The 144,179-nt window shown below is 35.8% G+C and overlaps 1 pseudogene; it reads left to right on the forward strand.

Moving 5' to 3' along the window:
• Positions 1 to 107,106: 107,106 nt before the first annotated feature.
• Positions 107,107 to 108,668, forward strand: LOC111172980 (DNA primase small subunit-like; annotated as a pseudogene).
• Positions 108,669 to 144,179: the final 35,511 nt, after the last annotated feature.

The following is a 144,179-nucleotide window of genomic DNA, read 5'->3' on the forward strand; positions in this document are numbered from 1 at the left end:
TTATGTCTATGTACCGTAAATACATGTTTTTGACTATATATGTTTTTGACTCATTGAATCGAAAGAAAAAATTCAAAATCTTCTATTTGTATTGATAGAAAAGTGTTTATCTAACAATTTCAATCATGGCAAGTAGGCCATAATCACTGAGAAGCAATTAGAAAAGCACAATCCAAAGGCAGCCCAGCCTTCAGAACATCAATAGACCCTTCTCCTGTGGAGCTATTTAATGCTGATTTTTCAAATTACATGGAACACAAAAATAGAGTGATAGTTCAGTTTTTTTTTTTTTAATGACAGGATACATTTTTATTTTCTAAGAAACCATTTCTAGAGACTGGGTATTCCTTACCATTAAAATCATAGCTCAGTGTTGACACAGAAACTTAAATTCAGAGCAGATCAAAACATGTTCTAAATAGGCCCTTACCATACATTATTAATGGATAAGACAAAGAACGTTGACATATTTCCATCACTTGGCAAACCTGGCACAAGCAGACTATCAGTAAATACTGGCAAACAAATAGACAAGTAAAGCTGACAACTATTTTTGACTTTCTCATACTCTTAAACATTTTTCAGAAATAAAATTACGACAGAAAAGATTGAAATATATGACTTCCTTTTTACATTTATGAGAGTAAGAATTCCTCTTTGTTAAAAATAAAAATTAGCCAAATGCTAAATATAAATGAAATAATAATAGAAATAATTTTTAAAAATCGCAGAGTGGCATATAGGTTAAAAAAGGAAAAAGTACTTACTTTCTAGAATTATTTTGTATTCTACGTATCTATTTAAGTAAAAAGCTTAAAAATACATACATTTTTAGTATAGTATATAAAAGCTTAAAAATATATACATTTTTAGTATAGCAGAAACGAACAGAGTTGGCATCTCAGCCAAAGATGAAAACTACATGAAATGGCTTTAGAAAACAAATTCAGGAAGGTGGGACCAAAAGGAGAAGCTTCCTCTTATCACACAGCATTTAGCCTCAGGGATTCCAGGAAGTTAAAGTGCCCTTCTAGAACATGAAGAGACTCAGGAGTTGTTCTGACTGACAGGGTACAGACGTCACAAGAGTAGAGATGTGGAGGCAATTCAGTCAAGAGTTTGAGGAAGAAACACACCATAGTTAAATGTTTGGGTCTATAGAAAAATGAAACAGAGAGAACATGCATTCGATCTGCGCACCCTCTACTCCCCCACTTCCTTAGTGGGAATCTCAGAAAATACGATAAGTTGTTAGACTAGATGAGAATAAAAGGAAGACACACACACACACACACACACACACACACACGGCAACTGGAGGCAATGAAGGGAGACAAAAAATATTTAGTACTCCCAACTATCAAAATTTACTGGAAAAGGCATACAAAACATAGATTTTCAGAGTGGAAGAGGACTCTGTGGTTCATTTTGTTCAGCCCTTCATTTACAGATGAGGTACAATAGGCTCAGAGTTTACATGACTAGTTCACGTTCATGCAGTAGTTTTAGAGAGGAAAACAAGAAATATATGCAGGTTTTAACTACTATTCTTGTATTACTATTTTTCTTTTTAAAAATTAATCTTGGGGCTACCCTGGTGGCGCAGTGGTTGAGTCCGCCCGCCGATGCATGGGACGAGGGTTCGTGCCCCAGTCCGGGAAGATCCCACATGCCGCGGAGCGGTTGGGCCCGTGAGCCACGGCAGCTGAGCCTGTGCATCCGGAGCCTGTGCTCCGCAACGGGAGGAGCCACAACAGTGAGAGTCCCGCGTACCGCAAAAAAAAAAAAAAAAATCAATCTTGGATTTACCACTGTATTAATAAGGGTTCTCCAGAGAAACAGTTTTCTCTCTCTCTCTCTCTCTCTCTCTGTCTCTGACTCTGTCTCTCTCTCTCTGTCTCTCTCTGTCTGTCTCTGTCTGTCTGTCTGTCTCTCTCTATATATATATAGAGAGAGAGAGAGAGAGACAGACAGACAGAGACAGAGAGAGACAGACAGAGACAGAGAGAGGAAGGGAGGAAGGAGGGGAGAAAACAGCAGAGAGAAAGAGAGAGGAGCTTTATTATAGGAACTGGCTCACGCAATTATGGAAGCCAAGAAGTCATACAATCGGCTGTCTGTAAACTGGAGAACCAGAAGAACCAGTGGTTAATTCAGCTCTCATCCAAAGACCTGAGAACCAGGGGTGCCAATGGTGTTAAGTTCAAGTCCAAGACCTGAGACTTGGGGCCGATGGTATAAGTCTGGTCTGAATCAGAGGCCCAATAAGCAGGAGCGCATGTCCGAGGATGGGGGAAGATGTGCGTCTAAGCTCAGGCAGAGAAAGAGAATTTGTACTTCCTCTGCCTTTTTGTTTTTTTCAAGTCCCCAGCAGATTGAATGATGGCCACCCACATTGGTGCAAACAATCTCCTTTACTCAGTCTACCAGTGTAGATGGTAATTTCTTCCCCAGACACCCTCCCAGACACACCTAGAAACAACATTTCTATCCAGGCATTCCTTAGCATATTCAAGCTGACACAAGTCATTAACCATCACAACCACCAAATTCTCCTTTTTATTTATAATATGCAAATAACTAAACCATCTGTCCCACCTGTTCTAGAACTTTCTCTCATAACACATCTATTCATTAAAATGACTGAATCAGAACGTGAACAGTTCAAATATTCCAGGAAATGTAAATAAAACACAACAAAAAAGCGGGCTATTCAAAGTAGCTTTGAAGTGTAGTTTCCTGTACATTCCCTTCCAAAAAGAAAAGATGAATTTAAATCGTCTTCATTATAAAATATTTTTGTGGGAGGAACATCTACTCACATTATAGAAAAGCAGCCATGACATAAAATCATTGGACACACTCATAGTCCAAAATGAGTTATAAGAATTGTGGGGACATAGAAGGAAAGGGTACATAAAAATAGAGAAGTCATCAAAAGATTCAGGGGAGCTTTCTGGAGAAGAATCATGTTTCACCTAGGAGAGAGCCTATCAGAATCTTCAGAGTGGATTGTAAAAAGGGACTGGCTAATTCAGCTTGAAAAAGTTCTCTAAGTGAATCCAATATGCCCAAATTGGATGGCAATCACAGTTGGGGTGGAGGACTATTTTCTTGATTTTGACAGACATTCAAAATTCACATTGCATCAAACTACACAAAAGCCCGTAGAGAAGGGATCTAAAGTGTCAGATACCATGTTAGACCCTCTACATCACTAATTCATTTAACCTCCTTTTATCCACTTCTCACCAAAAATCTCAGAAATATTAAGCAAACCTCATTTAGACAAGTCACTCATTTGCTCTACCTTAAATGCTTTCCACAGTAGTATAGTTTAAGAATATTTCATTTTTGTTGTTGTCATGAAAGATGAGAATGACATCTTCCTTAAAATATATTTTCACAAGTTGCTTACTATAGTTAAACCAGTAATTAGTGAAATACAAGTGTACATTTCTCTAACATCACATCAGAGACATAGAAGTCCTATATAATTCCTTAAAAGTGAGACTAGCCCCCAAAGTGTCCTGATAGCTATAATTCAAGAAACTCCAATGACAAATTTTATAAAACCCATAAGTTACTCATAGGAATAGTCCTGTGGTACTGCTGACAGAGCTTTCACACAGAGGAACACTGTGTGTGGTTTCAAAACTCTTTTACATGCTTTATTAAAGTTAGTAAGAGGGGGAAAAAAGACAAAGCACAACACGAAACAGTTCTGTACCACTGCAACTCAGCCAGGGTTAATTAGAATGCTCTCCCTTGGTCCTCTGAGGAGTCAGGTTGTGACAAACTGAATGCATCCCAAGCAACAAACACCAAATATTAATATGCCCTTTGCACAGGGCTTAGTTTTAAATGAAGCAACCACAATCAGGTTGCTGCAAATCACCCACCTATAAAATGTTATCAACATTGCAACCTGCTTGACACATCTTGTCATTATGCTTACAACCTAAAGAAAATAAAACATAAAATGAAAACATCTTCTTGTCAGGGTCAGGCTACAGTCATTAATTTTATTCTTCACCATTGAGGGTTTTTGTTTTGTTTTGTTTTTGTTTTTGCAGATTATTGTCCACAGGAGGTTGTCAGTAGCTGACTCTCCACAGGCTTTACTGACTTGTAGGGAACAAGAGCATTTTAAACCAGAGTTATTTCAATAGCTATAAACAATTTAAAAGACACTATAAAGATGTGGTGGCATTATTGGAATCAAAATACTCAATAGAATACACAAAAGGAAATGGAATCCTTAGCAGCTTGATGTTCCTAAAGAGAATTACCCATTCTTTTGGAAAAGGATTTCCGAAAGTGAACAGATAGTGCTGTAAGGAGTGTTTCTGAGAGACTTGCTATGCAGGAGGCAGATCAAATAGTTTAAAATACAGAAGGATGCCATTTAAATTCTGGGATCAAGAGTAACCTCAAACATTTATAAGAACATTTTGTATCATTCATTATTTAATGGATAAATGTGTGTCAAACCTCTTCTTTAACGGCCTTTAAATTTAAAAAATAAAACTATTTTATTGAGACAAAGTCTCACCTGAATAATGAAATGTTGAACTATTCAGGCAACTCTCCATCACTGCCTTAGATGTCATTCTGCAGGTAGAGGGCAAATACAGAATAATGGAAGAAAAGCCCAGCAGGTGGAGTAGAGAATTGGAGAGGACGGTTACAGACTGCTGTCCAAGCAGCAGTGGGGGACACACAGCAGACGTCTAGGAAGAGAAGCAAAACCCAGTGGAAAGGACTCGGGAAACAAAACAGCAGAAATTAAGGCAGCTGAGTGGGGAACTCCCAGGGGATGCAGATACAGAGGAGAATGCGGGTTCATTGCTGGTGTTTTTTTAACTGATCATCTGTGGTTGAGGGCCCTGTCCAAAATTTTATATATACATATGTATGTATGTGTGTATGTGTGTATATACACCCACACCCAACTTTTTCCTTTTTTGTAGCGAGAAGTGAGTCAGAAACTCACCTTGGAATCACTGAAAACAGTCCCTCTGGAAGGGGTTGTGTGGGCCCCTTGAAATAACTCAGGAAGGACAAATCATGTGCAACCACACCAGCTTCTGAGAAGAGCGGGTGTACAGTAAGGTACAATCATTTCCTCAGAAATTATCCAAGGCCTAGAAACCCTTGAAGGAGGAAGGAGGACAGCGATTCTGGGTGTGTAAAATGGCTTATTAGAGAACCAGTCCTTGTTTCTGGTCAGGCTTGGCTGGTCCTTAGGAGGCTTTCTATGGGAACCGACACTGAGCAATGCAGTTTTGGGAGAGCAAGGCTGGTGCAGGCCTAGTGACTTTTAACACCGAGGACATGAAATCACCTGCCCCACAGGACAATGGGGCCTGTGCCCTTCTGAACCAGGGTGGGTGGGGCTGTTACTACCACACTGGACCAGCATTTTCTCTCAGACCTTAGTCTGACATGATGCAATAAAAATAGAATAAAAAAGAAATACCAGTGTATTGCAAGATACAGTGTAAGAGTGGTTTCTTGAAACTTCTGTATTATTTCATACACACACACACACACACACACACACACACCCTGTGCACGGATCATCAAAAAGTACGAAAAACGCTGCTCTGCTTTTTATACCAAAAAGTGGAATTGCTGGGTCATATAGGGTGCTTGTGTTTGAATATTGTATTCTAAAATGATGAATTAGACAAATGTTTTAAAGAGATAAGTTAACTTCTCAGAATAATTCTCTCATTTCTGACACATTAATTCTGTGGCTGACAGCAAACTTGTAATAAGTGCTAATAATGCGTTCTTAATATTTTAATAATGCTAAGGGAATGGACCACTATTATATGATAATTCTATAGGACATATAATGCTGGACAATCAAATCACATATATACAATGTAAACTTTAGAAGGAAGATACTAAGATATAAAAACATATGTAATAATTCTAAATTAAAAATAGAGAAGTCCTACCAACATACACAGGAAGCCAAATCTAAAGAGGGGTGAAGATTTGACTCACTCTCAAATAAGTAACCAGGTCCCAGGTCTCAACAAAGAATCTATTTGTTGATAATCCAGATACTGTAACTTGGATGGGCCTGAGACAATGTTTTTTTCCTTTTTGGTCTGAAAAGATTATTCAAACATGTGAAATATATTAGAATATTCCTGCTCTGAAGCCATAAGACAATATCAAAATAAGTATTTCCATAACCCTAAAGAAAGTATAAATAAAGACCAAGTATAGAAATAGTAAGGGCTAAACATATGTTACCAAGATTTCAAATAGATTAAGTATGAGTACATTAATGTTTGGTAATCATTGTATTTATGTATGTTTTATGTTTTGCCTGCTGTTTAAAAGGTTTGAAACATTGAATGGATCAGTTTTAAACAAGCAGTAATTAGTTTTAGTAGTTCAAAGTAATTTAAATGATTAAATGATTCCATGTTTAAATGATTAAGAAAATTTTCAAAATTTTATGAAATAAAGATGTTTTATAAATTGAGTGTTAAGCTATATACACACAGATGCAGTACCTCATCAATGTACAGTCCCTTACGTTAAAGAGAAAATTAATAAATACTACCAGTTTATATTTTTACATCTAATTTAATGTTTTTCAAATTAAAAAAGGAATGTAGGGCTTCCCTGGTGGTGCAGTGGTTAAGAATCAATGCAGGGGACACAGGTTCGAGCCCTGGTCTGGGAAGATCCCACCTGCTGCGGAGCAACTAAGCCTGTGCACCACAACTACTGAGCCTGCGCTCTAGAGTCCACGAGCCACAACTACTGAGCCCATGTGCCACAACTACTGAAGCCCACGTGCCTAGAGGCCATGCTCCGCAACAAAGAGAAGCCACCGCAATGAGAAGCCTGCACACCGCAATGAAGAGTAGTCCCTGCTGTCCACAACTAGAGAAAGCCCATGCGCAGGAACGAAGACACAGTGTAGCCAAAAATAAAAAATAAATAAATAAAATTAAAAGGAATGTACGCATTAAGTCCAGTGAAAAAAATCAGAGTTGGGTTGACCAAGAGTTTATCAGCTCATCCCAAACCACCCACCAAATCCTACTTGCCCTGGATAATCTATGAGCAGCTTGGTACATGCATTTTCACAACCTCTTCCTTGCTTATCCAAACACAAAACTATACACTCCCGCACAGGTTTGTTTTCAGAATTGACTCACACTATATACTAAATACCTTGATCTGTAATTTGTCTTTTCATGTTTCATTTTAAATAGCTATTTCCATATATCAGTAGATATATACCAAGCATTCATTTAAAACATAAGCTTTCCTGGTTACACATGTGTGGGCATGCACATGAACTTTTATTTAAGTGGAATGACGCCATCATGGTACTTCTTTTTTAGGTTGGAGGTATTTTTTCCTGTTTTTTGTTTGTTTGTTTTTGCTTTTTGCACTCCCCTCGTCCCTTGATTCCAATTACTCTTCTCTACCTTCCATCCACCCCATGGTGACACATATTAATAGCCTGATATAGATCATAAAATGACATGATGCTTTGAAAGTGCTAGAGAGAGCTGGAATTGCAATGAGGTACAAGGTATTATAAAAACATACTGTGATTATTAATAGATTTTAATTATAACAATTTATTAAAATGTATAATAGATCTTATAAATTAAAGCTATGGAATTTGTTAAAATAATCTGAACTATAAAATAGTAATTAAAAATATATTCCCTATATGATTTAAAAGAATACAGGCATGTAAAAAACACCTGAGTAAAAGTGTTTTCTAAGCTTGAGATGCAAAAACTTAAACTGCTATTAGAGAGATGCCAAACTGCACCTGTTTCCAGAGGGAGAAAGGCTGTTTACTTTCAATTCTTAGCTTAGCAGGCACAGAGAGAGAGCACCAGGATTTGTGCCTCTGGCTGCTCAAGTTTGGAAATCTGACCTCAGTTTGGAAGCTAAGTTTTTGAAACTACTAGCACATCACCTCATTTTAAAGCCACGTGGGACCTAAGAGATCCTCTAGTTCAACTGTTTTTTTTCTAAGATGGGGAAATTAAGGTCCAGAGAGGTTAAAACAGCTTGCCTAAGGTTTCATAGCTAATTAAAAGCAATGCTGGGGCTCAGATTGAGGTCTCTGCTTTCAGCCCACAAATTTTTGTTTTCTCTACATTTTCTTTATAACACTGAGTCAAAATCTCAGTGACAATGAAAAACATTTAAGAATCTGCCCGCAATTCTGTAGTCCCTTAGGAGTGAAGATTTTCTTCAGGCCTGTGGTTGATAGTGACAGAATCCTTTGGAGATGTCATGAATACCAGCTAGCTCCACTGTTGGGAGAGCAGGTGATGGCTGCTGTGTCAGCTCCTGGTAATCTAGATCCTTGAATGGTGAGTCAATGACAGCCCCCAATCCTGCACCCCACTATTCCTGAAAGTTTGTAAAAGTTACTACATTAAATTTTTTTAGCTTCAAATGTAAATTCATCACACTCCTTTGAGTTTCTGAAGTCAACATATGGAGAGTCAGCATGTAGTCAGCACATAGAAACCTGCGCACACAAACGTACTCATAAACATACACAGAAAGATGCCAGATTTTTATACATTAATTTCACTTTTTATACTTCGATCCATTGCAGAACGGTCTATACCAAAAATAGTAGCATGAATTATTTTTCTATTTCAAAAAGTAAAGATATAAGAGTTTTAGCCAACTATATGATTAGAGAGAACAATTCCCAAACAAGAATGTCCTCACTCTGTCACCAATTACAAGTATTCATGGTTATTACAGGGAAAGGATACAGATTAAAATCAGCAAAGGGAAAAAATATATAGGGCAGAGCTCAGTACCAAATGTGCAGCTTCTGTTTTCCTCTCCTCATGGAGTCATGGACATGTTTCCTTCCTGACACCGATGTGTGACAATACACACAGCATATTGCCAACCAGGGAAGCTCACCTAAGCCTCAGTGATCAGAGGTTCATTATGTAAGCCTGACTGATTGCCCATTTGGTTAATCTCAATCTGCAGATCCTCTGGAGGTCTACTGACACTGTGTGACCCAAAGTCTCCACTCTGAATCACACTATTGGTCTTTTAGTGTAGCCAATCTCCACCTTATGACTCCAGGGCCCCAAGGCAAACAAAAACACTCCCATCAGGCATGACATCCCAAGGGCTTAGAGATTACCTTCCAGAAGCCCAGGGCAGAGGCCAGACCTCTTTTCTGGTTAAGGTTTAATTCTTTGTTGCACAGAACTTCTTCTGTTGATGATCCTCTAAGGAAAAGCTAATTTCAGAACTCTCAATGCCTTGCCCATCAGAGGCAGCTTCTGTTTATTCGTATGATTACAGACTAAAATTTGCGTAGAAAAACTTAAGGGGAAAAACACCTTTCTTTTTTCTTCAAAAGAGAAAGGATTTTTATGTTGATGTGATATGGCCCTATTAGACAATTTGATTCCCATAATCCCACTCAGAGATGTCAAAGAAAGAAGACATTCTGATGAGAAAGCTGAGGGGTCACTATGTAAAGGACTAAAACAAAAACTGGAAATGTCCAAGTTTCACAAATACTGTTATTTATAAAAAGTACAAGTACATTTTGGAAATAAATAAAAGTTAAAAATGTCTGTTTTCTAGAGAGTAAGGAGAGATGAAGAACAAACAGTAACTGGAAGATCGATATTTTTCTCTCCTGCAGCCAAAATAGCTAATACTGATCTGTAGACAAAGGAGACAACAGCATGTTGCCTAAGATCATAGCCATATCCTTATCTCTATGTTCTCTTTTGAACAGTAGTGTACATTAGAACAAATATTACATTTTTAAGAAAATATAACAATGCTATTTTCTTTTGTCCATAGATGGATATACACAAAAGAAAAAAGGAATAACTGGAACTATTTTCCCTTTTGTGTATTTAAATTTTCATCGAGGACTTTGTAATAACATAGTCAACAGAATTTGATATGCCCTTGTATACAAGGAAACACAAGAATTAGAAAGGTAACACCAAATAGAAAAGAAAAATTGTTATTATGCAAAATATTTGAACAGTGACAATTTCTCTAATATATTTTTTCAAATGATTATTACATTGTTCTCCAAGGAGATTCAGAGAACTTGTTCAGAAAATGTCCTCCAAATGTCTCCCTAAAGCTATAAAAAAGATGCCAAAATTACACACAGCTCACCCAGAAATATGACATTTTAATTAAGAATATATTTTTAGAACTTGGAAGAAAAATACATAATGTCACAGCACACTAGAAGAAGGCTAGCTACCTATATAATACCATAGATCCAGCACACAGCAATAGAAAATTTTGTTTCTTAATGACTATGTGTTAGAGAGAGCTGATCTGATTCAGTTCTAAGAATAATTCTCAAAATAAATGAGAAGCATAGATTATTTTTTAATCTAATTTTGAACACTAATGGTATCTTAGTCATATTAAAGGATCAAAGTGTCAGGGAATGTTTTGCTTTCAATTAAATCTTTTGAGTCTGTCCCTCAGTACTGACAGATAAAAAGCACAATGTACAGTTTTCTTTGTTGCATTCTGTTTTCTTAACCAGAATGTTAATCCACTATAGGGAGTAGGAGAAAGGAGAAGAAAGCAAAGTGGCTTTATCAGCTGATAGTGAGGCTTGTCTATATCCAAGATAGACACAAACCCACCCAATGCAGGCCCAAACCCACATTTCTCTTCAAGTAGACTAGACTCTTGGACCAGATTTCCATTACTTCTTATGTATCCCCAGACCTACTTAATTTCTTATTTCCCAGCTTTGACCTAACAGCTCATTTTTTTCTGAAATATTCAACTCTCTTGCTCAACCAAATATCACATAGAATGGAAAGATGTGTTGCTGTTGTTGTTGTTCCTAAGACTTAAACTTTAAGTCTCTGTAGTAAGAACCTTCCTGTTCGCATATTCACTCCTTCTTTGAGGACAGGCAGGGTCATTTAGAGCATAGGGCACAGGATTCAGATTCAAATCTCCGTCCAATATTTATTATTTTAATCCTGAAAATTAATGTAAGTTCTCAGAGTTTCCATGCTCTCCTTTCTAAAGTAAGGATACTAATAACTTCCTTGCAAATTCACAGTGAGGATTAAACAAAACAACATACGCCTCCTATTTGTTATAATGTTCTTATACTAGAATGAAAGGCACAGCTTAAGGTATAGCAACCTGGAAGAAAATCTGTTCTGTTTATCGAGTAAGATGCTTTCTAGATTCAGACATAATTCCAGTGGATACTGGATCAGGAGACAAATATGAATGGTCAATGCTTGCCTGCCCTCAGAATTGCCCTTTCCCTTTGTCCACTAAGCCTTTGATACAAACTACTATCCATGGCTCCTGCTTTCCACAGACTACATTTTTTTTCTGAACGCTGTCCTCAGACCTCTACAGAGATCCTATTCAAGCTACATCACCTCAGCCCTGCTCTGCTATGTCTGAATTTGAGTACTGGAAAGTGTTCCTTCCTTTGGAAGCACAGTGGCCTTCTGTAAATAGGCCTCTACTTTTCCTGCCTCGTCAGTTTACCAGGTGTATCTTGACATGTCAAAATCTCTAAAACGCAACCTAAGTTTTATATTACTGTCATTTGTCTTAAACATCTTTCTCAACGATGTGATCAGTGTCAGAACTGTTTTTCACTTTATTTTTATCTCCAACTTTATCTAATAAACTTCTTTGCCTAATACACGTTCTTTATAACCTTTCTTAGAAAAACAAAGTGGTAATCAACCTCTAACACTTGAACACGCCTTCAGCTTACTCTTATTTAGCACGTCCCAGACCCTTGCTAACTCATGTTTTAGATCCATGACTCCTAATCTGAATTTTGTCTCTCATTTGAGTCCCAATAGTTCATATTACTCTTACACAAAGGCACCCTAGGAGTTTAATCTCAGATTTGAGGGACTTGGTCAATATCGTCGACTGATAAGATGAAGGCAACTTGGAGTGCCGTAGAGCCCACAAAGGTAGAATTACCTGAGACAAACTAGGAATTCCTTTGAGGAGGGTGTTAGTGCAAGTCACCATTCAGGGCCAGTGGTGCTACATGAACCAGGAAGGTTCCAACACCAATGACGCCTTCCCTGGAGCCAACAGATACTTCCTAGAGAAGGAGATTTCTGGAGGACCTCAACCCACTCACAGCATCTAGAAGTCCTGCTGCACCTGTGATTCTGGAGTGTGAACTCCTGCTCTTGATTCTTTAATCAATGTTATCCCCAGTGATGTGATGTATATATAATTCATATGGTTAATATACAGAGTTTTCTTTTTAAAAGCAGAATACTTAGAAGTTAAGCCTATTTCCAACACAAAAGTCAACCTCTCTTAGAAGCTGCCTTTGAAGAAACTGCTCCTCTCTGCCATTCATATCCCTCTGCGATGAGACACTCTCTCTTACCTTTACTCACAGCTTCTTCACTTGATCAATCCCAGTTTGATTCTACCTCCTACAAGTCAATAACCATAGGCATATCCTTCTATTACCTTTGATTTCCAAACAATTATTGCTACAAGGAAAAGACTATAAGGAACTTACAATTCAAATTGATCCTTTCCTTCTTTTTCTGTTCTACTTCGGGTGAGGAGAAAAAAATATACAAAAGGTATTAAATACAAATGTTTATTAGTATTATTTTCCATTTAAAATTATATTTGTGCTCCAATCAAATTATGATTAAAGCAACAGAGGAAGAATTACTTTCACTTTTACTTTAAAACCAAGGAAAACAGATCTTTTCATTATGAAATGCAGTATTGACAATGCCTGTTAAAATGAAATCAGCTGCCTTTGAATTTTATGAATAATATGAATATCTCTAATCAAAATAAACTAAGTTTAAGAATCTTCATAAAATAGTGTTTGATAGTAATTAAGCTTAAATTAGATAAATAAAAGGTATAAGGATAATTTATAGATTAAGTTTGGATCTCAAAATATAAATATGTTCTATGTTAAAAATTCAGGTTATTAAATACTTGAATTTTAAGTTTTCAAATTACTACTTGGATCCAAACACATTTACTTGTCATGGTAAACACCATCAAGCCAAAATTTAACATCCTTTCATGATTAAAAATTCTCAACAGAGTGGATATAGAAGGAACATACCTCAACATAATAAAGGTCATATACAACAAACCAACAGCTAACATCATGCTTAACACTGAAAGGGTGAAAGCTTTTCCTTTAAGATCATAAACAAGACAAGGGTGACCAGTCTCACCACTTGCGTTCAATATAGTACTGGAAGCCCTAGCCAGAGCAATTAGGCATGAAATAAAAGGCATCCAAATTGGAAAGGAAGAAGTAACATTGTCTCTGTTAGCAGATGGCATGATCTTATATAGAGAAAATTCTAAGGACTCCACCAAAAAATGGTTAAAACTAATCAATGAATTTAATAAAGTTGCAGGACACAGAATCAACATACAGAAATCAGTTGCATTTCTATACACTAACAACTAACCATGTGAAAACAAGTTTTAAAAAATTCCTTTACAATAGTATCAAAAACAATAAAATTCTTAGGAATAAATTTAACCAAGGTGGTAAAAGATCTCAATACTGAAAACTATAAGACACTGAGGAAAGAAATTAAAGAAGACACAAATAAATGGAAAGATATCCCATGTTCAGATTGGAAGACTTAATATTGTTAAAATGTACATATTGCTCAATGCAATCTAAAGATGCAATGCAATTTCTATCAAAATTCCAATGGCATTTTTTCACAGAATTAGAACAAACAATCCTAAAATTTGTATGGTACCACAGAAGACCCTGAACAGCCAAAACAATCTTGAGAAAGAACAAAGTAGATGGCATCACACGTCCTGATTGCAAACTATGTTACAAAGCTATATTCATCAAAACAGTATGGTACTAACGTAACGATAGATACACAGACCAATGGAACAAAATCAAGAGCCCAGAAATAAACCCACACATGTATGGTCAACTAATATTTGACAATTGTGGCTAAAAGAAAAAGAATGTCAGCCATAAATTTTTATCCCATTAAAACTATACCTAAAAAATAAAAGAAATAAAGACATTCCTGGATTTAAAAAACAAAACAAAACCTAGAAAATCTGATGGTAGCAGAACTGTCTTACAAGAAATTCTAAAGGAAGTTTTTCAGGCTAAAATGAAAGGACACTAGACAGTAACTAGAATCTACACAAAGAATAAAGGACATCAGTAAAGTTAACTCCACAAATAAATATAAAAGACAATACAGATGCATTTTGTTTATAAGCCATTTCTTCCTTTGTATGATTTAAAATACAAGTGAATAAAGCAATAATTTAAAAATTTGTGTTGAGGGGCTTATAATGTTTAAAGATGTAATTTGTATGACAATAATAGCCCAAAGAAGAAGAGAGAGAATGGAGCTAAGTTTCCATATCATTTAGAAATTGAGTTGGTATAAATTCAAATTAGATTATCTTGATTTAAGATGTTAATTTTAATCCCCAGGGCAACCACACAGAAAACTGAAATAAATATATAGAGAGAAATGAAAAGAAACATGGGAATTAAATGGTAGATTATAAAATAACTATATGAAACACAAAAAAAGCAATAATGGAATAAAAAGGGAAAAAAAATAAAAACATTCAGAAAATAAGGACCAAATTGGCAGACATAAAATCTACATTATTACTAATTACATTAAGAATAGATTTTTTAAAAATCTGCAATCAAAAGAAGAGATTGGCAGAATGAATAAAAACATGACCCAAATATACGTTGCATATATATGTATATATGATGCAAACATATATATATATACACATATATCTCATGCAAACAATAAAAAAAGAAATAGTGACTATTCTAATGTCAAACACAATGAACTTTAAGACAAAAATTTTTATTAAGGACAAAAAAGAACATTTTATAATGATAATAGGATCAATAAATCAGGAAGATATAACAGATAAAAACATATGTACCTAACAACAAATCACCAAAATACATGAAGCCAAAACTGAAAAAATTGAAGAGAAAATAGATAATTAAAAATAATAGCTGGAGTTGTCAACAGTCCACTTTCAATAATAAGTAGAACAATTAGAGAGATCAAGAATAGAAGAGTCAAACAACACTATAAACTAACTAGACCAAACAGACATATGTAGAACATTTCAATCAATAATGGCAAAATGCACATTTTTCACATGTGCATATGGAATATTCCCCAGGATATACCATATGATAGGCTATAAAAGAAGTTTCAATAAATTTAAAATAATTTAAATCACAAATTATTTTGTTCAACCATTATGGAATTAAATTAGAAATTAAATACTGATATGGGCTAAGAAGTTCACATATATGATAAAATTAACAAAGCATTTGTAAATAACATATCAGTTAGAGAATATATTACAATGTTAATTAGAAAATGCTTTGAGATGAGTGAAAAAAAATCAAAATACCAAACTTATGGTAGACACATACAGTAGACAGCTAAACCAAGAGTGAAAGTAAAATTCACAGCTTTAAATGTTTATATTAAAAGAGAATGATCTCAAAGCAATTACCTAACTTTCTACCTTAAGAAATTAGAAAATAGCAGACTAAATCCAAAGCAAGCAGAAGGAAGGAAATAAAGTTTAGGGTGGAAATAAATGAAATATAGAATAAAATGAGAATGGTAGAAAATATTTTCAAATCATATATCTGATGAAGACATATATTCTGAATATATAATGAAACTTTGCAAATCTATAATGAAGAGACAATAACTAAATATTAAAATGGAGCAAATAATTTTAGTAAATATTTCTCTACAGATGATATACAAATGATCAGTAACTACATGAAAAGATGCTCAGAATCATTGTCTTTAGAGAAATGCAAATCAAAACCACAATGACATACCATCCCCATCTACCAAGATGTCTAAAATAAAAATGTCAGACAGTAACAAATATTGGTGAGAATGTGTAGAAATGTGAACCTTCATTCTTTGCCAGTAGAAATATAAAATAGTATAGCCACTTTGGAAAACATTTTGGTACTTTCTCAAAATATTAAAGTAACCATATGATCCAGCAATTACACTCCTAGGTATATACCCAAAGGAAACTAAAGCATATTTCTGCACAAAAAGTTATACACAAATGTTCATAACAGCATTATTCATAATGGTCTAAAAGAAGAAAAAAACTAATGTTCAACTGATGAGTGCATAAATAAAATGTAATATATACATGTTATTTGGTAATAAAAAGAAGTGAAGTACTGATAAAGTACTGAAGTACTACGATAAAGATGAACCTTGAAATATTAAGAGTGAGAATCAGTGACAAAAAGTACCACATGTTGTATGAACCTATTTATATGAAATGTCCAGAATAGAAAATCCTTAATATGGAAAGTAGATTAGTGGTTTCCAGGTACTGGGGAGAGAGGAAAATGTGAAGTGACAGGCAGGTGGAAAATGAGTGATTTATTTGGGAGGGTGCTGAAAATGTTCTAAAATTAGGTAATTGAAATGATGTAGAACTCTCTGAATATATCAAATAACCCACTGAATTTCATACTTTTAAAGCGTGAATTTTAAGGTATGTGAATTACCTCAATAAAGTTATTCTAAAAGGTAAATTAACAAATAGAATACAGAAGTATATATGAAAGGACAATACCCTTTGACCAAGTAGATTTTATCCTAGGGTTATCATCTTTGCAAGTCCAGAACCTCAATTTTATCGGTATACTCAGGTCTAATGGAGTTTTTACTTTAATACCCTTGAGATACATTCTCAAAAGAGAATACATAAAACTATAGCATTAACTTATTATCTAAGGTGAGGGAGAAATCCATTCCTAAGTATTTACTCAAGAAACATGAAAATTTACATTAACACAAAAACTTGATTGTGAATGTCCAAAGCAACTTTGCCTATAATCACCTATAGGTGATTTGCCTATAAAAACTAGAAACCTCCCAAATATCCTTCAATAAATGAACACATATACAAAAAGTAGTACATCCCCATATGAGATACTACTCAACAATAAAAAGAAACAAACTGCTAATACACATTACAAAATGAATGAACCTGAAACACACTATGATATAAAAGTAGTTATTAGACCCCAAAAGCAATATACTGTATGTTTTCATTTACATGGCATTCTGGAAAAGACAAAGTTAAGGGAAAAGAAACTGGCCACCAGTAGCTAGGGGTGGGGGCAGTGAGTACAACAGAGTAAAAGTGAAATATTTGGAGTTATGTAACTTTTTTTTATCTCGATTGTGGTGATGGTTATATAATTGTATGTGTCAAAATTCAGAGAACTTTACATTAAAAGGGATGAATTTTACTATGTGTAAACTATATAAAAATCAATAAATGAATTAGATATATAGATACAGAGAGAGAGAAAGAGAGAAATAGGGTAAGATAGATTGATGGATGGACTGGTGAAACAATGAATGGACAGATAAAAGAGTTTTCCAGACTTGTTCCCTTTTTCCATGTATCCTAGATCAATATATATCTTGTTGTTATTTGTAAAAGACACTAACAAATGCAATCAATATATCCCTATGTCCCTATATTCCTAATTGCATTCATCTCCTATCAAAAGACAAGTACCTCTGAGGAGAGCAGCACTGCACCTATACTTCTCAAGAGTAGATACCACTAGGGAGAATGCAAAGAATTTAAGAGCTATGGGTACCTGAGGGGGCTGGGTGGTATCACCTTTAATAAATGGAGGAGGCTATAGAGCAAAGACACATGAATGCATTGTGACCCTCTATGAAAACCTGCTTTTTCTAACATAAGTACCTATATGATGCTCTACCCTGGGGATTGGAGAGAAGGAGCTGAGGTATTACTATTTTTTATCTTCTCTATGCCAGACTTCTTTTTGTGGATATCATTTATGCCTCTCCTCATTCATATTTTTAGAACATCCTTCCTAATCAATAATTTGTAGCCACAACCTAAAATTATACCAACTGCCTATCTTATCTTCAGATGTGGGCTAGCACAAGGTATTTATCTGTCTCATTCTCCAACTCCATGTACCAAAAATAATCTCCATACCTGAAAGTAACAAAAGGAATGTATAAGGCCTAATAACTGATAAGGAAAGGAATGTCATTTCCAGGAAGCTCTGCAAAGCAGTGGAAAGTAAAATAAAATTTAAATAAAGATAACTTCAAAATAACATCCTTCTTTTAAAGAGTCACTTGGAGGAGACTGTAGGATGAAGGCTCATTTATCATCCCCATATTCATTAGCTTATGAAATATTATGGTATTAAAAAGGTCCACTGTCTCTCATAGATATAAAGCCAGAAATCAATTTTTGAATCATGAGAAGTAATGGTAAGTACTAGCAATGAGGCACTTTGCAAGTCTTTAAGCTTCTTTTTACCCATTTTTAATGGCAAGGGGAAAGAAGGGTATTTTGGATCAAAATAATATTTTTATTTAGAGTGATTTAGAATGAGTTTTCCAATCTATAGTGTCTAGGAATGCTTTTAGTCCTTAGGTAGGAAGAGGTTTCTTTTAAGCAGATGAGTTGGTCTTAAGCAAAATGTGAAAGCTGAAAGTAGTTATTTTTGCCCTGATCTAAAGTATGTACACCTTTTAAGATTACTTCCTTGAGAAGGGCTACAGCATGAAAGTTAGTCAAAATCAAATGGAACAATTTTCCCCAGGAATAAAAAATTTCTAGTCAATTTTGTTTTTAAAAAGTAGTAATTTTGGTATAACATTTCCAAATATATCTTTTGTAACTTTTACATATCTTTATAATACAATTTTCAATTTAAGTTCTTTTTCTTTCATTCTTTATATTTCTGAATAATTTTTAGGCTTTTTTTTTTTAACCATTCCTATATTATGAAGAGTAGGAAAAGCACTGTATACAAAAGTAATGATGTAATAAAGTATTTATTGGGTTTAAGTGAAAAAAGCCTGTTACAATCACTAATTCAGAGATTAAAATAATAAAATTTTCCCAATTTTTATTGTGGTAAAATACTGTAAGATAAAATTTACCACCTAGACCATTTTTAAGTACAATTCAGTACTATTAAATACATTCATAAGGTTGCACAACTATCGCTACCACCATCTCCATAACTCTTTTCATCTTGCAAATGGAAGTCTATAAGCTAAGCAGTAACTCCCATTCTACTCTGCCCCTAGTCCCTGGAAATCACCATTCTACTTTTGGTCTCTATGATTTTGACTACTCTACGTACCTCATTTAAGTGGGGTCATACATTATCTGTCTTTTTGTGACTCATTTATTTCACTTAGCATAATTTCTTCAAGTTTCATCAAATGCTGTAACATATGTTAGAATTTCCTTCCTTTTTAAGGCTGAATAATATACCATTGTATGTATATACCACATTTTGCTTAACCATTCATTGATGGACACTTAGATTGCTTCCACATTTTAGCTATTGCAGATAATGTTGCTATTAACATGAATATACAAATATCTCTTTGAGATTCTGTTTTCAATTATTTTGGATACATACCCAGAAGTGGAATCACTGGATCATACAGTAATTCCATTTTTACTTTCTTGAGGAACCACCATACTTTTTTCCTCAGCAGCTGTGCCATTTTACATTCCTACCAACAGTGCACAAGGTTTCCAATTTCTTCACATTCTCGCCAGCACATATTTTCTCTTTCTTTGATAGTAGCCATCTTAATGGATATAATTGGTATCTCCTTGTACTGTTGATTTGAATTTTCCTAATGGTTAGTGATGTTGAGCATTTTTCCATGTCCTTGTTGGCCATTTGTATACCTTCTTTGGAGAAAGTCCATTGGCCATTTTTGAGTAGGGCTATTTGTTTTATTATTATTGAGATTTAGGTATTCTCTATATAATTCTGCATATTAATCCCTTATCAGATATGTGATTTGCAAATATTTTCTCCCATTCTGTGGGTTGTCTTCTATTCTATTGCCTTTTGATGCACAATTTTTAATTTTCATGAAGTCCAATTTGTCTATTTTTTCCTTTGTTTCCTGTGCCTTTGGTATCATATCCAAGAAATTACTGCCAAATTCAATGCTGTTAAATTTTTGCCCTATGTTTTCTTCTGAGTTTTATAATTTTAGGTCTTACATTTAGGTCTTTGATTCATTTTGAGTCAATTTTTGTATATGGTGTTAGATAAAGATCCAAATTCATTCCTTTGCTTTTGGATATTCAGTTTTCCCAGCACCATTTGTTGAAAAGACTGCCCTTTTCTCATTGAATAGTCTTGGCAACTGTGTCAAAAACTGTTTGACCAAATATGCAAAAATTTTATTTCTGGGCTCTCTATTCTATTCCATTGGTCTATATGCCCATTTTCAGGCCAGTACCACACTGCTTTGATCACTGTAGCTTCGTATTAAGTTTTGAAATCAGAAAGTGTGAGTCCTCCAGCTTTGTTTTTCTTTTTAAACTGTTTTGGCCAGTAGGATTCTCTTGAGATTCCTTATGTATTTTGAGATTTTTTTTCTATTTCTGGAAATATTATTATGATAGAGACTGCATGAAATCTGTAGATCACCTTGGGTAGTTTTAATATCTTAACAATATTAAGTCTTCCAAAATATGAACATGGATGTATTTCCATTTATTAATGTCCTTAAATTCATTCAGCAATGTTTTATCGTTTTCAAGTAGTGTACATGTCTTTCATCTCCTTGGTTAAGTTAATCCCTTAGTATTTTATTCTTTTTGATGCTATTGTAAATGGAATTGTTTTTGTAATTTCCTTTTCAGATTTGTCAGTGTTACTGTATAGAAATTCAGCTTAATTATGTGTGTTGAGCTTGTATCTTGCTACTTTGATAAATTAATTTATTAATTCTAACGGATATTTTGTGCATTCTTTAGGGGTTTCTACATATAAAATCCTATTATCTGTGAATAGAGATAATTTTATTTCTTCCTTTCCAATTTAGATGCACTAATTTTTCTTGCCTAATTGCTCTGGCAAGAACTTTAAGTACTATGTTTAATAGAAGTATTGAAAGCAAGTATCCTTGCATTTACAGTAGTTTTGTGATGGAGACTTTAGAGTTTTCTATATATAGTGTCATGTCACCTGCAAATAGTGACCGTTACTTCTACGCTTCCAATTTATATGTCTTTTATTTCTTTTTCTTGTCTGATTTCTGTGGCTAGGACAACCAATACTATGTTAAATAGAAGTGGCAAAAGTGGGAATCCTTGTCTTATTCCTGATTTTAGGGGAAAAGCTTTCAGCTTTTCGTCATTGATGTTAGCTGTGGGTTTGTCTAAAACGGCCTTTATTACGTTGATATGTTCCTCTATACCCATTTTGATCAGAGTTTTTATCATGAATGGGTATTTAATTTTGTCAAATGCTTTTTCTGTGTCTATTGAGATGATAATGTGATTTTTATCTTTCCTTTTGTTAATGTGGTGTCTCACACTGATTAATTTGTGGATACTGAACCATACTTGCATCCCTGAAATTAATCCCACTTAATCATGGTGTATGATCCTTTTTATACATTGTTAAATTTAGTTTGTTAACATTTTGTTGAGAATTTTTGCATCTATATTCATCAGAAATATTGGCCTGTAATTTTAGCTTTTTGTAATGTCTTTGTCTGGGTTTGGTATCAGGGTAATGGTGGCTTCATAGAATGAATTTGGGAGTGTTCCCTCCTCATCAGTTTTTTGGAATAGTTTGAGAAGGAAAGGTATTGGCTCCTCTTTATATATTTGATAGTATACCCCTGTGAAGCTGCCTGGTCCTGGACTTTTATTTGCTGTGAGTTTTTATTTATTACTGATTCAATTTCACTACTAGTAACTAATCTGCTCAGATTATCCATCTCTTCCTTATCCAGTTTTGGAAGACTGCTTCTTCCAAAGGAATTCATTCATTTCTTCTAAATTGTCCACTTTGTTGGCTTATAACTGTTCGTTACTCTTATGATTTTTTGTATCTCTGTTATATCAGCTGTAATTTCTGCTCTCTCATTTCTTATTTTGTTTATTTGGGCCCTCTCTCCTTCTTGATGAGCCTGGCTAAAGGCTCATCAATTTATCTTTTCAAGACACCAGATCTTGGTTTCTTTGATCTTTTCTATTGTTTTTTGGTCTCTATTTTATTTATTTCCACTATGATTTTTACTTCCTTCCTTCTACTGACTTTGGGCTTTGTGTGCTCTTCCTTTGTTAATTCCTTTAGACGGTAGGTTAGGTTATATATTTGACATTTCTTTTAATTGAGTTGGCCTGTATCACTATAAACTCTCTCTTAGAATTACCTTTGCTATGTCTTAAATTTTGGAAAGTTGTGTTTTCATTTTCGTTTATCTCAGGGTATTTTTTGATTTTCTCTTTAACATCTTCATTAAACCATTGTTTTTGTAGTAACAGTGTTTAGTCTCCATGTATTTGTTGGGGTTTTTTATTTATTTATTGAACTATAGTTGATTTACAATATTGTGTTAGTTTCAGGTGTACAGCAAAATGATTCAGAGATATATATTTTTTCAGATTCTTTTCCATTATAGGTTATTACAAGGTATTGAATATAGTTCCCTGTGCTAAATCCTTGCTGTTTATACTAAACAATATACTAAATCCTTGTTTTTTTCCCAAATGTGTTGCTTTTCCCATTTTTTTTTCCTGTAAATTGACTTCTAGTTTTTTACTATTGTGGTTGGAAAAGATGCTTGATATAATTTCTATCTTCTTAAATTTGATGAGGCATGTTTTGTGGCCTAGCATGTGATCTATCCTGGAGATCATTCCATGTGCACTTGAAAAGAATGTGTATTCTGTTGTTTGGGGATGGAATGTCCTGTAGATATCTATTAAATGCAGTTGGTCTAATGTGTCATTTAGTGCCACTGTTCTCATTAATTTTCTGCCTGGGCGATATGCCCATTGATGTAAATGGGGTGTTAAAGTTCCCTACTATTATTGTATTATTATCAATGTTTCCCTTTATGTCTATTAATATTTGCTTTATATATTTAGATGATCCTACATTAGGTCCATGTATGTTAACAAATGTTATATTGTCGTCTTGTATTGATCCTTTTAACATTATATAATGTCCTTCTTAGTCTTTTTGTTATAGACTTTGTTTTAAAATCTACATCGTCTGATATGAGTATTGCTACCCCAGCTTTCTTGTCATTTCCCTTTGCATTTAGTATCTTTTTCCATCCTCTTACTTTCAGTCTGTGTGGCTCCAGCTCTGAAGTGAGTCTCTTGTAGGCAGCATATGGATGGGTCTTATTTCAGTCCAATCAGCCACCCTACGTCTTCTGACTGGAGCATTTAGTCCATTCACTTTTCAAGTGATTATTAAATAATGTACTTAGTGCCATTTTATTACTTGTTTTCTGGTTGTTTTGCAGTTCTTTGCTGTTCTTTTCTTCAGTCTCTTCCCTTGTGGCTTGATTATTTTCTTCAGTGTTATGCCTTTGTTCCTTTCTCTTTGTGTATCTATTGTAGTTTTTTGATTTGTGGTTACCATGGGGTTCATATATATTGACCTATACCTGTATCTACTTGTTTTAAACTGATAGTCCTTTAAGTTCAAATACATTTTAAAAGATCTACGGTTTTTACTCCTCTCACATTTTGTGTTTGTCATTTTTTACATCTTCATGTCTATCTTGTACCTGTTTGTTGTAGTTATAGTTGACTTTACAAATTTTGTCCTTTAATCTTTGTTCTAGCTTGTTTAAATGGCTGATCCACACCTTTTACTACATATATACCTTTACTAGTGGGATTTAACCTTTCCTATAAATTCTTACTTCTTGTTGTAGCCTTTTCTTTTCCACTTAACAAAAACCCCTTTAACACTTCTTGTAAGGCCAGTTTAGTATTAATGAACTCTTAGTTTTTGCTTGTCTGAGAAGTTCTTTATATCTTCTTCAATTCCAAATTATAACCCTTGCTGGGTAGAGCATTCTAGGTTATGGATTTTTCCCTTTCAGTAATTTAAATATATCATGCCACTCCCTTCTGTCCTGCAAAGTTTCTGCAGAAAAATAAGATGATAGACTTATAAGGGTTCCATTGTATGTGAGTCTTTGTTTTTGTCTTGCTGCCTTTAAAATTCTCTATGTTAACTTTAACCATTTTAATTATGATACGTCTTGGTGTGGGTCTCTTTGGGGTCATCTTGGTTGGGACTCTGTTTCCTGTACATAGAAATCTGTTTCCTTCAACTTCAGGAAGTTTTCAGCCATAATTTTATCAAATATATTTAAGCCTTTTTTCTCTTCTTCTGAGACCCCCTATTATGCGAATGTTAGTACACCTGATGCTGTTTTAGAGGTCCCTTAAACTATCCTCATTTTTCTTTTTTAATTTTGGAATTTTTTTGTTTTTGTTTTTGCTGTTCTGTTGGGTGATTTCCATTATTCTATCTTCCTTATCATTCACACATTCTTCTATATCACCTAGTCTGCTGGTATTTCCTTCTAGTATGTTTTTCTCTTCAGTTATTTTATTCTTCAGCTCTAACTGGTTCCTTTTTATATTTTTCTAATTTCTTGTTAAAATTCTCACTGTGTTTACATTTTTTCCCAAGTTCAGTTAGCATTCTTATTACTAATGCTTTGAACTCTTTATCTGGTAAATTATTTATCTGTTTCATAAGGGAGTTTTCCAGGGGTTTTTTTCTTTTTCTTTTGTTTGAAACATATACCTCTGTCTTCTCATTCTGTTTACCTTTCTGTCTCTATGATGAGTTTCATTCATGCAGGAATGAAACTCTTCAGGTTCATGGATAGCAAAGAAAAAGGACAGTTTTGATAAACCCAGGAGAGTATACCTCAAGGTTTAGAGTTTAGCAAGACAATTAGATATTTTATACCTAATATATTTATATTTATATCTCTATATATTTAAGAGGGGCTTGCAACTCTGAGTGATGGTTATAAAAGTAACTTTAAGCTTCTAGAATTATTGCTGCACTCCTATGCCTCATAGATTCTTTCTGTACAATCTCCTCTTTGCCAAAGTACAGCCTCAGAAATATGCCTTACAACTCCAGAAGCATACCATGTCATGTCACTCTGAAATCATTGGGTCCAAAGATGGGAATCCACCGTACACTCTAACTTTTGGCTCCCAATTCAGAGAACCTTAATTGGCATGAGTGACTGAGCCAGCCACTCTTCCAGGCAGGAGACAGAGACAAGTTCAGTCAAATTATCCTATTGGACTTCTTTTGTTTCTGTTCCCACATTTCATCAGTGCGGAAAGATGATGAATCTGGTATATAAAGTTTCTGGAATCAATTCCTTCCGTGTTGAAACTCCTGGGCTTTAAGCCTTCTAGTGACTCATAGCTCAAGAGAACTTCAAAATCACCTGGGAAACATTTTTTAATGCCAATGCATGGAGTACAGCCCACACATTCTGATTTAATTATCTATAGAAGGGCCCTGGTTTTTATGTTTTTGAAAGCACTTCAGAAGATTCTAATGTGTAACCATTCTTAACTGCTGTTGTAGAGATTCTAAAATATTAACATACAGTAAAATCATCTAAGGAGCTTATTAAAATGCAGATTTTAATTCAGTAGGTTTGAGACAGGGCCTGAAATTTTACATTTCTTAAAAGCTTCCGGGTCATACTGATGCTACCCTTCTATAGACCACATTTTGAATTGAAAGATTCTAGAGGTACTTTTTCTACAAATTGATATGACAACACCCAGGTATATTATCCTTCTAAGCCATATATAGCGGACCCTTGTCTGTATTTTTTGCAGACTGATGGGAGGGAGGGTGTAGTGGTGCTTAACAATGATGAAGGTATAACAAGCACATAGACATGCTCATACATCCATCAAATCTAAGTCATTGCTGATTGCCACCCCTGTAACACCACTACCACCTATGCCCTGCAAGAAAGGTATAGTTTTGGGGACTGAGCCTCCCAAAAGATTCTGATCAAGAGGTCAAGTGGGTAAAGCACTAGGATCCCCAGCTGTACTTTAACCAAAGCTGATTTCTGGAATACTAACTTCTTCAGCTCAGCTACAATCAATCATACCATTCAGCTCCACTCTTCCCTGTTGTCATTCTAAACTATCATGTATTTTTACATTTTATAAGGAGAGACTAAGATACAAATGGAAGTGAGATTAGAGAATGGAGAGAATTTGTCAAACTGAATTATATGTAGTATGAAAATCTATAGAACAGATTGACAAAGCTCTGTTCATAAGGGGCCCTGCCAGGGCTTTTAGGGTATCTGTATGTGTATATGTAATAGCCTGAAGACAAATATTCATTGCAATGGGATTTGACCTTAAATTCATTGCTCACTGGACATGCATACTAAAAAATTTAACTTGACAACAAATTTTATTAGATGCATTTGATGCCAGAACTGTTTAGGCACTGACATAATGCATCAGTTCAAGTTAAAAGAATACTTACATTTTCTACCCATTTTTATAAAGGTAAAATGTTTCTATTTTACTCTTCTCCAACTTTATATCCTAGAATTAAATGATCTATTTTGGGGGGTTATTAAAATAGAGATGATATGACCATCCATTTGTCTTGGTATATTTTCTTTAATAATGAAAAATCAATGGAGATTTTCAAATAAAAATATCCACAAAACTTGTCCTAAAGAATGCATAGTCAAATTTTGAAAGGCTCTTCAAAAAGTATTAAAGTTTCTCAAATCAATCTATTTAGAGTCGCTAACTAGTTATTGCTTACATATTTGTATCTCAGATTCTGGATTCATGTACTTTTCTTGCAGGCTTTATATCCTATTCAATCCAATAATAAAACCCAATCATTAAATGCCTAGGCTTGATAAGAATATGTATGTATTTTTATGCTTTGGGCTTGTCTGCTCTTGTACATCTGCCTCTCCATGAGCACATACTGAAACCTACTGAAAGAATTTGAAACACATATAAAACAATAACTGACGCCATTCTAAACCAGCCAACAGCCATCCAACCTTCCAACACAAGGGGGCCCAGACCAAATAAGCAACCCACACAGATAACTAGAGAAATACAAATGAGCCCAGCTAAGACCAGAAGAGATGCACAGTTGATATGAAGACTCAAGAATTTTGGACTCATTATACAGTGATTATTATAGCAAGAGAAAACTGGGACAGTGGACAAAAGTGAAAAAGAACCACTCATAGGCTGATGACTCAAATCCATAGCTTTAAATCCATCTCTCTAGTTTACTTATTTCCCTTGAACATAGGACTCATAAATAATACTGCCTATTTTTATGTTGATAATAATAAGAACAGCAAAATCTGCTGAGCACCTATTATATGCCATGCACTGGTATGCATTTCCTATGAAATATTTCATTTAATGTTTATAACAATTGTTTATATATGGGGAACTGAGGTTTATATAAGGGAAGTATCCTCTAGCTAGTAAATGGTAGATCTAGTACTCAAACCCAGGAATTCAGCTTCACAGTCTGTGTTCTTACCCACTAGGCTTTTCTCTCCCTTATGGTCATAGCCATTGGCCAGAATGTACTGAGACAGCTCGAAGTAAACATGTACAACATGGCTGGGCTCTATTCCCTCTTCAGTCATCAACAAATCTGTTTTTCCTGCTATAATTTTTCTTACTAGTAAAGTAAAAGTAGGGTCATATCCTAGAGAACTTTCTCACCCTGCTTGCCTCCATATCAGTTAGTAATAAGGTCCTGTTTATTTTAGCTCCTAAGTATCTCAGCTATTTCTTCTCCTTTTCAACATGCCTGTTGTTACTGCCCTAGACTACAACCTCACCATTTATTATAAGACCTTCTGGCTAATAATTCTGTCTCCAATCTGACCTCTTCCCTAGTCTCTACTCTTATACTAGAATAAGCTTTCTAAAATCCAACCCCCACCCTTTCTGCTTAAGATTCTCCAGTCCTCAGCATGATCTATAAGCCCCTTCATGATCTGGTTTATACCATGCTTTCAGTCATACATGTATCCATGTTCTCGTAAAGTACCTCACCTTCAGCCATCCTGAACTACTTCAGTTCCCTGAATATACTATGCTTTGTCATGGCTCCATTTCTTTAAATTTATGTATCCCCTCTATTTGCAACCTCTTTTTTCTACCCTGCTAATTATCTTGTACTTATTCTTCAAGACTACTCATGCTTCATTTCCTCTTAGAAGCCTTGCTGGAAATAAATCTACCACCACCCAAACTCTACCATACCATTTCTGCAGAGGATTAGGAAAGCCAAGATTGTACATGTCTCTATTATGGTTCTTATCACACTGTATAGTCATTTGTGGTTGTCTTGTCTGTCTCTCTACATCAGACTGAGAGCTCCTGAGTGCAAACACACACCTTGTTCATCATGGTGTTCTCAACATTTGACGCATGGCAGATATTCGATGAATACAATCTGGATGAAAGAATGAATAAATGCATGAAGCATCTTCTTTATTTTCCTACTCAGTCTAGGAACAAAATTCATTGGTTAATGAAATTTTAGGAAGGAGTTCTTAAAAGGAATAAGGAAGCATTTAAATAAGAATGGTAACTAAATGCAAAGGGAGAGTCTAATGAAATCTCACCTTATCATTCTCTAAGGTGGTAACTCCCTGAACACAAAATACCTCTGAACAGTTCTGATGCTAGATCAAGAATTTATGACAACCATATATATTATTCTTTGTAAGTCCAAAAAGAACCATAATATTAAATATACCCTTGTATGACAAATATGTAATTATTATATTTCTCTTATCTATAAAATATTCCTTGCAACAACATAGTATTCTTCCCCTCCATATGGAGACACATACAAACTTGATTATGTTTTGTTTACTGAATAATCAGTCTCATTTAAAAGTGCATGGAACAAAACAAACGTAACACTTTGTTTTATCAGGAAACAAAAGCAACTAAACAATCATCTTGAAAGTCTTTGAAGAAAAAGGGATTATAGTTAACTCTTTATTCTGGCATAACAATATTCTATAACACAAAACTAAAATATTCATATAAGGCTTTCACTGTGAGCCTTCCCCAGGTGTGGGCTCTTCAGAAGCTTTGCCCACTATGGAGAATACAATCCAGCCACTTCTTTATGAGGAAAACTAAGTATCACTTAAATGCATTTAGTCCAAATAGTCATTTCACCATTATATTCTGTAAAATAGTTTACTGAAATCAAAGTAATATGAGAGAATGACGCAATTATTTAATGATATTTTCTGGAAAATAAAGCAGATTTTAGGAAAATATTTACTATATACACATATAGTAAATATATATATACACATATATATGTATATACACACACACATGCACACAAATATATACTGCATTGTGTCCTAAACATTGATCGATAATGCTTTTTTCCTTCATTTATATCACCTACTGCAATTCTTTCAATCCTATAAATTAGGTCAAAGAGGGTCTATAGTGAGACCCTATTTAGCCACATTGTAGTGACTAAAAAGCAATAAAATAGTTGAATTCCAATGCGAAGGCAGTGTTACATTTGTCACAGGTTACACGTGTCTTATCCGTGGTTTTCAAGGCCTTAAGAGTAATGTTAATTTTATGCACTAAGGTAGGACCAACAGGAAAGATTTTAAAAAAGAACACACAACTGTGTACCCTTCAAATTGTACTCTGTAGGTCTGCTTTAATTAAGGCCAACTCTGTACATAAATATTACTGAAGTTCACATGCTATTTATCTTGGGTTCACCAAGTAACCAATATTGAGTAAAAATATTCAAAAAAGCACATCAAAAAATGTCACTTATAGAAAAAGTTATCTTATAATGTGTCTTTGTTTTAGAGTATACATACATACTTTCTATACCCATAATTTTGGACGATTAATAATCTAAATAACTCCAAAGTTACAAAGGAATGAGTTTAACTGTTACATGAGACCAATGTTATCAGCACCTGACTGACATCTACTTTATTTCCTCCTATACTCAGTAAACACACTACTGTAATCCTCATGTGTATACCAGGACACTCCAGTGTTCTAGTGGGATTCTTTCATAAATTCACTGTATCATGATCTGAGTGCCAGTCAGATCTTACTGCTTTATATTTGACTAAGTATGATAATGCTTCAGTTGATCAAATAAATCAGATTTGGATGTTGTCACCTATAGGGAAAAAACAGCTCTGTCTACACTTTATGAGAGCTGAGTGTCCTAGACATTCATTTGTCTAAATGAATGTCCTAAATATTCATTTCTGAGATCGTATCAATATTTTAGAAAATTGAAATCTACTACTCCAGATTTTTTTTTTTTTTTTGCGGTACACGGGCCTCTCACTGTTGTGGCCTCTCCCGTTGCGGAGCACAGGCTCCAGACGAGCAGGCTCAGCAGCCATGGCTCACGGGCCTAGCTGCTCCGCAGCACGTGGGATCTTCCCGGACTGGGGCACGAACCCGTGTCCCCTGCATCGGCAGGCGGACTCTCAACCTCTGCGCCACCAGGGAAGCCCTCCAGATTTATTAAAGACATTCAATGTTTTGATTCAACTCATGTGTCACATACCAGTGTGGAATTGTTAGAGCCATGAGTAATCTATGGAGTGATTAATGAAACAGGCTGAATATTAAATCAGCAAGATATGTACTTTGTCATGTTAGAAAAAGCTTTTACTTGTTAGGGAAACTTATTCAAAATGAATATTTTTAGGTCCTTCTCCTGGCATGTTTAATTTCTTAGATCTGGGGTATATCCTCCGAGGCCAAACTAGCACCAATCTGTGAATCAGCATTGGGGAAAACACTGATATAAAATGTGCTGATCAAGGCTGTAGAGACAGTCAGGAGCCAGGATATGAAAGTCTTGGTAGACTAGTTGTGATGATTAATTTTATGTGTAAATTTCTTAGTACAGTGCCTGGCATACAGTAAATGCTGAATAAATGTTAAATATTTTTTCTCTTCATTTAAAGTAAACATTTATATTTTAATTAAATTGCCATAACAAAGTGAAATGGAGTACGCTGAATTTTATCAACTAATTTCCCATATAGTGTATTTTTTCTTTGGACTGGGGGTAGGCAGGCAAATTTCACTCAGTTTAATCTGTTGTGTGTATGAGAACAATCTGGGACCCCTATATTTAACCAGATGTTCTTTCATTTACATAGAATTTCCCATAAAATATGTGCACAGGACTAAGTTCTACTAATTGGATCACATTCCTAACATGAAGCAGAGGACAGTGAAAGAAAATGGATTTTGGAATATTTTGTACTTTTTTTCAAAAATCCCATCTCTGCTGTTTGAGAGCTGTATGACCTTAATCTTTCTGAAACTCAGTTTCCTCATTTTTATACATACCTCAAACAACTGTTAGGTGAATGTAATTATTCTGCATATAAATCATGTGTCTGAAATATATAGTATGCACTAAAGGTTAGTTCTCTTTATCTTTGCTCCTTTTCCTAATCCCTAATATAAGCCAGTAAATTAGAATTTGTTCAGTTTTCAGTGAAATTTTTTCACATGTATCTGCACCAAAACGTCAAGTAATTTAGAGTTTCTATTTCAAAGCACTTTATTTTATATCCTTAACACACATCTTCAAAACTGAGCGTTATCTTACAGTTTCATGTTTCTGTCACTGGAAGTTGTGTCTGAGTGAAGCTGGCAGATTCAGATGCATTTGGAACATATATTCTAGTACACTGAAAACCTAGAATGTAAATTAAGAAAGGAAACCTATTTTGTATTAAGATGTGAAGAATGTGGGGATTTTAAAGGATGGCAGATACATCCATGGTTAAGAATGAGGGCTCTAAAATCAAACTTCCTGTGGTTAAGTCTGAACTCTTCCACTATTGTCTGTAGCTTTGGGCAAGGTACTCTTCCTCTCCGAGCCCCAATTCCGGGAAAATGATAATAATTACCTTATAGGATAAGAATTAAGTGAGATAATGCAATGGAGCACTCAATAAATTAATTAACTAATGATACTCTCAGCATAACAATACCCTTGTTTCAGTTACAAGAAAATAAATGCTAGCATCACAAAAATACAGTTTGAATTCTCTCATAACACTGGATGTTACCCTTCTAGGATAAGCTTTCTCAGTCCTTCTCCAGAGTACTGATAAGTTAGCATTGCCCTTTCTACTTTACACTTATCATCAGAAGAATTTCCTCCCCACATAATTACCCCTTGCTCCCTCCCCAGCCTTCTTCCTAGCTTTTTACCATGCCCCCTTTAGAAGAACTGTTCCATTGTAAATCAATCCTCACACATCCAAGTATTCACAGAAGGTTTTGCCTTAAATAAAACTTGTTTTTCCTGCTGTAACTTTTTGGAGAATTTGTTCTATCAACCATCTCTCTATATTTCAGGCATTGGAGGCAAAGTTAGCATGGATCAAAGTCTTTTGTCACTTCAAGACTATTATTCTTCCACTTTGATAGAGAAACCCCAATTTTTTAAGGTTCGTAGTATCCACCCTCTATCCAACCTACCATGTGCAGACCTCCTAGCACATGGCCTTGCTATTTAAGGTGTTTAACACCAGGCCTCCAACTCTTCTGTCTACAGGATCATCTAAGGCCAGATGTAAATCACTCAGCAATTTGATCATTGATACTCTTTCTCCCTCTTATCTAAAAAGTTTCCACCTGTCTTCTACCATAGGAACCTACTCTCATGGTCACATTCTGGACCTCACCATTCAACCAACAAGCATGCATTAAGGACCTCCTGCATGCCAAGCACTTCTGAGTATACAGCAATGATCTAAACTGACAAAAACTCCTGCTCTCCTGGAACTTGCTTTTACCAAGGGCTACTCTAACCACAATGTTCTCACATCCTTTCCCAAGTATACCTGTTTGCTGTCTTCTCTGATATCTCTGAATATTTAACAAGGCCTTAATTTTCTTCCAGGCTAATGCCTCACCATGGCTTTACTTTCTTCTCTAGCTTCTATATGGTATTAAGGCTTTGATCATTGTCTCATTATCTTATCAATGTTCCTTGTCCCTGGGCCACTTCTAATCCACTAATTCACTACTTTAGTTCAATTTAAGTATATGATTCCTTTGCCACAGGCTGCAGGGTCATGCTGAGGAAAAAAAAAATCACAGACCCAAGCCTACCATTGCAAAATTAGTGTCCAGTTTCAGATAGGGTTTCAATGGAGCAGGGCAGATGATTTTTTTTCATATTTTTAGGTCCTTAAGGTATTATTAACTTCATCATTTTACTCAAAGACCCTGTAAATCCTTAAAACTCTTATCTCTGAACCAATGGCCCTTCTTACTATTTTACAAGAATATGAAATCACTCAACAGTAAGTTTGCTACTTGCAGTTATCCATACCTGCGTCCACTTATAATTCACTCAACAACTATTTATTAAGAGCCTACCATGTTTCAAGATCTATTCTAGGACCTTAGGATACATCAGAGGATAAAATGAAAAAGATGTGTGTCCTCATATAACTTACATCTAGCAAGGAAAATGGACCATAAGCAATGACCATGATTTATTATACACACACACACACACACAAACACACACCATTGCTTATTGATTACACTACCTGTAAATATTTCCAAAATTAAAAAATTATCTTGCAATAGCAGTGTAAAATAATAACGAAGAAATCCCACATAACTACATCTAGGGAATTTAAGGTAGCGTATTTTTAAATTTCTTTAAATTGAAACATACTTGATTTATAATATCATGTTAGTTTTAGGTGTACAGCACAGCAATTCAATTTATATACATATATTTCAGTTCTATATATACGTAAGAATATATATATATATTCTTCAGATTCTCTTCCCTTATAGGTCATTACAAAATATTTAGTATAGTTCCCTGTGCTATATAGTAGGTCCTTGTTGTTTATCTATTTTACATATAGTAGTGTGGATATGTTAATCCTAACATCCTAATTTATCCTTCCCCCTAACCCCTTTTCCCCTTTGGTAACCATAATTTTGTTTTCTATGTCTGTGAGTCTCTTTCTGTTTTGGAAATAAGTTCATTTGTACCTTTTTTTTTTTTTTCCAGATTCCACATATAAGCAACATATGATATTTATCTATCTGGCTTACTTTACCTTCATCATTATGGGGAATGGATTAATTATTATATGTAATCTATCCTCCTGAACAGAATAACATTGTTTTTTCTCAACGAACAAAAGAAACATTTGAACCATCCTATTATCTCAACTTTCTCTGGGATTCAAGAGCAACTTAAATCTAAAGTCACAAATCCCTAACAACTACATTGGAATCATCCTGTGAGTCAGAAAGAGTCATGTGCCTCACTTTTGGGCAATACTCATAGTGTAATAATTTCTACCTTCAGTTAGAGAATATGCCTCAAGTGTACAACAGAGTAGAAGGAAAATGAGGATGAACAGCGCCATACAGTTTCCTCAGCAACCTAGGTACTCTTTGAGAAATGGCACAAACAAGAAGTCTTTTATGAGCAGTACAATCCTGGTAATGTAGATTTTTCTGGATATAAGATCCTTAAGTTCTTGTTATGCCAACAGCCTTCTTTTGAATAAGAGTCTGAAAATGATTTTGTACACTTACATGGCAGTGCCTTGTACCATTTTATCCTGTCCCCTTGGTATAACAAATTAGGTCAGGGGATGGTGCATAAACTAAATCAGTTATCTATGGGATCACCAGTGACCCCAGAGAGCCTGTATAAAAGCTGTCTAAGGCCAACTCAGAAAGATAGTCTCTTAGGGATTTGGAGTGTAAAAGATGATGGTAGAAATAAGATAGAGACATAAATACAGAGATAAAGATAGAGGTAAGGGATGGGGTGGGGGGTGAAGAGAGAAAGAGAAAGACCAAAGGGTGTTATTTGGTAGTGGCAGGAAAAGGCGAATGAGTGATAGGGAACACTTTCTTGATAGAGTGTAGAGGGCTAGAAGAGAAAGAAGGAGATCTTTGCTGCTAAAGGGTCAATAAGACTATTGGGCCATTAGAGTTGTTTGTACCCTCAAACCCATTCTAATGCTCCAGGAGGAGCATATATCTGCTGAGCTACATTCTCTGCAGCCCTCCATTGACAAAACAATAAGAGCCAAACAAAACCCCAGCTCTATCCAGTAGCTATGCTTTAGATAAATATATGTTAGGAACCACACTGGGGCTCTCCAAATTTAGGTCTGAAGCAAAACAGTGGGAGAGAATAACATTCCATGCACCTTAAATATTAAGAAATACCTATCCTAAATACTTGGGCCCCATTCAAAAATGAAAAAACAAAGTAGAAAGTAAAGAACCTATGAAAATAACATCACAGTATAAAGGAAAGGAAGCATGTGTTTGAAGATTCAAAGGACAACCCCATATCTAAAAATCTATATAGATATAGATATTTTTTAATCAAAACCAAATTCTCAGGTTGTGATAAATATGAAATTAAATTGTTTGCAGTTGTGTTCAGCTAAGTAAGCATGATGGTGTGCCCTTAAAGGCAGAATCTTTCTTGCAATTTTTGTTGTTATCATTGGTTATTATTAGTAAAAGAAACTGCCATTTAAAATTTACCACTGTATCTAGTGTTCCAAAGAACAAGTCAACTTGAAACAGACAACCTTTATTCAATTATTTGGGCTCTTCGTGGGCCTCCCATCTCAGAACACAGCTCACTCTCACCTAATGAGCTTCACTTGTCCCTCAACACTCTCCTATGAGTGAAAAGTTCTTATATTAATTTTTGAAATCCATTAATTTCAATGGAAATTATTATGATGCATTCTATCTCAACTCAAGATACTGAAATAATTTCTAGTTAGAAAAATATTAAATGAGAAAAATATAAACTGAAAGTAAATAAACACAATTGAAAGTAAATAAACACTATATACAATATATTTTTCCCACCTCATTGAAAAGTACAATATGTTTTTAAAGAGATATTTGCTAAAGAAAAGAGAGTCTTGATAGAAGATGGTGGGTGATGGAAGAGGTTGCAAGGAAATCATCTTTCGTAGGTGAATTATTCTTTTTGTGCCATATTCTTCACAAATGTTTAACTTTTTTAGGGCTCATGATTGCTTTGTACTCAAAATTCACTTAAAAATTAAGGTATTGAACAGAAAAAACAACTTTTGAGCCAAATTAAGACTAAACAAGATGGTGCTTTGAAACACACATAGGGCATGTGCATTCAGCAAATAGATGATCACAGAAGATGCTACCCTTCTATTCCTCCTGCTTGACATAGTTATGCAAAGCCAAACATGGTGGGTACACAATTCAAATTTGTCCTACATATTATTCTCTGAATAAAAACCATGTGCCAAGTAAGTTGGTAAGTGTGCCTGTTTGAAACTATAATTTAAAAAAACACCATATTTCGTGTCACATTTATTAAAGTGTAGTGTTGTGAGAAAAAGTCAGTATGTTAAATCAGTGGCGAAAAGCCATTAATCTAACAGTTTTATGTGCTCTGAGTCTATAAAATTCAATGTTCTTACCTTGGTCTCAACATGTACATTATCTGGCCCTGCCTACTTCTCCATCCTCATTTGTATCACTCTTCCTCTTACTCACTCTCTCCAGCCACCCTGACTTCCTTTTTGTTCTTCCAATATTCCAACCATGTTTGTCAAGTGTTTGCAATGGCTGTTATCTCTGCTGAAAATGCTCTGTACTGTACGTATTAGCATGGCTTATTGTTTACCTCATTATCTATCTTCATTGACAGAATGCAAGCTCCTTGAAGACAAAAACTTTTTATCACTGCTCTGGCACACAGTAAATGCTAAACAAATATCTGATATTGTTGAACGAGTGAACAAGTGACATGTCTCTATAAAGATATTAAGCAAAACAGCAGTCTTTGCCCTAGAAGAAGGGTGTAATATGGTAAGTTTTTTGCACGTTGGTTTTGTTTTACTTGAAGGTAACCACACTGCCCACACCACCTTGAATAACAGTGTTTGAGAATAGCTGGGAAGATGTGAGCAAATCTAAACAAGTAACCAAGGAGCTTTAAAAATGTACAAACCTCAGAAATAACATAAATCATTCACAAATATTTTTTTATATTCCTATGAAGATCACCTTTTTGCTTTTGCTGCATTAAGTCTTCATAAAATTACAAAGAAACCAATACTCTTGTATTTTTGTAAATAGGCCAATTTAAAAAATACATTTTAAAGTTGTATTTTTGGAAATCTATTGCTCGTTAAAATATTCACTTGCCTTTCATTAAATATTAAAATATTTCATTTGTATTCTGCAATTGTAGTGACTAAACCATAATAACATTTGTATAACTATACTACATGCTTATTTCTATGTTATCCATGTATTGGGTTGGCCAAAAACTTTGTTCGGGTTTTTCCATAACATCTTACAAAAAAACCCGAACTTTTTACTCGTTTTATCTTCACAATCACACTGCAGCAGGAAGTACACCTACCATATCCTTATTTTGCATACACAGAAACTAAAGCTAGAAGAGATTATGCAATTTAATAATGGGAACAAGCCAGGAGTAGAAGATATACACATGACTTCTGGGCCACTGCTCATTCTTCCATTCCTAAATACTTTCCTTAAAATGTTCTTAGAAAATCGGTGGTATTTCCAGCAAAGAATTATAAAGCTTGAAGCTAGTAATCATATCCTCATTAGAGAACCCATTTTTAGCTAATCAGGCTCTGTGGCCACAGCCTTACCCCTTACAGCTTTTCAAAGCGATCCCTTGCAAATTGCTTGTTTGCTCTGTATTTCTTCCGGTGTAAGAGATATTATCAGCAACTCCATCCACGCATCATATAACGTGAAACTGCAGAGCTCAGTATGTCTCTAGGTAGCTACAACTGAAATGAGGAAAATCCACCAGTAGAAACAAACTGAAATAGTCTTCTCATTCTATGAAATTTTTTCTTTTTACAAATATAATGTTCTCTTATATGATATGGCCCAGAAAGTGTGGATTTTTAAAATTACTCATCATACTAGCAGGTCCGGCTTCCACAGAAAGTTCGAGTTAAACTTCACAGAATTATTCACTTCAATCTGGGTGGATCATGAATCTCATATTCTATGCTTTATTTACACATGAAAATTGCCAACGCTGTCAATAAGAAAGAATAGTAGCCAGAGCTCCGCACAAGATATTTTTTTTTATTGTGTGGAATATCAAATTCAAACCCTGGTGTGTGTATCCGATGGTAAGTTTGTGTTTATATTTTCTACACTAAAACGAAATTAAATGTATTTTAACATGTCAATTTAATATCTGCAGAAATTTTGTAAGCAAGGTAATATCTAAGCCAGAAAACTCCTCTGGAATTTGACAGAAGTATTTTCGCTATTCTCAAGCTACTGGTAAAACTAATTTCTTAGCCTCTATGGGTGACCCTGCCTTGCCTACGTTGTATTCTATGATAGTAAGCATTAACTGCCACATAGGAGTATTTGGGAGAATTGAATATCATCTTAACACATTTAAATTATTAGAGGATGTTCCTGGCACATAGTAGGCACTTAAAAATATTAGCTTTTCTTCAAATTGCGCAATACTGAATTCCCAACAGGATACAGTATTTATCTACCTTTCCTTCAGAAATAATGGATAATTATATTAAATAAACATTTATATATTATAATCTCTGCAAGATATAAAGTGTTAGCCCCACCTTCTAATTCTTTTGTAGTTCTATTTTTTACGTTTATATATTTAATCCATTTGTGTCTTTTTTTTTTTTCTTGGTATGGTGTGAGGCAGGGATATAAATTTACAGCATTCCAAATTCATAGTCTATCTGACAATACTGTTGTTTGATTGTGGTCCTCTTCCTGAATGCAACTCTTTCCCTCTGATTTTCAGTAAAATGAATCCAGATTTCCAAATTTCTAATCACTTCCAAATTTCCAGTCCTTGCATGGCACACTGTACTGCACACCACACTGGGTTATTTACTTCCTTAGGGTTATTTATGACAGAATCACAGCCTATTTCTTCTGCTCTCTCAGCTTGCAATAGCTTTTAATCAGCTCACTGTTCTTGCACATCTTGTTTTTGCTGATGCCATAACATTTTAGATGTTCAACAGAGGGGTCAATAATGAAATGTGATTAAATTGCTTCCTGCTCCACCCTCTACCATTTATTTTCTGAATCACAAAGATACAGAGGGAGGAAAATGATGTGGTAGAAAAAAATCAGTTTTGAATTTCTGCTATTTAAGTTATTTTCTTATTGATGAACTTCCCTGGACAGGTTGCTCTAAATTAGCACGTTTTAGATATTTTTCTATCAAAATAGGTATTTTACTTTTTATGGACAATATCCATCCAATTTCCTTCATGTTAAATGTAAACCTCCCCCCTTTTCTCTGTCATCCAAAGAAATATGGAAATGAGCGAGAATTATGTTATCACTAGATTAACCTTGAAATAGCTATAATTTAATGAAACTAATTTATTAATAAATTCAGGTACCTGATTATTTATTAAAAATTATTACCTGTTACAGATTATTTGTCAATTTGTCTAGATGATCTCCAAGGTCCTTTTTTCTCTAATATTAAAGATTCTATAAAACACATCTATCTTAGTCATAAGATAATAAAAAGTAGCTATTCTCTGAAGGTTGCTTAGACTTAAACTGTTAAACGAGTTATGCTACTTACGTTAATTTAGTCCATGAAAAGTGAGTTGTGCTATCCTAGTCAGGATCCCCATTACTCTGATTCCATACAAATGATATTAAATTATCTGTTGATCACTTGGTTGATACAAGAAGCCTGTTCATCTATAGCATCACGCAAATTCAAAGAAACATATCAAAAAAAAAAAAAAAAGACCTCCTTTGGGTTCCTGAAAGGAAAAAACATTCAGGTACAAGGTCCTCTTATAAAAACCATAAAGTTATTTTACTGTCCTTTGCCTTAATGGGCAAGCATAGCTGTGCAGCATAATCTTACCTATGTGTGAGTTTGTAATGTGAACAGGATCATACATAAAGATAGATATTAATCTTTTTTCCTCACAATCATTCATAACCAAATGCTAAATATACATCTTTCATTTTCTTATGCTCAGCATACCCAGAAGAAAGCAAGCTTTGGAGTTGTAATAATTAAAAACACTGTCTTTTCTCTAGGTATCCATAGAAACCATTCATTATTTTGATGGGCAGATATTATGTTCCAGTCAAGAGGCAGAAAACTTGTAGAAAGGTTTACACATTGTCTAAGTTCCAGACACATAGAGAACCCATTAGAATTTTAGTATAGCTTCAGGTTTCCCTTGAAAGCTTGATCCTTTCAATAAAAAAGCAATGATGAGCCTTTCCTCTTTCAACAGGTCTTTCAGTTCTAAAAGCATCAACTTCAAGAGCTAGGCATTAATATTGCTAATGAATGGCTATTATGGTTAAGTTTCCAATCCAGTTAAAACTTATATAACACTGGTCTTTTCTCTGCCCTCTCATGTGACCATTGAGTTGTTATTCTTTGTAGTACCTTTCATCTGCAATAATTCAACTCTTTCACCTCTCCTTTTAGACTCTCCACCTCGTTTACAATTCTATCTCTGAATAGATTTATCCTCCTTTGGTACTATATCTTAATTTCTTTCTTTCTTTCCCTTCATATATCAGATCTTGCTATTGATGGTCCTGCTTTATTCACTGAATGTTATCTTTATATGCTACTTGAACTACGTGTGTTGTTTTTTTAATTTAACAACTCATTCAGTTGCTGTGAAGCTGGTCCATAAATGGTATAGTACTTGAAAAATATTTTTTCGTTCAATATTGAACAAAAACTAATTAAAGTCTATTTTTATAAAACTGACAAATGTTAAGAATATTTAGCTATTAATCCTGATACAGACAATACCTCCTAGCATTTCATACTTCAGGAAAAATTCTAATTTTCATAATTAAAACATACATAATTAAAACAGTACATTTTACAGATGAATTACAGTAGAAAACAGCATGAAAATTTCTAAAGGTGCCTGTACATCTAATTACAAAAAACACAACTATTCACTGTTAAACATTAGAACTTGTTGTCATGACAAAAATCAGTGGCTACAAAGTACTTAGTGTCTTACAATTCTCTAGGAAACCGTTTGATAGCTCTTATCATTATAAGATAAGTTTATTTATTACCTCAGTACAAATTAACCCAGATAATGTCACAATTCTTAAAATATATTAACACATTGTAACCAAAGCAAACAGCTATAAATTTAACTTTGCCTCTTTGTAAACCATTTCTATATTCACTTGACAACTAACAGTACTCAACACAGAGGAAAAATTAAAAAATTTTCATATGTAATGTGAAAAATTTAGTTATACAGTCCCTTGTCTAATGAGTGCATGTGTCCAGATATAGAGTCATTAATACCACCATTCTCTTTCATGGAAGAAGATAAATCTATGTAGTCACCATCATTATAATCCTCACTTGGAAATATCTAGAAGGCAGATTGAGAAAAATATGCACTGAACTGGAACTCAAGACAACTAGTTTTTAATCTGAGCTCTGCTAATAAATACCTACATTACATTCAAAAAAAATCTTGATATATATGGACCAATTTTCCAGAATGTACAATAAGTAATCCAGGGAGATTGTGCATGTGGCCAAGGTGGCTCCCTCTGGGGAGTGACTTCAGTGACTTTACACTGTGGAGAAATGCACTCCAGTAAAATATTCTAGACAAGTATGGTAGGCAGAATAATGTCTCCCCACAGATGGCCATATCCTGAAAACTGTGACTATGTTAGGTTATAGTGCAAACAAGCATTAAGTCTACAGATAGAATTAAGGTTGCTAATCAGTTGGATCTGAGATAGGAGAGTCTCTTAGATTATCCAGGTGGACCAAATGTAATAAGAGTCCTTACAACATGGAAGAGGGAGGCAGTAAAGTTAGCATTAGAGTGACAGAGCATGAGAAAAGCTTGCTAGCTATTGTTGGCTTTCAACATACAAGAGGACCACAAGTGAAAAACTATGGGCCAAATCTAGAAACCAAAAAGGCTAGGAAATAGATTCTCCTCTTGAGCCTCCAGAAGGAAAGCAGCCAAACTGTCACCCTGATTTTAACCCAGGGAAAATCATTTGACTTCTGACTGCCAAAAAGTTTGATAATAAATTTGTTTTAATCCACCAAGTTTGTGATGATTTATTATAGAGCAATAAGAAATAAATACATCATCATTAAATAAACAGCAGCATAACAAATACTGAAGACGGAAAAGGAAAGTCAGTTTCCAAATTACTACAATGTATTAATAAAATGTCCACTTTTCAGAAAAAATTAGAATATATGCAAAGAAATAGAAAAATGTGACCCATACACAGTAAAAACAGTGGGCAACAGAAACTGTGAGAGGTCCCAGATGTCACATTTAATTGACATAGGCTTCAAAGAAGCTATTATAAACACGTTAAAAGAACTAAAAGGAACCACTTAAAGAAGATATGAAGACAACGTCACAAATAGAGAATAAAGAATCAAATGGAAATACTTCAGTTGAAAAGTAAAGTAACCCAAAGGGGGGAAAAATCACATAAAGAGATCAATAGTTTATTTGAATTGGCAGAAGAAAGAATCAAGAAACAAAGACAGATCAATAGAGGTTATACAATATGAAGAATAGAGAAAAAAGTCGTAGAAATGAACAAAGCCTCAGAGAAATCTGAGACACCATTAAATGCACCACATATACATAATGGAATGTACTAGCAGGAGAGTAAAGAGAAAAAGCAGGAAAAAAATTTAGAAAATTAGTAACTGAAAATGTCTCAATTTGATGAAAAACATTAATCTAAATATCCAGGAAGATCACTAAACTCCAAGTACTTGTTTTATGTTGATTTTAGCCTATGAAAAGTGATGCTATCAACTAGGGTTGCCTGGAGGCACTCATCTGGGCCCGTACTACCTGTGATGAGGCCCCACAGACATTTCCCTGACTAGAGCCAATGTTGTGACTGGACCAGCCCCCGTGGTTTCTATGATTGCAAGATGCACCTCAGGAACAAACATCAGGGAACTTTGGAAGAAAAAAAAAAGTTTTATTACTCTCAGGTCCCAAAGGATACAGGGCACACCTGGAGACACACCTGGGGCCACACAGTGAGGTCCCAGGTAGAGATAAAAAGAGAGCACAGAATTGGGGTTCTGCCTTTATTGGGATTGATGGTGGAGTGCTGAGGAGTTTGCAGGTTTGCTTTGTTGGTAATTTTACAACATAAGAATGGGAATTAAATTGCATGAAGGCAAACACAGGGTGTTTGGTCAGTTATCCAGGTCACCCATGGCTTTCTAAAAGGGAACTTTGAGTGGGGCAGCCTGGTGCTTTACCTAGTTGTGTAGAAAGAAATTATGTTTATTCAAAAATGAATGTCTTTGAAATGAATGCCTCAGTGATCAAAAGCTTAATGTCAGGCACTGACCTTATAATCAAAAAAGCTAAATGTCAGATTATAGTAATATAAACACAAAGAACCACATCTAGACACATCATACAAAATATGCTGAAGGCCAAAGTCAAGAGAAAATTTTGATAGCACAAGAGAAAAATCACTTGTCACACACAAAGAAACCCAAATATGGTTAACAGCTGACTTGTAATCAGTAACAGTGGATGTCAGAAGATAGTGGAAAACTTTCAAAGTACTTAAGAAAAACTGTCAACCAAGAATCTAATAGCCAACAAAACAATTTTCAGAAAAGGTGAAATAAAGACTTTTACAAAACAAAAAACTGAAATAAAGGAAAATCTTAAGACTGAAAGCGAGTGACACTGAGATTAATTCAAATCCACGTGAAAAACCAAAGAGTACCAGTAAAGGTAGTTATGTAATTATAAGACAATTATAAATGAATATTTCTTCTCTTATTTTAAAAAGTTTATAAAACAATTCATTTATAATTGTATTCTTGGAACTATAATATATAGAAATGTAATGAAATTTTGCAATAGCACAAAGAAGGTAGGTGGGAGGAACACTGTATTAGAGTAAATAAATTACACCATATGGTAATATGAATCTACAGGGACAAATGAAGAAAACCCAAAATGGAAAATAGTTTAATACAATAAACTATGAATATATATTTCCTTTTCCTTCTTATCTCAGTTTTCTTAACTGACAAAATTATATAGAGTAGTAAAATTATGCAAAGTAGGAAATAAAATAATGTATTGTTAGGTAGCATACAGATGTTATATGTGTAACAGCAAAACAAGGGGAAGAGGGAATAGAGCTATATAGGAAGAACATTTCTATGTATCACTAGAATTAAGTTAGTATAAACATAGTAGATTTTTATAAGATATATGATGAGCCCTAGTGCAACAAATAATTTTTAAAAATATAGTAAAAAATCACTAAAGAAACTTAAATGTTGTACTGAAAAATATTCAATATTTTATACATTAGTAAAGGAGGAAGAAAAAAATGACATGAGACCTATATAAAATGGTAAAATGAGATTTAAATCCAATACAGGCAATAATATTAAAGGAATGAACAATCTAATCAAAAGGCAGAGATTGCAAGACTAGATTTTAGAAAATGATCCAAATACTGCTGTTTACAGGAGACATACTTTAGATTCATAGATTAAAAAAAAGTAAATACAGTGAAAGGGTAATGTCATACAAATAGCAACCATAAGAAAGATTCAGTGGCTATACTCATATTAGGCAAAATATACTTTAAAACAGAAAATATTACTGGAGATAGAGAATATTTTATAATAAAAAACAAAGAGGCCAAACCACCTGGAAAATCTAATAGTTATAAACATTTATAGACTTAACAAAATCCCACATACATAAAGCAAAAACTGACAGAATTAAATGGAGAAACAGACAATTCAAAATAATTGGAGATTACAAGAGTCTTCTTTCAATAATGTGTAACCAACTATTCAAAAGATCAAAGAAATAGAAAACTTGAACACTAATCAACTAGACCTAACAGATATCCATAGAACACTCCACTACATGTTTTTCTCAAGTGCTCATGGAACATTATCCAGGATAGATCACATGATAGGCCACAAAAACAACTTTCAATGAATTTAAAAGAGTTGAAATCATACAAAGTAAGTGCTCCAACAGGGAGAGTGAAACTAGAAATCAGTAATAGAAAAATCTGAGAAATTGACATAAGTAAAAAAAACTTTTAAATACACCTGTGTAGCAAATGAATCAAGTAAAAATCATAAGAGAAATTAGAAAATATGAGGTGAATTAAAATGAAGACACATTATATTACAGAATGCAGCTAAAGCAGTGCTTAATGGGAAATTTATAGCTATAAATGCCAACATTAAAAAACATGAAATATCTCAAAACAGTAACCTAACTTGCCATATTAAGACACTGGAAAAATTAAAGCAAATTAAATCCAAAGCAAAAAGAACAAAAGAAATAAATATTAGAGTATAGAGATTAGAAAAGCAAGAAAGAAAATCAAAACCAAAAGTTGGTTCTTTGAAAAGAATTTTTAATTACAAAGCTTTAGCTGGACCAAACAAAAAAAGAGAAAAGATTCAAATTACTAAAGTCAAAAATGAAAGAAGATGCATTACTACTGATGTTACAAAAATAAAAAGGAATTTAAAGGGGATACAATTCTATGCCAAGATATTAGGCAACCTAGAAGTAATGGACAAATTCCTAGACAGACACAAACTTCTAAAATGGGAACACGAAGAACACACCCAAAAATCTGAATGGACCTATAACAATTAGAGTTTGAATTTGTAGTTTAAAAACTCTACAAAGATAAGCACAGGCCCATATGACTTCACTAAGGAATTCTACCAAATATTTAAAGATCATCAATTAATTCTTTACAGAGACTTCCAAAATAAAAGAAGGAAGACTTTGTAATTCATTCTGAAGCCAGGATTACCCTGATGCCAAAGCCAGATAAAGTCATCACAAGAAAACTATATACCAATATGTTTTATTAGTAGACACAAAATTCAACACAAGCAAGGTGAACCCAACAACATATAAAAAGGATTATACGTCATGAATAAAAGGGTTTTGTCCCAAGAATGCAGTCGAATTAATATCCAAAAGCCAATTAACATAATATAGGGTAAATGATAAAAAAACACATGATCATTTCAATATATGCAGAAACAGCATTTGACAAAAACCAACACAACTTCATGATAAAAACCAACTAGGAATAGAACTTACCTAATCTGATAGGGAATCTGTGGATTTAAAAAAAATTTGAAACCATACTTAATGGTTAAAGACTGAATGCTTCCCCCCTAAAATCAAGAAAAATAAAGGGATGTCTACTTTGCCACTTTTATTCAACATGATGCTAGAGGTTCTAGCCAGGTCAATAAGGCAAGAGAAAAAAAAAAGAAAGAAACCAAAGGAATACTCATTGAGAAGAAATAAAATTATTTGCAGATAACATGATCTCATATACAGAAAATCCTAAGGAACAACCCCCCCCCCAAAAAAAAACTAGTAGAATAATTGAGTTCAAAAAAATTTCACATGAGGTTGATATACCAAAAAACTATATTTCTGTATATTACCAATGAACAATCTGAAAAGAAAACTTACAATAGCATCAAAAATAAAGAATTTAAAAGAACTGCAAAACTTATGCTCTGAAGACTATAAAAACATTGCAAGAAATTAGAAGATATGTAAACTACTAATAAATACATGAAAAGATGCTCAACATCATTAGCCATTAGAGAAAGCATATCAAAACTACGAGATACCACTGCACAGCTACTAGTATGGTTATAATAAAGATAATAACTAGGGCTCCTGAGAATATGAAGGATTCAGAACTCTCAGACACAGCTAGTGGCAATGTAAAATAGTGCAGCATCCTTGGAAAACAGCCTGGCAGCTCCTAAAAGATTAAACAGAGTTACCATATTACCCTGCAATTCCACTCCTAGGTATATACCGAAGAAAAATGAAAACACTTCACACAAAAACTTGTGTTCTAATGTTCATAATAGTGTTATTCACAATTGTCCAAAAGTGCAAGCAACCCAAATGCCCATCAACTGAAATATACACAAGAAAGCAGTATATCCATACAATGGAATGTTATTTAGCAATTAATAAAAATGAAGTATTGACACATGCTACAATATGAATGAATCTTGAAAACATTATGCTAAGTGAAAGAAGCCAGTCACAAAAGACCATATACTGCATGTTATATTTATATGAAATTTCCAGAATTGAAAAACTACAGATAGAGAAAACAGGTTAGTAGTTGCTTAGGGCTGCAGGGTTTAGGGTGAAATGGGAAATGACTGCTAATGGGTATGGAATTTCTTTTTGCAGTAATGAAAATGTTCTCAAATTGATGTAGTAATGGTTGTATGACTGAATATACTAAAAACTTTTGAAAAACTTAAGAAATTTTGGTAAAAAGTTTATGGACAAAGTAGTGTATCTTATATTTAAATGTGAGCCTGTGTTTTTACAGCTATTTATGAAGAGGCAGTTTTATGAAAAGTGTTACTCCTTTTCCAAATAAGACAAATTATAATTGTTCTTGGCAAATGTTACCATTTCAAGAATCAAGCTGAATTATTACAATTCTTCAAAATCAGGATTCTAAGTTGACTATTTTTTTCTATAGCTAACAGATTTTTCCCGACATAATTGAGTTGATTTCCTGTACTTCAAAAGGTAGATCGCAGTACATAAAGAATAAATAATGCTGATTTTAAAATCTCTTGGTTTTGGTATAAGGCTAAATGATTTTAAGAACAGCTCTTCACTGGCTTTGTTAAAGTGATTTCTCTTTACTGCTTTTCACCTCCCCTAAGTAGCATAAACTTCTGCCTGAAGATTCTAAGTGACATGATGAGCAAGATTGACAAATATGGTATAAATGTAAATCCAGCTTTTAATATTGCATCTGAAATACAATACAATTTTTTTTACAGTAGCTACAAAACAGCAAATAAAGCCATGTGGTTATTTTGTTTTTAATTCCCATGTATGGAACCCACAAGGTATGTAAAAACTTCAAGTTGTGTGTCAAGAATTCCCAGAATAGATTGGCAACTTGGCTATAATGTCAGTTCGCATTTTCAAGCACCAGTGACTACTCATCCACCTTCAGAAGTCTCCTAAACTCTTAAAATCCACTCATGGTCATTAATTTAGACCAGAGTAACTAGAATACATGTGTTCTGGTATATAGTGGCTCTCCTTATTGACCTTCCTAGACCGTGGGGAGCCCTAAATATGCTGGATACACAATAGGTTAGGCATTTTCAGGGCTTTTTAAGTCAATTGTAGAGCTAGAGACTAAGACAAAACACTTTAGGAGTAGGTCTTAAAATTTAGTGACACAGGGAAACCAGATAACTTCCCCACACATTCCATGAACTAGTTTCACTGCACATTTGCCTCCTTAAGCAAATGGCGCTATGCAGTGCACAGCCTACACAACCATATATGGTGGTGCTGGCTGTGTGGTCACAGAAAGGGAGCATGGTAAGGCAAGAGTTTCTTTAAATATTGGCCCCACCATTTTAATCTGAAAATACCAACTCCACTGAAAAACAGTTAGTACTTCTACATTCAGAATCTTGCCTTTGTTATCTAAGTAGAACTAACATTTAGAGAATTTCACATATATGTCAAAGGATGCTCTGTTGTGGCTGGAGTGCATAAACTTCGGCCTGAACTCTATTAGTCACTTCCAAACAAGAACTTTCCACTTAGCGAAGTAAAGACAACTAATAATAATAAAACAATGAATAAATAACTAATTAAAATGAATAACAAAACATTTCATAAAGCCCAATGATATTCTCAAATAAAAGGGTGAAAGGACTTCTACAATTTTTGCCTTTAATATTATTAATGATAATGTTTATATCTTATTTTACATCTAAAGATGATTTGGCTAATATTTTTAATACATTACTCTAGTTGGAACTGAAAATATGAAATTGTTTGCATTTCTTAGTTTAGGTATCTGTACTGGAATAGCAAGTTGAAAAGGGTCAAGAGACTTATTCAGAGGCAAGAAAATGAAGCAAAATTAGACTCTCACATAAAATATGGGTATCAACTATTTGTGAACTCACTCATTCATTCAACAAATAGTCACTCAGTTCCTACCAGGCACTGTGTTGGGAAGTGAAAATATAATGATGAAAAAAAAATCAGATCCAGCCTCCCCTTTTGAGGCACTTAAGCTTAAATGGAGGAGGAGAGACATTCATAGTTGAAATAAGCTTCAGATTCCTCCACTATACTTGATGCACCATAACAAAAAGGTGATGTGGCCAGTCTTATAATTCCATGTACCTCTAGTGCTTATAATAGTGTCTGTCTCATGGTCAAAGCTCAATAAACATTGGATAAATGAATCAATATAGAAATACTAAGCTCTGTGGAGAGATATGGGCTGGAAAAACAAATTTTGGAAGAATTGCCTCTAGGCAAATTGCCTATAGAGAATACAGCCTAAAAAAAAAGAAAAGAAAAGAAAGCTGAGGGCTGAATCTTGAGGAATTCTAACATTTAATAGATGGGTAAAGGAGGAGAAACCTGGATAGGAAAGAAAGGAATTGCCTCCAGAGGGTATGGATGATAACTAAGCTAGTGCTTTGGCAATCAAAGGAAGACAAAGTCTCAAAAAAGAGTGATCATTAGATTGATTGTTGCTGGTCAAGACCAAGTAAGATGAGGACTGAACAAAGTATCCATTGTATTTAGAGGTAAAGTAGTTATTAACATATTTTCTAAAAGTTTAATAGAGTGATGGGGTGAGTTTTTAGTGAGTTGTAAATGTAGGGAAAGGTGAGTACATGACATCAGTGTTTGGTTAAGAATGGAGGGGAGAGATGATGCAATAGCTTGGGTCAAAGTAATATATAGATTTCAAATGCTAATAGAAGAGGTAAATTTCTGAGAATATGAAGGCAATAAGATACAAAGCACATTCATTTATTCAAAAAATATTTGAGATGCAAATCTGCCCCGATACTTGGGATATGTGAATGAACAAACAAAATGAAAAGCAAACATTAGAAAAGCTCCCTTTCCTCATGTAACTTACATTATAAAAAGTAATGGATTACTCTTGGAGATAAGGGCATGCTCTATTATAATGGTAGTAAAGAAAAAAAAAGGTTGGAAGAAGAGTTATAGACACCTGGAGCCATTCAGTCAGAAGGCTGAGTTATGTTACATTAATTAGCAAACAGCACGAAAACCCATGGTTTAACATTATGAAGATTCATTTCTCATTCAAGCAAAGGCAGAACAGTTAACATTCATGAGTTAATTTACAATTCTTATGGCATCTCTCTTAACATAGTGCTTCACGGTTCATGTAAGCAGAGGAAAAGAGTATGGAGAATCATAATTTTAAGTGCCACCACTCCTACTTTATTGACAGAAGCAAGTCAAACGGCTTTAAGTTCAACAGATAATTTTTTTTTTTTTTTTTTGCGGTACGCGGGACTCTCACTGCTGTGGCCTCTCCCGTTGTGGAGCACAGGCCCCGGACGCGCAGGCTCAGCGGCCATGGCTCACGGGCCCAGCCACTCCGCGGCATGTGGGATCTTCCCGGACCGGGGCACGAACCCGTGTCTCCTGCATCAGCAGGCGGACTCTCAACCACTGCGCCACCAGGGAAGCCCATCAACAGATAATATTTTATATGTCCAGGAGTAGGGAGAGATCTAGAAATACTGGCAAGCACCAGTAACGTTTATCAAGTAAGTTCTAGTTCTCCTCTGTCTTGATCCGTCCCTCCACATATCCTATCATCTATGTATCCGAGGCCAGAGTTTGTCAATTCACATCAGAGTCAACTTGAGACTTAAGGGAAAAAAAAAAAAATCAGTGTATGGATTCACTCCCAGAGAGTCTGATTTAATTTTTCTTGAATAGAGCACCTGTGACTCAGTCAGTTTCTTGAAGAATATTCCCGAATTTTCTAGGTGGGTATTAACAATATTTACAGCAGAATTCTAGTCACTTGGTTTATAATGACAGTATTTTTACCTCTGTATTATAAATTATGTGTGACACATCAACCATAGGTTGTTAAACAAAGCAGTAATGGAACACTTTATGCAATTAAAAAATATTAATTATAAGAAAAAAGAATTTCATTCTTATCATTCCATAAAGCCACTTCCTTAAAATTAAACTACAGTTGTATTTCCTTCCAATCACTTATCTTCCTTCACTGATGCTAATGGAAATGGTGTTCTTTTGATGTTCAAATTTTGGCTCATGTGTCATGTACACCTACAGGTTAATGTTCTTATTGATTGTATCAACATACTGTTATTCCCAACACATATTTAAATAGCAAGTTTATCCTTATGTTTGTTATTTTCTTTATGATACTATGATTTTAATTTTCCATCATTTGCTCTGGAAACAATATTGTATTTTATATTGATTTGCCATCAATTTTTTAAACATTAAACACAATTAGAGTTAACTTTACTTGCAAATGTAATGAGATTTGAGGCATCTGACAAATTTGCCTTTTTTCCCCAAAGTCTCTCCCTTAAATCCCTGCTATCCTATCACATATCCCATCATTAAAGGGTTACACCGTTTTGAAAATAACTTTGTACCTCTCCTGTTAAAATGCATACGCCTATGGAAAGGACACAACCCTTAAGGTGTAGCAGTTATTAGCCCTTGTATGAGGATTAATTTGTCAACTGGCACCTTAGAAAGTGGAGTGCAATCCCCAGTCTTCTGTCATAGAAGAGGTAAAGTTTAATGAGAGCAAGTCTTTTAGAGAGATAGAAAGTACTAAATGTTACTGCCAAGAGAGGGCACAGTGATGGCAACCTCAAGTCAAGGAGCCTGGGTCACCAGAAACCCCTTGTAGTCCCAGGATGTCTAGAGAAGGAGAGAGATGCAGAAAAATGTGCCATGAAATGCCCTGAGAAGGCAGAGATAGGATATGTAAAAGGTTGTAAAAAGTTTGTCTACATCCCAGTTTTGCTTACTTTCAAATTCTCCTTTAGATAACACTGCTATCTAAGTGGAAAAATGGAAAAGAAATCTAGTGTGGAAAAATAACTGACCACTCTTTTGCTTTCATTGTAAACACCCTCCATGAGAAGAGTCAGTGCAGTGTGGTAGAATGAGCTAATTTGAGTCACATGGGCCTGGGTTCAACTATTCCAGCACAGGTATTAAATGGCTATGTGAAATTAGACAAGTTACTGAACTTCGTTTCCTCATCTGAAAGCTCAGAAAATTGTATGTAAAACAATGGAAACATAATTCTCAGTAAAAGGTGGCTCAGTAAAAGGTGGCTTATTTTAATTTACTATCAACAGCAAGGTATGTACTCTGAATTAAAACATAGCTTTGCAATCTCATATGTAAAGTGAGAAAGACAACATGAACTCTAAGGATATATACAAAGCTCAAATTCTGGGACTCTTTTCACCAATTCTTACAAGATTGTATACAAGGGTGGATATACACTGTCTTACATTGTTAATAATTATGTGAATATGGCTACATATCCAGAAGTAGATATAACATAAAGGTAGACTCCTGAGATAGAACACGTGACTTCCTTTAGATCTTAAACAGAAACTTTATTAATTGCCCCATTCCTCCATGTTTCCTAAGAAATAATGGAGAGTATTTCATTAAATATCCTTAAATGTCTCTTAATGTCTACATAGAATTTTATGAAACAAGATCTAAATGTCTTCTCTCATCTAAAAACACATGAGTACAACTGCAGAAAATGTCATTTTAAATTTTAACTATTTTATTTTTTACTTGCAGGTAACTTGACTAGAGTCAATATAAACTGTGTACCACATACTGTGTCAAATTTACTGACTGAAATGCAGTTGTATTTTCTTTTATTTTTACTGCTTATAGCCACATATTTCCTACACACCTTATTTCTTTTTCAAATCCAGCAGTATTCGTCCTGAAATATTCTAAAATCATTTCATCACAAAGTATATCTTAAACTTTATTATAAGTGTTTTTTTAGATACCATTGATAGCATCAGTGATAAAATTCTCTGAAACACTTTATGGAAAGTGGACTTTACTGGGAATGATCTAGTACAAGGTAAAAACCATCTGGTGACCCTCTAATAGATAAGAGATCCTATGCCATATATTAATTATGCCCTCCACCTTAATTGGAGTTACCAAAAATAAATTTAAAAACACAAGAGATATTTCACCCACTACAGAAACATGATCCTGTGTTTGGGAGCCACTTTATATTTTGCCACTTTCTTCTATGAAGAGTCAAGTTAATTGAAACTAATCTGTTCACTAAAAACATTGAGAAACCCTGGGAAGTGGGCCAAGTACCCCCACGATTTTAATTCAGACACATAACATTTGGTGACCCTCCTTCATTTCACAAAAGGTTAAACATCTGCCAACATCTGTTCATAGCAGCAGTCTATAGTGTACCATGATCCAGAACCTAGCTAATAGGGGAATGTTAGCTCACTGCTATGCTAACTGCTTCAAGAAGAAGTGTGGTTGTAGCTTCCTCTGTGCCTTAGAATTTAACTCAGCCATAGGATTTGTTGTTCTCACATTTAAATCTTAGCAAAAATCACAAGCAATGGCCAAGAAAAGAGAAAATGCCAAGGTAAAAAAAAAAGAAAAAAATCAGTATTTTAATATGCAGTACAGTTATGTGCATTTTAGAATAAATGTTGGAAAGATTTCACTGACTTTTTTTTTTAAGTTTTTTTTTTGATGTGGACCATTTTTAAAGTCTTTATTGAACTTGTCACAATATTGCTTCTGTTTTATGTTTTGGTTTTTTGGCCGTGAGGCATGTGGGACCCTAGCTCCCCGACCAGGGATCGAACCCACACCCCCTGCATTGGAAGGCGAAGTCTTAACCACTGGACCTCCAGGGAAGTCCCTCACTGATTTTTCAAAAAGCATTATTTTTACACTTTGATTAAATTTCCCCATAACACCTTTTTGATTCACAGTTATTCTTGCTTGATCCTGAATTGGTCTTTTCAGCTCTATCCTTGTACAGGAATAACAATGATGCCTGCATTACGAGCAGCTGCTGCTGCTGTGAAAAAAAAGGCAAGATTCTTTTGTTAAGAGTAATCTGCCTACATTTCCTATTATTCAAGAACTAAAAATAGGAGATTGCATTATAAATCTAGAAGACAAGCTGTGCAGTCCAGAGGCTAAGACCCTTGATATAGAAACAAAGATCTTTAAAAAAAACCCTTCACATTCAATATTATTTTTATTATACTAACAAGCCAATAATGACATTAGAATATGTCACTCAAGTTGTGAGGTTTTGAAAAGGCTAGGACTCAGTAAGACACTGTAGGTTGTATTATGTACATAATGCTTTTAACCATTTCCTGTGACTTAGAATTGTAGACAGAAGGGAGAAAAAAAGCAATGTTATTTTAATGGGAATTTTTGGAAATAGAATAAGTGGTATTATGATACATTTATATTTCAGATCCTAATATAGCAATTGTTTTTAAGAAATGCCTCACTAAGTATTTTGTGTTTAGCCAAGTAGGATGAGAACATTTAAAATTTTGATTTATTGTTCAGTTTTATTTATAACTCTTTTGAAGAAAAAGATTTCTTTTCAGTATTCATAATGATAAACTGTAATTTCTATCTTACCAACTGCATTTTTGCAGTTCTCAAATCTTATGATGACCATTTTATTTTGGACAGATGATTTAAAGATCAGACAAGAATTCTATAAAACAAGGCCAAGTCAGCTTAAGAATATGTAGCACATATATTTCAGTGAGATAAGAGGGCATGTTAAGAGAAGAAACAAAAGATTGTCAAAGAAGTAAGAGGTTGGGAATAATCTCTGAGTTAATAAATACATTCAGATTAATAGAGATACAGAGATAAGTAGACAATAGTTCTTAACCTTTGAAGAATTTACAGTCCCTTTACAAAATATATAAGGCACTATGGGAACAAGAAGGAAAAAGTACTGAAATATAACTGGGACAGTGACTGTAAAGCAATTTGTATTATATAGAGTTGAGTGAGAAAAGAAAATCTTTGTGGAAAGTTGGCAGGGGGAGGTAAGAATGTCCAAAATAGAGTTTAAGGTGGAAGACTTGTCACCTAGGATAAGTTGACAACATTTTCAAAATTAAAAAGCAAGCACGTTGTTGATAGTTCAATAAGGAGTTCTAGATAATCAAGGAAAAGCTATGTGTTGTTGATATTTTTTTAAAGTTTAATTTTACAGAGATGTAGTACTTGATTTCCTCATCCCAAAGGCACAGCAATCCAAACATACAATCTTAAAAATTGGTCTACTCTGCTGGGACCCATGTTTTGTAACATTATCCCAAGGCTATGCAGGGTAACAATGTGACCCAGCAGGAGCTATGAGGCCTTCCCAGGAATAAGCCCTCACCCATGTCCTCTGCCTGCCTTTTGTCTGTAGAAAAACTTTAGTCAAAGAATAAATTTAATCAGAAATGAGTAAACACAGAAAGAAAGGAAGACAGTCAAGCAAGACAAAATACTTTAGCCATTAAACAAAGTCAAGGACCTTTAGTTCTTCCTCAAGGACTATAGATAATATTCTGAGCCGTGTCCTTTGAGCTGTTTTGCAGATACTGAAAACCTCACCAGGTGGAAGAAGTTAACTCTATGCTACTCACAAGCACGTAGCCCCCAGACCTGTTGAAACCATTAGGTTGATGATGCTGACTCCCAGTTACCTCACCACCAACCAATCAGAAGAATGTCCACAAGCTGACCACACCCTGCTCCTTAAACACTACAAGACTCCTCACTATCCCCTGGCGGGGGAGGGGGACGGACACAGTTTTCAGGGCATTAGCCTGCTGTGGCCCCCGTTGCCTGGCAAAGCAATAAAGCTATTCTTTTCTACTATACTTCACCCCAAACTGTCTCCACTTTTCTATTTGGCTCAGGTCAACAGAGACTGAGTTTCAGCAATAATCCCCAAGGAAACCCACACCCACCAGTTTAAAAGCCAGCAGACCACTAAATGACAATGAAGTGAATCCGTTAATTAAAAAGAACAGATGCTTTCTAGTCCTACACCCAGAATCATATAGTAAGTAACATTTTTTATCCAAAAGACTTACTAACATTCAAGACCAAACCACCTTTTAAGAGTGCTAATATCAAAAAACCTGTTAATAGAAACCTATATCCTATTGACCTGGGGTTCAGACTCTAGAACACCAGTTTGTTTTTTCTTTGATTTTACTTTGCACTTTAACTTAAATTAAAGCTTGTGCAGTCTTCGCTTGGTAACCACTAAAATAAGTGGTTTTACATACTGCAGGAATCTCAGTTTATACATTTACCTCTCTCTCTAAAGGCCTATTAAATAGATCAAAACCTAACTACAGGAGCCAAGTTACCCCCACTCACTGGGGGAGGGGAAAGAAGCACAAATGCCTTAACCTCATCTTATTCATACTTTGTCTTTTCTCATATCATTTACTCAAAACCAGACTAAGATGTCAGAGGCCTTAGCAGCTGAAATTATGATGGCCCACAAGAACGTATGAACTATTGTACCATAACATACAAAAGTATTAACTAAGGAATAATAATTATTTAGTAACCCTATTGCTCTTATTTCCCCCTTTCTTTTGTATATTTTAACTTTGCTTCTTCCTGGACCTCTATCCGGGTACCTCGCTTCAGAGCATGATAGACTAGTTAGGAATGAGGAAGAGAATGGATGAAGGGAAAGCAAAGGAAAGGAGAGGAAGGAAAGGAGAAAAGGGGATCACAATGATCAATTAGGAATATATGCTACAGCAAGATGTTTTACGTTTGTTCCTTTATACTAAAATACAACTAAATTGAGTAATTTTGCTGTTGCTGTTTTTGTTTCACTTTTTGGTGCCTGGTTGATGGGTTTTTACTGCTTTCACATTAGCTAATTGGCCTGGTTAACCATGCCTGCCCTTCATTTAGTCTAGTCATTCTCTACAGTGATTTTCAAGGTGTGATCCTCAGACTAGGAGTATCTCTATCACCTGGGAGCTTGTTAGAAATGCAAATTCTCCAGCCCTACTCCAGACTTAGAAACTCTAGGGGCTCTGTGCCGTGATTAGGTTTTAACAATCTCTCCAGGAGACTGATACATGCTGACCTTTGAGAACCACTGCTCTATACATCTATTTTTCTAAAGCACATTTCTTCTCACCATGCTCTTATTCTTCTGCTTAAAATACTCCAACATTTTCTATTTCATCTTCAAAACACAGTCCAGACTCATTTTAACATAAAACCCATCATGTGGCCTGATTCATATACTTCTCCTCTACCCTCACCTCCTACCAACACAGTGTGCCAGCCACACTGAAATTCACTTACTTCCTCTTGTTACCTGTGCATATTGTTGTTTCTGATTATTGGATAACCCTACATATCCTTTTAGATCCAGAACATTTCTAGTTACTCTTCAAGTTTCCCCTCAATCATCACCTTCTGCATTCAGTTTTCCCCTAGACATCCACCATAATGTTTACCCCAACAAGGCATATTTAAGCATTCCTCTCTTCACTGTGTTATCACTCTATACATGTACTTCTAGCACTTTGCTTTTCTAGACATATTTTTAAATTTGTCTCTTGAATGGGAACAGAATAGATCAGCCCAAAATATGCCATTTGGGCATATTGATTATTCTGAATTAAAGTCACCTGACAAACAGCAAAAAAGGACACTGACACTCAAACTCTTTCCCCCCACCGCCCCCCCACCCCCGCCAAAAGCAGGAAATAAAATCTTTCATGTGAAAAGTGACCCATACTGTATCAGGAAGGTGGAAGGCATTCTAACACCAGAAATAGGGAATTTAGGGCAAAGAAGACTGTATAAATAAACCTTATTAACTTCTTCACTAATTTACAATCCCAAACCCAGCCTCTGTCTTGTCAGTTCTTCACAGATGTATTGTTTGTATAAAAGATCTAAGAGTTTCCTCCTTTGGTCACTTCTTTGAGTCTCATTTTTATGGAGCTCCCATACATACAAAATTAGTTTTTCTCCTATTGATGTATTTTATGTCAATTTAATTACTAGACCAGCCAAAGAACCGAAAAGGCAAGAAGGGAAGATTTTTCCTCCCTAACACTTTCTTTAGATAGAAAGATCGTAGAGGAAATGAAATTTAACTAATGTTGTCCTGCTCATTCTTGCATTCCACCTGCCTGGCACATGTAGGTTTAAAAACTGCTTCCATTAATGAATTATAGCTACAACAAGTCCGGTGATCCAAGCATCACTTATTGTATAATCTGAACTTTCCACAACACAGTTACGAACCAGAAGGGAACGAGCTTTCAGATTATTTGTTGACTTGTTTGGGGTACCTAAAGAGAAACTAAAAATACACTTGCAAAAAAAAAAAAAAACATAGATGTTTTGGGTTAAAAATAATGGAATAACCAACCTTTAAATTGCCATCTGAACATGAAATTATGTAAGGGGCCGAGAGTGAAGCAGGATCAGAAAACCACAGTGCTAAGTAGGTTCAGAATTTGTGGCTAAGGGCTTTTGCTAATCTTACTTCTAGAGGACAAAGGTAAGGCCCCTGAGCTAGAACAACATAAGACATTGGAATTGAGAACTCTGAATAAAACAGGGATTGTAAAAGACAACACACTCAAAGAAAGGACTAGAGGGGCTTCCCTGGTGGCACAGTAGTTAAGAATGTGCCTGCCAATACAGGGGACACGGATTCGATCCCTGGTCCGGGAAGATCCCACATGCCACGGAGCAACTATGCCCGTGCACCACAAGTACTGAGCCTGCGCTCAGAGCTCGCGAGCCACAACTACTGAAGGCTGTGTGCCTAGAGTCCGTGCTCTACAACGAGAAGCCACAGCGATGAGAAGCCCACGAACCGCAACAGAGTAGTCCCTGCTCGCCGCAACTAGAGAAAGCCCACGCACAGCAACGAGGACCCAACGCAGCCAAAAATAAAAAAAAAATAAAAATAGATAAATTTATAAAAAAACAGGACTAGAAAACATGTTATGGCCAAGAAAAACTTTTAAAAATCTTGTCTGTCTCATCTCAGACTGAAAAAAAAAGTCTCAAGAATTTGTAACAACAGGCTTCATTCACATACATTTATAGTGTGAAAGTATAGTATTAGTGTTGTCAGGAAAGCCACAAAGCAAAAAACTAATGAAAAGTAATCACGTCTTACGATTTCAGTTCTGATACGTCAAGAGCTTGGAAGTCATCATGGCACAATCTGAAAGTCGACATTCTTCTTAGACCCATCAGAGATTTTAGGTCCCAGGGCCAACTGCTGCCTTGAAAGCTGGAGAGACAGGTGAATATAAAGAATCACAGCTGAGATCAGTTTACCAGCTGGAACCTGTATGAACCCTTAAATCATAATTGACTAATACTAGAGGCTGAGTGTGGACTAGATTAAAGATTAAAAATTCCTGGGGGCCTAGTCTTAGGGGAGCCCTCACACTTTCATGGGTTTTATCATCAAGAAACTCCAGTTCTTATGGTGAAGATTGGAGACAACTCTACTTGTGCTTCAGACAGGCCTATTTTGAAATAGGCTCAGCATTATCCATCAAAGAGACCTACCTCAAGGGAAACTACTTTACCAGAGACTTATCTGATCTGGGAGAAGGGCAATTCAGTTAGACAATTTCATACCCCTCTAGCCTTCCTAGTTTACTTACGAGGAAGAGAAGTCTAAGAAAAGCCTCTGAAAAAAATCACAAAATTATATATATATATATATAGTTACTTAATCCTAAGATTATAGAATGCTTCCCATTCCCATTTGAGTATGTCCCTCTCATTTCTTTTATACTCCATACTAGTTTTATTCCCATTCTTTTTTTCCCTCTCTGTGATTTAGCTTGTATATTTTCTATTGACCTGTCTTGAGATCATTAATTCTGCCTTGCACTGTGTTGAATCAGTCAATTCAGATACTGCATTTTCAGTTCCAGAAAGCCCTTTTTTTGTATAGATTTGAATTCTCTGGGTAAGTTAAACATCTTTTAATGCATTTTGTCCATATATTAATCTATTTTAATTAACATTTATAATAGTTGTTTTAATGTCTTTATCCTGCTAAGTCCAATGTATGCACCATCTGTCAGTCTAACTCTATTGCCTGTTTCTTCAAGATTTTTAAGTACATTTTTCTGTCAATTTTTATAGCTTGTGATTCTTATTTTACATTAAATATTGTACATGGAAAAAAAAAACTACAGAGGTTTCAGCTGATGTTATTTTCCCCCAAAGAGGGTTTCCTCTTGGTTCTGATGGGCAGATAGGGTGAGGTGCTGATTCCATGCATTCAATTAGGGATTGAACAAGGTGGGGAGCTAGGGTTCATTTTTAGGAGATTTAATGTACTTCTGGCTCTTCCTTATTCCTTTGATGTGCCCTACCAAAAGCTTTTAATTTATAGTCTAGGAAGTCTGTTGCCTCAGACCTAAAAGACAGTGGGATGTTTAGTTCTGCGTATCAGAGGTTTTGAGCATACCTCTTTAGGTTCTTGTTACATACAGCTTCAATTAAATATGCCACGCCATACTTTGTGGGTAAAACCTGCCACGTGTTTTACCCTCTCTATGGCTCCACATAGAGAGGCCATGGCCTGTCTAGATTCTCATCCATTATACCACTAGACTGTTCTTCAAAATCTCTGTCGGTGGCTTCCCTGGTGGCGCAGTGGTTGAGAGTCCGCCTGCCGACGCAGGGGACATGGGTTCGTGCCCCGGTCCGGGGAGATCCCACATGCTGCGGAGCGGCTAGGCCCGTGAGCCACGGCCGCTAAGCCTGCGCGTCCGGAGCCTGTGCTCCGCAACGGGAGAGGCCACAACAGTGAGAGGCCCACGTACCGCAAAAAAAAAAAATATATCTCTGTCGCTTATCTTCCCCTTCATACAGTCCCTAAGGAAAAACTAAGGTCATCTGCAGTCTAAACTCAGAATTGGAAAATGCCCCCAAGAAAGTAAATAGTTGGCTGTTGTCATCTCACCAAAGGCAAGCTCTTTCCTCTCTGAAACTTTAGTTCAAGTCTTTTTTGTTTTCACAGCTATCCTATATGCTTTAAACACTACTGTTATAGTTTATCTCAGTTTTCTAGACATGGCAGCAGGAACACTGGCTTCCTCTGTGTTGGGCTGCACCCCGCAGGCCTGCGAGACTTGTAGTTGCCCAGCCTCGAGACCAAAAAGCCCAAAGACAGTGCCATAGATGTCAACGGTTTACTGGATAGGGGAATCTTACATGTCCGAAGCAAAGGTCCTGGAGTGAAACCTGACCGTGTACGGAAGCATGGCAGCACTCTTCACTACCCCAGGGAGAAGCAGGCTACCATTTATAGGGGTAGTTGATGTCAGGTTGCTTCAGTTACCAGGGAAACCGGCCGCTGGGGAACGTCCCTCAAAGCCCCTCTGGTTAATCCCCATCATGGAGGGCAGATGTTTCCCTCTAATAAACTAACAGGTGAAGCCGTTCTGGCCTAAGGATTAGAACACTCACTAGCTGGGGCAGTGAGCAAGCATGCTGGCAGTTACTGATTAAGCTTTATAATTAAGAGGATCGGATAGTCATGTGAGTGAAGCAGGGACTGGTAAACCAGGGGAGGTATAGAGCGCAAGAGAGCACCATCTTGAATGGCCTGGTCATACACGGTGACCTACAAATTCTACTCTGTCATTTATATTTTAATTTTACACTCAGGGTGTTTTGTCATTCAGAAATAAAAAAGAATTTGTAGTCAAATTTGCTGATTACTTATGGGCTTTGTTTGCATTACCTTTTAAAAGTAGCCTATTTTTCACTGTATTACATTTTTTTGTCAGTTTCTCAAAACAATTAATATATTAAAATCCTTAAGTGATTTAATCCATCTAGAATTTTATGTATTAGGTATTTGTATATTGTGTATTGTTCAATTTTCTGAAATGATATAGAAACATTTTCCATAATCCTTTCTTTGTAAAATGCCATCTTCCTCAAACTAGTTCTTGTCAGGTTCTCTAAACCAGGTTTCAGGATCTAATCTCTATAATCAGATGTAAAATCTAGATAATAATAGTTCCTAACTCACTGGTTTTATTTGAAGTAAATAAGAGAAATGCATGTAAAGTACAGTACTTAAAACAACAAATGCTCAATAAATGACAGCTATCATCATGTTTTTGTTGGTGATGCAATTATGTCATCTCTTCAACTGTTGGAATGCACACTAAAGTCAGGAATCATGTCTTACATGAACTCTTTTAATCTACTTGATTACTTAGACAACATTACCAGTAGTAATTGTTCATTAAACATTCATTGTTTGATTTCTATAATGTCTTATATATACTTGGCTTCCTTATGGAATTTTATTAGTTCTTTGAACTGTTTTCATTTTGGAATTTTATTTACCTTCTTCTCTCACAACAGAGTAAGGTGTTCTGATATTTTTCCTTACTTGCAAAAGAATGTAAGTTGTTCACAAAACATGAGCATTACAGATTTACTTGGGAAAATAGGTTTAGCATTGAAATGACATCTAAAATCAATACAAAATGATGGCATACCACAACAATAACAATTATTTGGAATGAGAATGAAGGATATTACATATTAAAGTAGATAAAGGTATTCTGGTTTCTCCAAAGACATATATCAGCAAAATGTATCAGAGAATGAAAATTTCAACTATTCTCATCTGTATAGTAAACCCAAAATTATATATCCTAGCTGTAAGTTTTGTATATAATATATAAACTGTATATTAATATCATTTTATCTACTAATATCATTTATGGCCATACTTTACCTTCAAATCATTTATCAACTATTCTGAAGTAAATATGTGTCCTCATTTGTTTAATATCTTTTCCAATTGATTACATATGATAAAAGTCAATATATATCTTCCTCATATTTTTGTATCCCCAGTAACTTCCACACCTCCACGGCTCAGCACAAAGCCAGCATTCATAATAATAATAAAGACTTGCTGAATGAAGGCGTGAGCTATTGAACTGAAAATGCATTCATTCAGATGGGATTTAACTAATTTTGGAAAACATGGAATATCTTTAGTGGGATAGGCTTGTCTTAACTTCCTAAACACATTTGTGCTCATTAACAAAAAACAACCCAGTCTGACCATATGTGGCATCAAATTTCTCTTTACAAACTGCATGTAATTAATGGAGTCATATTGATTCAGCACTGAATTCTCCAAATCACAAGGAAGGGTGGTGAAATTCTTATTGAAGTTAAATGTCCCCCAGGGTCTGCTTCAAGCAGTTAGGCTCCCATTTTCTCCCCTGCCCTCACTTTTCCTTTATTGAGGGTCCCACTATATGCCAAGATTCAGAGTAAAACAATAAGCAAAAGTAGGCATGGTTATGCCAATGGATAATGGGGAGAAGGAGAAAACACTAGGCAAATAGATATAATATTAAATGTGTATCATCACAAACTAAAAATTAGGCAAAGTTTTCCTGAGACAGTGACATTTGAGTTGAAATCCAAAAGGTGGAGGATGGAAAGTGTTCCAGGACACTTCCTGTGACAAGAGGGAAGATAACTTATTTGCAAGACTGGAAGGACACTGCTGGTGCTTTGTCCATATCCCCTGTGGCATTTCTGATCACCTCTCTCCTTTCTGTGTTTGCTTCTAAAGTTCAGCATCGGTAGGCTCTCTTCAGGGTACACCCTAACAGGATAGATATAGCTTTGCCATCAGCTATAGAGAAGTTCCTGACAGTTTATATCCCCTACCAGGTCCCCCTTAGACAATGAATGAGTGGTATGATAGTAGTACCTGTATGTAACACCATTTACTAATACGTAGAATAATGGAATTATAAGAACAGGCCCAGTGTTTTAGTTTGGGGAAAAGCAATTATGGACATTTAATAACTGTAGGCTTTATATTTTGAGTTGTTTATTATGTACTAAGCACTGTGCTGACCCCCAAATTATTTCATTTGATTCATTCATTAGCCTGGTATAGTAATTGCTATCAATTCCCCATTTTAAATGCAAACATCAGAGATTAAAAAAGCCTATTTGCCCAAAGATCACAGAGATGGTACATGAAGAAAACAGATTTGATTCTAGCCCTGACTCTAAAATCTGTGTGCTAAGCAATTGCCTCCCAAGTCCTGTAATGGCAGAAACTGAGGTTCTTACAAAAAACCCTCCCTATGACTTTGACCTCAAAAAAGTCCTTCCTGTGTCTTTTTGAAATATGAGTCTGGTCTTAAATTGGATCAGCCAGCTTCCTAAGGCTTAGAATGCTCTGTTTTAAATTCTTTTCACTCTAAAGTATTCTTATCCAGAACTTTTAGAAGAAACATAATAAATCTTATTAAACTTATTTTGAGTCCTTTTCCAAAAAATACTTACATCGCCAAAATTGTTCAAGGGCTCTTCTAGGAAGATATCCTAGATAAATCAGGGCAGTTATATGGGATATAAAAAGAGCACAATGAATGAAGATATTGAGGATCCAGGAAATAATCCAGTCTCTTTAACAGCAGATTTAATAGTGCAACTTATCTTGGGATACTCAAAGAACTGTTTGAGAGATAGATAGATAGATAGATAGATAGATAGATAGATAGATAATTTGTGTGGGGTTGAATGCCCTTGAAATTCTAAAATTTTACTTCATAATGAATTACTATATCCTTCACATTTGCTGATCAGAGTATCTGAAAGACCCTAAACGTATGGCTCCATGCAATAAATTTTATAAGGTAGGATTTTCCTCTCTTGTTCTAGTTTATAAAAGAATGGTATAATTGTTGTATATTACTCTTTTCACCCCTCGTTTTCTTCATGGCATCTATAACTGTTGTTCATTTCAGCTGAATGCCTGTTTGAGACATCATGGATTAAGTTTCTGGAATTTACTTGCACATGATGTAATTTTTATTTCATCTAGATCAGCGGTCCCCAACCTTTTTGGCACCAGAGACCAGTTTCATGGAAGACAATTTTTCCACAGACCGGGGGGTGGGGGGTGAGGATGGTTTCGGGATGATTCAAGTGCATTACATTTATTGTACACTTTATTTCTATTATTATTACATTGTAATATATAATGAAATAATTATACAACTCACCATAATGCAGAATCAGTGGGAGCCCTGAGCTTGTTTTCACTTGCCACTCACTGATAGGGTTTTGATATGAGTCTGAAAGCAATTGATTTATTATGGTCTCTGTGCAGTCAAACCTCTCTGCTAATGTTAATCTGTATTTGCAGCCACTCCCCAGCACTCGCATCACCAACTCAGCTCCACCTCAGATCATCAGGCATTAGATTCTCGTAAGGAGCACACAACCTAGGTCCCTAACATGTGCAGTTCACAGTAGGGTTTGCCCTCCTATGAGAATCTAATGCCTCTGCTGATTTGACAGGAGGCAGAGCTCAGGTGGTAATGTGAGCAATGGGGAGCTGCTGTAAATACAGATGAAACTTCGCTAGCTCAACTGCCGCTCACCTCCTGCTGTGCGGCCCAGTTTCTAACAGGCCACGGACCAGTAGTAGTCTGTGGCCAAGGGGTTGGGGACCCCTGATCTAGATCATTGCCCTGTGAGGTAAAATGACAGACTGGGGTCTGTCAATTCATATAGATTTAATTTTTTAAAGATATGTGTAAGTAAATTTTGTTTTAAAGTAGTTTTAGATTTATAGAAAAGTTGTAATAACTGTACAGAGTTTCCATATATGCCTCATCCAGTTTCTCCTATTGTTAAGATCTTACATTACCTGGTACATTTATCACAACTAAGAAGCCAACATTGGTTCATTTCTATTAACTAAGCTCTACACTTCATTCAGATTTCAATAGTTTTTCCACTAATGACCTTTTTCTATTCCAGGAACCAGTCCATAATGCCAGACTAAGTTTAGTCATCATGTCTCCTTAGTCTTACCTTGTCTGTGACCATTTTTCATTCTTTCCTTATTTTATAAGCCCTTTACAGTCTTGAGTTAAGGTATTTTGTAGAATGTTCTTCAAGTGAGTTTGTCTAATGCATTTCTCATGATTCATTTGGAAATACTGATTTTGGGAAGGAAAACCACAGAGGTAAAATACCATTCTCATATCACATCAAGGGTACATACCATCAATATGTCTTATCACTGATGATGATAATCTTGCACCTGACCAAGCTAGAGTTTGTCATGTTTCTTCAAAGTAAAGTTACTTTCCCCGCTTTTCACATTTTACTCTCTGGAAGCAAGTCACTAAGTACAGCCAATACTCAGGAAGGAGCAGAAATGAGGAGATTGAGCTCTATGTCCTAGAAGTAGCCGTATAAATTCTGTGAAATTCTTCTCTAAGGAAGGTTTGTCTCTTCTCAACCACTTATTTATAATCTGATCATTTAGTTATATAAATATTATTCATGGATATTTATTTTATACTTTGATTTACAATCTGACACTGTATTATTTATTTTATTGCTTAAGTTGTTCCAGCTCTAGTCATTAAGAACTCTTTCATTGACTCCTGAGTCCCTTTGACATGCCCCTAACCCACCCCCCACACCTTTTTTTTTGAGCACTTCCCTAATTTCTGGTAGGACAAGATGCTCTAGCTTTATCTTGTATTTGATGAATCAATCATTTCTCCAAGGAGCCCTGATTTCCTTTTTCAGAGAAAACCACAATCTGAGTACTTGGTGTGCTCACTACTACTGTGCTAACACTGCTTCTAGGCCCTCTGAGCTAGAAAATATATACATACATATCTGTAATTACAGTCTACCCTCCATATACACGGGTTTCACATCCAGGGATTCAAACAGACGGCAGACTGTATTCATTGTACTACAGCCATTTTATATAAGAGACTTGGGTATACATAAATTCTGGTATCTATGGGGGCTCCAGGAACAAATCCCTCATGGATACTAAGGGACAACTTCTATATCTGTACCTTTATATTAAGTTAAACATGAGTTCATACTGATGCCTCTAACTCTAATAATCTAGTTCCATATAATTCATTGTAGCCTGTGGCTTTCCCTTTCCAAGAGTGAGAAATTTGGCTATCACCATCCACCTTACATGTACTAATTTGTTCAACCTCAGTATGCATATTCTTTCCCTTCGGAAATAAAACTTACCTTATTATTATAAAACCTCTTAGGATCTAAGACACTATTTTTTTTTAGAACAGTACAAGATACTTGCTAAATAAATAAAAGAAATAGAAGCTGAAGTGTCCAAGTGCTCCAAATCTTCTGCCGGGTTATGAATTATTTTCTAAGATGAGCATTTGTTTGTGTTTTTCTAGAATGACTATTAAGACAATCTCTCTAGTTAATAATGCTGTTTTTGGCCAGTAGCTACCAGTCCTCTAACAATTTGTGTTCCCCTTTCATAGAATAGACTGGTTTCTGGAAAAAGGTTGCCCCTTCAGGAACTATATTTTCAAGCCTCCATTTCTCCTGGGACTATATTCTTCCCCAAAATATAAGAAGAAATGACATGTGCCACATCTAGGCTAAAAAGGATAAGAAACAGGTGGATGTTATGAACTCTCTCTTCCAGCTAGAAGAGAAGTATCCATAAACATACATGAATGGCAGTACAATAAAATGAAAGGAGCCTGGATTTTTGAATTGCTTCATGTAAGGCTGCCCACTGAACACGTGTTTTGGGATATAACATGAGAAAGAAATAAACTTCTAGAATGATAAACTACTAAATTTTAGGGTTTATTTGCATAGTAGCTGGTAATCTGTTAACAAATACACCAAATCGAAAGTAATATTAAATCTCCTGTAGGATGTAAATATACTAGTAAGATCATATTTGTAGTTTGGACAAAAAAATGGAATTTTTAGAGCCGAATGAGACTTATGAAGGAAATTTTGAAATTCTTAATAATGCCTGTATCCAAAAATTTTCCTATAATTGGTAGGAGCATAAAAAAGAATTTTAGGGTACTGAAAGCATGGTGACAGAGTTTGATTCCTGGAAACTGAAATGCTATTTATCTATCCAAGGTAAGGCAAGACCACAGTTTGTTAACACAGTCACTATGACTTAGGAATGAGGTATGACTTAGGAATGAGGTAGAGTATCCCAGTAAGAAGAGCCCAGGCAAAGGCTAGGCAGACAGAGCCCTGAGCAATTTGATAGGACTTAGAGCAGAAATCACAGACCATTACAGAAAAAGAATAACCACCGGGAACAGGAACAGTGTGGCTTTAACAAATATGATGGAGGTGGAGTATGAGGCTGGAGTACAGTACTGTAAGAGCCATGTAGAGCATTTCTTCTCCTTCTAGCACTAGAGTAATAGCCCCAACTTACTTGTCCTTTAAAAAAATGGAAATCAATAATTAACTTTAAAAATGTGATACTGAAAAACAGAAATAAATCAATCATAAGCAGTGCACTCTTTCTTAGCTTCCCTACTTTCCCTAGGCGTTCTTCCTCTGCCTTTGCATAACCAATGACTGCTGCCCCTCAGACACTAAGTGGTAGGAACAAATTAGCAAAATATGTGTTGCAAGTATTAGCATCAAGAGAAGTCTGAGATCACCTACAGCCAAAAGCTCTAGTAGAATTAGCACTGTAGAAATTTTTTAAAAATTAATCAAAGAAGCACTTTAAAAAAAAAAACTAGTTACAATTCCCTATTTTTTTCTTTGTTATACAATAGTAGAACATGGAATTGTCAGCTGGGCAAAGAAAACACGAGAGGGCAAGGTTACATGTATATCCCATTGCAAACCACCTTCTTTTTATCCTTAACTGGAGACACATGGCAAGAAGACCTGTTGATTTCTTCAGAACAAATGGCAAAGTGTATGGTGCGTTGAGATGGAGGTGGGGAAGTTGGAGTTTATAGGCCTAAATATGTTTCCAACCACTACAGCAAGTGAGTCCAAATACAACATATACTTTACATAGAGCATTCATCTAATATTCCAACTTTCAGGTGCTCAAAAAGATGCGCTTCTGATTTATTAATGGATTTGGAACTGAGAAAAGTAGAATCTACAGGATGAAAGATGTTAATCTTCAATGCTAAATAGAGCTGTGTTAGGAATGGACCCAAATGAATATACATTTAATCTTTGGGGGGCTGGTTTGAACTTCATTACATATAAATAACACAAAAAATAAAGAATAACATTTCAATTACTTATTTTACAGGCTAGGTTATGTTTTTAGCCATCTTTTCTTTTTGTTTGGAACAACAGAAAATTTTGTGACCTTTATAGCAATCTGAGTCTATAATGGGAATAAAATTATTGGCCACAACCCAATATTAAATATAAATTGAAACTTTATCAGTAAAGCTCAATTCTCAAAAAAATATATTGATCTATTTGCATCAAGAATATAAAGATGCATTTCCTTTATAGATTGGCATTAAGAATATATATGGTTATAGTGCCCATTATCATGTTTGACTTTTATATCTCAAAACTTGAAAGTATTGAATAGAAATTGCACCCATTCCTCCCATTTATCTCATCTATGACAGAGCTCCTTATTTTTTTTCCCTATAGATATCAGCTTTTTCTTCCTTTTTTCCCCTCTGCGCCAGGAGAAGGCAAGCTCACCTCCAGCTGCTAAATTGGGTGCAACTGAACTGATAATAACTTCACCCTCCTTAATCAGTGATTGGTTTAAGATTGGACATGTGACCCAGTTTGGACCAATGGGATGTGATAAAAGGTTTTCTGGGAAACTGTGACAATTATTCCTTTTATCTTCTGGAAATAATCCTTTAAATGACTTTTGTCCATTCTCTTTCATTGTCAAGAATTAATCTGAAGCTTGGGACTGACTCCATGGTTTTAATAACAACCTCACTTTGAAACCAACACATGGAAAGAGGCAGAGCCAAAATAGTTACTAAGGAAAAGAGTGAGAGACACTGAATTTACTGTTAGTTATTTTAGCCAACAATTAACATCAAGTTCATGAAAACAGTCTTATATTAGTTGTTCCTGAAGGCATCTAAATGATGGAGTGGAAGTAATTTTTCTAAATATAACAGGGTTTTTCATAGAGGTATTTCTTTCCATTTTTGTTCTCTCAAGTATTTGGGAGATCAGAGAGACTACATCTTTTAAATTATTCTAGAGCTTGCCTTTTTCTTGTGGCTTTCCCTCTTACCACAGATAGATATCAAGACTAAGTGTATTCTTGATGCCAGAATGTGAAAAATTAATTTCTGTTGAAAATTGAACTTTGGACTTTTATATCTCAAACTTAAAAGTAGAAATTTTATCACTTCAGCAAAAGAAAATTTCTAATAGCTTTTTACCACTTATGTTGATGTTCCCTAAACAGGTTCTTTGTAACCAAAAAGGTAATATGATTCTGTTTTTTCTTCCAGGTATTTTCATGAATTTTATCTATATGTCACTTGAATTTGCAAACTCAAAGTGTGATAAATATTATCTACACTGCATAGTGGAGTTCCTATTTATGAGAAGATGAAGTACTATTTGAAAACCAGTATATCATGGTCTATTTTGCTATTAATTTGACTTAATCTATCTAGCTGTCATGAGGTTATTGATATATTGTACGTGCTGAGACAGTCCTTTATTGGCTTCATCATACCTCAAATCTATGTACCACAAATATCTATGTACCACAAATAATTGTGGATTTCAAAACACAATATCTGTCTACTGAAATATTAAAATGCAAAATACTCTTCTAGGCACGGGGGAATAAGGAAGTTGATATATAGGAATGTGTATGCAGAAATGAGAATAAGACAAAAGTCCTCGCCAACAAAAAAGATAATAGATTAATGTGGATATGGAGGAAATTTGAGCAAAAAGATATTTCAAAATAAGGAACAAAACTGTGTTAGCTTTTAACTATTTTTGTTTGTGTTTAGTTACATTTTAAAATTTGTTTTTGTATGGTTTAGTACAGAAGCAGCTACAGTCAATGTTTTGAATAGGAAAAATATATATTATGTCCATTTTAATTAAAATCACATTGAAATGTTTAATAGTGGAGTATCCTCCTGGTTTTCACATATAAATACTTCAAAGCTTCAGAATTAACTGTGGAAAAACAGAAAATAGGGGAATCTTTTTTAGTTGGTGTAATATTTTTTGCTTTAAAGAGATTTAATTATAATTACAAAAAAAGGGCTTTGTCAAATTTTCTCTTATTATGTGAACTTCAACTCTCCCAGGTGATTCCTAAAACTCATTTTGAAGGAAGCATCAAGCAAGATATCATTTGTTTATTTTTACTTTGTATTGCTCCTAGCCAAGAATTTTCTCTTCCTAATTGCTAGAAAATTTTTGATATTTTCTTTCATAAATGGTGCACATTGCAAATGCAATGTTTACATAAAATTATTGCTCTGGTTTTTATCAAAGAAAAGGCAGCAATATTTAGATTTGTTTGTAATTTCACAAAAATAAAACCCATATATAAGTAGCAACGGTGTATATATTGAGATTCTAGGACTACTCTTACTGATTCATTATTTGTAGTTGAAAAACTGCAGCCTTCTTTGTGTTAAAGTAGTCTCACAGATGAGGCCAAATCTTTTCATACATCTGATGGTTTGCGGTTCTTTTAAATTTTGTTTATTACCTTGAGTATATTCATCAGTTTCATGATTTCTTGTTTTAATCACTGATTCATGTTCATTGTTGAAAGCATGAAGGTAAGTTAAGAAAGAAACATACAAAAATGAATTAGACAATTCACTGTGGCAAGGAATGGATGTAAACATGGTTCCATGATTTTAGACCAAACATTAATTGTAGTATAACTTGTGGAAGCATGAAAACCTGATATGTTAAAGTATATTTTGATTCTTATGTTGACCAGCTCACTAAACAGTATCAAACAGATCTACTCATTCCTTAGGAAATCACGCATGGCCAGATCATCACTTGCCAGCATCTCAGTCTCTACATACCAGTATTGCTGGCAAAATCAATTTATTCATTCAAAAAGAATCATCATTCAATAATATATATTGAAGATCGCTCCTACACTGTTGGTGGGAATGTAAATTGGTGCAGCCACTATGGAGAACAGTATGGAAGTTCCTTAAAAAACTAAAAATAGAGTTACCATATGATCCAGCAATCCTACTCCTGGGCATATAACAAGAAATGATAAAAACTTTAATTTGAAAATATACATGCACCCCAGTGTTCATAGCAGTACTATTTATAATAGCCAAGACATGGAAGTAACCTAAATGTTCATTGACAGATGAATGGATAAAGAAGATGTGGTATGTGTGTGTGTGTGTGTGTGTGTATATATACGTATATATATATATATATATACACACACACATATATACGTATATATACACACACACACAAACACACACACACACAATGGAATATTACTCAGCCATAAAAAAAAGAATGAAATAATGTCACTTGCAGCAACATGGATGGACCTAGAGATCATCATACTAAGTGAAGTAACTCAGACAGAGAAAGACAAATACCATATGATATCACTTATACGTGGAAGCTAAAAAAATGATACAAATGAACTTATTTACAAAACAGAAATAGACTCACAGATATAGAAAATAAACCTATAGTTACCAAAAGGGATAGCAGGGGAGAGGGGGAGATAAAATAGGAGTTTGGGATTAACATATACACACTACTACATATAAAATAGGTAAACAACAAAGACCTACCATATCACACAGGGAACTATACTCAATATCTTGTAATAACCTGCAATGGAAAAGAATCTGAAAAAAAATATGTATCTATTTATCTATCTAATATATATGTATAACTGAATCACTTTGCTATACACTTGAAACTAACACAACACTGTAAATTAACTATACTTCAAAATAAATAAATAAATAAATTATATATATTGAAACCCTCTCTATGCCAGGCATTATTCTAAGCACCAGGGATACAGCGGTAAGCAAAACACCATCCCTACTAGCACACAACCTATAATCTAGTTGTGGGAAGACATACAATAAAAAAATAAATAGAAATAAACCAAGACAGGGAGTAAATACCACAACACAGAAAACAGAAAGAAGCAGAGTCAAATAAATGGAGAATGGTATGTTTCATATTGTGTGGTTAGATATGGCCTCTTAGGTGAGGCAGTAAATGAACAAACATAAGTGTAATCATAGAGCAAATAATGTAGATATCTGAGTAAAAAGCATTCCAGGGAACAGGAACAGAAAATGCAAAGACCGTGACATGGAAGTGTTAATGTTATATCCAAGAAACAAAAATAAGGCTATTGTAACTGAAGCAGAGCAACTAATAAAGGGAAAGTGGTAAGTGACATAGTCAGAAACCTTACTTGGGAGCCAGATCACATATAGCCTTTTAATGACTATTGTAAGGCCACTGGATTTTACAGTAAGTGAAAAGGGAGGCCACTGAAGTATTTTAATGAGGGTAACATGGTCTCAGTAACATTTTGAAAGGATTTCTCTGGATACTGTCATCGAAAATAAACTCTAAAGTGTAACGAATGGAAACAAGGAGACCAGTTGGGAGACGAGTGAAATAGTCCAAGTAAGAGATGATTATGAGAAGTGGCAGAGAGCGGGAAGTAGTCTGATTCTAGATATTTACAAGACAAGAATTCATTTCTCCCAAGATTTATTAACATTGAAAAAGAAGATTTTCCTGGTTTTGATTATACATGCAAGTTACAAATACTTTAAAAAGTAAAAATCCAAATCCCCTCTTCCCACCAATTTTGATTTTCTTAGAGGATGCACCATATTTATTCTGTGGCTCTTTTTTTGTATCCTTTGGAATCCCAACATGGATGCGTATCCATGTTTTATTCTCATAGGATACAGTTAGGTCTGTCCTTTCAGTTAAAATAAAATATACTACCAGTGCAATAAGACCAAAAAACAAAGAAGAGAGAGAGAGAAAGAGAGAGGAGAAAGGAAGAAAGAAATTATAAATGAAGAAGTAAAAATGCCTTCATTTTCAGATCACCTAATTATTTTTGTAGCAAATCATATGGAATCTACAAGAAAATTACTAGAATTGATAAGTGAATTTAGCAAAATTTTAAGATACAAGATCAATACATAGAAGTTATGTCTATTTCTATATACTAGCAACTAACAACTTTTTGAGATTTATTGAATCTTATTGAAAATTGAGATTATAAAATCAACACTATTTACAATAGCATTGAAAATATGAAACATAGGAATCAATCTGACAAAAGACGTATAGATCTGTACACTAGAATCTGCAAAACATTGCTGAGAGAAATTAAGGGCAATATAAGTATATGAAGAGATATGCCATATCTATGAGTCAAAAATACTCAATATTGTTAACATATAAATTCTCCCTTAATTGACCTATAGATTGAACCAACCCCAGTCAAAATCTCAGCAGACATTTTGGTAGAAATTTTCAAGCTGATTTTAAAATTAAAATGGAAATGCAAATAACCTAGAAAAACCAACTTTGAAAAAGAAGAGGATTTTTAGGGCAGTGAAATGACTGTAATGGTGAATACATGTCACGATAAATTTGTCTACACCCATAGAATGTACAATATCAAGAGTAAACCCTAATGTAGACGACGAACTCTGAGTGATAATGATGTGTCAGTGTAGGTTCATCTATTGTAATAAATGTTCCATTCTTGTGGGCAGTGTTGTTAATGGGAGAGGATATGCGTGTATTGGGGAAGGGGGGACAAATGGGAAATCTCTGTACCTTCCACTCAATTTTCTCAGTAGAGAAAGTATAGTTTTTTTCAATGAATGGTACTGTTCCCAGTGAATTTAAGTTTCTTGCCTCGCCATGAAAAGAATTCAGTTAAGAGAGTAAAATGAGGATTTATTTAGGCAAGAATATACTCTCAGAGGGAGAGCAGGCAGACAGGTGAGGAGGTGCCCTGGGTTTCTTTGGCAAGCTGGTTATGTGGGGCATACAAATGAAGGGGCGTAATATTCATTGGGGAAGGAGGAGTTTGGGGGTCGTATTCCCAGATTTTCATCCCAGCTCCAACTTCCTGAGGAGAGGAGGGATTTTTGTTCTTATTCAGCTTAGATCAGAAGTGTCATGACGTAGGTGCATGATGGGTACTTCTTTTCTGCAAGGATAATTTTCTTGTAATGAAAGCATAATGAGCAAGAGGTTACATTCAGAAGCAGGAGATCTGACCTTTATCCACCTTTCTTTGTATGCCTCCAGGACACTTATCACCCAAAATGTGTGGTCTCCTGTCAGTCTGGAGGTTCCTGCTTTTCTTTGTCTGCCCATGGACCCCCGGTTTACAAGATGCATGATTTCCTGCCACCTGGCCCCTGCCTGCATTTCTCTGCTCATATCTAGCTACCTGCCTGCTGTAACAGTACTGGAACAATAGAATATCCATATACAAAAGATCAAAGTTTGATCCATACTTTGCACCATACATAAAAACCAAGTCAAATGTATCATAACACATAAATGTAATACATAAAACAAAAACTTCTAGAAGAACACCTTTAACCATCAGGGTAATATACTCTAAACTAAAACGTGAAGTGTGATGTTAGCAAAACAGTGGAGTAGAACTTCCAAGCTCCTTTCCCCCAACAGATCAAAAAAGAACAGAAACTATTGGAACTAACTTTGTTAGAGCTCTGGAAAACAATCAAAGGTTTACAGCAGGCAAGCAAATGCTAAATCAAGAAAGAGCAACTTTAAATGGTAGGAGAACTCTGTGGTGCTTTTACTTGCCCTTGGCCGACCCCCTCCCTGGCTCAGCAGCAGTCTGGGACATGGAAGTCTTGCATTTCCAGTGTGAGATCTTAACCCCTGGTTGAGGTGGGAGCAAGCCAACCTGACCCTTCAATTACTGTATATATTTGTTCTAACCTGTCAGGAGCTATCTGAAGGGCTGACACAAGGCACTAGCCTCTGTTTCATCTAAATCAGAACTCACTCAGGCCTGGAAAGTAGGGGAATTATTCAAAAACATTCGAAAATGGACACACTGCAGCAAAAGATTACAGCTGAGACATACGATAGATAACCTGAGGCCTAGGAGGAAAAACAGGAGTTTCTTTGGGAAAGTAGGGCATTCAAAAGTAGACTCATATGAAGAACTTCAGAAAGTCTTGTGCATGCCCAGTGCAAGATGCATGCTCCAAAACATCTGAGAAAAGCCTAAGTTTTTTTCTTGGGCCTTTACCTAGTCTCAGTGCAAGCCTGGCTAGGTGTTAAAGGAGCACTCTAGCACAGAACCAACCTGCAAAGACTGGGAGAGGTGGGACGTTTTGTTTATTGTTTTAGCTCCTGGCATTCAAGGAATCTGTTCAAAACAGTAGCTGAACACAAGCTAAGAACAGACTTCAGTGACCAAAACACACAAGGAATACAATCTCTGAAAATAGTAAAAATCATTAAACAAATGGATTATTACAGCTTTCGATAATAAAAAAAAGCAGCAAACCCTGGGAAAAGTGGAGAATCTGATTTCCAGTGTTACTACATTATGATATTTAAATAGCTAGTTTAAAAAAAATCACAAGACGTACAAAGAAACAAGAAAGTATGGCCCACTCGAAGGAACAAAATGAAGCGAAAGAAAATATCCCTGAGGAAGCCAGAAACATTGGACTTGACAGTCATGGACTTTTAAACTATCTTAAATATGCTCTCACCAGCAGTGCTTTCAACAGCAATATTTCTACCAACAGTCTTGTTGCCAACTACAGAATGTCACTCGCCATCCAGGTGTACAAGGATTAGGTCACTAACCACTACAGTCACTGACCTTTAACATGCCCTTAAAGGACTTCAGGGCAGAGATCAGGAATGAGGCACTCTGTGCTCTGGGAAAAACTGGCAGAAGAGGCCTTCAGATAGATATTTTCAGGAAAAACTGTTATGAATCCAGTTTCTTGCATCTTCTCATGCCTAGCAAAGCACTAAAATCATTAACAGAGACATCTGCTCCTCATGACTAGAAACAACCTTCCACTGAGACGTGTGCTTGACTGCACATACTGCCTTTACCAAAATCATATATATACTGACCTCCTTCCCCCCTACCTCTTCAGAAGTCTCAGGAAAGAAATAAAAGATATAAAAAGAACCAAATGTAAATTTTAGAACTAAAAAATACAATAACCAAAATAGAAAATTCAGCTGAGGAGCTCAACAGGAGAATGGAGGGAAAAGAATAACGAATCAGTAAACATGAAGATGGAACAATAGTAACTACAAGATAGGAGCAGAGAGAATGTGAATAGAGAGAAAATGAATATGGTCCTGAGGGACCATAACAAGAGATAACAGATATAGATGGTATAACATCTATACCATCAGAGTCCCAGAAGGAGAAGAGAGGTAAGAGAAAATGGAACCAGAAGATACCCAAAGAGATGATGCCTGAAAACTTCCCAAATTTGTCAGTAACATACAGCTGCAGATTCAAGAAGCTGAGCTAAACTCAAACAGGATAAACCCAAAGGAATTCAGATCAAGAGATATCATAGTTAACCTTCTAAAAACTAAATCGCAAATAGCGTGTTCTCCAACCATAAGGGATAAATAAATAAATAAATAAATAAAGAGATAAACAGAAAAATATTCAAGCACTTGGAAACTAAACAACATACTTCTGCATAATCAAAGGACCAGAAAGGGCATCTCAAGGGAAATAAAATTACATTCAACTGAAAAAAAATGAAAATGCAACATACCAAAATGTATGAGATGTAGCTAAAGCAGTGCTCAGAGGGGAAGTCATAACACTAATGCTTATATTTTAAAAGAAGAAAAGTATCAAATCAATAGTCTAAGCTCTCACCTAAAGAAATTAGGAAAAGAAAAGCAAAATAAATCCAAACCAAGTAGAAGGAAGTAAATCATTAAGATAAGAACATGTCAGTGCAATTGAAAACATTAAAGAATATTAATAGAACCAAAAGCTGGCAAGCCTCTAGCAATAATGACAAAGAAAAAAAAAAATTATCAGTATTCAAAATGAGAGACTGTCACTGCAGTTGCTGCAGACATCAAAAGCACAATAAGTTTGTTATAAAGCAGAAACTAATACACCATTGTAAAGCAATTATACCCCAATAAAGATGTTAAAAAAAAAAAGAGCTGACAAAAAAAAAAAAAGCACAATAAGGGAATACTATGAACAACTCCATATACATACCTTTGACAACCTAGAATAGACAAATTCCTCAAAAAACAGAAACTACCATAAGTCACCCAAGATGACATTGATCTTTTCAATAGCCCAATAACTATTAAGAATATTCAATTTATAATCTTAAAACACCCCAAAAAAGAAATATCCAGGTTCAGATGAATTCACTGGGGAATTCTACCAAATTTTTAAAGAAGAATTAACCCCAGTTCTACACAGTCTCTTCCAGAATATAAAAGAGAGGGGAACACTTTTCAATTTTGTGACACTAGTATTACCCTAGCAGCAAAACCAGACAAATACAGTTCAAAAAGATAAAAACACAGACCAACATCCCTAATGAATATAGATGCAAGATCCTTAACAAAATATTGCAAATAAATTTGAGCATATAGAAAAAGAATTAAATACCTTGACTAAAAGGGGTTTAATCTAGAGATGAAAGACTGGCTCAATATTCAAAAATCATTCATGTAACCCACCATAATAATAGGCTAAAAAAATCACCTGATCATAACAATTGCTGCAGAAAAAATCATTTGATAAAATTCAGCATCAACTTATGATAAAAACTCTCAGAAAAGTAGGAATAAAAGGGAACTTTCTACAAACACCCTACAGACAATATTATTTTTAATGGTGAAAGACTAAATGCTTTCCCTCTAAGCTTGATAACAGGGCAAGGATGTCTATTCTTAACACTTTTATTCAACATGGTATTAGAAGTTCTACCTAGTACAATAAGAAAGAAATGTTTTTTTAAAGGCATATAGATCAGAAATAAATAAATAAAAGCATCCCTATTTGCAGATGTCATGATTGTCTATGTAGAATATCTCAAGGAATGTACCCCCCTCAAAAATTCTAGAAATAAAAAATGAGTTCAGGCACATCGCAGGATACAAGATAAGTGTAAAAATAATTGTAGTTCTATATACTAACAAGATTACCTCACAGACTTCCCAGGAGGTGAAGACAAGGAAACTGAGCAATGGATGTGCTTATGACTGTCCTCCCTTTGGGGAAAGACCTGCCACTAGATGCTGTTCCCTGACTCACAAAAGCACAAAGGAAAGCAAAGAAGTGAAGTGAGAAGAGGAAAAGGAGGGAAATGGGAGAAAAGCTTGCAGACAAGTGTCAGTTAGCAACTGACTCTAAGAGATTAATCCTCTGAGTAATCACAGAGAGACAAAAAGAGAGACAAGGGGGGGATCTGTATTAAGGAAGCTTGTGCTGTACTTTGAAATGCAAACTGAAAGAGAAAAAATAGTATTATTTATTACACAATAACTCCGACTTAAATCAATTCAAGATACAAAAGAGTTTGCCTACCTACCGATTATATCAATTTTAAATTGCATTCATTGCTATTTTTCTTTTATTTCCAGAAAATGTGTATTGAATGTCTGTTATGTGCCAGAAAGTATTCTCGGTAGAGCATCGAACAAGACAGAGGAATTCTCCACACTCATGCAGCTTAAATTCTAGGTGGAAAGATATAACAAAAAGCTAAACAAACAAGCAAACTGAATATCAGATAGCATAAGTGCTATGAAGAGAAATAAAGCAGGTTAGGGGATGGAGAGTTAGGTAGTAAGTTATTATTTTCATTGGGGTAGTCAGGAAAAATGACTTATCCTCAAATTAATGCATGCCAATGGCAGGAAATATTTTAGTGAATAAAGATGAACAAAATGAAAAGCGGAAACTTTTTATTTTATGACCTAGGGATAGATAACCTGTGCTAATACTTCTCATATATATATATAATTTATATGTATATTTTATATATAAATTATATATATATAATTTTAAACTGTGGTACATTGTTTTATTGTTTGAAACATTTGATATATGTTCCACCCATCTTCCAATAAGATGATTCTAGCTTTCCACTCACTGTCTTCTTACTTTTAGTGCCAACCTAGAAGCAGAGATCACTTCCTTGCCTATTGTCATCTTTGACCTAGTTTAGCCAACGAAATGTGAGCAGTAAAGATTTGTTCTGGTTCTGAGAAATGCTTGAAGAGACCTCACCTGTTTCTGCCAGCTCTTTTGCGCTATTCCTCTGCCTTGAGGATGATAGATCCCAAATACAAGCTTATTTTTGTACACTGGGTCCTGAGGTTAAAACCATCTTGAGTAGAGTCACAGAAAACAGTATTACTCATGGAAATTTTGTTAATGTAGCATGAAAACTAGAGAAAGCTGACTAATATATATGCATACATAATTTATTTCAGAAATGAAGTCGTATAATACACATTGTTTTATTTAGTGAATTTTTCATTAAAATAGGATGACTAGTATATTCTTTTCTAATTATTTTCCCTATGTTTTAAATTACAAATGATACATGTACTTTATAAAAGTTTTAAAACTTAACAGAGATGGAAGAAATTAAATGTGAAATTCTGTAATACACTTTCCCAGACCTTGACAATCCCATCCAATCCCCCAGATAATGTTATTAACAATTTACAGCATATTCTTCTGTGAGTATATGAGCCTTTTTCCTCTCTCTTTATTTCACACATTCAGACACACATAAAATAGGATAGTAGCATCAGACATAATATTTTGGGAATTGTTTGCATGTCTGTGTGTCAGTGTGTGTGAGTATTACTGATTGTGTCACAGTCACATTTGCAAATCAGTAAGACTGTAAAAGATTTACCTCATTACTTTTAGCTGCATTCCGTGGTCTGACTGTAACATAATTATTTTATTTTTTATGTAAATATAGGATATATCTAAATTTTGTGATTTCAAACAAATCTGAAAAAGGTATTTTTATGTATACTATTTACTAGTGTTAGAAGATAGTCCTACAAGTGGACAAGTACTATATATTTTCTAAAATATTATTCTTTCTGCTTGCATATTATTCCATTGCATATGTAATTTATCAAAAATGCCATATAAATGATCATTTACTTTTATGGAGTTTCCCCCAGCACTTTACTAGTATGTACAAAACTACAATGAACATTCTTGTATTTTAATTACAATGAACATCTTAATTATTATTGGTATTTCATGAGTCTAATTTCAAGTATCTGATAATAGCAATGTAGAATTCTAGAACTGTGATCAGCCTTGTAATAATTTTTTCTAGTAAGTTATTACCATTAGTATTGGATGAGAGTAGCCACTTCAGATACTCATTAACACTGGTTATTGCCACTCATTAATATACGATGAATATGATTTATCTATTTTTAGTTTTTGTCATTAGCATAATTATGCTATATTGTCTTTAAAATATAGGTTGTATACACATTGTGATGGTATCTATGTTCAGCCGAGTGAAATAACTGTAGAAAAAGGACAGAGGGAGTATGTATTCTCATAGTGACTGGAACTGTAGTACACTTCTATGTGTCAACAGTGCATGTGGAGCACAAAACCTCAGTTACCCTTTGCTGAGTGTTTGGCATATTTTACATATTTTTTGTAGCTTTCTTGAGATATAACTGATGTACAATAAACTGTACATATTTAACTGTACATTTTGATAAGTTGTGACATTTGTACAAACCCAAGTAACTATAACAATGACCAAAATAATAAACATTTCCATTATCTTCAAAGTTTCTTTCTGCCCTTTCATAATCCAACCTTCATCATAACTCCCACCCATTCCCCGGGAAAATATCTGCTATCACTCTAGATTTGTTTCCAATTTCTAGAATTTTATAAAAATTGAATAATGTACTATCCACTCTTTTTTGTCAGTTTATTTCATTCCTCCTAATTATTCTGAGACTCATTCAAATGGCTGGATGTACTAATTCTTGTTAAATATGAGTATATCACAGTTTGTTTATTCATTCATTGATTAATGGACATTTGGGTTGTTTTCAGCTCTATTATTACAAATAAAGTTATATGAACTTTATATGAACTATATGAATAAAGCTATGAACACTCATGTACAAATATTTTTATGGTTGTATTTTTCATTTATTCAGAGTAAATATGTAATAGTTGGGTGGTATGGTACTCATGTGTAGCTTTTTTAAAAATTGCCAGACTGGTTTTCAAATTGCTTCATTTTACATTCCCACCAGTTGCCATATCCTCTAGCAGCCTCAGCTTTGGAGTCACCTTAACTTGTCATGGCAGCCCCACTGCTCATAAGTCACAATTCTTACCATATAGGAATTAAGAGCCTCTTAAGAAAGAGAAACATCAAGGTCAGCTTCAGCCCAGCTAAAAAGATCTACCATGTTCATTTTATTATGACCATGCTTCAAGTTGGTACATACTAGGCAACTTTTGAGAGAGCCTTCTACCTGGGAACTGAAAGATCAACCTGGAATAGTGTGACCTCCCCTCAACTTATCTAACATTCCTAGATGCTACCCTCAACAAACAACGGAAACCTGGAGATGAAAATTCTGGAAACACAAGTCTGATGGCTTTTTACTCTCCTCTCTTCCGCTTCTTTCCTTTCGCCAAATCACTCATAGGTGGGGAAATGAGCTATTCCATTGCACTTGACCCTGTCCTTCTAAAATAACAAGAAGCCTTAAGGCTCTGCTGTATAAGAGGAAGCATTCTCCTTATTCCGAATCCCCAACCAATTCTGATAGGACCCCCATCAGAGATAACCACTATCATGAATTTAGTGCTTGCTTCCTAATAATATTTTATACTTTAACATATAAATATATACGCATACACATGAATAATACATTAAACAGTTGTATGTGAGAAATCTTTTAAATTTTTATTAAATTTCCAACATACACAAAGGTATAGAAGTTAGGTGTCCTTTTTCTGTTGTTTAAATAGTTACCAATAACTAATAACAATGTTTATATTAATATTTTAGTAATATGTTCTAAAGTAAGTCACCACATCAATCCCCTTCCTGAAGAAAAGGACCTTAACAAGTTTTAACCTTTCTTTGAATTCCCACTTCCTATCCCAAACCATGTGAAGTATGCACGCATTTGTTATTATTTTTAGAATCTTTAAGGTTTTCAACATGTTTTAAGATATTTTGCTCACCTTTGTTTGTAGAATCCCACTCTTTCTGCCTGGGGTTGTTTTTTTTGTATGTGGTTTAATCTTATACATGACAGTCTGTGGGGAGATTGAAGAACAAATACGTCAGAAACACATTCATTTTATTTAAGCTTCTGAAAGAGAATTTAAAATTCTGACCTATTGTTCCAAAAAATAGAAATCTTATTGAAACCTTCATGATGTGAGGTGAAAAGGATAGTTATGATTAAAAAATTTTTCAAAACACACATTTTAAATGTCAGTATTTTGGCTTTAATTTGACATTCAGTTAAATCTGAAATATTTACAATAAGTCTAATTAATGAACCAGTGGTATCGTAAAAACTAACCACACATTCTGACTTCCTATACTTTTCTAAATGTTTTGCGATGTTAACAAGCATAAAACTTTACATTTATATAAGCAATAAAAATGAAATGTAGAGAATTCTTATCATGGATATTAAATGGCAAGAACAATAGCACAGGAAATTTGTTACTTTCCATCATGCAGAAAAATTTCTTTGTCTTAAGACTCGTTTAACTTGATTAGTGGGAAGACAGGATTCTGCTTAACACCCTATGTTATAAATATTCTGAGTGCCTAGCTTCTCTTAGCAGTGAAGGGAAATAATTCACAGCATGGTGCCTAGATAAACAGAAATGCTTTAGATCCTAGTGATGTACATCATAGCTTCCTTTTCATTTAAAGGTGATTCTGTGTTTAAAGGATACTAACTTTTCTGCCACTTTTCCTTCCTTTTTAAGAGAGGTCTTATTTTATTCTGTCTTGATAGTGGTAAGCTGTTTTGATTTGCGTGTGTGTGTGTGTGTGTGTGTGTGTGTGTGTGTAAAATACCTTAAAAATAGTTTGGACAAACAAAGTTGAACTTCAGGTATGTTAGAGGGACCTACTTCATCCCCTGTGTGTGGGTGGAGACATTGGCTCCATATCTTGGCTTGGTTTCAGCCCCTGACTTTAGAGAGATTTCAGGCTTCTATCATTTGCCCAGTTTTGCTCTTGCTGCTCTGGTTTCTCAAACCTCTTTGGGGGTTCCTCTTCATGTCCCTGCCTTTTAAATATTGAGTCAACCCAGAGTCTCTCTTTGGTTCTTAATTATACTCCATGTATACTCTGTGCCTTTATGATCTAGTGGAATTAAATAGTGTCTACATTTTGATAACTTTCATGGAATTAAATAGTGTCTACATTTTGATAACTTTCAAATGAATATCTCCAGCATGGATCACTTCCCCAGACTCTCAATGCATATAATCATCTTCCTGCTTAATAACTTTAGGTAGATGTCTAAGAGACTTTGAGTCTCAACAAACATCTCAACCTTAACATTTACAAATCTGAGCTCCTGCTTTTCCCCTCAAATCTGCTCCTCTTTCAAGCTTCTACATCTCAGTACGGGAACTTCATTTTTTCAGTTGTTCAAATAAAATAACATGGAGATATCCTCAAATACTTTAGTTCTTACACAAATCCACACTGATGCCCCAGGAGGTCCTTCTGACTCTACCTTCAAACTGTATCCAGAAAAGACAACATCCTTCACCTTCTATCTGCCGCTCTATCTGTGACACAATTATCTTGGACCCAGATTATTGAAATAGTCTTCAAATTGACCGCCTTACTTCACCTGATCTGTTCTCAACACAACCTTCATGACAATTATTTAAAAACATAAGTCACATCACACCATTTCTCTGCTTAAAGTCCCCCAGTGGTTTCCCATCTAATTCAGATTAAAAGCAAATGATTTATGCTGATTTATACTTATAATCTAGTATCCCATTTTTACTCTGAGATTGTCTCCTACTACTTTCCACCTTGATAATCCCTCTCATACCAACCTTTTGCTGTTTCTTAACCACACCAGTGAACCTTCCACTGTAAGCCTCTACCCTTCATTTTGCTTTTGCCTAGAAGGCTTCCTCCACCCCCAATATTCACATGGTCTATGCCCTTACTTTGTTTTTTCTTGATATTTCCTCAAATGTCACTTTCTCGGTGAAGCTTTTTCATTGCAACTTCCTGACTCTGATACTTCATAAGTGCCCTTTCCATGTATTATTCCTCTTTTGCACATATCCCTATCTAAAATACTACATATTTTACTTAATTCTCTCGTTTCATTTTTCTCTTCTCTGTTAAAATGTAAACCACAGAAGTGTGGGAGTTTTTGTTTGTTTTATTCATTTCTGTATCCCAGCACCTAGAATAGTGCTTGGCCAATAAGTAAATGAATGAATAAATAAATAAATAACATAAAAAATGCTGAATAAATATTTATTGTGTTAAGGTACGATTTTGAAAAGATTTCCATTTGCAGTGACGAAAAAGTTCTGGAACTAGATACTGGTAATGACTATACAACATTTTGAATGTATTTAATGCTACTTTATTGTACAGTACAAGATGGTTAAAATGGTAAATGTTATGTGTATTTTACCACAACTAACACAATGTATATCATAAAGAAACCATGACTCTTATACATATATAAAATAACCATATGTCAAAAATATTATTCAACTCATTGATTAGTGAGAGAAACTGAATTGAAGAAGTTATAACTGGTTCAAAAAGCATTTCAGAATATATATATGTTATATATATATATATACACATACACACACATACAAATACATACATATATACACACACAATCAATAAATAAATGCCAGAATAAGGTTTCTAGATGAGATGCAAAATCACTTAATAATCAACAGGATCCAAAAACTCATAACCTTTTAGGTTATATGTTCCATTAATCAGAATTTATTTGCATCTCTGTAGAAAGAAAATCTACAAGTTATCCTCTCTCCTATAGAGTTGAATATTGTCCAGACAGCAAGGGTATTGACAACAACCCAGGATCCTTCATATAAAGTTCACACTCTTTAAAACATTATGTCAATTGTATTTTACCTAGAAAAACCTAAGGAAGATGGATCAATTCTGATTTGACATTTCTCCCATGTTAACCAGGGAAGGCTGTGTATCTCATCAGATTTGATAATAGTTTTGAGCTAACTAAGAAATATGGAGCATATCAACCAACCTAAATATTTCTAGCATACCCCTTTTTATAAGACAAAACACCAAATTTATGATTTTCCAGGCGTTCTCTAGGTAATTTCAAAAATAATTTTACTTGTGAAAAATATTGGGAAATTTTATTTTTTTTTTTAATTTAGGTTTGAAACTTGAAAGTCAAAAGTGAAGAGTTTATCAAAGAAGATTTGTAACTGGGTTATACTGTATTATGACTGACAGAGAAACAATACTCTATTACCTATTTAATTAAAGGCACCATAAAATATTTTATTTTATTGTTGTAGAAGAGAGAGACATGATTTTCTGGAAACAGCACATTCATAAGCAAAGAAATAAGTGTTTTTAATAATTGAGGACATGATAAAGTCAACATAAAAACAAACAATTATACTGGAAGAATACAAAGCCTCTGCTAATGGGCACATTGTATAGAGGATAAAGAGTAACTCTGTACTATCCCGTGTTAAGACTCTAAGACAAATTTTCATTTTAACAGAGAGAAAGCATTAACATAATATTTACATTAATATAATAATTGACAGTAAAAGTTTAAACTCTTTTTTTAAAAAAAAAAGAAGTTGGGCTTCCCTGGTGGCGCTGTGGTTAAGAATCCACCTGCTAATGCAGGGGACATGGGTTTGAGCCCTGGTCCGGGAAGATCCCACATGTCGTGGAGCAACTAAGCCCATGTGCCACAACTACTGAGCCTGCGTGACACAACTACTGAAGCCCACGTCCCTAGAGCCTGTGCTCCACAACAAGAGAAGCCACTGCAATGAGAAGCCCGCCCACCACAAGGAAGAGTAGCCCCCACTCACTGCAACTAGATAAAGCCGGCGCACAACAACAAAGAGCCAACGCAGCCAAAAAGAAATAAATAAATAAAATAAATTTAAACAAAAAACAAGAAGTTATATTTCTGTCATTATTGTTCCTAGTATAATTTCACCCACCCGTGTTAACTGTAACTTTTCACCGAAGTAATTTCTATTCATAGAGAATACCGAGAGGCAGACAAGTCAAAACTGTCATATACAAGTATGTTAGCAGACAAGCAAAGCTTATAAGTACACATAACACAACGTTCTATAGACTCACCTTCTTACAGTAGCAAGATGAACACATTGATAAACATTATTCAACATTATTGCCATTCAATCGAGTATAAGACCAAGAAGCAAAAGTATATAATCTTAAATTTATCTTTAATGCATAGTCCATGTTTCAGGATTCAATCTTAAGTAATTATTATCTAGGTATGGAAAATTTATCCATTAATTACTTTTATTAAATATTAGACAAAGATTTTAAATTACCAAAGAACTCAGCAGTTGTAGTTAAGCTAAGAAATGCAAAACAATAACCACTGTTATATACAAGCCTCTGTCAGTATTGTGATTCAATTTAATTGAACTCAAATTTACATTTTTCATAAGCTTAAACATCAATAGAAATGCCAGCTTATTTGATCAGTAAGTCAGGGAAAGCAGTGCAGATTCACTTACTAGTCACTTACAAACCTAAATCTTATGAAAAATAATTTGTACCTTTGTATTATAGTTCACACTGATAAATCAGAGAAAAATAGATATAGCATTTTTTCTTAAATCAAAATTATAAATCAGAGTGATTTGCTATAGATTCATTTTCATTTTGTGACTTAGATTCTTTAAATGTTTCTGAATTAACAATATCTGGAAGAAGGATTATTATTTTTGTGGGAGAGGGAACCACAACTTTTAAAGTATTAGAAGACAAGTTTATTTCCTGTGAATTTAAAAAATACATAATATCTGTAAGTACTTTTTTGTTCTTGAAAAATCAATCAAAACGGAACTCCATTAATTAAAGAGACATTATAATGTAACCTATTTACATCTGGCAAAGATAGGAAAATACTTCACACCTGTCAAACAGATGTAAATACTTTTAGGAATTACGGACACAGAAACATAAACACAGATATAAAGGGAACTTACAGCTTCAGTTCTGCAACTTTGGCCATAGATCAAAAATAGAAAGAAGCACAAAACTCACCAGTTCAGAATCAAGGAGTTATTCTCCTTCCCAATAGGCACAAAATTTTAATTGTTTTAAGCTCACAAATAGACAAAGAAACAAAGACTGATGAATCAAGTTCTCTGCTATATTATCACCCAACAGAGGACAGATCATCATCTATAGAACAGAGATCTCACCAAACTACAGAGCCAAATTTCTATCCACTGCTACCACTAATGGGGAATCAATTATCAACTGTGCATGAACTAAAAATAAAAACAGTAGAAACAAAACGAGAGAGACAAGTCAAAAAAGTTAAAATTCATTGCCACTTGAGATTTACTGTAAGCATGTCAAGAAAAGACATGCCTGAATTTAAACAGCCATGGGGTAATGTTTCCTACAATACAGTTTACTTGGCTCTGTCATGAGTCCACTTGGGCATCTCAATGAATGATCTCCAAAACAAAGGATAATTTTCAAAAGGTGAAAAACGTCATTCTCATACAATATAAAATGAACACATCAAAGATTTTTATTTGATCATTAGTTAATAAAGAAATCAATAAGCATTATGACTGGTTCACAGATCCTTTAAGAAGCTAGTAAACACAAGGATTTAAACAAAGAAATGTTAGAATAAGATTTCTGTGTTACATATGAAACTTCTTAGATCCAACAGGTCCACAGATGTTAATCTTTAGTCTTATCTGTTCTACTGACAGACATTACTTGTTTCTCAAGTAATCTACAAGTTAACATCTGATCCCTTCAGAATTGAAAAAGCCTAGTCAATAGTAAAGTCCAGCACTACACTGAAAGAATACCAATAATCTTTGTTGACTATTTCGAATTTGAAATAATTTTTTGGCAGTTATACGTAATCAATTTCTGGATTTTATCGGGCCTCTATTTACTTACAGTAGTGCCAACTATCTGTATATTTACTGCTGGGTTGTCATTCACATAGCTTTAGCTCCTATTTAGCACAGAGTCCCAAGACCTTATGTAGAAGAAAAAAATCCCACAGGAGTTAAAGTATATTTGACACTCTATGGTGGTGAAACAGACTCACATCTTTTATAATACGGTCAGTTTATCAAACCATCAAAAATGTTGGTTCCAAAGCCAATTAGGCTTGTATTTAGGGAATCCTGAGTAGTTTGTCTAGATTCACACATGGTCTTTTTCATCATTTGGATAATGGCAAAACAAAATGAATGTGCTAAAAAATTGCTTCACAAGACAGGTTAAAATAATAGTTACGAGTTCTGTTATATTCAAGCTGTAGAATTTCATTTCTAGAGTACATTTTTCCTGTAGTAATCTAACTTCAGGGATTTTGCTTAAATGACTATAGTTACCATAAGATCTCAATGAAACCTTATGCAAGGATTAGATAAAATGAAAGAAATTATTCCAGATGATTAGTTTTCAAGTGGTCCATTCTTAGTATATATTTTCCTTATCACCATATCATTTACATTGATATTATCACTACATTACATGTTAAGTAATAATTTAGTTCAATTTATTGGACACTAATTACTTCTATTAATATTCTTAAGCCTACATTTTGTTCTAACACCAGCAAATACTGAACATTATAATGCTTAAAGACCTCTTTCTATTCTGTGTAATGAATTTATCTTTATCCAATTTCCTCTTATCCTTGGTCTTAATGTGAATATCATAGGAAAGTCTGATATTCTTACCTTTGTTCTTGAAACAGTATGGAATCGTATGGGTACTTCCAACACACTGATCGCCACCTAATCTATAATATGTTTTCTCTTTCCAGTTAATAGACTCTCACTCTACCTGGGGAATAAACTGAAAATACAATGGTCAGGCCCCAGCTGTATGACTCCTTTCTGGATAGACGCTCATACTTTATAACTTTCCTTATCCTCGTCAAAAATGTATCTGATTTTGGTTTCAGAACATGTTTTTCAGAAGATATGTTAACAGTTGCTAATATGTTTATTCATTGTCTTTTCAAAAAAACACTTATTTAAATAAAGACCTCCTTTTGCCCAATGGAAAGGAGTACCTCTCATAGACTTTCAGGTTTATTAGTGTCAGGGCTGCTGTAACAAATTACCATTAACTGGGTGGTTTAAAAAACCAGAAATTTATTCTCACAGTTCTGGACAGTAGAAGGTGCCAGCAGAACCATACTGTCTCTGAGGCTCCAAGGAAGACATTCCATGCCTTTCTTTTGCTTCTGGTGTTGCCAGCAATTCTTGGTGTTCGTTGACTTATTGATGTATCATTCTAAGCTCGGCTTCCACCATCACATGGCAGTCTCCCTGCGTGTCTTCTGTGTCTTTTCTCTTCTTCTTGTAAGGACACCAGTCAAATAGAATTAGGGCCCACCCTAATTCAGTGTGACCTTATCCTAACTTGATTACAGCCACAGTTATCCTAATTTCAAGTAAGATCACATTCACAGGTACCAGGGGTAGGACTTTGACACATATTTTGGGGGGACATGATTCAACCCACAATACTAGGTGTTGCACCACAATCTTCCAATTCTTCCCAGATGGTTACAGAGGCTCTAGCCAAAAACATTGGCAGGCATGCAGTTTAAGTCATCATCAACTGTACTAGTCATGTTATAAGGTGATTATTTTTTCACATCTTTTTTGTGTGAATGTAGACATGCTTGGCTTTTGCTTTCAAAATTAAAGCCATAATGGTGAAGGAAAACTAAGGGAGTCATGCTGGTCTGCCTCATGCATCATCTGCAAAATTGGCAGCTCAATTCTGACTACACAATTTATGTTTCAGTGTTAGAAACTAGAAGCAGAATAAACATGGTTTGATTTGCAGTCAGCATACTATGGTTGTGACATTAGAGCATTAGAAAAAATACTGTTGGGAAGCATAAACTAAGAATATTTAATATGGAAGTCACTGATGCACAGTCTTAGGAGAAACACTTTTTCAAACAATAGATGTATTTTATTGTTGCTTTTAACATTCACTACATTTTTCAGCAGTCTTTCCATATAAATATTAAAAATAACTTAGAGTAATTTATATGTAAATATATGTGTATTAATTTATCACATGATTGTAAAGCTATTAGATACTGTTTTTAAGGGTACAGGAAAAATTAATTTGGGCCCGACTAATTCACATTTTTGATATTTTAGTAAGAGTTCAGTTTAATTTTACCTTTGCTTTATAAGAAAATAATTTGCTAAGCATATTTATCTTGTGAAGAAATTACCCTGCTTATGTGACAAATCGTATACATATTCCAAGTAGCCTGGAAACATTTACATATGAATAATTAATACACTAATTATAAATCATTCTTAAGATGTTAGTTTAATCAAGTTTTCTAAGTTCCACTTCCACAAGTTTTCTAAGTTCAGTGTACCTCAAGGCTGAATATAGCATGGTTGAGGGTATTATAAAAAGACACTTCTATATAAGAGAAAGCTTTTTAATTCATAATTTTACTTATTCAAATAAACCTGTCCTTTTTAAGATGAAGCAATTTAGAAAATAATGTTTATTTTATTACATGCTATTCCTGATTGCTAATTTGTTCACATTCTGAGACAGAGAGTAAAATTTGAGTGCATTGATATTAAGATTGATGGTTTCTGCAAATGAATGAAAGATGGAACCTAGAATACTAGGGAGTTTTCCTTGTACAATGTGGAACCAAATTTGGTTCATTTGTTATTATAAAACTAATCAAGTAATGGCACCAGACTGAATTCTTTTAGCACAATGAGGGTACTGAAGATGTATTATGTCTAATACCGCTCAACAGGATTTAGGAGACTGGGGAGTCTCACTGAATCTATTACAGAAATTTACAGAGGAAAAATCTTAAAACATTCTGATTTTGTACCATGAGTCCTCATGGAGTCAAAGAGCTTGTGATGAGTATAGAGAATTCATTCACAAAATGGCAGGAGGAAAACTGAGTTTGTGGTTCAGGTATTTCAGAGAGAAGCAGAGCAGATTACAGAACTAAGGCTCAGACAAATTGCACTGAATTTATGGTTGCTATTTCATGCAACCTTTGCCTATTTCCTCACCTGTGCATTCAGTATCTTCAAGCCTCAAGATCCATATTGGGCTTAAAAGACTTCAAACAATTTGGAGAAAATACCAACAACCAACACCACATTAGATTGGTCATGTATCAGCATGTTATTTTATGTCCACCTCACATAATTATATGAGGTCCATTTTAATGTGGTTATGTCACGTATTCCTCAGATTACACATTAGGAAGTTGATTAAATGTCTATTACCTGTATTTTATTTTTATTTATGCTTTTTTATTATTTTAATTTTATTTTTTTTATATACAGCAGGTTCTTATTAGTTATCTATTTTATACATATTAGTGTATATATGTCAATCCCAATCTCCCTATTCATCCCACCACCACCACCCCCTCCAGGTTTCCCCCCTTGGGGTCTATAAGTTTGTTCTCTACATCTGTGCCTCGATTGTTGCCTTGCAAACTGGTTCATCTGTACCGTTTTTCTACATTCCACATATATGCACTAATACACGATATTTGTTTTTCTCATTCTGACTTAGTTCACTCTGTATGACATTCTCTAGGTCCATTCATGTCTCTCTAAATGACCCAATTTCGTTCCTTTTTATGGCTGAGTAATATTCCATTATATATATATGTACCACATTTTCTTTATCCATTCATCTATCGATGGGCATTTAGGTTGCGTCCGTGACCTGGCTATTGTAAATAGTGCTGCAATGAACATTGGGGTGCATCAGGATTTTTTTTTAACATCTTTATTGGAGTATAATTGCTTTACAATGGTGTGTTAGTTTCTGCTGTATAACAAAGTGAAGCAGCTATACGTATACATATATCCCCCATCCCCTCCCCATTGCGTCTCCCTCCCACCCTCCCTATCCAATCCCTCTAGGTGGTCACAAAGCAAAAAGTTGATCTTCCTGTGCTATGCAACTGCTTCCCACTAGCTATCTATTTTACATTTGGTAGTGTATATATGCCCATGTGACTCTCTCACTTGGTCCCAGCTTACCCTTCCCCCACTGGGTCCTCAAGTTCATTCTCTACATCTGCATCTTTATTCCTGTCCTGTCCCTAGGCTCTTCAGAACCTTTTTCTTTTTTCTTAAGATTCCATATATATGTGTTAGCATACAGTATTTGTTTTTCTCTTTCTGACTTACTTCACTCTGTATGACAGTCTCTAGGTCCATCCACCTCACTAAAAAAAACTCAATTTCGTTTCTTTTTATGGCTGAGTAATATTCAATTGTATATATGTGCCACATCTTCTTTATCCATTCATCTGTTGATGGACACTTAGGTTGCTTCCATGTCCTGGCTACTATAAATAGAGCTGCAATGAACATTGTGGTACATGACTCTTTTTGAATTATGGTTCTCTCAGGGTATATGCCCAGTAGTGGGATTGCTGGGTCATACAGTAGTTCTATTTTGAGGGTTTGTTTTTTTTTTTTTTTTTTGCGGTACGCGGGCCTCTCACTGTTGTGGCCTCTCCCGTTGCGGAGCATAGGCTCCGTACGTGCAGGCTCAGCGGCCATGGCTCACAGGCCCAGCCGCTCCACGGCATGTGGGGTCTTCCAAGACCAGGGCACGAACCCGTGTCCCCTGCATCGGCAGGCGGACTCTCAACCACTGCACCACCAGGGAAGCCCATCCCAAAGTTTTTATAGCAAGATGCAAGGAGAAAAGAACAGAATCTTGGTCAGGTAATCGAGGCATGGGAAATTATATGTCACAGTTGATACATAACATGAATCTACTGGAAAAATTTTAAGCAGAACTAAGGTCATTAGGACAAAACAAAGGGAATATCATGGATGCCAAGTCTGAGTAGGCAAATGAAGGACAGCCTTCTAGAGTAGAAGGTCACAAGAAGACCATACAGTGTCATAGGCAAGAATAAATTGGGGTTATGGAATGAAATGTAGAGACATGAAAGCCAGAAACATTGAGATCTGTCACAAAAAATAGGGTATCAAGTAGGAGCATGTTGAAAGGGAACCCATTCCATGTACGAGATATAAAATAGGTAATTAATTATCAAGCTTAATTTCAGATACATAGGAAGGTCCTATACTATATAAAACAAAAAGGAAAAAAAAGACTCTTATTCACTGATTGTTGAAATAATATTTAACACCTCAATCATTTGGCTTAAAGTTTTGACCCTCTATAGAAGAGAAATCTGTTGTCAATTCTTTTCATCTTATCAAGGTGATGTTAGGATTTATGGTGAACCTCCAGTCTTCATACATCTGGAACCTATGAGTGAACCACTCTCTGGTTTATACACTGGTAGTTTCAACATACCTTTCTTCATATTATTTTTGTACTGTATACATGCTTCCATCATTTTGAAAGTAACAGTGAATTAATAATTGTGTGTATTCATGTCTTCCTCATCTGATACCCTCATTTAAAATCCCTAAAGGAAAGCATCATAACTTTTATTAATTCTTGATCCTCAAAATCTTGTATGGAATCTTATGTATGGTGGGCATTCAGTAATGGTTGACCTGAACTTTACTAAAGGTAATTTTGTGCAAGAAAAAAAGTGAGTTTCAGCCATGTAAATCATATATTATTAATTTTCCTTATCAACACACTGAGAATTTTTTTTAATTTAAATAAGCTCTCCTCTCTAAGTTGGTTGCCATGTTTTAAATTTCACTGTCCTCACTACAGAAATGGTGTTAAGAATTTATGTTAAGAATCCAAATTATGTCTCTACTTCTCTCTGACTTACACTTTGTCCTTGTATATCACAACTTCCTTTTCTCTAGATCTAAATTCCAGATAATACTATCGATTTTTTTGTGTGTATAATGTAGAGAGGAGCCCTTTATCCATTTTTAGTAGGGCATGCTGTTTGAAATACTTTTCAAGTAAAGTAATATTTTTTGATGCAATATTGAATGAGCTACCATAAATCCTTTCTCAGATATTGTTGTGTAAACATATATATTTAAATATACATACATATAGAGTTTCACCTGTTCATCATTCAGATCAATAGATTCTACTTGGATGGGGTTTGGCAGACAATTTGTATCAATGGAGTAGAATGAAGCCAAATGTTTGTGTCCCTGGTCACATCAGCAAGTTGACTGAAGAAAACGAGTTCACGAATAAATGTGGTTTATAAAGGTGTCTAAGAAGGTTTTGTACAATTATAACATTTTATCATACAATTATAACATTTTATCAAGATACCAAAAGTCCTCACAAGGGAATGCTTGGTTTCATGTAACAGATTCTTCAACTCTCATAAATATTTCTCTTTTGGTCACTGCATTGTAATAAGATATTCTGATGTGGAAAAATTTAGATGAAATCAGATATGACATGGTGATCTTATTTCAATCAGCCTACACTAGCTTTCTTTTTTAAAGTTCCTTTTCTCTGAGTAATATATTTTCTCTTCTTAAGAATATTTACCAATAGCTAGAAACGAACCTATTCCAGTCTGTACAGACCACAACCTTAAATCCTGGATTTTCTCAGCTTCTTTTGAGTAAGCAGCCTACTCCATGACCTTGCCACCTGCCACAGCCAACTGGACTAGGTGGACAGTCAACCAAAACTGGTCCAGTTGGAATGTGTCTCCAAGGAATGTGGAGTCACTATGCAGAGAGCTTAGAAGATGCAGTCTCTGCTCTGAGAGACTCTTATGTGACTATCACTGAGCTATGAGGAAGAACTTGAACAAAGAAATCTGATGTGCCAGAAGAAAGATGAAAGAAGCTGACTCACAAAGAGAAGCAGGGATGAAATGAAATATGAACCCGGAAAGAGAGACAGAGAGCAAGAAATAAGGGTAATAGCTTTCTTAGTGTCTATTTTATGGTTCTTGTTCCCCTGACTAAATGCCATTAGGAATTAGGAAAGTTAGCATAATTATAATTCTTCTTCCTCACCAGAGCAGAATTTAAGCTCATGTTTGCATTGCCAACAACTAGGACTATACAGGCCTCATAGTGAGTACTCAAAAAATGGTTATTGATTTTAAAAACTATATATAATATATAAAGTTTTAAAGACATTAGTTTGTTTAGATGTTTTGGTTCCAAGGAATCAAAAAGATAATTTAGGATTCTCATAGCTCAGAGAATCATCACTGACAGAGTCCCTGATACGGGGTATGTGCTGGGCCAATGGTTTTACATTACCTTATTTTATCCTCCAACAAACCTGCGAGTTATGTGCTATTTCCAGCATTTTACAGAAGATGAAACTTAGACTTAAATAACTTTCCTAAGGTCATAGAGGCACTAAGTGGTGAAGCCGGAATACAAATTCAGGTCTCCAACTACAGAACCCATGTTCTTTTCATATTTTATTTATGTAAAGTTGGTCAACTTTGTTTATATGTACCCAGTTTTTGACTAGCCTGTTCTTCCAGTGTAATGGTAGATTAAAACACTAAGCTAAAAACTACTGAAGATGGCTTAGAATATTTGTAATTCTAAACCTGTTAAATTAATAAAGTGAATGAAGTTGGGATTAAAGGACATATGAAGTCAAAACTAGCTAACTGCTCAAGAGTAAGAGAACTAAAATCACTCAAATGCCATAATTTAATACAGGAATCTATTTTGATTGTGCCTCATAGGGAGTAAAATGACATATTTTTAATATCTTTAATTTCAACATTATTACCTTTTATGAAGATAAAGTTAGCAACTTACTTGTTGAAAAAAATATGTACTTAGTATTTTCTAAACATATCAGGCACAAATGAATGGATAAATACCTTTATGACAAATAAATATCTGAAAAAGATGATTCATAGAAATGAATATTTTTACAGCATTATTGAAAAAATCCACACTCAAGTCACTACTACACATTTGAGTAATGTTTCTTACTAATATTAAAATAGGTTTATCTCTCTGTCACCAAAATATTCATGCAAAATTACAGGTACTTCATTATTTTTAATGCACTTTCAAAATTTTATTTTTACAAGGGTTGGTGTGAAATTTCACTTTCAATGAAGAGACTGGCCCAAATTAATGACTCAGATAAAGTACATTCAATCCCTAAATTTGATTTTTACAAAATAAATATATGAAAATATGTTCGACTAAGCTACTAAAATAAGTCACTACACAATATTATTTGCAATTATGTCATTTAAAACTTTAAAAGTCTTGACTAGCAACTAGAAAATTAAAAATAATTTGCCCAAATTGAGGAAAGTAATTTTTAACACATCACTTCTGAAAGATTTTAGAATAGAGACTAGAATATAATTATACACTTTAAGCCTTTGAGAAAATAATCTCTTTTACATGACTTTAAAAGAATCCCTTTTCTTGCAGTTATTTTTTGTTTTGTTTTTAATGAAAAAGGAGACTGAAAGACCAGTTCACTCTTCGAGACAACCTCTGTATATCAAACAAATTTCAATTACAGAGAAAATCTGGAAAAAAGAAGGTTTTCTAAGTGCAGCAATCTTCAAAAATAAGATAAACATCTATGGAACCAAAAGTGGAATCAGATGTGAAAAGCAGGAAGCAGAGTTGAAGCTTCAGATCTCCTGGTCTTCACCTCCAGCAGCAAGCAGAGTAGATGGGGAGAAGAAGAGATTAAAAATGTCTCATAGAAGTAGACATTAAATCCACGTTCACTATTTGAACCCAAGCCTACAAAGCAGGGCAAAGAAAAGTGGTACCTCTTCCCAAGGAAATGACATATAAAGAGGCATACCTAGAGACATGGGGAAGAAATTGAAAAATCGTCCCACTGAGAAGAGGAACCCAGCTCCTTGCTAGGCAATGACTCAATCTGAGGTTTCCCAGTATCCCCAAAAGATTAAAGTGCTAAATTGATAACATAAGACCTGGTCACATACACAGGACTATAATGGCCAAATTAAGAAACACAAAATTACAGACAAGGAAAACTGCATAGAAAGGGGATGGGCGGAAGCAAATGCCATCATAGACAGGCCTGCAAACTAAATTCTAAAACAAATGAGGAAAAAATGCTAATAGCAACAGCTTTAAAACATCAAAATTCAAGAGATCTGTCACTTCAGATATAGCACAAAATAATATTTCTAAGATGACCTTAAAATAAGTATGTTGCAGATTCTCAAAGGCATACGAGAAAGGAAATCATGAAACACAGGAGCAGGACAATATGAAAACAACTAGTTCCAAATATCAGGTATTAAAAATGTAGTGATTGAAATTTTAAAAATTAGGGATTGTTTAGGTTGAAAAGGACATAGTCAAAAAAAGGACTAGAGTATTTCCTTATTATTGTAAAGAATGCACATAGGACATAGAAGAGCCAGTAAAATAGAGAGTAAAGATACAAAAAAGAAGTTCAGAGACAGATGTCAAATGACAGATTTATTGACAGGTTCTAATATACCTATCATAGGAATGCACAAGAAAGACACTGAGGAAGTACTGGAGAAACAATACCCAAAGTTGTAAGGCTGAGACTATTCTAGTACAGTTAGAAAACCTGAATCTTCAATTGGAAAGTACACAAGGAACAACAAGCAGGATAAACAAGAATTAATCACCATACCAATGCATTGTAGTGACATAACAGTTGTAGTGCAGTAATAAGCAATAGTAACAATAAAAAAATTAGTGAAAGAATAAGTAATGAAAAAAGACCTTCACATTTAGAAATGTATCAGGGCAGACTCTCTTCTACCAGGCCCAATAGCTTAAAAGGTTCAATGTGTTCCTTTTTTAAATGTTTTATTAAATAAAACAGTCAGAACTCCAAGTAGCAAACACCAAATATTAGGGGTTTTTTTCCTTCCTTTCTCCCCCCCACTCCTTTTTTGTCTTTCTAATGGAGATCAGTTTGAAAGAATTGATCATACTTTTAAATTAAAAAGTACATTACCACCATCGATCCTGCCAGTAATCTTTCTTATTTTATATCTTCCATTCTTTCAAGATCACTATTCTTATTCCCCTCATCCCATAGCTAATGTGATTGATCTATGCCCTTAAATATAACGTTATAAAATATGTAGTATGTTTTGTGGATATTTCCAATTTACTTATATGGTATAAATCTCTATTTTTTACTTCTCTTATCCAAATCTCTGATTAGAGGTCTTTTTGTGTTGCTGGAACATGCTCATTTATTCTTAATATTTCATAGTGAATTTTAGTAGATATCCACCGCATTTAAACATCCATCATATCTCTTACTGAGGGACACTGAGGTTGCCACCAACTCCATCACCACAAACAATACCACGATCAATACCCTTGTCTTTATCTATGTATGGATGCTTCTTAGAATTTCTGTATGATATATATCATATAGATCATGTGATCATAGGATATTATTAATATTTAATTTAGAAAAAATTACTTTCCAGATTACTTTCCACTGTGAGTGAAAGTTAGCACTCCATACACATTCACCAACACTTTATATTTCCATCCTTTTGAAATATAATCTTTCTGACATGAGCAAAGTGATTTGTCACTGCTTTAATTTGTATTTATATAAGTATGAGAGTTTCCTTGTGTACTGTTTGGTTGTGCAGAAGTCTGATCTATGGTAGTCTGTCTCTTTCATTAGTCCATTTTTTTCAGTGGATTTTCAGTCTTTTCCTTGATTAACAAAAGTTATTTCTATATAACAGATAAAAATCCCTTGTTAGTTTTATTTTTGTTGTTGTTGTTTTCTGTTTGTTTTTCATATTTTTTGTTTTTTTGGCCACTCCATGTGGCACATGGGATCTTAGTTCCCCGACCAGGGATCAAACCCACATCCCTTGCATTGGAAGCGTGGAGCCTTAACCACTGGACCGCCAGGGAAGTCCCCCTTGTTCTTTTTAAATTTAGCCAATAGCTTACCATTTATCAATGGTATCTTTCACTGACAGAAAATCTTACTGTTGATAACATCATAACAACTGGCTTTTTCATCTCATAGTTTGTGCTTTGAAGGTCTTGCAAAAATCTTTTCCTACCTATGGTCCACAAATTATTCTACTAATTTTCTTCTAAATATAAGAAATAATTTTCTTCTACATAGAAGAACAGTAGAAGAATAACCTTGTGGTCTATGATACTTATGGTGCAAATTCCACATCATTTATCTATAACATATTTGAAATCTGCCTTTGTATCAGAGATAAGGAGTACCCATGCTTTATTTTTCTCCAATTAGAGAAGTTGTTTTCCCTCATATCTTTTAACGATTGATTTTGGTGCCATTTCATAATATATCATGTTTCCATAAATGCATGTATCTATTTCTAAAGTTTCTATTCTGTTTGACTTATATATTTGTCTCTTCTGGCATAAGGATAATATTGGTTTTATAACTATAGCTTTGCAGAATGTCTTAAATCTGGTCAGTATTCTCATTTACCTTCTTAAAGTGAACCTAGCAATCTCTAGGTGTTTATTTAGTCTCCAACATAAATTTTTGAATGAATCTGTTCAGTTATACCACAGATCCAGCTTAATTATTTTTGAGATTACATTGGATTTGTAAAGTAATTTGGAGAAAATTGGTAATATTTGACACATTTAGTATGTTATGTCATTCCATGAATATGATATACCTTTTTATTCATTAAAAGTTGTTTAATAAACTTAATACAACAACCTTTTACTTTTTCTTTTATTTTTTTTCTGTGAGTGGCAGCAGTTTTAATAAGAAAGGGAGCTTACACATGAGGCTTGTCTTGGGCAACCACAAGGCAAGTAGATTTCTGCCCCCCACTTGCCAGAATCTTAAGAATTTAAATAGAGGCCTTAACAAGGCTCAGTCACATATACAGTCCAGATGGGCTCAATAACACATTACTCTGTCAAAGCTGCATCCTTGAACTGGCTTCTAATATGAGAACAGAAGATGGAACATTTATTCCAAGGCAGGGGGTGGGGGGAGATGGTAAGGAGCTTGTGGGTCAAGAGGCATTCATGTCCTCTCAATAACTTCCTCCAACAATTACTGAGAGAAGAATAGAGTATAAAATATCCTATGACATATGGTATTTTTTAAAGATGTATATTTCATTAGAAAAAGCCTAAGTGTAAGCTCATCTTGCTGATTATCTCTGCATAGCATAATAATACCTGTTGTTATTTTTGTGTGTGATTTACTAAATTTAAAAATTTTCTACAGTAAACATGCTTTATTTCTGTAAGTAGACCAAACACACACACACACACACACACACACACAATTCATTTATTTATTTATAACCAAGTCATAATCAAACAAAGATTTTTAACATGGCTAAACTGTAAAATGCTTATCCCCTGCATTCTTTGGGTTGATCCTCACAGGACCCCTATCTGGTACATAAGGCAAAAATTATTATCACACCACTTAATAAATGGGTGTTTATTAAGCACTTATTATGTTTTACACTCTGGGCTGAAACATAATAATGGACAAGATAGACATGGTCCAGGCCCTCATATAACTTACAGGTAAGGAAAAAAGTCCCACTGAGGGATTAAAATACTTATCTGAGGTCACACAAGCAGAGTGCCAGGAGCCATGCTAGATTTCATGTCTTTTTTTTTTTTTTTTGCGGTACGCGGGCCTCTCACTGCTGCGGCCTCTCCCACCGCGGAGCACAAGATCCGGACGCGCAGGCCCAGCGGCCACGGCTCACGGGCCCATCCGCGGACGAACCCGCGTCCCCTGCATCGGCAGGCGGACTCTTAACCACTGCGCCACCAGGGAAGCCTCATGTCTTCTTTAAATCACTTTACTACAAGTTTCAGGAGCACTTTTAAATAAACAGTTTAGGAAATGATTATATTCGAAGAGTGAGGTTAAAATCTGGGTGTTGGGCTTCCCTGGTGGCGCAGTGGTTGGTAGTCTGCCTGCCGATGCAGGGGACACGGGTTCGTGCCCCGGTCCGGGAGGACCCCACGTGCCGCGGAGTGGCTGGGCCCGTGAGCCATGGCCACTGAGCCTGCGCATCCGGAGCCTGTGCTCTGCAGTGGGAGAGGCCGCAACGGTGAGAGGCCCGCGTACCGCAAAAAAAAAAAAAAAATGTGGGTGTCATTAATGCCAGGTAGATTTGAGGCTTTCACCAGTGGAAAATGAGCCATGATAGATTCCTGAACACGGGAGTAACTTTAACTGACTGAAAGGAAATTAGTTTACCGTTGGTATAGGACCTTCTTTTCTTTAGCTGAGGAAACCTCCCGGCTGATTACATTTTCTCTAGTGTCCTCTTGCTCTCTGTTTCAATTCAGCTTTGATTCCATTGCCATAATTATATTTTTAAAATACAATTCTGGCCATGCCATTTAACTTTTGTAAAAGCCTTCCATATGCCCCAACAATAGTAGGCTAAAATTTATAGTAATAATATTTACAGTTTGGCTCCAGTATATCTGTATAGTTTTGCATCCATTTGTCTACACAGCCATGTGCTCTAAACTCTGTTCACTCCAATCTGCTTATCTTGTCCCAACAAGTTCTGAGTTTTATTTATGCAAATTTGTTTAATACATTTAATACAACTATTTTCTTAATAAAATTACATATTCTTGCCAAGTTAGCTCCTGTTTTATAGCTTTTGTTGACTTTAAGTTGATTTAGTAAGTATTGCTGGATTTAAACATATATTAAATATAACATATTTATACACTATATAAATATGTCATACACTTATATACATATATTATATGTATCATATATACCATATATGAGGTGGAAGGCTTCACGGAGGAATTAGTGTTCTTCTAGGAAGAGACACCAGGGAGCTTGTTTGCTCTCACTCTGCCATACGAGGCCCCAGCAAGAAGGCAGTTATCTGCAAGCCAGAAGAGAGCCCTCAATGGAGAACTGAATGGGCCAGCACCTTGATCTTGGACTTCCCAGTGTCCAGAATGGTAAGAAATAAATTCCTGTTTAAGTCTATGGTTACAGTAGCCTGAGCTGACTAATATAAATTTGATACCAAGAAGTAAGGTGCTGCTACAACAAATATCTATAAATGTGGAAGCAGCTTTGGAACTGGGTAATGGGTAAAGACCTGCCTGATGAGTTCTGAGCTATACGCTAGAAATACGGACATTAAGAGTGATTCTGAGGAGCTCAGGAAAAAAAAAAAAAAAAGAAGAGAGCTGGAGAGAAAACTTCCATCTTGTTAGAAAATACATAGATAGGGCTTCCCTGGTGGCGCAGTGGTTGAGAGTCCGCCTGCAGATGCGGGGGACGCGGGTTCGTGCCCCGGTCTGGGAAGATCCCACATGCTGCGGAGCGGCTGGGCCCGTGAGCCATGGCCGCTGAGCCTGCGCATCCGGAGCCTGTACTCCGCAACGGGAGAGGCCACAGCAGTGAGAGGCCCGCGTATCGCAAAAAAAAAAAAAAAGAAAAGAAAATACATAGATAATCATAAGCAGAATACTGGCAAAAATATGGATGTTAAAGGCCATTTTGAGGTCTCAGATGGAAATGAGGAACATGCTATTAGAAACCAGAGGAAAGGTAATCCTTGTTATAAAGCAGCAAAGAACTTGGCTGAATGTGTTTGTGTGCTAGTGTTTTGTAGAAGGTAAAACTTGCAAGTGATGAAACTGGATATTTAGCTGAGGACATTGCTAAGCAAAACATTGAAGGAGCAGCTTGTTTCCTCTTGCCTCCTTATAGTAAAATTCAAGAAGAGATGAACTGAAGAAGGAATTGTTAAGCAAAAAGGAAACAAACTTTAAAGATTTGGAAAATTCTCAGCCTGTCCATATTTCAAAAAATGAGAAAGTGTATTCAGAAGATAACACCAAGGATATGGCTGGACCGTCACTTGATAAAGAGATTATGAGATTATATAAGCAGAAACACTGCCAGCTTGAATTGAAGGGGATCAAGACAGGATGAAATAAAGAAAGGTTATTGGACTTCTTAGATTCTACAGGACAAGACAATAAAGATTTTCGGCTGCTAACATGCACTATTCTTCAAGAAAAGAAAAGAATGACAGTGAAAGAAAACAAGCTTATAGGTACAGAGAAGAACAGATTGGTGGTTGCCGGAGGCTGGGGGTGGGGGTGGGTGATGGTGGACAGAATGGGTGAATGGGGTCAAAATGTACAAACTTCCAGTATGGGCTTCCCTGGTGGCGCAGTGGTTGAGAGTCCGCCTGCCAATGCTGGTGGCGCAGGTTCAGACCCTAGTCCAGGAGGATCCCGTGTGCCGCAGAGCGGCTGGGCCCATGAGCCATGGCTGCTGAGCCTGTGCTCTGGAGCCCCTGAGCCACAGCTACTGGGCCCGTGGACCACAGCTACTGAGGCCCGTGTGCCTGGAGCCCATGCTCCACAGCAGACGGGGCCACCGTGGTGAGGGGCCAGCGCACCGCAACGAAGAGTAGCCCCCCCACTCGCCGCAACTAGAGAAAGCCCGCACGCAGCAACGAGGACCCAATGCAGCCAAAAATAAATAAATAAAATTTTTAAATAAAATAAATAAGTCATGAGGGTGTAATGTAACAGCATGGTAACTATAGTTAACACTGTATTGCATACTTGAAAGTTGCTAACAGAGTAGATCTTAAAATTTTTCATCACACTAAAAAAAATTTTGTAATTGCAGATGCTGAGGGATCTTAACTAGACTTACTGTGGTGATCATTTCACTATATGTACAAATATCAAATCATGTTGTACACCTGAAACTAATATTATCTTGTAGATCAGTTATACCTCAATTTAAAAAAAAGGAAAGAATGGCCCTGCATACAATTCAGAGATCATTAAGGCCACCACTTCGGTTTCAACAGGCCATATGGCTCCCAACTGAAGCTGTGGGGCTGGGGTCACCCAGAACCTTCAAGGCTAGATTCTCACCTGGAAGAGCCTTGGGGAAATGACCTCCACCTGACAGAGTTTTGAGGGCATGACCCCTGCCCTGCACAGCTGCAGGAGCAGAACTGTTGCCTCAATGATTCCAGAAGGCAAAGCATCAGACAAAAGGATTATTCTGAGACTTATAATCTGATGGAATTCACCATGCTAGTTTTTGACCTGCTTGTGACTCATCACCGCTTCCTTCTTTCCTACTTCTGCCTTTTGGAATGGGGGTGTCTGTACTATACTCGACCCACAATTGTGTTTTGGAAGCACAGAGCTTGTCTGGTCTCACAACTTTACAGCTGGAGAGGAATTTTTGCCTCAGATAAATCATACCTCGATTAACACTGATATCTGATTTTCTATTTAGATGAGACTTTGGACTTTGAATTTAGAATTAATTCTCAAAAGATTTAAGGCTTGGGGCTACTGGAATGGTGTGAATATATTTTGCATGTGAGACTGGCATGAATTTTGTGGAGCCAGGAGCGGAACAGTGTGGACTGAACCGTGTCTTTCCAAAATTCACATGTTGAAGTCCAAATCACAAATGTGATGGCAGCTGGAGGTGGAGACAGATTTCAATGTCATGAAGGTGCGACCCTTATGATTAAGGCCCTTATAAGAAGAGACATCAGAGAGCTTGCTTCCTCTCTCTCCACCATGTGAGAACAGTGAGAAGGTAGCTTCTGCAACCCAGGAAGAGAGCCCTTACCAGGGAACTGAATCTTCATAGTGGACTTCCCAACCTCCAGAAATGTGAGAAATAAAAGCGTGTTGTTTAAGCCACTCAGTCTATGGTATTTTGTTACGACACCCAGTGCTCATTAATACAAGTTTTGTCCAAGTTTCTTTGTATTTCCTTCTTTGTTTGTATTTCTTTCTTTATTTTGTCCAAGTTTCTCTGTATATCTTTTATTTATATTTTTTCCATTTTTCCTTTCCTGCCCTGCACTTGACAGATCAGATTTCCTTTGATGGGTTTAAATTCATACATCCTTCAATTTTTTTCTGGTTGCTGCCTCTCCTTTCATTTTTTAAAAATTTAACAATATCTCTATCTTCCTGAAATACAGAATAGATACTTAAATATATTCTATCTTCCATGGTACCCAAGCCCTTCCATGGCCTTCTCCCCCAGCAAGTTCTTTTTTTCACTAGACTCAAAAAAATATGCATAACAGACTAATAAAGAACTATTCTTAAAGAAAATATAGGAGCATATATTTATGGTCTTAGGATAGGGAAAAATACTCTTAAGCCAGTTCCTCTCCCCAAAATGTGAGTGATGCTAACTTTTTGCATTATTTTAGATAGTCAATGAACCAGAGTCAAGTACCAATTGAGTGGTTTCTTTTTCTCACTGTTTTGAAATTTAGATAACCAGGTCTGAAAGAATCAACTGAAGCTTTACTCAGACAGAAACCATGTCTTATTTTGGCCAATTTCTAAACCATTTTGGCCTTGAAGTTTTGGAGACTAATAAGCAAATTCTGAACTCCATCTCAAGTTAATTCATACTCTGTGGAACTCAGACTCCTGGCAGCAGTTCCACCTGAGCAGAGAGAGCAAATAAGCTTACCCTTCCCCCTCTATTTCAACCTCCGCGTCCTCAGGCATACACGGGTTTTTGGGGGTTTGCAGCAGGCAAGTCGTAGTGTACTGAAAATCACTCTGGGAACTTCCGGGTTGGTGAACAGAGCGGAGATTCGGGAGGAGGGGCGTGCCTGGGGAGTACCTGGGACATCCCGCCCCTTCCCACACACCTCGCCCTGCCTCACGTATCTCTTCACCGGGCTGCTGATTCTTAATATGCTCAAGGACTCACCTTGCCGCAGAAGAACTTCTTTCTGGAATAGGCATGGCCTCCTTCTCTCCATCTGAGCTTTGGACCCACTGTCAGAGAGGATGGGCAGAGATGCTGCAGAGCCTCCGGGCGCCAGGCCATCTCCCAAGCGGGAGCTACAACTCCCAGGGGTGGCTGCAGACGGCCGCTGACGCCGGCGACGCGCCTGCGCAGTGGCCGAGGCTGCGGTTGAGGTTCCCGCCAATTCTCTGGGCCATCCGGCCTGGGACGAGTTCCGCGCTCTGTGGAGGCGTTGGACGCCGCCCAGCTGCCCAAGCTGCTTAAGCTTTATTACCAGAGGCTCTTTCCATAGGCCCAGTACTGTCGCTGGCTCAACTTTGGTGGAGTGATAAAGAATTACTTTCGGCACCGTGAATATTCATTTACGTTGGAAGGATATTTACGTTCACTACCAATCCTTCAACAACCAGAGTGATCTGGAAAAGAGGATGTAGACAAATGTTCTAAGTGCTGGGCTCTCATGACATCGGTCATATGCACCATCGACAGAGCCCTGAAGGAGGATTTGGGATTTTTTTTTTTTTTTTTTTTTTTTTTGCGGTACGCAGGCCTCTCACTGTTGTAGCCTCTTCCGTTGCGGAGCACAGGCTCCGGAAGCGCAGGCTCAGCGGCCATGGCTCACGGGCCCAGCCGCTCCGCGGCATGTGGGATCTTCCCGGACCGGGGCACAAACCCGTGTCCCCTGCATCGGCAGGCGGGCTCTCAACCACTGCGCCACCAGGGAAGCCCGAGGATTTGGGATTTAAGCATCGTTTCTGGGTATACTCTGGAAGGAGAGGTGTTCATTGCTGGGTCTGGGATGAATCCTAAAATTGCCCTCTGAAGTACTTTCTGGGGTAGTTGAGTATTTGAGGCTTGTTAAGGGTGGCCAAGACGTTACAAAGAAAGTTCACCTAAGTGAAAAAATTAACCCTTTTGTCAGAAAATCTATAAACATAATAAAAAGAATACGTTGACGAATATGTCTTGATCAAGATATACTTGAAAATAAAGCTGGAATAAAATTGTAGGCCTTGTTTCTGAAACAATTCATGATGAACATCAAGAAAGCTTCCAAAATCATCACCGTTTGCTTCAGGGTTGGCAGCATTTGAAGAAGGTAGCCAGCAGGTGTCAGAATAACATCGAAAATGACAAATGTGGACCCTGGCCGTAGTGAGAGATCGCGCTCCAGTACTGTTTTCCACAGCTGGATATCAGTATTAGCAAAGGAATCAACCATTGACTGAAGAGGCCTTTTAGTGGTCAACCTAAAACAGATTGCACTGTGCTTATTGATTTACAGAAAGTAGATCAGTTTGATCCATTTACTGTACCAACCATAAGTGCCATGTGCCATGAATTGGATACTATTTCCACTAGTGAATAGGAAAAAGAGAAGGAAGCTGAATCTGATATTAAGCATAGAATCAGAGATTATAAGAAGACCAGCCTAGCTCCTTATGTGAAAGTTTCTGAACAGTTTCTCGAAAGTTTAAGTAAATCAACGAAAGGAGAAATTGAGAAGAGTGATTTACAAAAACACTTCTGAAGATAACAACTCCCTTAAAACCAGTGTGGCTATCTTCTACCTTCAACCAAGAATCAAATACTTCAAGATCCATTTAATAAATATGGCAGAGCCACATATGCATTTTATGCTCAAAGCAATCTTTTTTTTTTAAAGAAATAATTGTGTTGAAAAGATTCCTGAGACCACCAAAGGAGAGTGTCAAGTTTCCTGGAAGGAGCCATAATGGGAAGAATAAGTGGATTGCAGATAAATTTGTAAAATTTAATATTGTACAAAGATAATTCTAAGATTTCTGATATGAATACACAGTTCTCCTGGTTGCCATATACAGAGGTAAGTGAGCAGTAATATGTCTAAAACTTTAATCTCAGTTCACTGGATACACCCTCCATATTTCTGGAATGGATGTTCTAGGTGAATGAGGGCTTTGTCCTTAAGTCTTAGACACTTAAGTTAATTGTATGTGGAGCGTGTCACTTCCTAATTTTGCTCACTAATATTTTTATTGGTCAGAGCATAGCCCACTGACCATCTTTTAAAAGTTATTTTGAACTAGACATCTAAACCTACCAAAACTTCAAAAGATATGAGTTACTAGATTACAATATTAGGGTCCAGTAGAGTATTTTTTACAGCTATTGCAATTGTAGCTCCTAACTTCTTCCCTCAGAGAACAATTGGATTAGTCTACCTTAAAGAAGCAGCTTAGAAAAAATAACCAACTTCATTTCACCAACATAAAACTTGTTGTATTTGTTAAAACACTTGGACTTTCCATATATCTAGATACTTAAACTGAATTTTAAAGGTTTTGTTTCTTCCATGTTTGATTTTGTGTGATACATTTTGAAGCGTCAGATTTATTTTGCTTGGTTTTACAACCAATCTGAACAAAGCAGTTGTTCTGGTTTACATTCTATCTTCTGAGAAACATTGAGAAACCGGCTTTTGGGCTAGTGCTTTCCGTGACAATGAAATTTTTCTTTCCTTTAACATTGTTTTCTTTATAGGCACACAGTCTTTTTTTTTTTTTTAATCTTTTGGTTTATATACAACAGATGCTATAATGTAGTCAACACATTTAAATGCCTTGCATTTCTTTCTTTTCTAATTTTTTTAAAGAAATATTAAAGACTGTGTACAAAAACCAAATACTCTGGATTGTAGTCTGTATATGAGAATCAAGAAAGTGGCTCAGTAAGAAACAATCTAAATTAGAGTTTATCTGGGAGAAAACCCAGATCAGTGTTCCTTATGAGAAGCATTGAGGTTTTAGTCCCACCTACTGTCCTAAACATGGAATCACATCTTGGAAATAAAATGTTGTTGTTGTTTTTTTTTTCTGTACACGGGCCTCTCACCGTTGTGGCCGCTCCCGTTGCGGAGCACAGGCTCCGGACGCACAGGCTCAGCGGTCATGGCTCACGGGCCCAACCGCTCCGCGGCATGTGGGATCTTCGCGGACCGGAGCACGAACCCGCATCCCCTGCATCAGCAGGCGGACCCTCAATCACTGCGCCACCAGGGAAGCCCGGAAATAAAATCTTATATGTCATGGGCAAGACTCAAAGACTAGGCAGCTAGCATGAGGCTGGGCACTGACTCAAAGCAGGTACAGTCAAAGGGATGTTTCTTGGTGTTTCTTCATTACTATCCTGAAAAACAACCATGCTAAAGAAGCTATTCTTAGATCTAAGGAATTTGCCAAATATTTACAGGGCCAGTCTATAGAAGTACTCACTGATATATCAACTTTAAAAAATAGGAAGGTTTGAGATGATAGAAACCCTGATCTGGTAGAAATAAGAATGGATGGTGATGGCAGTCAGGTGGCAGTAACACCTGGGAATAAGAAAGTTCATACACATCTAAGGGTAATTTTACATATACATGAATGAGGTCATATTGTGTGGTTTTTTTTCTTTCTTTTAGTGCAAGTGGAAGATTTTAATACACCCATATTGGATTTGGATTGAGATAGTACACAAAAAACAGGTAAAGACATACAGGCTATAAATAGTGCAATTGGTATATCTGATTACATAACTATGGCTATATATGTGAGGGGTCTTAAATTCACCAAATCAAGAATAATCTTTTGGAAATTTTAAAAAAATCGTGCACTTAGCTAAAATGAATATCTTAAATCCAAAAAGTAAAATGTTTATATATCATATTCTCATAATATAATAAAACTAGAAAGAATTTTAATATCTTAGTTATTGGGGAGTTAAGCAGCACACCCATCTCTTGAATCAAAGGAAACAGAAAAATAAAATTATTAACTAAAAATCAATGAAAAGGAGAATATAACTGAACCTAGGGGTTACAGAAAAAGCAAGATTGAGGAAAGATTGTACCCTCACAATACTTTTTTATTATTAAAAAAAGATGAAAAATAGAGGAGTTGGTATTTACCTTAAGCTATTAGAAAAAGAATGACAATCTCAAATAAGGAAGAGAATTAGTAAAGGTGAAAAGGACTAATTTGCTTAAAAACATTTTATTAAGAAAAAATAATATAAAACAAAAACATGCCTATTTGTGTCTGGTTGGAGTGGCCAAACACAGTATTATTTCAAAGTCATCGCAGCAAAGTTTTCAAAGTCTGACTGCCTCATAAACCCAAATCAGAGGCATTTTCACATTTTTAATCATTACCTTTATCAAAATGTATCAATGCTCTAATTTTGAATTGCCGTAAGTGTAAGTGTTTCTTACCACCCAAGTTGGGCCCATTTTGATGTTTCACATATTCCTGCATAGAGGTTAGGAGTGATTGCCAAACATTTTTTGTATAGGGCCCCAAAGTAAATATCTTCGACTTTGTGAGCTGGTGGTGTCTGGCATCTGTCTCAACCACTCAACCTGCCATTGTTGCTCAAAAGCAGCCATAATCAATATATAAATGAAAACAGTGTGGCTGTTTTCCAATACAAATTTGTTTATAAGTAAAAAAAGAGGGATTTGGGGATGAATTTGGCCTATGGGCTGTGTTTGCTGACTCTGGGTTAGAGTTACTGATTTCAATAAGTGAACAGGAACCATTTATATGCATGTGAATATATAAGCAAGTTCAATACACAAAGAAGAAGATATTCAGTTGAGAATAATAATAGTGATAATAATAATTACAATTACTGTTATAGTTATCATTCTGGTGGGGCCCTTCTATAGGTCAGGCCCTTTATATAGTGTTTTACATGTAATTTCTCGCTTAATATCCACATCAACCTGTGAAGTAGGTACTGATATCATTGCGCTATGGCAGATGAAGAAATAGGGGTCTAGACACTTAATATATTTATCCAATGTTCTAGTTGAAAGGTAGTAGTTTGATATTTAAAGTCATCTCTGCTGAGTCCAAGTTCTAAACAGCTCCACAGAAATACTTGGAAGTCAGGGTGTCATATACCTGACAAGTCAGGGTATTTTTCCTGGGTGCAGGGAGCTATTTCTCCATGTTCATTTTTCTATGAAGGAACTTTCACTGCATTTCTCAGGAAGGAACACTTCATCACATCCTCCTTTCCCACCTTATTCCAGTATTGAGCTCTCCCCATGGTAGAAGAAGTGAGCATTCTGATTGAGTCTGCCCTTCCCTGAATCACATAATCATGAGGTTAGGACCCAGGCATTATGATTTAGGCAGCATGAACCCAATTATGTCTTGTCTTTTGGGAGAGAACTGTGTCTAGGAAAAGCTAATGCTTGCTCTTGTAAATTCCATGGAGTATGCAGAAGAAGCAGGGCTTCTTTTAGGCCCAGCTCATCCACCTGCAATGAGACAGACAGGTCAGTGACCTGAGGGTCTCAAGTCCTAGGATCAAAATAAAGGTAGAAAGACCCTGCTATACTCTTCACTCCAGCTTTACTGGTAAAAATTCTGAGCCTATTTTAATACTTACTTGCTTTTTGTCTGACTTAAATTGGTTAAGTTCCCAAAGATGGGAAGAGTGATTAATTAGGCTCCCTCAAACCTCTTGACAATAGGAACCATAGAGATTACAATACATGTCTGAGGCTACTTAAGAACAAGTCCGGATTGTTTCTGGAATGTTGTCATCTACCTAGAGTGTACCCAAAGGCAGAGTAACTCTAAAATCTGCTGATTTTCTCTCCATTTGACAACTCTTTAAGAAAGTTTCTTAAATAATTGCCTATAATGAAGTTAATGGAAAACGAACAAATTACAGCCTGATCATGAAATGGGCTAGAACTGAACCTAATGAGACAATATGAAATTGCAAAAGACTGTGGAATGAATTACAAGGGTCAGTGGTCATCATTACATAGATGAACTGTTTGACATAATGAAGTTCAACTGTGAAGTGATGATTGATGCAAGAACAAGTATGTAAGAGGAAGGATAGTCACCAGCCTCTGTTTTCATGGAGTTTTAATGTTCATCCTTAATGTAAGAAGAATTTAATTCAGGCCCAAAGATAAAGTCTTTAACTGAAAAAATGGTGGCAAGGCCAATAAGTTACTGAGCTGAGGAAAAAACTCATTTGTCTATGACATTTTAAATGGCTTCTTCTTTTAGATTCTAGAGATATTACCTAAGCCTATGACTCAGGACGCTCATCAGAACTATGCTTTCATGCAATCAAACAGAAATAACAGATTCTCTTGGCATCATTTAGTGAGATCACAGCCTGTCAGTTTGCACTCTGCACCTACTGGGAAAGCAAAACTTTGTTTGGGTTGTGAGAATTCTCCCTGAGCAAGTGTAACTGAGGAGAGAGGGATGTCTGGCAGGTAGAAAGTTTTTTCTTAAATTACTTTGAGGACTAAAACTCGTTAATCACACATCATTTAAGAAGCACAGTCAGAAGATACTTTGGAATTATTCCTGGTTTATCTATATAGCATCAGTAATAATATATAAAGAATATAGGTATTTTTCCCCAGTCTGTTGTGTTTGAGTATAAGATTATACCAAGATATGAATTCTTTCCACTGTTATTTAAATATAAATTCAATCAGCCTCGGAAAGCTTCTGACCAGCAGATAGATAGCATAGATGTACAACAAATGGGAAAAGATAAACATGTATTAATTGGAAATAATGAAGAAATTGAGTTTTGGATTATGGGTAAATTAATGAAAGACTGTACTATAGTGGAAAATATACTACTTGAAATGTAAGTTATAGTTTAGGATATGGATGAAGGGAGTAATTAACACAGAGGAAAATGTAAACATTGCTTCTAGAAAAGTTTGTTTCAAACAATATAATTCCAGAATGCCTTTTATGTAATAAAGTTTATATATAAAAATGATATATGCTTGGATTTATATCATTAGTTCTCAGGAGCTAATTTTTTTTTCCTCTGATAATCTTAAACAATGGAATAAAAAAATTGGTACTTTATAGATTAAGCACATAACATGTTTTTACATCTACTTTGCCTCTCTCCCTTCTCTCACTATCAATCTTTTACTCCTCCAGGGGTAATCCAGTTTTGAAAAACTAAGATACTATATTGAAGCCACTTAAAGCATCTCTGAAAACAAAACAAAACTGAATGGTGTTAACTTTATAATGTTCCAAGAATTAATTTAATTGTCTCTGTCCTCAGCAATAGCAAAATAATTGACTCTTGAGCTGAGTCAATACTAGTCCTTTTGCTCCTTTGCTAACCTTGAAATTAAAAAAAATAATAAGTTATGGGTATACTGTAGGGGTATTACATTCCTATTGCTGTTGTAGCAAATTATCACAAACACAGTGGCTTAAAACAATGCAAATTCATTACCTTATAGTATGGAAGGTCAGAAACCTTAAAATCCAGGTGTCATAGGGGCTACATGTTTTCTGGAGGCTATAGAGAGGAATCTGTTTCCTTGCCTTTTCCAGCTTCTAGAGCCCTCCTGCACTCTTTGGCTTATGGCCCCTCATTCCATCTTCAAAACTATCTCTGACTCTGATATCCCTGACGCCCTCTTATAAGAACCCTTGTGATTACATTGGACCCACTCAGGTAATCCAGGATAGTCTCCCTAATCAGAGGATCCTTAACTATCACATTTTCAAAGTCTCTTTTGCCAGGCAAGTTAACATTGATATTCTGAGGATTGGGATATGGACATCTTTGGCAGGAGAGGAGAAAGATAGTGTTCTGTCTACTTCAGTAGCATTTACAAACCTGAGTCTAAATTTAATGTGGTCTAGGGAAGAGAAAGAAAGTAATACAGATGAAAAAAGAAAAAGACCTCTTTGGAAACAGTTTAAATTCCTTCCTTATCACTAAAACTATAATACAATGAAAAAGGTTAATATAATCCCTATGGGATATTAAATAGGAAATAAGTTCTGTTAAGGCAGAAGCTGGTCTTTTTTTGGAGAGTAATTTTTTAAATTTGGACCGTAATGTATTTAAACAATTTATAGATGTGAATTGCCTTCCCTTCCCCATTATCTGCCTTATCTGTCCTTCTGCAGATATGTAAATGGAAGTCAGAGAAAAAATAGAAAAAAAACTTCACATTCAAGAAATTTTATAAAAAGTATCTATCTGACCAGCTTCATGATTATATTCTAGTCCAAGTCCTACCATTTCCTATGTAAATTATTATAAGTGTCTAGTTACTGGTGTTTCTTCAAGGCTATTTCCTACAATCTATCCTACAGATTATTCTTCTTAACACAAGCTGCTTGTACATCATTTTGTTGCTTCAACACCTTAAGTCATACCGCTTGACAGACTGATTCATTGGTTAATCATTCTTTCATTCATTAGTTCATTCTACTGATATTTTATTGGCCATTTTCTAGAGTTTATGCTAGACACTGGATGGGGGTGTGTGTGTGTGACAAGCACAAAATAATATAAATGCGTGAGTTTTTACAGCCTTTTCCAAGCTCACCACCACTGAGAATTATTTTGTTACTTGAGGGAGACAGTAGCCTACTGCTTACTGATAGACAGTGGACTCAGATTTTCTAAGTTCAGACAGGGCTCAACCATTTATCATCCCTCTGATCTTGATAGATTACTAACTCCTTTGTGCCTCATATCTTTTCTCAATAAAATGAGAATTGTTTTAGCCTTTACATAGTGGGGTTTTTGAAGTTTGAGCCAATCCATGTAAAGTACTGAAATCAGCACCTGACACATTAAGAAGCCCTTAGTAGATGTTAACCATTAATATTTCCCAGTCCTCACTTATTTCTTTAAGGATTTCCTACTAACCAGAGATCCCCATACTTATCCTAATAGTGAGTAAAAGGAAAAGCTGGAGAAGAGAGGCTAGTGGGATTTGCTTTGGCTAAATCACAGGATTTCTCTTGGGAGAGAGAACAGGAAAGAGAAAAGAAACAGAGATGACTAGGAGATATAAGAAATATTGAAAGTGAAAAAAAATGGGGAAATTATTTTTAAGAACATGCCTTAGTAAGATACTGAAGTTTGAGAATTGTTAAGAGAATATAGTAGAGACTAAAATTGCTTTTATTTAAGGCTGCCAGATCATTTTTTCATTCATTTCCATTCAACAAATTATTAATGAGCCAACACTATGTGTCATATCCTGTGCTAGATGGTCATGATAGTCATGAAGAGAAAAAACAAACTAGGTTTCTGTCTGCATTTAGTTTTTGTAGAAGCAGAATGACAAACATTGAATAATCAGACATGCAGATGTTAAATTATTAATGTTGTAATTGCTACAATTGTAAAAGTAGAGCAGCTTAATATACTCAGGATTGTCAACGAAGCTTTCCCTGGAATCTGAAGGATGAGTAAGTGAAGTAGTATAGCCTTTTCTAGGAACTAAAGGAAGAAGTGCGGCTGAGGTGCATTCAGTGAGGTGGTGCTTGGAGTGAAAGGAGACTGAATGGGTAGAAAGATGTCAGACCATGTGGGGTCCTGAGGATCTTAATAATGATTTTGATCTTGTCTTTAGGAGAAATGGGTTGATATAATCACTTTTACATTGTGAGAGGGTTTTTCTTCAGAGACTGCTTAGAATAGAAGAGGATATATGAATAGGCCAGTAGGTGGCTATTGCATTAGTACTGGTGAGAGCTGATAGTGGCTAGGAACAGCATAGTGATGTCATAAATGTGGAGAGTATATGGATTTAAAAGCTGTTTAAAAGTGTTTCCATAGGTTTCACTAATAATGAAGGAGTGGGTGGAGGATCAATAAGAAAGTGCCACGGATGACTCCTAATTTCTGGCTTGAGTAACTAGTTGGACAGACAGCAGCTGTTTCCTGGGAAGACTGGAGGGGACTAGAAACTGTGTAAGATTTATTTTTGACTCACTGAAAACTCTCTCCTCAAAATGAATGCAGAGTTTATCTAGAATTAAAATCATCACCCTAGAGATGAGTCAAGAGTACTGATTAACTACGAACATATGATATTGAAATTTACTGTTGAAAGGCATGCAAGTTGACCAGACTAGAGTTGTGATTTGGAGGAAAAAGTTGTTTATCCAATCAGAAGATATAAAATATTCTTCACAATGGTTTTTTTATTTTTTTTTGGTTTGTTTGTTTTCATTTTACAGAGAAATCCAGGGAAACTTCTCTGTAAGATTGCAAACTAAACAATATTTTCAACCCAACCTGCATGAAAACCCAATTTCTAAACAGTAGAACTCTTCTTGGCTGGAAGGTGATGGTCATTATTATACATGCCTGAATGAATTTAAATTCCTTGCACTGCCTTTCTGGCTGAGGCTGAAGACTTTGGCTACTGCTATAAAATTTGAAAATAGTAAGGGTTGTTTTCTACCAGAAACTGAAGAAGTTCTGTGCAAAGAAGAGGAGAATATGACTTTGTTTAAAAGAACAATATTCTCTTGTTACAGATGAGAGATGGAAACCATTGAAAAAACACAAAAATGCTGTCAATTGTGTGAAGGGTCAGGCACTAGTAGACAATATTTCAGCAGAGGATGACCTCATTACACTAGAGGTAGTGCAGTAACTTGGATTCATATGCAGAATTTATAACAACTCTTTTAACAAGAAGGGTAGAAATAATATGCCTATGGGTTTAAAGAAAAGAAGTTCTACTCTGAGTGACAAGTCAAGGAGCCAGTATTTGGAAGATCACTACAAGTTGAACAAGATGAAGGAATCTTTCTTCAAGAAGAGGTCTGTCTTAATCACACACCTAGCACACGTCTTGATTACTTGGTAAAGTCAGTGAAGAGCGAAGAGAAAAAGGAAGATAATTGTGGCAGGATTCTAGGACTTAGAAAAAAGAAGCAGGCAGATTTGAGGAACTAGATGTCATGCAGGTGAACCTTAACTTCTTGAAGAAAGACATCCCAAGCCCCTCACGGGCTATTTTGCCAATCCCCTCTAAGATCACCAGAGCAAGCCTAAGGCAGAGCTGAAGAAAACATTACTTACAATATTTGTTTCTGAAATCAAGGTTGATTACAAAATGGATGACTATGACCACTTAAGGACCCATGCCCTTACATTTCCCAGAACCCTCCTTGAAAAATGAATGATTTTATTATTAATCTGCTGAGTACACTTGCACATTTCAATTTGGTAGCTACATGAGTGTTCAAAAACATATGAGTAATGTGTTATGAGCACAAAGGAGTGATTCACCCTGTCTGGACAACTTATACAAGTTAGCCCCAAAGCTAACTTTTAAAAAAAATTTTTTTAATTGTGGTAAAAAAAACACAAAATTTTTAATTTTTTTAAAATTTTAAATTAAAAAAAAATTTAATTGTAAAAAAACATAAAATTTACTATCTTAATAATTTTTAAGTGTATAGGTCAGTAGTGTTAAGTATATTCACATTGCACAAAACAGAGATCTGTTGCACAAACAGATCTCTGGAACATTTTCATCTTGCAAACCTCAAGCTCTATAACTCATTAAACAACAACTCTCCATTTCCCCCTTCCCTCAGCCCCTGGCAACCACCATTCTACTTTCTGTTTTTATGAATTTAATTACTTTAGGTACTCATATAAGTGGAATCATACAGTATCTGTCTTTTTGTGACTGGCTTATTTCACTTAGCATAATGTCCTTAAGATTCATCCATGTTGTAGCATGCTTAAGGATTTCCTTCCTTTTTAAGACTGAATAATATTCCATAGTATATATGTACAACATTTGGTTTATCCTTTTATCTGTTGATGAACATTTGGGTTGCTTCCACTTCTTGGCTATTGTGAATAGCACTGCAGTGAACGCAGGAGTGCAAATATCTTTTTAAGATTCTGCTTTCGATTCTTTTGGATACATACCAAGAAATGGGATTGCTGGATCATATGGCAATTCTATTTTTAATTTTTTGAGAAACCACCATACTGTTTTCCATAGCAGTTGAACCACTTTACAATCTCACCGACAGTGCAAAAGGATTCCAATTTCTCCAAGGAGTGTTTTTAAAACTAGATTTTTTATTTTATATTTATTAAAGGTTAATATATATATATTAATATTGCACATATATTAATATATCTATAGAAGAGTACATATGTAAGTGTATACCTCAGTGAATTTTCATAACCTGGTTATAGTACGACCATACAATCAACACATAGATAAAAATACAGAAAATACCAGCACCCAAGAAGTTCCCTCTGTGCCCCATCTCTGCCACTTTCCCCCAAAGAAACCATTATCCTGACTTTTATCACCATAAATTATTTTGGCAGATTGCAGTATTTTATAGCAATAGAATCCTAAAGCATGTACTCTTTTGTATATATCTTCTTTAGCTGAATATTATGATTTTGAGATTTCATCCAAATTGCTGTATACAGCAGTGATTGGAATATACCATAATATGTATCCATTTGTACTACCTTGATAAAGTATTAATTTAAGGTAGAGACTCAATAAATCAAGTATCCAATGTGTAATCTCTGGGAAATTCATCCTTCCTCCTCCCAAAATAATAACACAATCTATACTTAATAAAAGGGAAAATAGAAGTATTAAAAATGCATTTGATTAATTCATAATAAGTCAAGAAAGAAGAAAAAGGAAATGAGCAAAAGGGAAAAATGGAAAAAAGTAAGCTGATAGATCTAGATCCAAATATACCAGTGATACCATTAAAAGATGAAGATGTTCATTCTGGATCAAAATAGATCTAACTATTTTCTGATTACAATAAACATACTTTAAATGTAAGAAAGGTTGAAAGTAAAATATAAAAGATTATGCCATGCAATATCAACCAAAAGAAAGAATGTGTAGTTTTACTAAGGTAATACAAAAATACTTTAAAGCAAAAAGCATCACTAGAAATCAAGATGATATTTCATAATGATAAAAGGTTGAACATACTGAGGAGATATCACAATATTATATCTTTGTATACCCAAAATACAGCTTTAAAATATAGAGAGCAAATATTGACAACATCATATGAAAAATACACAAATCCACAATCATAATAGGATATTTTGCCATACCTCTTTCACTAACTCATAAAAGAAAGCCACAAAAATCAGGAAGCATATAACATATTTGAACAACACTGTTAACAAAAATGACTGACATATAGAACATTCTACCCATTAACAACAGAATACACTTTTCCCCCAAGCGCACATGAAACATTTAACAAAATAGACCATGTCTTGAATCATAAAGCCCAAGGTTTAAATATCATACAGAATATTTATCTGACCACAATGAAATTAAGCAAGTAGAAAATAAGAAATAACAACAACACAACAACAAAAAGAGATCTCTAACTTTAGTGATTAAATAACACACTTCTAAATAGCCCATTGGACAAATTGTGAAGAAAATCAGGCAATATTTTGAGCTAAATGAGAAATGAAAAGAAAACAAATTTATAGAATGCAGCTAAAGTGGTGCTATGTGAAATTTATAGACTTAAATGCATATTGTGGAAAGAAGAAAGCCTAAACATTAAGAATTGGAGAGGGCTTCCCTGGTGGCGCAGTGGTTGAGAGTCTGCCTGCTGATGCAGGGGACACGGGTTCGTGCCCCGGTCCGGGAAGATCCCACATCCCACATGCCACGGAGCGGCTGGGCCCGTGAGCCATGGCTGCTGAGCCTGCGCATCCGGAGCCTGTGCTTCGCAGCGGGAGAGGCCACAGCAGTGAAAGGCCCGCGCTATGGCAAAAAAAAAAAAAAAAAAAGATTTGGAGAATCCATCTAAAGAAGCTAGGAAATAACAGCAAATCAAACCAAAATACAAGAGAAGAAAATAAAGATAAGATGCACAAACAATGAAATAGAAAACGAATTAACAATAGAGGACTCAACAGAACTAAATTTAGTTCTTTAAAAAGACTAAGCAAAAAAATTTTTTTAAATAACAAAACTGATCAAGAAAAAATGAAATTACCAAATCAAGAATTTAAAAAATGGAACATCATTACATATTCTAGTATACAAAGGTAAGAGCGAGTATAATGGACAACTCTGTTCCAGTAAGTTAAACAGTTAGATGAAGTAGACAAATTTCTTAAAAATGTAATTTTCCAAATTTGTCTTGGGAAGAAATGGAAAATGTGAATAATTCTATACTTATTTAAAAATTTGAATAAGGCATTAAAGCCATGGTTTCTCATGTGAACTTTTCTAGATGTATACATAAACTCTTTCAGAAAATAGAAAAGTGATTGCTGGTATAAGGTCAGCATAACCATGGATCCAATATCTGACAAGGATATTACAAGAAGGACAAATTGTATACTAATGTCCCTAATGATCATTGATGCAAAAACCCTAAACAAAATATTAGCATATCAAATCCAATAATAAGTAAAAAGGATAATATACCATGATCATACTGATATATCTTCAAGAATGGAAAGCTGGTGGGACATTAGTAAAGCATTTTATTCTAGACTCCCTTTTCCAAGCCGGGGCTCCTTCTCAGCTGAATTCTGAATGATTTGCCTCTTTTGCTTCTTGATTTTTCCAATTTCCTTTTTTTATATTATCATATTTCCTTTCCCTTGCCTTTCAGAAGTCTTCTTAATCTTAAAGTCTGTAACTGTGCCTACCAACCACAATTCCAAATCTCCTTTAGGAATACTCAGGCAGCCTTGAGTTAACAGTTTCGGGCATACAACTCTCCCTGTTGGAGCAATTTCTGAGTTCCCTAACTCAGCCTGTGCTAGTGAAGTATATTTCTGTATGGCCTCCTATGTTCCCTCCAACTGCAGTTGAACAAACTCATAAACCTTTTGAAACTTGCATTAGGACCGAAATTATGTTATAAACACTGCCCAACCAGCTACATTGTCTTCAGTAGGGTTACATAGAAAACAGAATCTGAAGTAAAAGCTTATGTGCCTGCTTTTTATTGGTGATTGCAACACCACAGGAGCTGAGGTCTGAGGGACCACAGTCACCCTAAAGCAACTATACTCCGATAAATTTTTTTTTTTAAAAGGCATAAACAAATAGCTTTTGCTTCAGGTTCTGAGTTTTTAAAGGGGGAGAACAGATATACAGGAGTGAGGCAGCCACAGCTTTGTAACAAGGATAAGTTTTTGCTTTGGCTTGCTGGATGTTTTCATAGAAGCAGTATGGAGCTGCTGCATCTCAAATAGTCCAAACCAGGAGGACATTGAGAGAGAATTTATTCTGGTTCCCTCTGACCCCTTATCTCTCATTGGTCAAAGTTTTCCCCATGGGGGATTAATTTGCCTTCACTTCTAGGTGTCTCACCTGACTGTCTTAGCTCCCATCAGGAAGCCAAATTCCTCCACCTGTTGCATGGAACTTTTTTTGAGTCAGAGGTAGTGGGATGATTAAGCATCACAGAATTTAGCATTAGGTTGTCCTGCTATAGTTGGGACAAGGTCCACCTAAAGTCAGTGGATTTACAGTAGCTGGGACCAAAGAATTGGTCTAGGAACTGTAGGTGAGCTTGAGATCTGTGGTGACAGTGAGCGGTACCCCATATATGCATATAGCCTGACTCTGCCTGTTAAACTCCAGAAGTACATTCCATGCTTCCAGTGTTGCCTTTCTAATGAACAAAATTATTTGCTGATCTATAATTTGATGCTCAAGAACACTGTTAGATAGACTCTCTGTTTTTTTTGCCTATTCCATACTACTACATTTTTAAAATCTGGGACATACCTCCTAGCAGAGCACCTTCAAGTTAATATCCCCAAGTAATTTATCATTCAAAAAATAAATCACACATTGAAATTCAGAACATATTAATAAGACCAATGCTAATAGCAAGATTTATCAAAACCAGAAATTCTACCCCAACACATTTTGTTTCATATTTTATAGCACTTCTTAGAGTACACTGGCTAGTTGTGTTAACCTATCTTGAGTACCCTATGCACTTCTCAGACACTGTAAAACTTGGTGTGGTGACTAAAACTGGATAAAGTTTATATGATTATAAATAATAGTCTCTGTAAAATGAAATACCTTTAAAAAAGAGTGGAAGCAGAGAATCGGTAGTTAGAAGTAAGGAATAAAAATGACCAATATGCTAGTTGGTTTTCATGTTGTTTAACGCTTCTCTTTTACAGACAAGTTACAATGGAACTGGAAATTATGTTATTACATAAGAGATGGCTACTTCTGTTCCTTTTAGCATCTCCATTAACTGTGTTTAGAAAATGGATTAGAATTTAACTTGTCACTGATGGCTCTTAGTAAAGCTGGGAAAGAGTTGCTTTTTAACACTTTCCATGCAGCAGTCCCAGTGGGCCTGTGAAGAGTATTATATTTTTCCAACGCTTGGCATAATATTCTAAGAAGATGCCAATGCTTAGCCAAAACAGTTACATTAGGAAAAGTGAATGTCTGAAAGAAGCCAGTGCCACTTTTCTTGGGTAAGCAGAGCACCCCTAGAAGGGAGCTTGCCTCGTGGTGGGCAGTGATGTGTGCAGGCAGCTGATGGTGAGTGAAGGGTACTGAGTAAAGAAGCTGGCTCCTCCAACTTTTACAAACCAAATACCTGATGCTCACATGTACAAAATAACTCCATTTTTATATTCATGATCCCTGCCAAACTAGTATATCCCACTACTTTAGTATATCTACACTTGTAATCTGGGCTGCAGTTAAAATGTTGATCCCTAGACCTCACTCCATATCTATTAAATTTGCAATAATTTCTTTAAGCTATTTTTTTTTCATGTAAACCAAAGTTTGGGGACTATAAATTGGCTTAGAATATAGAGGTTAAGAGGTTATTCCCTAGGGGTTAAGAACATGGACCCTGGATTAAGTCTACCTGGACTCATTATGTATGTTGAGATGATAATCTTACTTCCTTTATGAGCCTTTAGCTCAGCATATAATGTGTGCTGAATGATGCTGGCTGTAACGACAATTGTCAAAGCATAGCTCCATACTGTCAGTGCCTTTGCTCCTTGTGTGTTACCTTCTAATAAATTTGTTTCCACTTTAATAATACCCTGAATGACCATTTTAAATGGATTTCAAACCTGCAGAATTGGGAGTGTTTTTAACTGAAAAAAAAAATTAGTATTCTGCATTTTTCTGGAGTCAAGGGCCTATTTATTATAGTCTAGTTACATCTCTACACATGGGAAAGCATAGAATTACTTAAATAGAAACATCATTGTTCAGCTCTGTTAAATGTCAGAGGAACATAGACTGAGTTGTCCCCAAATAACTGGGACTCAGTAAGCAATTCAGGATTCTTTGAAGTTTCAAAACAAGTGAAGAATAACTTAGGTGGAAGGAAACTGGGTGAGGAATGAGGAGCCCTACTAAAAAGAGAATCTGGGCTATTTTCAAGCAAACAAATTATTGGAGAGTACGATATACTACATTATTCACAAACTCCATTATGCCTCTGACTTCAATAAATAATTGACCCTCCATAAAATGAAAACTTACCATAAGTTTCAGTCTGAGCTGAAGAATGTATTGTATATAATGTTCTCAATAAAATTTTCAACTCTAAATGATTTTAACTGATTTAAAGCAAAATGAAACCGTGGTGTTTTAGATGCAATTGTGAGTTCTCAGATAATCACAATATTCTTAGTCTCAAGGTCCCCAAAACTCCAAGAAATGCCTAAGCAGTAATATATTTCTTACTTATCTTCACACTGTAAATGCATTTTGTTATCCTTCCCTGCTCTTGGACTATTGAAAATCATTACCATTGCAGCAAAACTAATTTTTGTGCCATTACAAATACCGACATTTATTCTTAATGACTACAAGGGTGGAAGCCAAAAAGCAATTGCAATAGATTATACACAGAAAGTTCTTTTAGTCACAATTATGGTATTTGTGTAAATTTTAAAATCCGTAATTGTGGATGTCTCAAAAGACAAATTCTCAATGATCATTAAAATACAAATAATTTCCTAAAACAAATGTTTTTCTAAAACAAGATCTGGAACTTGCAACTAATTCTGGCCCTCAAAATGTTGTTCTTTTTTCCTAGATCCCAATGTAAATGGTCACCTTTTAGCAGCTACCCTCCCCCAAAATGTAGCAAAAATTTCCTTGCATTCTGAGGCCTTGAAACAAATTATCTTATTAAAATAAAGTTTGAGCACTGATTTCATATAAACTCCCTACGGTCTACCTAGAATTTCAAATGTGGTTCTCTTCTGAAGCACTTTGGTGCTATTATGTTTTACTGAACTGATTGTAAAATCTTCTAATGGCCTTCCTGCCAGCTTACTTGTTTCTCTCTCTTCTTTCCTTACCTTTCCCTTTGCCTGGGTTACGGGAGACTCGGGTATTTAATCAGGAAGAGAATGGGTTCTGAGTTTGTTTTTGTTTTCTCTTTATAAATCAATCCCTATTTCTAAACAAACTTAGCCTGTAGAAAGATAAGCTCCTTGCTCTTATACCTCATGGCCAAATTTCTTATAGAAATTGACAAATTGACTACTATGGGGTTATTGGAATTGCAACATTGGTCAAAGCTTAGCCACCACTTCTGATGGGAAGTGTTTTTGATCCTTGCCATCTAGATTCGGAACAATTTTTCTTGATCCTCCATAGTACCTTGTATTTGTTCTTTTAATGCAGTTGTATCACATTGTACTGTAAATCCTAACTATTTATCTGTAGTCTCTATTAGGCTATAATTTTCATAAGGGAAAGAAGGGTCTGCCTTGCGCTTAGCACAAAATCTGGCACAAAATTTACCAATAATTGTGTATAAAATTAATAATGCCATCCCTGTCTGCTTGACTTTAAGGCAATTGAGAAGGAAACTAAGAAGGAAACAGAAGGAAAAGTCCTGAGTGGTGGGCAGGACATTTAACATCATTATTTACACTGTTAGCTTAAATGTCCCTTGTGAAATACATCTTAACTTCTACAATGAGAGATTTGAACTAGAGATCATTGTCAGCTCTGAGTGTCTAATAATAATTTTTCTGTTCCTTACAGTTAATTTGAACAGGAGGGGCAAAGCCAAGCTAAATGAATGTGCAGTCTTGCAAATGTGCATGGATGTATTATTAATGAGAGGAAGGGAGGAGGAAAGGAGCAGGGGAAGCAAGGAGAAGAGAGAGCAGACACAGACTTTGAAATTTAGATCTGGGGCAGGAATTATTTCATATATAGCAATTGAATCAGCTCAGACATGCCAGGTATAATTATTAATCTCACAAAAATCACAGCTGAAATGAAAATAGATCTGAACCAACACCCTACCTCTGATAAAAAAAAAAAAAGCTTGAATAAAACAATGGGAAAGTTGGGTAGGAGGTAGACTGTGTAGCGTATAAGGCTTAATTTGACCACCAGGGGGCAATAGGGTATTTTCTTATTTAAAATATAATGTATCTAAAGGAAAAACTTAATTTAAAACTGTTTTTCAATCAGTCACTTTTATTCAATGCCCACTGTGTGCAGACCCTTGAAAAATATGTTGAGGAAATTCCTTAAGAAATAATGTACACAGTTCATAGGCATTTAAATTGGAATAATTATTAAATCCATCATTAGTTCTATGTTACCTCATTTAAGTCAATGACTCCTAATTCAATTTAAACCAATATGAATGCCTCTTATAACAGCAATCCGTAATTTCTTTTTTTAAAATTGAGATATCATTGACATATAACATTATGTTAGTTCCAGGTGTACAACAATGATTCAATATATGTATATATTGTGAAATGTTTACCACAATAAATCTAGTTAACATCCATCACCACACACAGTTACAATTCTTTTTCTTCATGAGAACTTTCATGATCTACTCTCTTAGCAACTAAACTATAATTCCTTAAGTGACATTCTACTTTCTTTGTGCAAATGCTCTCTGAATAAATGCCAATAACTAAGGGCTAATTCTCTTCTCCAGTATTCAAACTGCTTCTGCTTCAAATCATAAAAAGGAAAATCTTTGGGGTTTATGTTTTCAGGAAATCATGATCTTTTTCATGTGGAGGAGCACAATCAAAATTTAGACCTGGAAGTAGAAAGAATCATTGAAACCAGCTGTTCTGACCCCCTTTTTTTTCAAATGAAGCGACTGAGAAGAAAAATGTCATCTCCAAGATCACACTATTTTCTAGCACTGTACTGCCCAGTGTGGTAGCCACTAGCCACACATCATTTTTTGAGTTTAAATCAATTTTAAGAGAATAAAAATTTGTAAAGCCATTCCTCAATTTCACTAGCCGTATTTCAAATGCTCAATAGCTCCATATAGCTGATGACTATTGTATTAGGCAGATATGGAACATTTCTATCACTGCAGAGAATTCTTTTGGAGAGCTCTGGATTACAGAAAGAGCTGGAATAAAACCAGGTCTCTTGAGATGATGGGCCAGAGAAATTGAATTAGAAAAGTGTGGGGTGAGCAAACACAAAGAAAACTATAGCTTCCAGAAGGAAATAATACAGCAGAGGTGTTAGGCAGATGGAAACTGAAAAGGGTCCATTAATTCTGACATTTAGCAAATCATTTTTCACAGTTCTATACAGTGCCTGCTCACTTCCCAGAATCCTAACGTAACATGATTTTCCAGAGAAGGAAGACAATTGTAACAAAATGAAATTACTGAATTATAAGACATGATAATACATAATTTCAATTAATCGGCATTGCAACGTACAATTTTAATTTTTGTAGTGTAAACTTTGCAAAATGCTTGTGAAAATATACACTGAAAGAAAGGTAAACTAATAGAGCAACTTATGGGGACAGCCACCACAGCCTGTGTGTCCTTTGCACAGTACTTTATTCATATAAGAAACTCTAATAGTGACTCTGACAAGAGTATGTCAGTGGGAAATTCCAGAGTAGAATGAAAAAACGAATGGGGAGGAAGTGAGACATCACGTAGAAGCTGTTCTTTTAAGGTGGTAGAGAAAAGAAAGAAAGAACGGTAGCCTACGGAAGACCAGGAGTTTGTTTCCCTGCACTGTCTACTTTAAGATTAACAAATGACCTTCAGACTGGTTCACAAATCTTATGAAACTAAGTGCAAAACTTTCTAGGTTTATGCATATGTACTTTTTTCTGTAAATGGAGTGTGTAGCGTATCTACAGTTTAGTCTAATGAGAGAATTTGAGGATAAAGAAAAAGCAGAAAACTGAGCAAAGTCCCTGAGGAAGGAGGTAACAAAAGGAATCAGGAAGAGAGGGGAAAAGTAGATCTTAAGGAAGAGTAAAAAAGTCTCAATTTGGTCATCTTAGGGAAGAAAGGCTGTATATGCAGAGACAGTCTTGAATAATCATATTGAGAAGTCCTGCAAAACTGTTTACAGAGCTTTAAATTTCTTCTTGGTTTCACCTAGGGGTTCTCCAAATATTTTTGCCTCTACATAGAGAAATGTTTCTGTTAAACAATGTATTACATTTCATGGCAAATGTCTAAAAACACTAATTGTAAACTAATTTATCAACGAATACTAATTAAGCACTTAATATAAGCTGATTACACTCAGTACTATGTTTTAATTTCTTACATATGTTTACTTGTACCAAGGCCAGAACTATGCAAAGAAAGACCACACACAGTATGACTTTAATAATTTATACATTTAGTACACTTGGGAATCTTACCTTTCTTTCCTACTCATCTTGCATAATTTATTTTCTGCCTTTCTCTAGCGTGTCCAAAATCCTCATTATACTTTACATTAAGTAGCCACAGTTCCTAGGAAGCCTGTCTACTTACAATGTGATACTATTTCCTTTAACCTCTCTATATTTATTCTATTCTAAAGCAGGTGTCTGGAAATTGCGTTCTTGTTATTGTTCTGATTGTTCCTTAATAATCTGTAATAAAAAATCTAATAACAATAAAACATAACATTTATTAAGTAGTAACTGTAAGTCAATGAGCTTTATATACATTGTATCATTTAATCACCCCAATGACTTTAGACATTGGTACATTATTATTTTGTTTTACAGATAACATATAGGACAGTTCTTGAATCTCCAGAGCTCATACTGAGACACCGTGGTAAGAACAATACATTCACTGACCCCTTGGGTGTTACATTCTGAGAAGAAGATATAAATTAAACAAGTAGTGACATAATTAATCACTAAATTAGAACCCCATAGCTGGGGTAATTAACTTGATCTGGTAGAAGGCAGCAGAGGGTTTCCTAAGGATTTTTAAAATGAGGGATAAACCGTTGAAGGGAAAATAAAGCAAGAGGCAAAATGGCTTGACAAACATTGGAGAAGAATCTGACTCAGAAAGAATGAAACAATAGTTAATTCTTTCAGTTTTCTATAACATGGTTGAAGGAAAAAAAAGTTAATTTATTTGCCATTCATGAACCTTTCAGAATGTTGGATTTAGATGATTAGGTATTTACCTTAGCTGATGTTTGTTATGCATTAGAAGAGATGGTGTTGGCAAGATATGAACCCTCCTGTACTATTGGTTCATTCAAGATTTGCTTCCTCCATCACCTGTAATACTGGGGGCATGGGGAGGTCGGGGTCCTGAAGGACAATTACATTCTGTTTCTGGAAGGGATGCAGTTACTTCTGGAAGAGAGTTGCCGGCAGAGGGGATGTTGACTCAAAGTAAAACACACAACTTAAGAGTTGTGAGTTTAAGTTTTATTCAGGGATCTTAGGGAGGACGATAGCCCAGGAGACAACTACTCAGTAGCTCTGAGGAAATTGCTCCCAAGAGGTAGAGAAGAAGCCAGTTTACATATGATTTTTGGCTAGGGAATACATGCAGTCAAGCACACATTTTGGTAAAAGATTACTGCTAGTCACAAAGAACAGATATCTCAAGTTAATGATTTTAGTGCTTTTTGATGTATGGGAAGATGCAAGAATCTGGGTTCATTAAAATTCTTCCTGAGATATACATCTAACTATCTGTGGGACCTGTTTACCCAAAGCACAGAGTGCCTCATCCTGGTTTTCACCCTGAATTCCTCTCAGGGTGTGTTGTTGGTCAGAGACTGCAGTGGCTAACGACTTAATCCTTGTAGAACCTGGTGGTGAACAACACACTTTGTTTTTCTTTGTTTACAGGGGTTTACAAGATGGAGCCTGCAGGTAGACTTCCTTGAATGTGAGAATGGAGTTTGGAAGGATGTGTAGGTGAATTTCTCAGGCTATCGCTATAAATGCAGTATTCACTTAAGAGAAGAGCCAATTGAATATTGAGTGACTATGTGGAAATTTCTCTCATTTCAGGTGATGTGAAAAGATAGGGATGCCAGCCATCTCTTTGCAGAGTCATCTCTTGAATAGTTGTTTTGTGAAATCTCTCGCTCCAAGTCTGTCTTTTCTTCAGATGGGATAAAGGGATAAAGCAGCAGTCAGGGGGAGAGGTGGGACATTATTTATATCTTCATATTGGTATGATGACTTCCTGGGAAATTATGTATTAACTTTATTTTCAATTAATTTTATGTTTTATTAAAGTAAAACATAAACATGTATTAAAAAGTTAAATATTCCTAAAAGGCATGTATCAAAACTCTCTCATTTTCTTGACTTTAGGCAGGCAACCCTTTAAATCATTTTAGCTGTTTCATCTATAATCTTCTTCCAAATTTACAAATAGTATGTGGATACTGCTTTTTTTTGATTCATCAATTTTAGATATTATGTATCACATTTCTACTATGGGAAATTAGCATTTTCCCTCTCTCTCACACCCTGCCCATGCAAACATCCTGCCAATGTTGCTATATGACACTGACTAGACCCACATTGGTTGCTTTGATAATAAGATTCTGCTAAGTCAAGGAGAGTACCATAATCATATTTCCTTATATATATGTGATTTTGTTTTTTCTTGGGTTAATATTTAAATAACTTTTAAATTTTCTTATTTTTTTAACTGTTGACTAAATGTTCTCGTACTCTTCAAAATTTCTGTAAACTACCACATGTACCTCCACCTCCAGTCTGAACTGGTCCTCTTGGGGCCTGCAGTGTATCTCTCATTCTGGCACTCTGTTCTATTTCGAAACCCTGTTTATTAGATCCCAGGCACATTTTTGTATTGTTCTCTCCTTGGAAAAATCACATTTTCCAATAATTTCTTAAGTAAGAATACATAGATGGAAAAGTACATGGAAAATAAAGTTTTGAAAACTCCCATGTCTGAAAATTATTTATATACTTTTCTTATATTTACTGATGGCTTAGCTGTGTCTAAAGTACTAGATTGGAGTTCATTCTTCTCTAGACATTTGAAACTTACCACCCATTGCCCTCTGGATTCCAATGCAGCAACTGATAAATCCTATATAATTTATAGCCCAATTCTTTGTTGTGTTGTGCTTTTCATCTACAGATTTTATTAGAATTTCACTAGTTTTTCCACCAATGTCACATTTCTGATTCAGGATACAATCCAGAATTCCACATTATACATACTTGTCAAGCCTCCTTGGTCTCTATATTCTATGACAATCCCTTGGTCTTTCTTTGCCTTTAGTGACTTTGACACCTTTGGTGAGTATGGACCAGTTATCTTGTAGATTACCCCTCTATTTGAGTTTTGTGTGTTCTCCTGACTAAATTGAATTTATGAATTTGGGGGCAAAATATTGCATGTCTTATTATTGGTGATGTTAATTTTGATCATTTCATTATGTTGGCCTCTGTCAGGATACTCCACTGTAAAGTTGCTAGTTTTTCTTTTGTAATTAATGCCTATTTTGTGACTAGATTCTTTGAGAATATGGGAATATCCTGTTTCTCATTATAATAATACTTTATTTCTTATACAGCACTTGGGGATTTATAAACAATTTTTTGAAAAGATAATACAGAGAGTCCTATATACCTTCCCCCAGCCCCACAAACATACACACACACACAGTTGCCCCTACTATTTACATCCTACATTAGTATGGCACATTTGTTACCATTAATGAACAAATGTTGATATAGTTATTAACTAAAGTCCATAGTTAATTCAAATGTCTTTAGTTTTTAACTTAATGTCCTTTTTTTCTGTTCCAGGATCTCATCCAACTTACCATATTTACGTTTAGTTGTCATATCCTTAGGCTTCTTTTGGATGTGACAGTTTCTTAGACTTTTCCTTGTTTTGATGTCCTAAACAGTTTTGAGGAGTACTGGTCAGGTAAATTGTAGGCTGTTCCTCTATTGGAATTTGTCTGATGTTTTCCTCTTAGTCTGCAGGTATGAGATTTGGGAGGAAGATCACAGAGATAAAGTGCTATTTCCATCAAGTCATTTCAAGAGTGCCTACTATCAGCATGATTTATGATGGTTGATGTTGACCTTGATCACCTGGCTGAGGTAGGATTGTCAGGTTTCTACACTGTAAAGTTACTCTTTTTCCCCTTTTCCATACTGTACACTTTGGAAGGAAGAATCTATGTGTAACCCATACTTAAGGGGCAAGGAATAATGCTGCCTCTCCTTCAGTATGGAGAATCTATATAAATTATTTAAAATTCTTCTGCATGGGAGATTTGTCTCTTCTCCCACATTTATTAATTTATTGAATCATCATGAGTATGGACTCATGGATATTTTATACTTTGGGTTATAATCCAGCACTACTTTACTTATTTTGTTGCTCAAATTGTTCCAGCTTCGGTCATTATTAGCTTTCAGTTGGCTCTCATGTCCCTTTGTTTTGACATACCCCCATTACTGTGAAGTTTTTTTGAGCTTTCTTACTTTCTGGCACTGCAAGATGCTCCAGACTCATCTTATATTTTTCCTGCCCCAGACCTACAATCAACCATCTCTCAAAGGAATCCTGGTTGATCTTATTGGAGAATGATATTACACCCAAGATTTGGGCAAAAGGTATGTAACTCAATTTTCTTCAGTCTGGGAGCTTTAAAATCTTATCTTTATCTAAAAATTCTAACATTTCATGGTGATTTTCTTTGTCAAGGACCTATTTCCACTTAAACTGCTTGGCCCTTTCTGGGCCCATTCACTTGGGAGACTTGGGTCCTTCAATTCTGAGAAATTTTCTTGTATTATTTATTTGATGATTTACGCTCACTTGCTCTCTATTCTGTCTTTCTGGAAACTGAAGGTTGGACCTTTGGAATTTAGTCTCTTATTTTATCTTTAATATGCTGTTGTCTCTTTCTTTGTGTATACTTGGTCATTTCCACAATTTTATTATACAAACTCTTCCATCATCATCGTCATCAACGTCATCATCATCTATCATAGATTAAGATTCCAAGAGCTCTTTCATATATTGTTCCTTTAAAAGAGTACATCTTTGTTCCATGGATATATCACTCACTCTTATTTCCCACATTAATTATATTTTCTTTGAATTTTCTTCTGTGCCTTACTCTGTCTCTACCTTCACAAAGTTACTCTGTTCAATAGACTTGTTTCAGTTCCTCTCTCCCATGATGAAATCATTCCTCAAATGTCCAGTGATTCTTGTTTAGTGATCACTAAGTAAATAACCAGATACACTATACATTTATACATGTGTTTGAGGGTTGGGGAAGTAAATCTTGTGGACTAGAAGACTTTATTCTAGGATGATCCAGTAATCAGTTAACTATTTTGTTGAAGACATGAATATACCAGTATCAATGGGTCTGTCCTGGGATAGGTCAGATTTTCCAGGAGAAGATCCCAGAATCTCCCTTCTGAAATATAAAATCTGACTACCAGAATACTGGGTGTTGATTAAGGGAAATTACCTGGAGCAAAGGGGAGAGAGTCTCATCATTTAGAATACAAACTTTTATTAAAGGTCTTCTTTTCAGTCTAGCACCTCTCTGTATTCTTCTCTGTGTTTAATATTCCAGATTTCAAGACTTTACAATCCAAATTTTCTAGAGAATGTATTTCCTACCATGAGTTGAGGAAGGGGCAGTTAGCAGGGTGGGCTAGATTTAGACCTCTGGTGGCCTACAGATTTTCAGACAACTTCCTGTTTTCAGCACACAATGTAGCCCAGTTGCAAGATAACCAGGTCTCCCTAATTCCTGAGATTTTCCTAGCTGCCTGCAGAGATGATTATCTCGACTTTCACCAGTATTACTCTTGATAGGCAAGAAATCTAATGCATTTGAGGAAACAAATTAGAATCTAATACTGTAACTGTTCAAATGGTTGTTCTTCAATCTGAATTTCTTGCCTGGTAATTCTAATTTAGGTGGGGAGTAATGTTTATTGATAAATTTAGTTTTGCTTTTGTAACTTCTTAAGTCTTTAGAAGTTACACATTTTTCTTCTAATTTGCTGTGTGGTGAGGGCATCCAGTCTAATTAGAATGTCAATTGCAGATGCAGACAGGGCATGGCAGAAGTTGCTGATCATCCCCCAATATTCATTCTTACTTTTCTACATTAGTAGAAACCTCAACTTTTGGCTCACAGACTAGACATCAGAATAAACTCGACATTCCCCAGCCTTTCTTGCAGCCAGTTGTGTCTATGGGGTTAAGTTGTGGCCAACATGATATGAACTCAAGAATGTGTAAAGTAAAACTTTTGGATTGTAACCTTTATGGAATGGGCATGAACTCCATTTTCTCTATTCCCTTTTACTGCTATCTGGACTACAAATGTGTTGGTGAGCCATCTTGAATCATGCAAACAATTGTATAACACAGTAGAGATGGCAGATCAACAAAATTGAAAAAGCCTGATTTGGTGATATTTTGTAGCCCTGAACTCCTTATGCCTAGGTTATTAGGTTTGAGAGAAATAAATTTCTACCATGCTTAAGCTACAATTTTTTTAGCTTTTTGTTACAGCAGTCAAATCCTACTTTTACATATGGCATGCATATATTCAACTGTTTCACATGTGGGCACACAAATTATAATGGAACATTCAGATAAATGACAACAAATTGTGATTTTGTATTTTTCTCTGTTTTGTGTTTTATTATTTCACTTGAAAATATTCTGGATTTCTGCCAAGACTGGTTAGAAATTACTTGATAGATGAATGTTGGATTCAAAATTGCAAAATGCAATGCATTGTGATCAGGAACATTTTGAACACAAACTCCAGATGTGCCTATGATTTGTCTAATCTGATTCTTGGTACCACAGAAAACTATGAAATAAATATAGGCACAAAAGGGTCCACCTTATACTATATGAATGTGTTTTCCAAATGAGAAGTTTGACATATGGTTCCTTGCTGATTTCCTATATTTAATTTGGCTTTTCACTGATAGTCTTTGTTGACTATGCCTACCTTTGGAATATTTTGGGGAAGAGTCAAACTGGGACATTATGTACATATGCATATATTCCAAGGAATCTGAGAAATTGGAACTGGTTTAGTAATTTATCAACTGATAATTAAAGCTCTAAAAGAATTTTTGTCCACTTTTTTATAGAGGACCCCAATTGACTCTTACCATCTATGGCCTGTTCCTTCAATTCTGAGAATCCTTAAGAATCAAGACATTTATTTGGTTCCTCTGCAACTGTTTAAACAACTTTTTACAGTTTTATTCACTGTCCAAATTCTTATAGTTCTGGAAATTGGGACAGAATTGAAGACTGTGGCAAGGTTTTCTTGGAACAGTTCTAGGTAATTCAAACATATAGTCAGAACCATAAGTAGAATACTATACAAATAAAAATAATGATAAGAAACTGATTTTGGCTTTGCAGCACTGTCTTTTTTTTTCTGGCTGCATTGGTCTTCGTTGCTGCTCATGGGCTTTCTCTAGTGCGGCGAGTGGGGGCTTCTCTTCTTTGCGGTGCACAGGGTTCTCATTGCGGTGGCTTCTCTTGTTGCAGAGCACGGGCTCTAGGCTCACAGGCTTTAGTAGTTGCAGCACACGGGCTCAGTAGTTACAGCACGTGGGCTCTAGGGCATGTGGGCTTCAGTAGTTGTGGTGTGCAGGCTCAGTAGTTGTGGCTCACGGGCTCTAGAGCACAGGCTCAGTAGTTGTGGAGCACAGGCTTAGTTGCTCCATGGCATGTGGGATCTTCCCAGACCAGGGATCAAACCCGTGTCCCCTGCATTGGCATGTGGGTTCTTAACCACTGCACCACCAGGGAAGTCCCTGAAGTACTGTTTTGATGTAGGTAGGTGAGGATGATAAAAACTGAAAAGAAAGTATTATTGATGGAATATTCGTGTCCTCCTCCAAAAAAAAAAAAAATCATATGTTGAAACTCTACTCCCCAATGTGATAGCATTAGGAGACAGGGCCTTTGGGAAGTGATTAGGATTAGATGAGGTCATAAGGGTGGAGCCCTCATGAATGGGTTTCGTGACTTTATAAGAATCATAAGAGACTTTTCTTCTTCTCTCAGTTCTTCACCATGGGAAGATACAATGATAAACCTGCAATCTGCAATCCAGAAGAGGGCTCTCACCACAACCTGACTATGCTGTCACCTTCCAGCCGCCAAAATTGTGAGAAATAATTTTCTGTTATTTATAAGCCGCCAAGTTTCTGTTATTTATAAGCCACCAGCTAGCAGCCCTAACTGACTAAGACAAAAAGGATCATAAGCATTTGCCTGTGATATTATACATGACATGTGGAAAGTTAACTAGCATTTGCTAAAGAAGATATGGTCTTTTTAAAAAATTTTTTTTCCTTGTGATGAGAACTCTTAGGATTTACTCTTTTTTAAAATTTATTTATTTATTTAGTTTTGGCTGTGTTGGGTCTTCGTTGCTGTGCGTGGGCTTTCTCTAGTTGGAGCGAGCAGGGGCTACTCTTTGTTGTGTTGCGCGGACTTTTCACTGCAGTGGCTTCTTTTGTTGCAGAACGTGGGCTCTAGGTGCAAGGGCTTCAGTAGTTGTGGCACGCGGGCTCAGTAGTTGTGGCTTACGGGCTCCAGAGCGCAGGCTCAGTAGTTGTGGCGCACGGGCTTAGTTCCTCCACAGCATGTGTGATCTTCCTGGACCAGGGCTCGAACCTGTGTCCCCTGCATTAGCAGGCGGATTCTCAACCACTGCACAACCAGGGACATCCCAATATGAAGTCTTAAAAATCATAAAATTCAAGTGATTCAGAAACATGTTTCTACAATACATTTTATTTTATATTCATCCTTAAAAATATCTAGGCCTGGATTTTGACAACAATCCCACACCAATGTCTATCTCTTAGTATTGTAGAATAAGGTTATAGTTTTTTGGTTGTTTCTTGTTTTGTTTTAATGCTGAGTGTTTTATTTCGCTGAGTGCCTTGGCATTCCCCATAGACAAAATTGGACTTTCTTATTTGTACCACTTCTTTTCAGACAGACCTGTGCTTTGTATCAAGATTCTGCAGTCAGAGGAAATTTTCACATCTGTGTATACAGAAGCATTAAAGTATATAAGTATCATAGATGAAGCAGAATAAAAGCAGATCAACAAACAATTTTCATGTTCTTCATATTACATGTGCCCTATGATCTGTTTCTTTTTTTTTTTAGAAGATGTTGGGGGTAGGAGTTAATTAATGAATTAATTTATTTTTGCTGTGTTGGGTCTTCGTTTCTGTGCGAGGGCTTTCTCTAGTTGTGGCAAGCAGGGTCCACTCTTCATCGCGGTGCGTGGGCCTCACTATTGCGGCCTCTCTTGTTGCGGAGCACAGGCTCCAGACGCGCAGGCTCAGTAGTTGTGGCTCATGGGCCTAGTTGCTCCGCGGCATGTGGGATCCTCCCAGACCAGGGCTCGAACCCGTGTCCCCTGCATTAGCAGGCAGATTCTCAACCACTGCGCCACCAGGGAAGCCCCCTATGATCTGTTTCTACGGTGAATCACCACATTCTTCCAAGAAGCACACAGTGGACTGGGGGCATGCTTGGTATGCATTCCTTTAACAAATTTACTGGGTACCTACTATATTACGACCTCTGTTCTAAGCACCTTATAACAGGGGATAAACAAGTCTCCCTTGTCATGTAGCATGCATTCTGGTGGTACAAGACAGAAAAAAAAAAAAAAACAACTGACGTTTAGCAGGTCAGATAAACGTTACAGAGAAAAACAAGCAGTTGCTAGCTATGACAAGATTCAAAATGTGAGTGTGGGAATTAGTAGCTGAGGTAGAGTGGAAAAAAATCATCTATTAGGGAGGAAAGTAGAAACTAGGCTACTGAAATGGTTATCGGTATCCAAATAAATGAGAAAGTTGTTAAGAGTAGAAAGTTGTAAGAGTCCAGATGGAAGGGAAGACTGTCGACCAGAAAATAAATCCTTAATAAATAAGAATATTTATAAAGTCAGAAGATGAATGCTAGACCGGTAGAAGGAAAGGATGATACATCTAGTGGACATACGTTCAAAGGAAGGTATGTTTTTGATTTGTTTGTATTTTGGGAGAATTGTTTTAAGGTTTTACTGACCTCGGATGTGGTGATATGGAGTCAGAATCAAAACACCAGACCCATCCACACACCTGACACTGATATATTTGAGGTTAGAAATAAACAACCTCTACTTTGCAGGCTGCAAGGGAAATAATTCCTCCAGGGGCTTATCTGGTTCAAGTGCAGTGTGATAGAAAAGGTTTCTCTTGACGAGGTAGGGCAATCAGGTCTAGAGCTTCTGCCTCCTGGGTACATACTTAGGAAACACAGCTTAAAATATATGATTATAAGGTTCTTAAGGCAGAAGCGTGGAAAACAAACAGCAAGTGACCCCTCTTACCCATACACTTCCCCAGCCGGGCAACCCAAAAGTGTCTCATAAGCTCTTATTAGGATCATAATAATTGCTAAAATTTGTCAGATTAATTTAGTAATATTATCTAATAGTAGTGACAAAATATTTGCTCCAGAATAAAAACAACAAAAAATTATTGTCCAACTCAGAAGGTTAATCCAATATCATTGGTTTCCCTTCCATTTACCACTTGTTTCTATTTTTCGTTTGCACAATGTCTTGGGATTAGTTGCCTGTTATAGTTGTTCATTATACAAAGCAGAATTTCTCTTTATTTATGTCAGATATCTTATTTAAACTTTAAAATATTTGCTATTTTTAAGTTTGTTAACTTTATATTATGTTATTTCTATTATGTTTGTACAGAAAGATGCATAGAATTTTACTGGGTATGAAGGAATGCTCCAAGAAAAGTCCAATGCAATAGACAATCCACTTGTAGGGTTACCTCAAAGTGTGAGCAAGAGAAGCTGGAAATCCACACATTGTCTATTAAAAATAGATCAAAGAGGGGCTTCTCTGGTAGCGCAGTAGTTAAGAGTCTGCTTTCCAATGCAGGGGACACAGGTTCGAGCCCTGGTCTGGGAAGATCCCACATGCTGCGGAGTAACTAAGCCCGTGCGCCACAGCTACTGAGCCTGCTCTCTAGAGCCTGTGAGCCACAACTACTGAGCCTGCGTGCCACAGCTACTGAAGCCTGTGCGCCTAGAGCCCATGCTCCGCAACAAAGAGAAGCCACCACAATGAGAAGCCCGTGCACCACAACAAAGAGTAGCCCCCGCTCGCCGCAACTAGAGAAAGCCCACGCACAGCAATGAAGACACAGCACAGCCAAAAATAAAAATAAATAAATTTATTTAAAAAAATAGATCAAATGGATGTTTGACTACAAAATAATGATTATTAATTTTTAGGTATGATAATTGAATTGGGTTGTATTTTTTAGAAGCTCTTATCATTCAGAGACATATATGCTGATTTTTCTTTTGGATAAAATGCTATGATATCTGAACTAGTTTTAAATTAACCCAGGGTGAGAGGATGGGTCTAGACAAATTGAAATTGGCTACATGTTGACAATAGTTGAGGCTGAGTGATGAGTACATAGGAGTTTATTATAGTTTCTTTGTATTTTTGTATATATTTGAAATTTTTCATAACAAATGTTATGATTTAAACAAACAAAATACATGTAACAAGACCTTTTCTGTGAATCATGGATGAAACATGCTGTTTCTGACATGGTTTGCACAGAACTAATGTTAGGTTAGTTCTACTTTATTCTTCTGTCCGATGCCTTGGAATGTAAAATTTGAGCCTTTTATAAATATACATGATTTCTTTTCCCTTTTCCTCGTTTTTATTGTCTTTCTGACATGTGTTGTAGGGATCTTTTTTTTTTTTTTTTTTTTTTTTTTTTTGCGGTGCGCGGGCCTCTCACTGTTGTGGCCTCTCCCGTTGCGGAGCACAGGCTCCGGACGCGCAGGCTCAGCAGCCATGGCTCACGGGCCCAGCCGCTCCGCGGCATGTGGGATCTTCCCGGACCGGGGCACGAACTCGTCCGTGTCCCCTGCATCGGCAGGCGGACTCTCAACCACTGCGCCACCAGGGAAGCCCAGGGATCCTTATTTTTGAACAGAATCGGATTATAAAATGAATGTTCTATGATGTAACAAAATTTTCCAAACTCCCTTTGGGAAAGAAGGTCAAACACTTCCTTCTTTCAACCCCAAACCACCCTGTCGTGCACTAGTTTTCCAAGATATGCATAATTGTTCCTCTGTCTTTGTGTCTCAAATCGCCAGAGTGGGAAAGAAATCCCGAGTGAGAAGGTATAGTGGCTCCAATCCATTCTTTCCTAAACATCTGCACCCCCCCACACACCCACACACCCACACACACACCCACACGCACCTACAGCACTGTCCAGATTTGAATGCTGCAGGCTAATAATTGCCTCTCACGGCCTCCATGGGGGCAACTAGGCAAGGAGGGAGAGCGAGCTCCTAGACCTAAAGACCTGAGTTTGCTGCCTTCTTCTCTTCCTCTCCCGCTCCTGTCCCTCCTGTTTACGACTCTTCCCCCACCCCCAGCTGCATCCCATCTGCATCCCCGCTCTTCCTCTATTCTCCATTCCTTCCCGCTCCTGCAGTCCTCTCCCCGCTCCCCTCCTCCCCCATCCCGCTCCTTTCGCCCCCTCCCTTCCCAGGCAGCTAGTAGAGGGACACCGCAGCCGCCGCTGTCTCTGTCAACATCACCCCGCCCACGCCCCGTCTGGAGGCCGAAGTCGCGCACCATCCTGGGGAGGAGGGCGGGGGACAGGGTGGCGTGGCTGGGAGAGGGGAGGGAGGAGTGAGAAGGACTCAGAAACAGCTTCCAGGCGGCGGGCGGAGCTCCACTGCGCACCTGGGCAGGAGGGGTCTTTGGGTCAGCAGCTTAGCAGCCGCCCCAGAAACTCTTTCCAGCCGACAATTCGGTGGGGTCCGTTTACTGCTGAGCTGTCGTGGCCTGGGTGGCATCCGCTGGTGAGGGCCGACGCCAGCCTAGCAACACCTGCTGAGCAACGAGAGCTCAGGAGACCAGAGATCCTGGAGGAAAGAGAAGCCCAGGAGGAGAAAGGGGCTGCAAGGAAGCCCAGCTTCCCTTTAGGTGCTGGTGGAGACCCGTCACATGGTAGCAAGTAAGTGCCTTTTTCTTGCTGAGTGCCCAGTCCTGGGATGGTGATAGCTGTCATCAGCTGCCAGCCTTTCCCACCCACCCTGCCTGCCTCACCCCACACACACCCTTAGGGTCCCCAGTAGGAGATTCTGGACTTGAATTAAGAGAGCTACTTCAAGAGCAGCAACTGTCTGTGAATGTTTGCTCTGCACTGTATGTATGTGTGGTCAGTTTTCTCATCCCACCAGGTAAGCTTGTGAAAGCAAGATGCTCTGTTAGTGTAAAATTTCTAAAAACTCTATATGGCAATGACTTTTAGGTTACATGACACAATGATAGAACAGAAGGAATAAAAGCTTATGCGAGATGGAGTATACTTCTTCTAAGGAATCTTACCTTCTACACCAAGTAACTTAGTGATTTCAAGATTGATGCTTTTCATGTAAGAATCAACAGATAAAATTAGCGGCACAGATGTGATGGGAAATGGTGTGCCAGTTTAAACAGTTGGGCATTTGGGTATTGTTTGGATCAACAGGTTTTTGGTTTTGTTTTTCCATTGTTTAGTTCTGTAATATGCATACCTTCTGAAGGTTTTCTTTTAAAAGCGATGATGATGTGTTCATTGTGACTGTAGTTATATGTTGCTTCCAATACTTAGGATATCGGTCTAAGAAGGACAAATGATGAACACATGTGGAATGACACACTGATGGGTTCCTTTCATTAATGGAAATGATGGAGTCAAGTTTGGATATTGGCCAGAAAAATCTCTTGAAATGAAGAGGAGTTTGGGTGGTGCTTTTTGTGGATATTTTTTTCCTGGCTATTGGGTACTCTATAGCAAAATATAAGGAAGCTGGGCCCTATGATAAACAGAGTCCTGAGCACCATACCTGCTATAACCAGCCCTAATTAAAGTTTCTATAATCCAGCCTCTAGTTTTACAAGTAAAGAAGATAAGGCCCACGAGGAATAATTTGATGATGGTACCTGGCTAATCAATGATGAGCTGGAATTCCAATGAAGAAAACTTTGAATTTTATATGATAAAATGATTTCTGTTTTTGTGAAATTGCAGTTATTGAACTTTTGATTAAGCTTTATTTTTCTTATCTGTAAATGACATAAAAAACTTACAGATCCTGACAAGGACCAAATGACAGAGATTACATGAAGGGTTTTGTAAAGGTAATACCATGGGTAACTATTGCTTATATAAGGAATTGTTCTGTATTTTTATCCACTTCACTCTCTAGCTCTCATTTAAAGTCCACTTCATTATAAGAATAAAAGAGGTTTTGACAGACCTCACTAGAATGCACTAGAGGAAGTGAAATTCAAATCCATGTCATGATCTACTGCCACCAGTACAATTTAAAGTATACTCTAACCTGTGAGCCTCCATCCTCACAAAATTGTGTACTTTGGTTAACAATTCGTATTTAAACCTTTTGAATATTCTCAAAATATACTTTACTCTCTTTCTCTTTTTAGTTTTAAATTTTGTTTTAGGTATATGCTCTTACTTCCTTGGGATGAAACCATCAGTATATTGGATATTGCTGAATTTATTTGATCCACTAATTAACATAGGAGAAATCAAAGTTTAGGCATAAATATGCTACTCTTGTCTTCTGGGATTTATTAAAATTCTGCACTGAGAGGAGAGGTACTGTGAGCTCCCTTTTTACCATCAATGTGTATAAAGCAATAAGAGAAGAACCTAAAATTGGATGTAGGCTCAGGAAAAGGAACCAACAGATTCCAAAGGACATGATACACATGTTGCTGTGTGTCAGTCTCTACTGCAGAGGGGGCCGAAGAGCTAAGCACCTAGGAACTGGGCATTCTGTCTCACAGCCTCCTGTGGGAAAGGCTCTGGGAGGGTAGTTGATTTACACTCCCACTAATTTTGCACAGGTAGGATGAATACAGGTCTAAAGCACACTGAAAATGGAAACAACAGTATTGTGCTCAATCCCTCACTTAGGGAAGAAGTATCCCAATATGCCCCAGGCCTAGATCTCATTATGACAGTATCTGTAACACAACTGGGGTATTCAGAGACTGACCCCCAACCCTAAACTTACCACCATAGACTGTTTCTTGAAAGCTTATGGTAGAGGCATTAGCATAAGAGAGACAGTCTTGTTACCTGGAAGTCTGGTCCCGTTATTTCTACTAACCCATATTGCGACTGGTCCATTGTAAGAGGACATCTGTAAACTCTGCCCACCCTGACTAGCTATCAGCAATGCACAGTCACCCACCATCATATGACACTAACTTGTATGGACAGATCTCATTTTTCCCTGAGTTGGTCCCCTTCTCTTCTATTAATGTGGGCTAACCAAGGCCATGCAAGCAAGGTCTCACCTCTGCAACACTGAAAAAGGAAATCTTTAAGGCTGAAGAGAAAGTTTTCATTGGAGAGCTTCTAGGGATGTTTCTTTAGCTCATCTGTATCTCTTTGCCCAGCTGGGATCATGATTTCCATGTGTTTGTTCATTTATTGTTATTTATAAACCAGGCTTATTCTGGTCATGCGCTATGCTGATAGGGGAACCCCCGTGTCTGGCTAACAGATATCCCTGTTGTATACACAGAATTTCTGACTGGATTGACTCAGCTTTTGCTGACTGAGGATAGCCAACTTTGTTGACAGTTTTGATTGTGGTGACAGCCAGGTGCCAGACTGACTGTATCAGCATCAAACAGGAGCTTGACGAAAATGTTGAAGCCCCACCCAAGGAAATTCTGATTTTAAAAGTCAGAGATTAGTCCAGGGCACTTGGTTTTAAACTGGAACGTAAGAGGATGCTGATTTGAGGGCCATAGTCCCTGGTTGAATATATAGTGTTGAATGGAATATTCCTTCCCTTCTGCTTTAAATGCCAGAGTGAGGCTCCCCATCCACCAGCT

The sequence above is a fragment of the Delphinapterus leucas genome, chromosome 8 (genome assembly GCF_059928025.1).
Source record: "Delphinapterus leucas isolate spDelLeu-1000000601 "Yukka" chromosome 8, BTC_Dleu_Yukka2, whole genome shotgun sequence".
In the NCBI taxonomy this organism is placed as follows: domain Eukaryota; kingdom Metazoa; phylum Chordata; class Mammalia; order Artiodactyla; family Monodontidae; genus Delphinapterus; species Delphinapterus leucas.